General features: G+C 48.8%; 1 protein-coding gene across 5 annotated transcripts; it reads left to right on the forward strand.

Annotated features, from left to right (window-relative positions):
• The first annotated feature begins 2,149 nt into the window (after positions 1-2,149).
• On the forward strand, positions 2,150-109,351 carry Arhgef7 (Rho guanine nucleotide exchange factor 7). Of its 5 annotated transcripts, XM_042697088.1 has the most exons (22): positions 2,150-2,338; positions 28,604-28,690; positions 50,218-50,302; positions 52,537-52,667; positions 58,239-58,440; positions 66,166-66,254; positions 76,753-76,847; positions 77,031-77,126; positions 77,687-77,809; positions 82,680-82,818; positions 83,545-83,604; positions 84,317-84,463; positions 86,903-86,989; positions 88,306-88,384; positions 88,518-88,657; positions 91,017-91,241; positions 93,270-93,363; positions 96,430-96,519; positions 98,768-98,944; positions 105,642-105,741; positions 105,928-105,982; positions 107,074-109,351. In XM_042697088.1, the coding sequence occupies exons 1-22, from the start codon at positions 2,174-2,176 to the stop codon at positions 107,194-107,196; spliced, it is 2,589 nt and encodes an 862-aa protein (XP_042553022.1). In that variant the 5' UTR covers positions 2,150-2,173; the 3' UTR covers positions 107,197-109,351. The 5 variants fall into 5 exon arrangements, with proteins under 5 accessions (XP_042553022.1, XP_042553018.1, XP_042553019.1 ...); XM_042697084.1 differs by lacking the exon at positions 98,768-98,944 and having other exon boundaries at positions 2,155-2,338; XM_042697087.1 differs by lacking the exons at positions 2,150-2,338; positions 98,768-98,944 and adding an exon at positions 28,461-28,516.
• The last annotated feature ends 32,738 nt before the right edge of the window (positions 109,352-142,089 follow it).

Consider the following 142,089-nt stretch of genomic DNA (forward strand, 5'->3'; position numbering starts at 1 on the left):
GCTGATGGGGCTGTGAACTATTTACCTGGGCCTGCTATTTCCCAATCTCTGCCTCTCAAGTACCTAGGATCTAGGTGTAAGCCACTAGAGCTCAGCCCGTAAATAAACTTTCTTAACGTGACCATATTTGAGGTAAAAGAACTGCTAGCCGGACACTGGCAGCTCCTGCCAGTAATCTTAGGTACTCAGGAAGCTGAGGGCTGAGATTTGAAGCTAGCCTGGGCAGAAAAGTTGAGACTGTTATCTCCAATTAATCTCAGAAAAAGCCAGAAGTGGCTCAACTGTGTTAGCCTTTAGCAATAGGAGCTCAGTGACAGCGCCCAGGCTTGGAGTTCAAGCCCTCCAACTAACAACAAAAACAGAAAGGAAAGAAAGAAGAAAGGAAAGGAGGGGGGGAAAGAAGGAGAGAGAGACAGAGACAGAGACAGAGAGGACAGAGACATTTAACATGTCAGGAGCTGGGACAAAAAGACCACCGGTGGCCTGTGACTTCCAGTCTGTGGGGTGGAATTGGTCCTCCAAGCCCAGTCGGTGGCTGGCTTCTTTCTACAGGACTATTCTGCAGAGGCTCTTGTACACAGAAGGCCTAGACCTGGTTTCATGGAGTCTGAAACCACCATGAATGCACTCTAAAATACTTGAATTAGCAGGAATGTGAGAGAGTGACCTTTGCGACCTCTGTCAATACCCACTCTTGCAACACGGGACATTTTGATGTCACATCAACTGCACTGCCGCAGTCTCCAGGCTAGAGGCAGATCAGGGTGGGGAGGTGGCTGAGGTCTGCAGCCCACCCACCCACTTGCGAGGGGCTGGGAAAATGGGCCAGTGAACCCCTTCTCACAGTTGGGGTCATCCCGGGCGGAGCCTCGTCGCTGCTACCCCCAGTAGTTGGTCCTTGAAATCCAGGATTCACGCTGCTCTTTTGAATTTCTTGGGTTTGGTTTGTTTGCCTTTTGGTAGTTTCTCAGTCACAGGGCTTGAACTCTGGGTATGGATCCACGTCCTTGAGCTCTCTGGCTCAAGGTTAGCCCTCTACCACTTGAGCCACAGTGCCACTCATGGTGTTTTGGTTTTTTCTTTTTTAATTTTTGTTTTCTGGTGGTTCATTGGAGATAAGAGTCTCACGGACTTTCCTCCCCGGGCTGGTTTTGAATTGTGATCCTCAGATCTCAGCCCCCTGAGCAGCTGGGATGACAGGTGTGAGCCACGGGCACCCGGCTTCCCCTGTTTGTTTCTGGGGACGAAGGTTAACCCCGTTACCAGAAGCTGGGGTTCCCGTTGGCCCCCCAGGAGTTGGCCCCCAGGACTTGGCCCCCCAGGACTTTGGAGGCATCTGCAGATGCGGTGGGAAATTCCTTGGGAGCGGGGCCGGGATGGAGAACCCGGGGTCCGGGTCCGTGGAGGAGGCCCCGCGCCTGCCCCGCCCCGCAGCCTGGTGTCACGCGGGCTCCAGGCCCAGGCGGCCCGGCAGGGCCCCTGCCACCCGCTTTCGGGTGCCCACGTCCCCGCGGGGGCGGATCACCAGCCCATGCCCGATCGCCCCATCTGCGGCCGGTTCACCCAGCGTTCGAGCCCGGTCGTCGCGGGCGGGCCGAGTGGCAAGCGGACAGCGCTGGGCGTGCGCCCCCCGCACCAGCCGGTCCGGCGGAGATGAGCGGGCATTGTGGGAAGTCCACGGAAGCAGACACACAAAGGGCGTGGGGCTGGGGTCGGGCGCGGGGCGCGGGGCGCCGGGCCGGGCGGGAGGGCGGCGCAGGTGAGCGCGGGCGCCCGTGAGCCCGGGCCTGCGCGGGACGGCGCGGGGCGCGGGGCGCGCGCGGGCGGGCGGGCGCCGCGTCTTTCTTCTCCCGGCGGTGATGTCATCGGGCGACGGCGGCTGCGGCCGGGGGGCGGCGGCGGGGGCGGCGCCCGGCGCCCGCAGGTTCCCGTGCGTCTGATGCGCGGGGCGCCTGACAGCGGGCCCGGACGCGCGGGGAGCCGAGCGGAGCAGGGCCGGGCCTGCGGAGCCCGCCGAGCCGATCGCGGCGCGCGGCCCCGGGGGGGGGGGGGCGCGGGTCGGGGGCGGGGACGGGGGCGGCCGCGGGCCGGGCCCGGCCGCCGTGCGGAGGTGCTCGGCGCGCACGGCGCCCCCTCCCTGCGCCCTGCCGGAGCCGCCGCCGCCGCCGCCGCGATGAATTCGGCTGAGCAGACCGTTACGTGGCTCATCACCCTGGGCGTGCTGGAGTCGCCCAAGAAAACCATCTCGGACCCAGAGCTCTTCCTGCAGGCGTCGTTGAAGGATGGGGTGGTCCTGTGCCGGCTGCTGGAGCGCCTGCTCCCTGGGACCATCGAGAAAGTAAGTGTCCCCGGCCCCGCGCCCCCGGCCCCGGCCCGCCCCTGAGCACCTGGCGCCGGCTCGGGCCCCGCGCGCCCTCCTTTGTGCGCCGACGGCGCGGCGCGGCGGGCGCGGGGGCCGGCGGCGGGAGCTCGGGGCGCCATTGTGTGCGGGGCGCGCCGGGGAGGGGGCCGGGCCGCGCGGGGACGGCCGGGGCGCGCCGACGGGAGTTCCCCGCGCGGCCCGAGATGGAGCCGCTCCGCCCCAGAGCGAAGTTGTTCTCGGGTGCGGGGGCCTCCACCTCGCCCGCGCCTCGCCCGCACCCGCAGCCCCGGAGCGGCCGCCTCGCCTCCGCCGCCTGCCGCTGCGGCTTTGTTCGAGCGGGTTTCGGCGGTGGCCGCCGGCGCCGCGCTGCCTCCCTCTCTCCCGGGCTGGGGACGCGAGTGCTCGCAGGGTTCAGAACCGCGTCCCCCGGGGGCCGGGGTCGGGGCCGCGGCCAGGCGGTGACGTGACCGGCTGCTCCTCCGGGAAGGACCCCGCGTTCTCCGGCCGCGCAGCCCGCGGCCCGTGGCGCCCCGCTCAGGGCCGGGGTCGGCCCGGCTCCCGGGGCTCCCGGGCCCGCGTCCTCACCGCCAGCTGCGGGGTGATCCACCGAAGTGGACCCCGAAGTGCATCAGAGCCGCAGGGCTCGTCGACACCGGGGTGAACCGGCCCGGGCAGGCCGGCCGCGTGCTAAAACGTGAACTAAGTGACCTGGAAAAGCAAAACGCTCGGTTTTATTTACGTCTGCGGAGTTACGCTGCTGCACCCGAAATCAGATCGGATGACAGTTTATTTAATAGGGTTTTTGCATGCATATCGATTTGAATAGCTTTTCCTGAATTGGAACGTATTTGTGAAAACAAAATGTCCATTTTAGGACAAATAGTTGCTCTTGTCCATGAATTGAATATGAAACTGAGCAAAAAAAAAAAAAAAATATATATATATATATATATATATATATATATATATATATATAATTCAAGGAACATGATCTGACTCCCAAGGCAGTCAAGACCATTGTCATCTGGATGTTGGTACCCCTGATAATAAAACACAGATGTTGGAAAAGCATCAAGATGCATGCTAAGTTTACCAAAATAGGCTTAAAGAAAATGTGGTTCCCTTTCCAAGAGCTCAGCTTTAAGAAACTTGGTGTGTTGTGTTAATTAAAAACATCACCATCAAAGCATATGGTATTTGGTATATTAACTACATTAATATTGATTGGAAAACTCCAACGATCATTTTCCATTTTAAATTCTGTAAAGCTTTTCTTAGAAAACTACGGCACCCCTTTCGTCTCTAACACAACAAAGGGAGAATGAATAAAATATTTAGCTTGTAACAGTCAAGATTGGAGGACAACATATTCTGGAACCACAGCCATATGGAAATTTGTCGGGTGGAGGCTGCAGTTTCTTTCCCGAGTCCACCGGCTGTTTTAAACATACAGCTAGTTTTTCTTTCACAGTGCAAGTTCAGCCTGAAAGCTATGGGACTCTGGTTCAAAGGTAGGCTTGAGAGTAAAATATTAGCCATTGGCTCCCTCTGAGTTTCAGAAGTCTCTGTTGGCTCAGTCGCTGTTATTTATTTGTGCTTGCGGATGTTTGTGAACAGTCCAATGTGCCAGGGGCACATATGCGGAATAGCTCTTGCCTAAACGGAGGATGTGAGTCTGAGGTCATTTTTCCTCAAGAGGGAAGGAACAATTGGACACTCAGCTAACATGTACGGCTCTGAAAGGATCCTTGCTTGACCTGAGCACCGTGTGTGGGGCCTGAGGCTTCCCTGTGCAGCTCACGTGCAGTGGGAACCTGGGACAGACACCAAATGCAGAGGTTTCCCATGTGTCTTTTATTAAGGAAACGAACCACCGCTCCCATGGTGGTGGCCTGTTCTGTTTCAGAGCAATCACAGGCTAAAGGGGCTTGGGGGCAGTCACGGAAGTCCAGTTCATCTAGAATGAACGGTCCAGGGCCCCCTTCCCTGAAGTCCAGAGGTGAGCCAGAGAGGAAGGACTCCAGTACCTCGCAAGAGCATTTCAGAGAGGCTTTTCACCGTTGCCAAATGTGTTTTCTGCTGTAGGGAAGAGGAACTTGGGGACTAGAGTCGCCCCAGTCCTGTGTCTGGAGAGCTTGCATGGTATCTTCCCAGGTGGGGGGATCTGGGGGGTGCTGGCTCAACCCTTTCCCCTCAGCACCTCCTCTCAAGGTCAGAAGGTTCCCGAGGCCCTCTGTCCTACACCCCAGGCAGCTCCTCACACGATCACTCCTCATCGCTCCCTAGATTCTATACACCCGGACAGTGATGACATGTAGACGTAGACGTGTTAGCGGATGGAGAGGGACCACAAGGTTCATAGGACGTGCTGTTTTACTTTTACTCATGAACTTGGCAGATAAAGTTCCTTAATTCTCTGTGATTCCCCCAGGAGGAGGGAGAGACTGAGCAATCTGTGTTGTTCCCAAGGAGCGTGGTCCTCCAGTCCTGGGGCAAGGGGGTGGGGGGCAGTGTGCATGTGTTGTGTGGTCTAGGGAGCCAGAAGCCAGGGATCAGGGAGGGTGTGTCCCTCACAGTGAACACCACCCTCCTACAGATACTGGAGGTCTTGGGTGTGTCTCTGCGCACCTCTAACACCTACTCCAGCTTCCTCTTGTGGAAGGACATCAGCCTACTGGGTCATGCCCCACCCCTACCCCAACTTTTACGTATTTCCTCATCTCAACTGTACCTGTCATGACTTCATCTCTATCCTGTGGCACTGGAGTTCAGAAATTTGCCTGTGAATTTTGGGGAACACAGTTCAACCCCTAACAGGTTGGCTAAAACATTTTAACCCGATCAGCTTACGAAGTGCCTACCTGCCTGCCAGTGCCAGTGTTGTGAGGGAATATGGAAGAACACGTTTTTAATGGGTCAGAGTCGGAGAAAATCCAACTCCCAAGAACAATGCCAGGGTCCACGCACAGGGCTGAGGCGCTCAGGAGAGAGGCCACGGGGTGAGGGGGTCAGGGGAGGTTGCTGATGTGTGGCCGTGCCCGGGGCGTGGTTACTCTCAGCTGACTCTCTTCAGCCCTGCATCTTTCAGCCACTTGCAGAAAGCCAGCGAGCGTGATAGAGCAGAGGAGGAAAAGCCACATTCCTGTTTGGCTCAGGCTCACTTCCCCAGGCCTGAGGTCTGAGGCTGGTGAGACAGGAAGGAAGATACAGGAGGTCTCTGACCTGTGGCAAAGGCAGAAATGCCTAGCACAAGAATCCACCTTCCCCGAGTGGTGCATGGCTGCCATGGTGTAGCATGGTGGTAGCAGGAAGGGGGCCTCACACTGAACGAGTCTGGTAGGCCAAGCCCTGTAGCCATACAGAAAGACGGGTTTACTGACAGCTTGTGCAAGAAGGCGTTTTCTGTCTTCTCCAGACAGCAGGCCCCTTCCAGACCATCTCAAAGGAGGCATCTTAAGACACACTCAAGTCTGGAATTCTTGGTGCCATTGATTCTTCTAAGTAGTCTGCCAAAGAGACCTCCGAGGTCTCAGAACGGCCAGCTTCATCATACTAAGCGTTTCCTTTGGAAGCACATGACTCTCAGCCCTTGCTCAACCCTGAGCCAGCCAGTGATTCTGCCTGGAGAAAGACACAGCTGGAGCAGCGTTTGCTGGCTCGTTCAAAATAAAGAAAAACTGAAGTTCAGCTGAAGTCAGGGACATCGAAAGAGATTTCCTGAAAGCCAGGCTGGAAGTGTTGTAGCATTTGTACTGGCATGACCCCCCCCCCCACGGCTGTACACCCAAATGTACACAAGCACATGCACGCACAATCACACACAAGCATGCATGCATTCACAAATGGCATAAGTGCAGGCACACAGGTGCACAGAGTCATGTGCACACACAGAAGCATATAAGTGCATTCACAAATGCACACAGTGCATGGATGTGATACAGTCATGTACACACAGAAGTATGTGTGTACGATCACACAAATGCATGCAGTACAGGAGTATGATAGTCATGTGCACACACAGAAGTACACTCACACAAGTGCACACAGTGTACAGGTGTGGTACAGTCATGTGCACATGCAAAAGCATGTGTATGCACACATGCACATGCACATAGCACACACATCCAGCTTGGATTGGGGAGGGCCTGTCACTGGCATGTCCTCTGGGGCTGTGTCCTGTGAGCCCAGCATGTGCTGTCCAGTGAGGCCTCGTTCTGTAATAGGAATAGCGCAGAACTGCCCACTCCCCTCCTCACAAAAGCACTGCCTGTCTTTAAAAACAGTAATTCTAGAAACATAAAGTCTGTCCACGCACCTTTTTTACACACAGTCCCACGAGCGGACTATTTTGCTGAAGACACTGAAGCCTGGGGTGCCTCTCACTGGTGGAAAGAGGAGGAAGAGGACAAGGAGGAGGAGGAGGAGGAGAATGACAAATGTAACCCTAGTCTGTCTGGGATGTTGGCAGCTACCACCTAAGGAACTTATAAGTGGAATGAGCAAAGGTGAGGGACTTGCTCGCCTGAGTATCCAGATAGGCAGACTTGGGGTGAGGGCGTGAGTCTTGGGAAGGGAGGGGCCGTGTGGGGAGTTCTTGGAGGTGATAATGGCCATTCTAACTGGGGTGAGGTGGCATCTCGGTGTAGTTTTGATTTTCACTTCTTTTATGCCAGAGATATTGAACATTTCTTAATGTGTCTATTGGCCATTCTTACTTCTTCCTCTGAGAAGTCTCTCTTTAAGTCTTTATTAATTGAGTTGCTGATTTCTTTTTGAGGATTTAGTTTTGGGGGTTTAATTTTTTGAGCTCTAAGTATATATATAGTCGGTTGTGGGGCTTGGACTCAGTGCATGAGCACTGTCCCTGAGCTTTTTCACTCAATCCTACCACTGTACCACTTTCTACCAGTTTTCTGGGGTTGACTGGAGATAAGAGTCCCACGGACTTTCCTTCCCAGCCTGGCTTTGAACCGTGATCCTCAGATCTCAGCCTTCTGAGTAGCTAGGATTATAAGCGTGAGCCACGGGCGCCTGGCTTGAGCATATTTTTGAAATGAGGCCCTTGTCTGATACATATCTGGTAAAAATGTCCCATTCTTTGTTCTCATTATCTTCTTTTTGATTGACATAGAACTTTTCCAGCATGTCCAGAAAACTCTAAGCTCGGGTTTGAAAATCAATGCTTCCCAGATCCTTCTAGTAGCAGGGAAGCTGCACTCTTTTGGGGCTCAGGGCTCCCTCTTTCTGAACAGATGCTCATTGTCTTGGTGGAGCTGTGAGAGGCTCCCAGGGCCTGGCCGGCACCAGTGCAGCTGCCGGGCCACAGCTGCAGGCCGGGTGGAGCTGGTGGAGGGGTACTCAGGTTTCACTTGCAGGGTTTCCTGCCGGCCAAAGGCCAGGGCTCCGGTGGCACAGAGGCTGCAACCATGGCCCCTGAACCTGGCGGGGACCATGCTGAGTGCTGTGCATCCTCGGTCCAACTTCTGACTCCCACCTGTTTATTCACCAGGTCGGGTGAGGAGAAATTCATCTTCTGATATGGCCATGTTTCCCTGAGCATCTGCAGTGTTGTGAGTCCAATTGGGGCTCCCCTTCCACTGCCTACAGGGTGGGGTGTGTCTGCTGCTGTGGCGGGGGGTCAGTGTCTGCACAGGACAGTGGTGGACTGTGATCTCCCTGCTGCTGGATCTCAGCGGCTCACTGCCATGTCCACGGCTGGGATAGTGGCCATTCATCAAGATGTCTGGCCTTGATCCTCTGTCCTCCAAGTAGCTAGAGTTACAGGCTTGAGCCATAGTACCCGGTTTCCTTTCTGTCTTGGCAGTTTGTGGATAACATTATTACTCTACCCAGAAAGGTCTTCTTGTGACGGGGCGGGCGATGCCCATGTCTTTTCTGTCAAGTGTGTACAATTCCAAGTGTGATACCGGCAGGGAGGGGTGTGGTGGAGTTGCAGGTTCTCCGTGGGTCCCCTGGGACTGCAGTGGGGAGGCATGGCCCTCAGTTGGTCTTGCCTGTTTCTGCTGTGAAGTGTGGCTTTGACAGTAGTTATTGTTTTGTAGCAGCACCTGCACAGTGGGGTGGTTTGGGGATGGATTGTAAGTGTTCTGTCCTGTCATAGCTTCTCTCCTTAGCTCTGTGGTTTCCTCAGAGTTGCCAGGCACAGGTGCCATCCCTGGGCATCCCGTGTTTCAGGTGCTCTGAGCTCGGGAGAGGCTGTGAGTGCCCTGTGTGTCTGGGGCAAGTCCTTCAGGCCTCAGTCAGGAGCAGATCTTCTGAAGAGGACGGTCGCTCCACGCACCTGCCAGGGACCACACTCCCCTGCTCCCTTAAAGGAATAGTATGACAGACACGATGGCAGGAAGTCAGGAGTTTCAGAAGAATATTTCTGGTCCTACCAGCATCTGCTGTAGGCTCTCCAGAAGAAGGGAGAGGCTCCTAGAATGGTTAGGCCTTTGTCTTTGATTTCTCTTAAGCCACCTCCCTGGTACAGCTGAAGAAATCGCCTTACTTGACATCTATGATTAGAAGGATAGACATAGTAGCACATACCTGTAATCTCAGCTGCTTGAGAAGTGAATATCAGGAGACACCTGGTTCTGAGCCAGCCCAGTGAGATAGTAAAACACCATCTCAACAAAGGAGCCAGGCACGATGGTATATATCTGTAACCTCAGCTAGTTAGGAAGCATCAATAGGAGGATTATGGTCCAAGGCTGGTACTGGAAAGAAACATGAGACTATTCAAAAAGAACTCCAAAAAAAAAATCTATGCTTAGATAATTCATCTCATGGAGCATGGTGCATGGAAACAGATATTCTGGTTCTGGTTCCTCTTTGTAAACACATTTTTGTGTGTTATGAAAACAGACTCTATCAGTAGCTTGTGGCCAAATTCTTGAGAGGCCTGTGTCAAAGGCCATAGAGGCCGCCTTGTTCAGTGACAGGAGACTGACACCGAGTCTTCTAGTCTTTGCCCATCATTTGGTGACAAATGGGAAGATATGCCCCACTTTCTGTGCCTTTGAGGTCCTGGGACTCTGCTCTCAGTGTGCAGCGGGCTCCAGCCCGGGCTTGGGCCCCAAGCGTCAGAAGAAGCTTTGCCGACTGCACTCCCCCACCTTCAGATGTCTTCTGTCTAGAGGAATTCGGGCAAGTGAAACCCAATGTCAGTATGAGAGGAATAAAGCATGGGATGGAATCAGTGGCACAGAAACAAGGAATCCTGGAGAAAATCAAGAAAACCCACAGGTAGGTCTGCGAGAAGACTCAGGAAACCCAACCGAGCCTCAGCCCCTCCTCTGGAGGTAACAGCAGGACACTGTCCCACACAACAGCTTAGCTGGAACTGACAAGTTCCTCAGAAGACAAAATGTACTCAGGAAGAAATAGATAACCTTCATAACCCTCCATCTATTCTAGAATTTACATCTGGAGGTCAAAAGCTTCTGATAAAGAAAATTCTAGGCCAAATAGCTTCCCTGGTGAATCTACAAAACATTGAGAGAAAAATAATGCCATTTTGACACAAACTTCTAAAAAAAATTAGCAATGGGAGCTGGGCACTAGTGGTGTATGCCTGTAATGCTAGCTACTAAGGATGCTGAAATCTGAGGATCACAAATCAAAGCCAGCTTGGACAGAAAAGTCTGTGAGACACTATTTCTTTTCCACCTCCCCCTTCCCCCCCCCCCCCCCGCCCCAAGAAACAGCAAAAATCTGAGCTGGAGACATGGCTCAAGTGGCAAAATGACAGCCAGGAGCAAGAAAGCCAAGCGAGTTTTTGAGACCCTGAGTTCAAATCCTGATACTGCCAAAAAATTAGAATGAAGAGCATTTCTTAACGTCCTCTCCAAGGTCGGCCTCATCTCGAGAATCAAACCTGACCAAGGCATTCTAAGAAAAAGACTAAAGCAATCACCTTCAGAATATAGGTGTGAGGCTTCAAAAGAAACTATTGATTCAGCATCAGAAGAAAATGGTAACACAGCATAGCCAAGAAGCTCTGAACTTAGCAAATCAAAATTGGTTTCTCATTTGAAAAATCATTTGATATAATTTATGGTCTCAACTAGCTGAAAAAGAGCAGCTATTGGATCATCTCAATAGATGCAGAAGAAGAATTTGGTAAAATGCAGCATCCATTCCTGATTTAAGAAAAAAAAAAGCCAGCCGGGCACTGGTGGCTCACATCTGTATCCTAGCTACTCAGGATGCTGAGATCTGAGACTCATGGTTCAAAGCCAGCCTAGGCTCTTATCTCCAATAAATTACTCAGAAAAACCTGGAAGTGGAACTATATTTCAAGTGGTAGAGTATTAGAGAGACTGCGGGACAGTGCCCAGGTGCTGTCCGGGGCAAACGGAAGCTCAGCTTGCCAAAGGGACATCTGTGAGGCTTACGTCCAATTTTCTTTTCTTTTTTTTTTTGTCGGTCGTGGGGCTTGAACTCTGGGCCTGGGTGCTGTCCCTCAGCTCTTCAGCTCAAGGCGAACGCTCTACCACTTGAGCTACAGTGCCACTTCCGGTTTTCTGGTGGTTTATTGGAGATAGGAGTCTCACGGTCTCTCCTGCCCAGGCTGGCTTTGAACCGTGATCCTCAGATCTCAGCCTCCTGAGTAGCTAGGATTACAGACGTGAGCCACCAGCGCCTGGCTTACGTCCAATTATCTTACTTGATGGTAAGGCTGGAACTTCCCCAAGACCCAGAGCAAGATGCTGCTCTGGCCTTTTCTACTCAGCCTTGCACTGGATATCAAAAGAAAAAAAAGGTCCAAGGAAAGCTGAGCACAGTGGATCATACATGTAATATCAGCAGAGCAGTTTGTTATAAACCAGTCAAACAGTTGAACATGTTAGTATTCGCTTGTCATTTCAGCCATGCACGAAGGATAAACGGGAGTATCATGGTCCAGGCAAACCCAGGCATAGATACAAGACCCTATTCAACAAGTAATTAAAAAGGGCTCAGGTCAAGGTTCAGGTGACAAAGTGCTTGTCTAGCAAGCCTGAGGCCCCGAGTCAAGCCCTGGTACCACCCAAAAAAGAAAAGATCCATCCCCAAGGCATCCAGCTGAAAGAAAGGAAAGGCCGAAGGAAAGATGGCGTGGGCACCACTGCTGTGTACGAAGAAACCAGATGGAGCCCACAGCACAACAGAGGGCACCCATAAGTGAGTTTCACAAGGTGGGTACATGTAAGGTTAATGGACAAAATCCATTGCATTTCTGTATACTAGCAAAATGCTCAGAATTGAGTTAATCTACCATTTGCAAGAGCAGAAGGAAAAGAAAAACACTTTTGGGTAAGTCCAGCGGAGGCAAGAGTGAGCTGTGTTCCCTCCAACGCCGCTGCACACACTGGAGTGAGCTGTGTTCCCTCCAACGCTGCTGCACACGCTGCGGAGAGGCACTGTTGACCCTGCGCCCGTGAAAACCTGCTATAATGCTCAGAATCGGCACCCAAATCCCTTTGGTGAAGGAACTTGAGAAATGATTCTAAATTTACATGAAAATGCAAAGGCCCTGCAAGAGCCACAGCAACTGAGATAATCCAGAAGTTTAAGGATGTGGTCTCTAGGCTTCTCGGAAAGCTCCAGCAACTAAAGCAGGACAACATGAAGGCAGAACACTGGATCAACAGAACAGAAGACCTGAAGGCACGTAGACACTCGACTTTCAGCAAGGATACAGACAGCTTACCATCAATCACATGCTCATGGGGCATGAATTCAGGGTCTGGATGCTATCCCTGAGCACTTTGCTCAAGGCTAGAGCTCTGCCACTTTGAGCCACAGCACTACTTATGTTTTTTTTTTGTTAATTGAAGTTAAGTGTTTCATGGACTTTCCTGCCCAGGCTGGCTTCGAACCACAATCCTCAGATCTTAGCCTCCTGAGCAGTTAGGATTACAGGCGTGAGCCACCAGCACCCGGCTCATGTGTTCATTTTGTGACATGATCCTAGAACAAGTTTAGAAACTTTCTTTGATCCAAAGTTACAAGGTATATTTGTAACCAAACATTCACAATGAGTTGTAGATTTCCCCAGAAAGGCCCAAACTATAAAACTTCTAGAAAGAAATAGAAAATAGAAAACATCTATGTGTTTCGGGTAGGCAAGATTTGCACTGTTGGTCATTTAGGTGATGTAAACTAACACTGAGTTGCTGCACCTGCGGTGGCGTTGCACCGCAAGTGGTCATACCATGTTGGAGAGAGGAATGAGTCTGCCTCACACACCCGGGGTGTATAAAACTGCACAATTGCTTCAGAAAACATCCACTTCCCGCTGGGTGCTGGTGGCTCATGCCTGTAATACTAGCCACTCAGGAGGCTGAGATCTGAGGATCGCAGTTCATAGCCAGCCTGGGCAGGAAAGTCCGTGAAACTCTTATCTCCAATGAAAATCACTAGAAAACTGAAAGTGACGCTGTAGCTCAAGTGGTAGAGCGCTAGCCTTGAGCTGAAGAGCTAAGGGACAGCGCTTAGGCCCAGAGTTCAAGCCCCACGACCAACCAAAAAAAAAAATCCACTTCACACAGTGAACATGCATCTGCTTGAAGTTTTTGCCATTCCACTTCAGGGAATCTGCCCAGGAAGATGGAGCTGCTCTATCCATGCCAAAGAAAATGGAACTGGTATGTCCATACCAAGGCTGCTACATGTCTTCTGATTGTCATAGAGAGCAAGCTGTGGATGGATAAACCAATTCTGGTATATTCCTGGTGGATGGATAAATCAACTCTGGGACATCCATACAACGGAATAGCAGTTCATGAAGAATACCAGAAGCTCCACCAAAGAATTTGATTCTGTGTCACTCTCAATATGAGAATCTAGGAGGTGCAATGCGATCATAGTCACAGGAGGTCAGTGCCTTTTTAAGGACCTGGAGCAGGAGGAAGTTACTAGAAAGCCACCCAAAGAGCCCCTTGTGGTGGCAAGCATGGTTATTGTCTGGGCTAGAGAGGGTTTGGTGAGGGGCATGTGTGGACCTTTGTCACACTACATTGTATGTTGACATATGAGGTGTGAGGCAGTCTCTGCCCTGGCAAACTTACCTTTTTATTAGTGCAGTGGAGCTTTAACTCTTGTTGTTGTCTATCTCCTACTTTTGAGCCCAATTATGAGGTTAGAGAACATGCGGAGTTTTAATGTGCAGGGGTGAATGGTGTATGTACGGTGTGTAGGGGAAGGGATTTTATTGCTAGAGGGCTTATTCATTAATTCTCTCGTTAGATCTTCATTGAGGTCGACCACATTCCAAGAGCTATGCGAGATCCTGGAGATGTAAGCATGTGCAAGAATAGCGTAATGTCACCTGGTTGGAGAGAGCAACGTTAAAGGAATTGCATGAGTCAGTTGTGTTAGGAATGAGCTATGTGCCTGGAAGGCGAGACAGATTTCCAGATGTGTGCGGTATGGGACTGCTGGGCTCTCACAGAGGGCTGGGGACAGCTTGGGGACGGCTACCACAACACAGTGTCACTGAGGGTGAGCACTGGCAGAGGGCAGCTGTACACAGAAGGGTGTGTGTGTGCCAGATGGGGCCTCTGCGAAGCTGGGGGCTGAGGGACCTGGTACCCAGAGGGCTGGATGGTCTGTAGTTCAAGCTGGGAACACATGGAGGGACTCTTCGCTGGGTGTTCCTCGATGCTTTACAAGGGTTTTAAGGGGTGAAAGATGAGGTCAGCTGTGTCTTGGAAGACAGTACTCAACCTTGTGATGGAGACAGAGCCTCAGAGTGGGCTGCTATGGAAGGCATTTGGGAGTCGGGGGTTAGGAGGAGGAGGTATGCTGAAGAGATGAAGAGAGGGTGGAGAGGGGCTCCAGGAGGGAGGAGTTGATGTGGGCTAGGCGGGAGAAGGCCTAGGTTCTGGCTGTGTGGTGAAGGGAGCCCTGTCTATGACTGTGGGCCGGTGAGTGTGGGGTGGGGGTGGGGGTAAAGCTATGGGGTCTGGAGAATGCTGGGTCAGAGCTCATCGTTCAGAGGTGTGACTTGTCGCTGGAGGTGTGGGAAGACCTAAGGGACACTATGGTGCAGACACGTGAAGGCTGAGGCCTAGTTTGGGTCAGGTTGACAGGAACAAGCGGGTAGTGTAGGAGCCCAGGAGGCAGAGGAGGGTGGGCAGGGACATAGGGGAGAGGACTTGGGGTTGGAAGGTGAGGGCAGGACGGATGATGTGGGCTGAGAGGCTGAGACCTGTCAGCACCAGCCTGAGCTGGGAGGGAAGAAGTCCACCGGCTCAGCCAGATTGGCCTGTGTCATCCTGAACACAGGGTCACCTGTGACCTGGTGACCTCAGCCAGCCCTCAGTGCTCATGCAGGGATGGGCTGGAGCGGAAATGTTGCATGGTGTGAGAGAACGGGGCCACCCAATGAGAGCAGCTGAAGCTCTGAGATCTGGGGTGTATGAATTTACAGCTGCAAAAACTCTCTTAAAGATATGGTTAGGGCTGGGAAGTTGGCTCAGTGGTAGAGCGCTTGCCTTGCATGCCTGAGGCCCTGGGTTCGATTCCTCAGCACCACATAAGCAAAAAAGAAAAAAAACTGAAAGTGACGCTGTGACTCAAGTGGTAGAGCGCTAGCCTTGAGCTGAAGAGCTGAGGGACAGCGCCCAAACCCAGAGTTCAGGCCCCACGAACAGACCCCCTGACCAGACCCCCCCCCCAAAAAAAAATATGGTTAATGAGTTGGGGCACTGGTGGCTCATGCCTATAATCGTAGCTACTCAAGAGGTTGAGATCTGAGGATTGCAGTTTGAAGCCAGCTAGGGCAGAAAAGTCCTTGTGAGACTCTCATCTCCAATCAACCACTCAACAACAACAACAGCAAAACAACAAAAAACTGGAAGTGGAACTATGGCTCTAAATGGTAGAGCACTGGCTTTGAGCAAATGGGCTCAGGGACAGTACCTAGGCACTAAATTCAAGCCCCATGGTTGACATACATACACAAAACAGATTTGATTAACAGGACATGAGCCTTAGAGGAGACTCTAGAACACCAAGTCCCTGCTGGTAACTTGCAGGAAATCTATCTGGGATCTCTTTCCATGGTGATGGATGACCCGTTGCTTTAAGTCCAGTGAGTGCTGTGTTAGCCTAGACAGTGATTGCTAGAAAATGGAGGTTTTAATTTTCATCTTATAAGTGTACTAATGCTGAGTTTCAACCCCATCCTGTGACTGAGTAGTGCCTGCTGCAAGGTAAGCACAGGGCCATTGCTCTTGCTGGTGTCTGACTTACAGTTGACCCTCAGGAGTCCAGGTATGTGTGTGTGTGTGTGTGTGTGTGTGTGTGTGTTGTCTGCAGTTAGTCGCCTGTGGGGGTCTGGGCTGATGCCTGATGTCCCTGCGCTATCCAGGCATAGCCACTGCACCTTCCTATGTGGCACTTCGGGTCCCGAGCGAGTCCACCTGCCTCTTTGTCTCCTCCCTGTGGTCAGCAGTACTGAGTGCTCGGGGAGAGAAGATAGAAGGACACGTTAGGATTGGTTGCATTATTTTTTGTACATCGTGAAGGTTTCTTCCAGAAGGAGAAGCCCGCCATTGCTGAGGGCCTGTTGATACGAGGATTGTCCAGGATGGGAGGGATTGAGCCCCTCACCCCAAAGTTCTTGGAAGACTGGACCAGGGCTAGGAGGGTATGGGCCCGAATGAGATGGGTGTCATGAGCCCCTCCTCCCAAATGTGAAGCAGACTCTGCACTAGGAAAACCTGCTCTTCAAACCGAGACTGGGAAAAGCAAATGGAGCCAGGCCACGACTGTCATGTGTTGGCCGGCTTGGCTCCTCAGGGCCGTGGGTGTCACGCAGACTGGCCAGCTTGGCTCTTCCAGCCCCTGATTCACCACACGATCAGCCCAGCCACACAGTGCCCAGGCTGCCCCTGAGGGACACAGGTCAGTCATCCTGCACCTGGCCTCTTTGGGGTGGGCTGAAGCAGGAAAGAGAGCGTACACTGACAGCCGAACTCCAGTATGTATGCCCACTCTGATGTGTGCTTTGCAAATGGCTTCAGGGGAAGCCATGTGTTACTTGATCATGGGGGTCACCAGAGAAAGACCAGATGGGGTGCAAAAAAAAACTGGGCACAGGGGAGACCATTGGGAGAAAGCTCCAAGAAGCAACAGCAGACAAGAAACACAGACCATCTCAGCCAAGAAATAATGAACATAAAAAAGAAGCCAGTTGCCTGAGACAGATGGCCCACGCCTGTAATCCTAGTTACTCAGGAGGCTGAGATCTGAGGATCCTGGTTCAAAGGCAGTAAAGTCATGAGATTCTTCAATACACTATTAAAACAAAAAGCCAGAAGTGGAGCTGTAGCTGAAGTGGTAGAGCACTAGCCTTGAGCAAAAGAGCTCAAGGACAATGGACAAACATGGAGTTTAAGCCCCAGGACTGGCACCAAAAAAAAACAAAAGTCTGATGGGAATTGGAGACCTAAAGGATAGGCATGGAAGTACAGCTCCCTGATGGGCCCAGAAGTTGAATCGGAATGACAAAAGGCACAATCAGTGAGTCTGGACATCTGTGGATGTATCCGTGAATGAGAGACAACACAACAAGGACAGATACGTTGTCAGGGGTGAACTCTGCCATGGAGCTACCAAGACAGTGGGCACTGTGAGCAGGGGCATAATTCAGTGCCAGCAGCTGCCCTTGTTCATCTGTTCATCCCTCTTCTCTGTCTGTCTCTGTCTCTGACTTATCTCCAGTCATGAAATGTCAGAAGCACATGAGTGCTGCAGCCCTCTTGTGAAACAGCCCAATTAAGCATGCAGGTTTAAGGGTGGCTGCACAAAGCGCCAACAACAGGAGCTGGGCAGGGCCAGCTGGTGGGGGGGACCCAGCATGGAGCCAGCGATTGTCTTTTGAGATAGAGATGATAGCTGTAATCAGAGCTCCTCCTGGCAGCCCTGTCTGCACCAATGTCCTAGTGCACAGAAGGCTGACCCCGGGGCTGCCCTGGGCGTGGTCTGCGAGCGTTCTGGGCACCTGACTCCAGGCAGAGCTAGAGGTCAGCATTTGTCTCCCCATCCAGACAGGGTGGCGCTTAGGGCCTCATACAAAACCGGAGGAATCTCTTCTTTCTCAGTCATTTTACCTACAGTGACTACATTTCCAAGGGCTAGTTTCTGGATCTTTCCTGTCTTCAATACCCAGTTCTATTAGAGCAGCTAGTCCTGTGCTGTTGTGACTGTGACCCCATAAGTCATATTGTCCAGTGCCGTCATAACGACTGTAGTGATGTTGGCACAATGGCAGAATCATCTCACCCAGTGCCACATTGCTCAGGCCGATTCCCATGATTGTGCATCACCCTCTGCTTTCAAATTCTACAGCAGCATCAGCTTCGCCGTTGGCAGCTTACAATCCAGTGATTTTTGGTACCCAATTGGAGTGTCATAGGCACAGGTCCTTAATTGATTAAGTCATTGAGCTAATAGTATATGAAAGGCCTATACATGTCATACTGAAATAGAACATGGAGCAGCTTTTTGCCTGTGGCGGGCATGCTGTGTGGTACCAGGAGAGGCTCTAAGTGCCATTCCCAGGTGAACAAGTGCGGGGCTCCAGAGCCAGGCCCTGGCCATCAGGGCGATGCTGCAGTTTAACGGAGGAGTCACTATGTTGTGTACTTGCACACAGGCCTGATGCTGGGTACAAGCAAAGGAAGGATCAATGAGAATGCTTGGGAGGAGAGTGTTTCCCACAGAGGGAAGAGCTGTGAGAAGGTCCTGAGGCAGAGGTACCTGAGAGTCCCAGGAACGGCAGAGCCAGTGTGAATGAAAGAGCGTGTGGCTCCTGTGGTCCCAGTGGCCTCCAGCAGGCGAACGGCAGTGCTCAGCCCACTGTAGACACGCGCACTCTACAGAATCACTTTCCACAGTGACTTCATTTTGTCCTTTGCAGTCCACGGCATATGGTCTTTCCCCAGTGGTGTCTTTCAGCATGCATTTAGGGTTTTCCACATCTGCTCATGGTTTGGCTAGGTTTCTTTTAGCCATTGGATAACGCGGTCGCATGATGTCCATTCACCTATGATACACATATTGGTGAGTCTTAAACTCGTTGGCCGAGTACCACAGTATGTGACTGCTGGATCGTATGCTAAGACAATGTTTCGCTCCTAAGAAACCACCGGACTGCCTCCTAAAGTTGGGAGTACCAAAGTTTTGCCTTCCTCTCACTGTTCCTTTCTCTCCACATGCTCTTCAGCTCCTGGTGTGGTTAGTGTTTCTGATCATGCTGATAGCGTGTGTCTGAACTTCTCTGTGCAGTTTCTCCAGTGACAATGTATATGATGTGGAACATGCATGTTTATATGCGCAATGTTGGGCAATGGTTGCTATGGATTGGAGGAATGTCCCCTAAGGGCCATGTGTTAAAGTCCAGATCTCAGCTAGCCTAGAGCAGGAGGGGGCAGGGACTGTTGGTTGTTCGTCGCGCTCCCCCCCACCCCCAGTCCTTCCTTATACCACATGCCAGCAGCTTCTTCTACCCCCCCATCCCCCCCATCTTGTTGGCATGGACATGGACCCCAAAGCAAAGGCCTGAAACCTCAGAGACAATGGGTCAGAGCAAACCTTTCCCCTGTATAGAAGTTGGCTCACCTCAGGTACTGTGTGTGGTCATGGAGGCTGACTAATACACTTGGCCTCTATTCATCATTTTTAGTGAGTTGTTTTTCCAGATCTTCTTCTTCTCTGGTGTGTGTGTGTGTGTGTGTGTGTGTGTGTGTGTGTGTGTGTGTGTGTGTGTGTGTGTGTGTGTGTGTGTGTGTGTGTGTGTTGAGGGGCAGTACTGGGGTTTGAACTCAAGGGCCTCATGCTTATAAACTTTTAACTACTTGAGCCATTCCATCAGCTCCTTTTTGTTTGGGTTATTTTTGTGATAGGATCTCACTTTACACCTGGGTATCCTGGACTGTGATTTTTCTGTCTGTGCTTCCTTTTGCCACCAAGGTGACCCCTGTGTGCTACTGTGTCAGCCCTTGTGTGTCTCCTGCAGTTAGGGATGACAGGTGTGCATCATGAAGGCCTGGCTATCAGTAGAGATGGTGTCTTGGGAAATTCTTACTCCTGGGCTGGCCTCCAGCTGCTGTGCCCATATTTACCTCCCAACTGGCTAAAATTATAGGCGTGAGCCCCTGTGTCTGCCCTCCTGGCTTTTGGAGTTATTTTTCTTATTGAGTTGTTTTTAATTGTTTTCCCACCAGTTTAATATTCCTGATAGAACACGTAAGGTTTTTATTTATTTAAGATTAAGTATAATCTTTGTATATGAAAATTTATCTTATAAAATGATTAATAATCTTATCGAGTTTTAAGAGTTCTTTGTATATTTAGGATATAAGTCTGCTTTGATATGCATTTGCAAATATCTTTGTCCTTTCTGAGGTTTATCTTTTCATTCTCTCAAAGGACTTTGGCTTTTTCTCTGAGTAAAGTGGGAGTTTTTTTTCTTTAATCAGTTGTAAGGCTTGAATTCAGGGCCTTGGCACTGTCCCTGAGCTCTTCTGCTTGAGGCTAGTGTACCGCTTTGAGCCACAGCTCCACTTCTGATTTTCTGATGGTTAATTGGAGATAGAAGTCTCATGACTTTCTTGCCTGGACTGACTTTGAGCTGTGATTCTCAGATCTCAGTCTTCTGAGTAGCTAGGATTACAGGATTGAGCCACCAGTGCCTAGCTAAAATGTGGAATTTTTAAGGGGTTTAGGCAGAGGAGTGATGTGACAGTCAAATTATGAATAAACAATGAGATATATGTTATGGAGACAAGACAAAATAGATTTCCTGTGTACAAATTGGCTGATTTATCTTGAAAAAGGTCCATTTGTCTATGTGGTTTTAAATAATAGATCCCCCAAGGGGATTATCTTGCAGTGGTGTTCTGACTTATTTCAAGACCCATTGTGCTCAGATCTACGCGTGTCTAGGCCACAGTGACCTTTCTATCACCATTTTTTTTTTTTGGGTCCGGTTGTGGGGCCTGAACTCTGGGCTTGGGCGCTGTCCCTCAGCTCTTCAGCTCAAGGCTAGCGCTCTACCACTTGAGCCACACACCACTTCCAGCTTTTTTCTTTTTGCTTATGTGGTGCTGAGGAATTGAACTCAGGGCCTCACGCATACAAGGCAAGCGCTCTTACCACTGAGCCACATTCCCAGCCCCACAGTGACCTTTCTATCACCATTTTTTTGTTTGTTTTGTTTTTGTCATTCTGAGATGCCACCTAAGTCCTGCTGGCCTGGCTTGTTTCCGGTAGGCAGTTCTTGCTGTCTGGAAGTGTCCAGGGTCCCTGTGGCTCCTTGCTGGGGCGGGGCCCACCTGCTATTTAAGGGTTGTCTTTAGCTCCACATGTCCTCAGCTGTCATCAAGCCTCTTCCTCAGCAAGTGGCTCCTGTGTGCTTCACTAGCCCCTGTCCGCCATGGCCCTGTCCCCTGGCATGCTGTGTCCTCAAGGGTGATGCGCCTGAGCAAGTGTCCCCAAATAGAGCTCTTCCCAGAGGCTTCCAGTGTGGTTCTGAGGCTTCTGCTTCTGCACATGCAGCTTCTTGAAAAGTTCAGGAAACAAAGGCTTGTCATGGGGGGGGGGCACAGGGACAGAGTGTATGTGGGGTATCCACTGTCACCTCAGTTTTGCCGCATGGAAAGGACTGCGGGAAGGACCCTCAGAAGTGGTCTGACAAGCTGAGGTAACCCGGCCGGATGCGTCAGGACAGCCATCAACCATCTGGCACATGGAGTACCAAGATCTGAATGTGGCATGCGGGCTGGGACTGCAGGAGGGAGCCATCCCCCTCTCTCCCCTCCCCCCCCCCCCCCCCCCCGCCCCGTGCCTGCTCAGTGGGAGCTGGGTGGATGGGAAGCAGTGGCAGCTGTGGACCTCCCTCTGCTTCCCAGCAAGCCCCGGCTGCTAGATCAGCACCGGCCTTCCCCACAGGAGCCCTCCGTGGTGCACAGAAGGAAGCAGTCTCACCACCCACCCAGATGCCGTCAGCAGGAGAAGAGACAGACGCCAGAGGATAGAAATAACACAGGGATGGAGCTTCGGTGAGCAGTGAGCGGCTCACTCATGAAATGCTGGGCCACGGTTTACTGGCTAGTGCTTAGGTCACGAGCGTGTGGCTGGACAAAGCCGGCCGCTCCATGGGAACAGGCAGAAGTTGGAAAATAACCTCTGGCCACAGGCATGGCACCAGTGGCCTTAGGAATCTGAATTTCTCTGGAATTTCCTGTGCTAAGATTGCTCTGAAGGTCCAGCCTGCGACAGTGGCTCATCCCAGCCCTGCGGCTGCACTGTCCGTCACCATGGAAGCCAGCTGTCACCCCCAGAGGCTGCAGCTATGGGGGACACCTGCTCTTCTCCGGGTCACATTTCCTTAGCAGCCAGTACACACCTGTCTATGTTTGTATCTAATATTGAGAGAAGAAAATACAGCTCAGGGAGAACTTTAGATTATGTGATGGATGTTTTACCCTTAAATATTTTCCTATCCATTTTTGGTACTGATATGAATTTGGGATAGTTGCCACCAGCTCTGAAGGACTTCACGTGCCCAAGCAACTTGTGGGAACCAAGCCTTCCCAAGGGGAAGGAGTTAATTTAAGCAGTGTGCTCTCAGTCCTCTCCTGGACATGTCACGTCTCTGCCATGTCTGAGTTTGGGCTGGGAACTGGAGACTTGGTATGTTTTTATTTGCTATTACCCTTTAATCTGGCCAGTTTTCCACTTATGGAAAGCATCTTGGTTTCCCCTCCCTGCCCCCACAGGTGATTGTAGCAAGCCATGTAGGACCGGGCCTATGCTGTATATTGGAAAAGAAAAGCCAAAGGAAAAAATACACATCAAAGGCTTAGCTTTCTTTCAGTAAATTGCTTATTTTTATTAGGCTAAGCATTTTTGAGAAGTCTTCTTATCTGGCATTTATCAAGCACATCTTTGGGACTTATACTGTTGCTGTACTTATTCCCAGTGATTTGCACCTTGTCCTCCCATAGCGGGGGTCTCCTGTGCGTTCCTGGCACCCACCCCATGCCTGTGGAGGGCTGAGAATGGGTGCAGCATGCTGGGAAGAGTAGGCTGCTGCTGCAGTCCCACCAGTACAGTCTAGGCTACCGTGTGATACACACTACCGTTCAAGTCCACTTTATTTATTTTTTCAATTTTTTTATTGTGATTAAGTGGTTACATAATTTCCCAAATTTCACAGTATTGTGGGATAGTGATGCTCAGTTAAAGTCATGAACACATTCTAACTTTCCTGGAGCAAATTGTCTATCATGGTCTATAACATTTATGAGTTCTATGAGCTTTGCGATACAGTTATTTCTTCCACATTGGGTGGTATGTACATTTCTTTTGTTTTGCATAGCATCAGCTGTTCCCTCTTTCCCACTTGTCCCCTCCCTCCTATCACTGCCATTAAGTTGCTTAGTTCATTTTGGTCAATGTCCAGTGCAGCTGATGGGTCCTGCTGTTATATGTTTTTCCCTGATTCCCTCTAGTTCTGTGTCATCTTCCTGGTTCCCCTCTGGTGTACACACATATACCATACATGTGATCAGCAGCATGGGGTTATTTAGTAGTGATTTGACCAGATGAGTGGAAGTCCTTTGTTTCTTAAGTCCTGTTAATTTTGTAGTATCACCTAACATTTTGGATTTAACATCCACTTATCAGGGACACCATGCACCGTTTGTCTTTTTGCTCTTGGCTTACCTCACTCAACATGATTTCTTTTAGCTCCATCCATTTCCCTGCAAATGCCATTATTTTGTCATTTCTAATGGCTGCATAATATTCCATTGTGTATAGATACCACAATTTTTGGATCCATTCATCTGTGGTGGGACATCTGGGTTGTGTCCATGTTCTGGCTATTGTGAACAGTGTTACAATAAACATGGAGGTGCATGTGTCCTTGTATACTGGTTCCTGTTGTTCAGGATAGATGCCTAGAAATGGTATGACTGGGTCATAAGGGAGGTCAATATTTAGCTTTCTGAAGATCCTCCAGATTGCTTTCCAAAGTGGTTATATAAGTGTACATTCCTACCAGCAGTGTAATAGGGTTCCTCTTTCTCCGCATCCCCTCCAGCATTTGTCGTTGGCTGACAAGGAACCTACCCCGTCCGTGGGGGGACTATGGAGGGGGAGGTGTGCTGGCTGAGAGGAAGAAGCTAGAGCTGAAGTTGTGGCATACTCTTCTTCTCTAATGCACTAATAACATCCTGATACATTTAATAACACATGCACAGAACTCACAGGGTACAGCAAGGGGGCCTCTGTCCCCAGCCCCAACTATCCACTCCCTTGGATCTCCTCTTGGCAGTGTTTGAATACACCTGCAAGATAGCCTTCTGAACACATGCATACATTGTAACATGTGTTAAAGATGAACATTGCCTACACAGCTCCGTGTGTTCCTTATCCTGCACTTGTGTAATCTAGAGACTGTAAGCATATCTGGCTCTGTGTGTGTGTGTGTGTGTGTGTGTGTGTGTGTGTGTGTGTATGTCAGTCCTGGTGCCTGACCTTAGGGCCAGGGCACTGTCACTGAGCTTTTTTGCTCAAGGCTAGTACTCTACCACTTGAGTCACAGCGCCACTTCCAGCTTTCTGGTGATTAATTGGTGATGACTCTCATAGACTTTCCTGCCTAGGCTGGCTTTGAACTTCTGTCCTTAGATTTCAGCTTTCCGAGTAACTTAGAATCACAGGTGTGAGCTACTGGCACCTGGTTAACATTGTCTGTACTACCTGGTGGCCAAACAACCTTGTCCAATTTGGGTAAAGACAGCTGCCTGGATTGGCATTTGGCAGGGACTGTGATGGGAATTTACTGTTCCTGACCCTAAGTAGCTGCTGAAGAGTGCAGCAGTGCTGGACAGCTGTGGAGGTTCTAGAGTTCTACCTTAGAGATCAGTTTGTGACCAGTTTTTATATCATAAAAATTCGCTATCAAATATTGAACAAAAACACTATTTCTACAGAAGATCATACTGGTTTTCAACCTGATTATCATTGTGAAGAATTGGGCCACAGTTTCCAGGATGTGAATGGCGGGGAGCGTCTCCTGTCTCCTGGAGGAGAGCTTCCTGAAGTCGCAAAGGTTCTAAGCTGATTATCAATCTGTGGTGTTTTAGCCATGTTTTTGCCTCCCTTGGGTTAAGAATTGCTGGATTCTGGAGTAGAAGGCTGTTTAACTCTGTGTGAATGGCTAGGCCTGCGGGTGTGCCAGTCTGTGCTCTGCAAATCCCTCTTCAGGTTTCAGTCATTCTCCAGCCTTGCCTATCTGTGACTCAGGCACCCCTTTCCACGTGCCCTATTCTAGTGGATGTGCACAGTCAGCTGTGGATTTACTTTGAAACTTCTCTAGTGGGCTATGATAGCCAACAATGCCCATTTACCATCTATATAGCTGCTTTTATTTTTATTTTTTGGAGGTACTGGGGTTTTAACTCAGGCCTTCAAGTGCTACAAACTGGTTATTTTGAGACCGGGTTCACTTCTTGGCCAGGTCTCCAATGCTCCTGCTTCCTCCAAGTAGCTGGTAAGCACCAGGACACCCGGTGGTTTGTTGATATGTGGTCTTTCAAACTTTTTACCTAGGTAGGTCTTGAGCTGTGATCCTTCTCCACCTTTTGAGTAGCTAGGATTTGTCTTTGGTGAATTATGGGGCCTTTGCTTACCTTGTTCATACAATATTATACGTTTTGTTTTTCCTTAAACTTTCCCCATGATCTCAGTTGTTGTGACTATGTACCATCCCTGAAAACGCTATTACCTTTTAAAATGCTACACTTACTGTGTTCTTAAAAGATGGTGTTTCCTGTGCTGCTCCGGCTGGTCTTGAATGAATGAGGTGAAATGGTCCTCCCACCCCACCTCTCTAGGAGCGGGAGTGCAGGTTAAAAGTCACACCTTTGAGTGCAGTTTCACCTCCCAGGTGCCACTCACAGGTTATGTGAGCGTGGAGATTACCTTGTTTGGCTGTTGGCTGTGTGTGCAGCTTCTGTGGTGGAGCACACCATTGCGTGTGTGCATCTGCCCTGTGCTGTCACTGAGGGCACTAGGACCTAACTACTTGACATCAGTATTGTTGAATTAACTTATTATCTATTTGATCTTCCCAACTACTCAACGAGAAAGGCCATGCTAGCCTTGAATGGGATATGGGCATAGATGCTGAGGGGTGGGGTGACTTGCCTCTGGTGATATAACGTGTTTGCTAGCACTATTTACTGATGTAAAACTTTAAGACAGGTCTCGCTGTGTGGCCCTGGGTAGCCTCACACTCTTGACCCTCCAGCTTTCAGCTTCCTGAGTCTAGGTGCTGGAATCACAAGCATGCACTTCCACTACCGCCCCCGCCCCCCCCCCTCCCCCGCCCAGTCCTGGGGCTTCAATTCTGGGCCTGGCCACTGTCCCTGAGTTTCTTTTGCTCAAGGCTAGTGCTCTACCTCTTGAGCCACAGCACCACATCTGGCTTTTTTTTTTTTTGAATAGTTTATTGTAAATAAGAGTCTCATAGACTTTCATGCCCAGGCTGGCTTTGAGCTGTGATCTGTAAATCTCAGCCTCAAGTAGCTAGGATTATAGATGTGAACCACTGGCTCCCAGCTACAAGTGTGCACTTTTAGTTTGATTTTTGGATAGTTTTTCCTATGAGTCTGCTCTCTGAAGAAACTAGCTATATGCTCCTATGCAAATATTCAGAAGGCTTTTCAGGGGATTTGCAGGCAAGGGCTGGTATATATACAGTATTTATGTAATAAAATGAGTTTAATTACAGCATTAGGTAATGCACTATCATATGACTAACTCAGTCATACAAACACAAAGCTCAGTGCACAATAATCATAAGACAGCAATATAGTACCGTGAACATACAATATACAGTACACATACACTCTGTATTTCTATAGGAATGGAAATAAAGTGCTGGAAAGAAGAAAAAATTACAAAGTTTTACAAAAAATATTAACTAAAATCTTATTGAGATGAAACTTCACTGAATCTGTGAATGTTTTGTGCCAGTCTTGGAGCTTTTGAACTCAGGGTCTATGGACTGTCCCTGAGCTTTGGTGCTCAAGGCTGGCTAGCATTTACCAGTTTAGCCACAGCTCCACTTCCAGCTTTTCTTGGTAGTTCATAGAAGTCTCATGGACTTTCTTGCCTGGTTTGGCTTAGAACCACCATGCTCACTTACATCTCAGCCTCCTGAGACACTAGGATTATAGGCATGAGTTACTGGTACTTAACCATGTGGTTTTTGCCTTGCCTTTCCCCTTGAAAACCAGGATGGTGTGGGAACATGTTCTGCAAAAGGGGAAAATGTCACAATGAGGATGGCATACTGTGATACAGTAGCTCTACCCTGGTGGTTTGGCTTTTGTAAACTGCACAGAAACACTGTTTTAGCTTTGTCTGCCTGGCTTTTAGCCTCGTGTTTATGTTTTAGAGTAAGGGAATAAGTGCATTTGTGAGATGTTTAAATGTGAGGGTGTGTTAAATGTGGGACATTTTTCTGTATAATTGAAAACTTTTTCCAGGGCAGAATCCCATTCAGCAATTTTGGCTGTAGTGTGGGGGCAATCAGTCTACCGTTGGTGTCTTGGGCAGACTCTCTTTGCTAAATCTGAGGCCAGGCTTTGCCACCTCCTCCAGGTCTTTTTTGGTGGTTTCCATTGCTTGCTTTTCTTTCTTTCTTTTTTTTTTTTTGGTCCAGTCGTAGGGCCTGAACTCTGGGCCTGGGTGTTGTCCCTCAGCACTTCAGCTCAAGGCTAGCACTCTACCGCTTGAGCTACAGCACCACTTCCAGCTTTTTTTCTTTTTGCTTATGTGGTGCTGAGGAATGGAACACAGGGCCTCATGCATGCAAGGCAAGCACTCTACCACTGAGCCACCTTCCCAGCCCCGTTTCCATTGCTTTCTTGGCCAAAATTTCCATATCTTCTTCCTTCATAGCATCAAAACCCCCTTCATTTATTTGCTGTGGAATATGCATTATGTCTTTCCATAATACCTTCAAGGCCTTTGGAATTCTTCACCATAGTCTGACCAAGTGTTTTTCCAAGCTTGTTTGATGTTGTTCCAACACTATCAATAACATCGCATACTGTGACCGATCTTAGTAGTTTCTTGTGGTGTTTCTTATCATCGCTTGAGTCTCACAGGCATTATTGTACAGCTCCCTCATGCAGTGTACCTGGAAAGATTTTGTTATGCAGGGCATATGTCAGGACAGAGGGGCTGGATAAAAATTGAAGTATTTACGGGCACGAAGAGGGGACCGCTACACTGGTATTTCTGGGTTCTTCGTAACAAGGAATTGGAGGCATTATTTCTCCTAAGAACTTTTCAACAATTGGAAGAAAGGGTATAATTCCATCGCTTTTGGTATCCGTGAACAACCTGGTTTAGACTTGTAATTTTCAAAGAAGCAAATATTGTGCAGTGAAACCACAGTATTCCTGAGATCGGCCTCACGGAACGCCGTGATTTCCCCCTACAGGACAGGACAAAACCACCTGGAATATTCTCAGTGCTCCAATTCTGGATGATGCGTTAGTGTAAATGCCAAGCTTATCTCTTCTCACGAGGTTCTGAACACACTTTCTTTTCACCATTTAAAAGCAAAACAGCTTTCCGGAAAGTGGCGCTGTGGCTCAAGTGGTAGGGCGCCAGCCTTGAGCCCTGAGCTCAGGGACGCCGCCCAGGCCGAGTGCAAGCCCGCGGCCGGCAAAACGGCAGCTTCTGGGTTCTCCGGCCTCTGCCCCGGCGGAGGCCCGATCCGGCGGCGGGCTCGGGTCCACCCCGGCGGGCTCGCCGTCCGCTGACCGAGGCCCTGGTCCGCGTTCGGGAAGGCCGGCTACGGCCGCCGGTCGCTTCCAGTCGCGCACTGGAGTGGAAGTGGCATCCCAACGAGTCCGCGAGGCGCCCGGTGGGTCCGTGGGTCCCCGGCCTCCCCCGAGGGCCCGGAGCCGCCGTGGGGCGGGCGCGGCGTGGCTCCCGCGGGCAGGACTCGGAGCCGGCCGGAAGAGGCCGCGGGCGCGGGGTGACGACGTCACTTCCGGCGCCGCGCCCACTTCCGGGTGCGGGCAAGGCCGTGAGCAGTAGCATCTCTGAGGAAGGGAAGCGGGTGAGCGGGCCGGGCGCCGGGCGGCGGAGGCGGGCCCAGGCCGGCCGCCGCGCTCACGCCGCTCTCACGCCGCGCTCTGTGTTGCAGGTGTACCCGGAGCCGCGGACCGAGAGCGAGTGCCTGAGCAACATCCGCGAGTTCCTGCGCGCCTGCGGGGCCTCCCTGCGCCTGGAGGTGGGTGAGCGCCGCGGCCCGGGGCCGGGGACCGGGGTCGGAGCCGGAGGGTGCGGGGGGTGTGGGGTCAAGGGGGCGGGCAGAAGGGGCGGGGTTAGGGGTCAGGTCGGGTCAGGGGAATGGGGGGCGGGGCTGGGGAGGGGGTGGATCAAGGGAATGGGGTGCCGGGGGTGGGGGCGGGGACGGGCCGAGGGGCGGGGCGGGTGAGGGGAGTGGAGATGCCGGGGGTGGGGTCGGGGCTGTGGAGGGGTTAGGTCCGGGGAGCGGGGGGTGTGGGGGTGCCGGGGCTGCGGTCGGGGGAATGGGGGTGCCGGGGGTGGGGGCGGGGACGGGAATGGGGGTGCCGGGGGCGGGGCTGGGCGATCCCGGGTTGCCTTGGGGACCGGAAGGGGGTCGAGGGTCCAGGCATCCCTTTCGCTGATCTTGCTGCCTTTGTGGTTCGCCGCGGCCGCAGGCGTGGCAGACCCGGGGCGGTTGCCCCCGTAGTGGAGCGGCGGGCGTGCGGAACCCCGCGCCGCCTCTGCCCCCTCAGGACCGGTGGTTGCCCGGGCGCGCGCCAGCGAATCTTCATAACCACCGTTGTGGGGGCCTGGGCTCCCGTCCAGTCCTGAGCCGGCTCTGGGGCATTCTCCCGGCTCCTCAGCAGGTGATCTAGTGGCCTGGGTTGAAATGAAGTGGCCGGAAACCCTCCTGGCTCCCTGCCTCCTCTGCCTTTTCCCCCTCGGGCTGGGAACCCTGTGGTTTTACTGGGCCTCTTAGCATGTACATTCGGAAACTCTTAGGAACCGGCGTGTGGCGTTGTAAGATGGAGAGAGAGAGTGAGAGTGAGAGTTTAGTGTGTGTGTTTTCTCCCCCCCCTTCCCATGTTGCATAATGCTTTCTATTATGTGTGGCTCATTGGATCTTCCCATGGTCAGCTCTGGTGGTTTCTTTTATCATTTGTAATTTTTCTAATACCTGGGGTAGTGCTTTACACCAGAAACCTTTTCTAGAAAACTGCTTGCTGAAATGGTTGCAGTCAGTTCTAAACCTTGCCATTTATGTTTGGTACTTTTTTAGCTTAGCATTTCATCTTGATCTTTGTGGTAGGATTTTATTTTCTTCAGACCACCGAGTTTTGTTTGTATGTATTTTTGAAACTTCCATTGCACATTAAGATGATGTGATGTCAGTGTTAAGATGTTTTAAGAAAGTATTTTTATTTTTCCAAAGTTGCTCTTGGTATTTCATATAGCATCTACTTTTTTTTTTTTTTTTTAGCAGTTGTATATTCAGAGGCATTCTGAAGGGAGTCTTTCACTCTTGTGTCCACAGAATCTACATCAGTGCATGGCACAGAGTAGGCCTTGCATAAAATACTTGTGAAAGATCAAGTGAAGTTAGCACAGAGTAGGCTTTGTAAGTATTTTGTATAGATCTGGTGAGTTTGACTTGGTAATGGGCAACAAGTAGTTTTCCCTTGAGACCTATCAGTTGTGACTTATTTTGTGACTTTTCTGTTGTGATTATTTTTAGAGTACCTCCAATCAGATTAAAATGAACACTGTAGAGGCAAAAACTAGTATTCTTTCAAGCTGAGTGTCCTAATTACCTAGGAGATAATAAAAATAAAATAGTAAGAAAACAGCATATGAGAAGACTCCATTTGTTTAGTCACTGAATTTCAGGGAGTATCCCGATAAAGAACCTGTGTATGATATGGCTCCATCTCCGGCTCACAACCAGGGATCAGTGGTATTATACAGTAAGTCCTGTTTCCCACAGCAGAAAGAACTCCTTGGGTATTCTCTCAGTGAGATGGAGGAGACGGGGAAGACATTACATGTGTGAAGTGTGTCCCAGGATTTACACATTCATTAAATTGTGAATGTGAGAGACTGACAGGCAACATTGTAAAATCTTCAATTATCTCTTTAGTATTCTGTAGAGATCCTTTCAGACTGAATCATGTTATTAATACCTTTTTTGGTATATGTATTTTATAGTTTGTTTCCAGTTTAAACACACTCAGTGATTTCCTGAAGGAAAAAGAGAGCATCATGGCTACTGTGTCAGTTGTCAGTTATTTTAATGCACACACTTCTTAATTAGCTGTTGAAAATCAGATATTCCTTTAGGAGTTGTTCTGATTATGAAAGAAGCTTCGTAGGTTATATTTAAAAGAATTTCATGCGGTTAACATTAACTGTTAGAATTTGAGAAACAACTGTAGGCTTTTATTTAGAAGACACTTGCTTTTGTAATTTAAGAATTGGACAGTTTTGTGCTGTAAAGCAATACACACAACTTACATGACCTTTTCAGCTTCTTGGGGGGTAACTTTGCCACCAGCATATCTTTTTTTTTTTTTTTAAATAGATTATCTTCCCATGTGTTTGTATCTTTAATTTCTTTCAGCAGTATTTTGTGTATTCCCCACTCCCTAGTTTTGAGAATTTTGGTATTTTTGATGTTATTGTAAATGTCATTTTCTTCTTTGATCAGTCATTGTTAATGCAGAGAAATACAACTGATGATTGTATTTTGATTTTGTATCCTTTATTATTATTATTCTAAAGGTGATATATGGAGGGATTACAGTTACATGAGTCAGGTAATGAGTACACTTTTTTTTCAAATTCAGTGTCTTCTGTTCCCCCATTCCTAGTCTGCTAAATTTATTTATTTATTTTATTTATTTATTTATTTTTTTGGGTCCGGTTGTGGGGCCTGAACTCTGGGCCTGGGCGCTGTCCCTCAGCTCTTCAGCTCAAGGCTAGCGCTCTACCACTTGAGCCACAGCGCACTTCCGGCTTTTTTCTTTTTGCTTATGTGGTGCTGAGGAATCGAATCCAAGGCCTCATGCATGCAAGGCAAGCGCTCTACCACTGAGCCACCTTCCCAGCCCTGCTAAATTTATTAGTTGTATTTTTTTTCATGAATAGACAACCATGTGTGTGTGTGTGTGTGTGTATGTGTGTATGCACACGTTTGATCATGTCATCTGCAAAGCCAGGTAATTTTACTTTTTCCTTTCCAATTTAGATGACTTTGACTTATTTTTCTTATTTAATTGCTCTGATTGGTACTTGTAATACTATGTTCAATAAATACAGTGAGAATGATGCCATTGTTTGTTCCTGGTATTCCAGTAAAACTTTTAGTTTTTTTGACCCCTAACTGTGCTGTAGCTTTGTGCTTAGCTATATGGCTCTTACATTGAGGTAGCAACGCTCTTTCTTTAAAACCGTTTTGTTTTTGTCATTAGGACAGGAAACCTGAGTACTGGGTTGCCAGTTTCCTTCTATGTGTAGCTCACAGAACAACCAAAATCTTAGTAATGGTAATGATGATAATAATGATGAGGATGTGTTAGGAATCTTATTTAAGGAAAAGTGAGTTAGAGAGAGGCAAGCCAGACCTGTCATAGGACATTGCTTGTGTTTTGTCAGGTAAAATAGCCATAGAGATGCAGAATAATTCCTCTCCTTTTCCTTCCCCTCTCTGTACCAGTTTTAAGGCTTACACTCAAGTCCTGAGCACTTTCGTGTTTTGTTTTGTGGTTTTTTTTTTTTTTTGGCCAAGGGTAGTGTACTACCACTTGGGCCACAGCTCCACTTTAGGCTTTTTGGTGAATAATTGGAGATAAGAGTCTTAGGGGAGTTTTCTGCCTGGGCTGTCAATGACTCTCAGATCTCAGCTTCCTGAGTAGCTAGGATTACAGGTGTGAGTCACGAATGCCTGGATAGAATAATTTGTTTTTCAGTGTTTTTGCTGCATTACTCAAGTGTTGGCAATTTATATATGATGTTTGTAAACAAGCAAATGTTGGATGTGTATGCACGTTAACTTATATATTCAAATACAGTACATAAGCTGCCAAGATTTTCTCACCCAGTACATTATCTAAATAAGTATCTGGAAGGAATTGAAGCAGAGATACCTTCCTAGGGAAAGAACTATTTGTTAACACCAGTACACCTGTGATGTGTTTACAAGTTTGTATTTTAAGATCTAAGTTTAGGACAAATGAATGAGTCCATTTTTCAAATGGCCCACTATTAAGCTAGCCCATATTAATAACTTGTAGCTTGAAGGATGTTATCAACAAAATGATTGTTATAAGCTTATAAGAAAAGCATCTACTGTTTTAAATTTTTTATATTTGCACATACTGGGTAATAATTATAATGTACTTAGCTTTTTAGTTACAAATTTGAAACATGGACTTTAGCATTCATATGGTAAAGGTGGATATTTAAGTTTGGATTTTTCAGTCTGAAGTCCAGATTGTAATTATGAAGTGGGAGCCATGCTTGACTTGTAAGTTTTCCTAGCATAGTCCTCTCTACCCAGATAGGGCCCGTCTTGTGGGATGGAGAAGGGACTTGGATGACTGTACGAGGGAATCTTGACAGGTAGTTCATTGCCAAGGCTTTGTGGCTGAAGAGCTGATGATGGACTTGTGCAGTGTGGCCACATAGCTCTGGAGAGGAAAGTAATGGGTTTGGATGGCACTGTTGTTGTGCCTGCCAATAAGAAATTAAGGGAATCTGTCAGCCAAAGCAAAACATCCCTTCATTCTCCATTCTAATTCTAGTGCAGCTACATGTGCCCTGGTTGGAAAGGTAGCCATAATTCCATTGATCTTCCCATCTGTTTGGCATACAAGCTAACCATGAAATTATTCGCTAGGTCTGTGTGTGCACGTGTGCGTGCATGTACACATATATGTACTGGCTCTAGGGCTTGAACTCAGAACCTCATGTGCTCTCTTTGACTGTGCCAGCTCACAGCTGGTACTCTACCAACTGTACCACACCTCTAGTGAGTCTTTTTTTTGGTTACTTGGAGATAGAATCTTGTCTATTTTTCTGCCCAGGCTGGCTTGGAACTATGTTCTTCATAAGTAGCTAGGATTACAGGTGTGAGCCATTGGTGTCTCACTTTGCTAGCTTCATATATTTATTTAACTTCTCTGGAGAAATAAAAACCATCCAAAGGCTCAGGTTTAGAATGGAAATCCCTATTTCCACCTACGCTCTTAGACATTTTTGTTAGTTTTTAGGTCTCTAGAATGAGTAGAGAATGAATTGTAGACCAGTAATTTACACAAAGCTTGCTTCATAATCTAGGTTTTTTTTTTTTTTTTACTTCTTTTTATTTTTAATTTATGGGACTGAGATTGAACTCATGGCCTTGTGAATGCTAGGTAAGCTCTCTACTTACAGGTTTTTACAAAAAAATGCATTTCTCTGCATTAATGTGTGATATGATGATAATCATTTAACCATTGTAAAATGATTAAATAAAGCTAATCAATATATATAGTACCTTATGTTCTCATTTGTGATGAGAATGCTTGAAATGTCTTTAGTCACCATACTGTGTACAAGTTACCACGTGGGGCAGGCAAGTTGTTCTGGGCAGCTCTGGCAGAAAGCAGAGCTTGAGAGAGTGGCTTTTCATTTTCCAGTCTTACAATTGAGAGAGTTAAAAGAAGTTTAGGTGGTTGGTGTTTTTTTTTTTTTAATCCAAATATTTTTAAATTTAATTTTATTGTCAAGGTAATGTATAGCAGGGTTACAGTTACATACATTTCTGGTTGGTGTTGTTATGATCTGGGATGGCTCAGTGAATTGTAGTGAGGTTTTGGAAAGGAAAGACCCCATTTCTGGAATTCTTTATATATAGGCTCCTCCATGGTCTGTGTAACCACACAGGCTTCACATGAGGAACTTAAGCTTCACTCTCTGGCTTCTCTCTGAATTTTGTTACTGATGGGGATGGGCTCAAGGTATTTTCACATTCTGCAGGGGATCTTTCAGCTCATCACATTCCTGGCAGAGGCACACACTGTTCCTCAGAGGCCCTGTCCCGTGATGGAGGAGTACAGGTTCCCCATCTCACACAGCTGTTGTTACAGAGTGAGGACTGAGCTGCTCAGAGCCCCAGTGCTGCCGCTCTGCTGCCGCCTTTGGTTTTTGCAGTCTTCAGGGCTGTTTCTGTTCTCGTGCACTCTGTGTGACATGTGACCTGCTTCATGCCCTGATAGTCATGGGCTTCTCTTCTCCACTCTTGGCCACCCTGCGAGGGTGGCTCTTGTAGGCTCCAGTTTGTGTCTTGCCAGCCTCCATCTGTCCCTGATGTGGTGCCGCTCTGCCTAATCAGGATGATGGGAGAGTTGCCATCAGGTGGCGGTGTGTCCAGGAACTGCCCATGGTCTGAGGGGCCCTAGTGTATGACCTCCTTCTTGCCCTTTCTTGTGTGCTAGGGCTTTCAGTACCAGTCCTATAAGACTCCGTGAGATGTCTCTATAACTAGTGCTTGTTGATTGGCTTGCTTGCTTTTTAATGTGTGATCTCTGTTCTGTGCTAGATTTCAATGATTGAAGTAGCTCTACAGATGTTATTTATACCTGCAGCAGCTACTGTGAAGTATATGTTGTTTTCTAGAGATTGAGACACTGTGGCCAGCAAGGGAGCGTGGTCCCTTTGCTGTGAGCATGGGGCCAGGCTACAGTTCTACTGTCCTTTCTGTGTCTGTGCCAGGAGTGGACTCTCTTTCTTTCCATTTGCAGAGCCTCTTCTAAGCCAGCTCAGACCCCATCACTGCTGCAGCTTCTCCATTCTTTCTGGGTGCTCTCTCTCTTTGCTTTTGTCTCTTTTGTGCTTTATACAGTGTCATCTGTAAGGGAAACCTTCCACTGGAAGGCGGATTGGTATCTCACTTAAAAGGTAGTAAGTACAACATGTTGTACTCTCCCCTCCTTCATAAACACCATTATGCTTCTTAGCACTAGTGTGTTATTAATGTTTAAGACTTTGTATTCAAAACTGGCTCAAGTAAACAAGCAGATTTTTAAAATCTCCATGTCCAGTAGCGTATGAGCTATCACGTCATATCAAGTGACTGTTGCTGGTCCTATCCCCTGAGGTCACTTTGAGGGAGGGACAGCTGGCAGGTGGCATGCTGCCGCATGTTGACTTGGCTGGCTCCTGCTTTAGGTGCTGGCTCACCTGTGGCAGAGCTCAGTGGAAGATGCCCAGGGCTTTGGAAACAAAACCACTGCAGAGTGTGAGAGCTGGTGAGGCCCTTGAGTCTGGTTTACAGACTGCACTTGCCCTATTTCTCTTGCTATGGGGTAAGAGAAACTGCGGTGGTCTCATTCTGTGTCTCCTTGTGCCTGCGTGGTTCTGTACTGGTCTGGCTCTGCATCAGGAAAGTGGTTACAGCCGTTCTAGATCTTTGTCTAAGGACAGGCAGTCCTAGGAAGCGTGGTAGGTGCAGAGTGAAGGAGCCCATGCATGATTTTTGTTCCCTTCCTAGAGGGTGTCTAGTTGAGACCAGGTGGGGTGGTCAGTGGGGTTGGGTGTTCTGGTTGGCTGGTAGAGAGGCAGTTTGTACCTGCCAGTTAAGCCTCAGGAGTGTCTGCAATGCAGCCTCTCTCCCTGGCTGTGCAGGTGAGAACACAGGGTCGATGCCTTGCTCTGTCAATTTAGCATTCTGCTGCCAGGCCAGGTCTGACCTCCTGAGTCTGGGAAGGTCACGGGTAGGAACTCTCATACTCTTACAGTGTGGCCAGTCACAGTTTGCTGTGAACCAGGGTGTTCAGTATTAGCCAAATGGTGTGTGTGTGTTGGGGGGAGTTATAATGAGAGAGTCTATATTTTTATTTTCCCCCTAAGTGCTATGGAGAATGAAACAACGATAGTCATTATGAGTGGGGAAATCGGCGTGAGGTATGAGCTGTGGACAGGCTGGGCTGATATGGACAAGCGCTGGTGTCTGGAAAGCTATGCAGTCACCCAACTACTGAGCTCCCCTCTTCTATTTCCTCTGTGTGTGTGTGTGTGTGTTTGTGTGTGTGTGTGTGTGTGTGTGTGTGTGTGTTTATGTGTGTGTGCTAGCTATCTTACTGGCTAGACAAATGCTCTGTCACTGAGCTACATGCTCAGCCCCTCCCACCTTTTCTGAGTCTTGTGAAACAGGTTTCTTTGATTATCTTTTTTTTTTTTTGGTTGGTTATGGGGCCTGAACTCTGGGCCTGGGTGCTGTCCCTCAGCTCTTTAGCTCAAGGCTGGCATTCTACCACTTGGAGCTACAGCGTCATTTCTGGTTTTCTGGTTTTCTGGTGGTTTATTGAACTTTGCTGCCAGGGCTGGCTTTGAACCGCGATCCTCAGATCTTAGCCCCCTGAGTAGCTAGGATTACAGGCGAGAGCCACCAGCACCCAGCTCTTTGATTATCTTGTAGTCTTCATCTTTCTATTTTTGTTTGAAAACAAATCAAGAAAATCCAGGTCACAGGTGGAAGGGGAGCCCCTCCCTTTGCCTGGCAGGTGCGGAGTGTCCTGGGGACTTGCCAGGGAATAGCTTCCCATGTGTTAGTGAAACAAACTCCAAACCCTTCCCAGACCGTATTTAAACATGAAGTCTGGTACCTAGTGTGGTTAGTTTTTTCATGTTTTAAAAATTGTCTTAGATCAGTTATCTGGGGGTGGGGTGGGATCTCATCATTATATCTTCACAATTAAACACAGTATTCCAGTCCATTTTATCCCATTTCATACTTCCTGCACTCTTCCCTCTAAGAAACAGCATTGCTGGCATCCCCTTCTCATGGTTGAAAACTTTGACAGTGTTAGTCCTCTACCCTCCCTCCCCTGGCACTCCCCCACTCCTGCTAGTCTCCACTGGCCCTCAGAGTCTCTGCCCGCTCCCCACTCACCGTTGTCTTTTGTTGAGTTTCTTTATGCTGCGCTCATAGATACTTGTGATGTGTAATAGTTACCCACTCTCTTTCTCTTTCCATTCTCCTCTCTTCTTCTTCTGAGTAGTCTGTTAGTTTGATTCATGTTCTCTTTAGCCATCATTTTTATACTTAACTATATGTCCTTGAGTATGTATGAATGCTATTTAGGTCTAATTTCCACATATAGCTGATTTTTTTTTTTTTTTTTTAGCTTGGCTTTTCTTATTCAGTAGGATGTCTTCTAGTTGTCTAGTTCTCTAACATGTAGCTGGGTTTTTGTTTTTTTTTTGAGCTTCTCTTGCTCAGTAAGGTGTCTTCTGGTTGTGTAGTTCTCTAGTTAGTCTAGTGTGGTAGTTCATGCCTGTAATTCCAGCTGTGTGGGAGACATAGATCTAAGTCTGGCCTCCCTAAAAAAAAAAAAAAAGCGAAAAGGATTAAAGACATGGTTCAAGAGGCCTTGGGTTCAAACCTCAGTACTACACTCTCCTCCTACCCCGCCCCAAAGCCCCAAACAAATGAAACTTTATCCAGAATATGTATTCCTGCCTAAATTTACACTAGTTTGTAATTTTTTTTCCCTCAAAATTCGTAGACAGTAACTTCAGAAGCTACCCTGTGTCCAGTGGTCCTGCTTCTCCTGGCTAGGCAAATGCGGAAATGGGATATTTGCTTTTATTCTGCCAAGAAGACTGATTTGTCAGTCCCCGGATGATATTCACCAGGGTTTGAGTGGGGAGCCTCACAGAGACACCTGCCCCAGGATTTGGAGGTGCTGATGAGTCTAGTATTTGGAGTTGGTCAGTGAACTGGGGTCTTCAAACTGGGTTCTGCTGAGTAGTGTGAGTACCCAGCTGGGAGGAAGGCACCTTGTTTCCTGGGCCTGCAAAAGAGCAGGAAGCCCTGGCAGAGTAGGGCCAGGGAAATGCACTTTTCTCCAGCCTGTATGCTGAGGCAAGAAGACAGCATGAGGCCAGAACAGCGTAGCACAGGACCCACTGTTGTGACACTCTGGGAAAGGCCCGTGACTGGGGAGGGGATGCCTTAATCTCCTGTGTTGGGAGAGGGTGTCCAGTCGGTGTAGAGCCTCACAGCCCCTTCTCCCCTGTGTGTTTATGTTGAAACTTTAACAGACCATTCGAGCAAATACGTGTGTGCCTTTTATAGCTCACTGGTACTCATGTTCTGCCCATGTTTTGTCTCTAACCCATTTCAATTTTATTTTGTTTATTTTATTTTATTTTTTTGTTGGTTGTGGGACTTGAATTCTGGGCCTGGGCTCTGTCCGTCAGCTCTTCAGCTCAAAGCGAGTGCTCTGGCCACTTGAGTCACAGTGCCACTTCTAGTTTTCTGGTGGTTCATTGGAGGTAAGAGTCTCATGGACTTTCCTGACCAGGCTGGCTTTGAATCATGATCCTCAGATCTCAGCCTCTTGGGTAGCTAGGATTATAAGCATGAGCCATCAGCGCTAGCTCAATTTTATTTTTTGTCATGACTTTTCATTTACAAATTATTTTGTCTTTATTGTTTAAGACTCTGTGTGTGTGTGTGTGTGTGTGTGTGTGTGTGTGTGTGTGTGTGTGTGTTTCAGACAGGATCTCTCTATGCAGCAGACAGGATATCTCTATGAGATACTTCTCAGTCTTCCAAGTGCTTGGATTATAGGTGTACACCTTTATACCTGGCTCTGTATTTTAAAATAAGTGAGCCTTTTTATTTATTTGTGGTGTTGGAGTTTGAACTCAGGGCTTGCTTACTTCAGCTGATTATCTATAGCTTGAGCCATGCTTTCTGCCCTACTTTTTACTGGTTATTTTGGAGATGGAGATTCATGGACTTTTCTGCCCCCATGGGCTCTGAATTAGGATCCTCTGGATCTAGCCTTCTGAGTAGCTAGGATTATAGCTGTTAGCCACTGGTATCTGGTTGTGATTTCTAAAAAAATTTTAGTGCTTGTACAGGGGCTTGAACTCAGGGCCTTGTGCTCTCTCTCTCACTTGGCTTTTTTGCTCAAAGTTGTCATTCTGCCACTTGAGCCATAAGTTTTGCTTATGGCTAATAGAAGATAAAATCTCTTGGATTTATCTCCCCTGACTGACTTTGAACTACCTTCTTCAGATCTCAGCCTCCTGCATACCTAGGATTACAAGCGAGAGCCACCAGTGCCTGGCTATAGTGAATTTTTAGTAAGTGAATATTTAGGTGCAGATAACCTGTGCTACAAAGTAGAAAGAAATTTAGTTAAGATTTAGATGTATAGGTCAAGTGTAGTGGGTCATGCATGTAACCCCATCTATGCGTGAGATGGAGATTGGAAAGATCTTTCTGTTTGAGGTCAATCTGGGCAACAAGGAAGAACATCGGCTCAGCCAGTGAGCAGAAGCTATGGCCTGTACCCGTGCTGCTGGTTGCGTGCTGTGGTCCCAGCTCTGTGTGTTGTCATAGGCAGGAAGATTCTACTCTGAAACTGGTTCTGGACAGAACTCAAAATACAACCTAAAGCAAAAAGAACTGGAGGTAAAGTGCCTGCCAAGCAAGTTACAAGGCCCTGAGTTCAAACCCTGCCACTGCCAAAAAGATTTGGACTGTGAAATTACAGAAGCAGCTTTCTATGTATCCTGTTTATTTGGACTCTGATGCATAACTCTGAGCCAGTTAGTGAAATGCAGGGTATGTTTGTTGCCAGGAAAACAAGGGAATGGAACAGTTGAGTTCCGTGTAGCTCCAGGTATAAGTCAGCTCCATTCTTGTATTTCTTCACTATTCTCTCTTAACCTAGCGTGAGTTGATTGACAATTCAGATTGTACAACTCTATGAACTATGCTTATACGGGCTGTACTGTACGATGCGCTTGTTTTGGATTTCGTTGTGATGGAGGTACTAAAAGGAAGGACCAGAGCAGGGAAGCTTTGGGGCGAGAATCTGCATGGTTAGAGGTTTGAGCTGTCTGAACTTCAACATTGTGCTCCTTTATGGAGAGAAGAGCCGGGAACTTTCCTTCCCTTATCAGCACGGGGCTCTTGCTTGGGAACTAGCCTGTGGAAGACGAGGCTCTGGAACAGGAGGGGCCGCTTACTTCAGGACGTGAGCATTCCAGGAAGAGGTAGTGGAAGCCATGAGATCTGCTTACTTTAGCATTACTTGGATGGCTGATGTTCTAACAGTGGTTTGGGTTTGTTTCATGGTGAATGGGGACACTCCAGTTTGTATACAGCTTAGGGAGAAGCACTTTAATCTGCTCCCTTGCCCTGGGGAGAGTAGGTAGCTTGGTAAATACTTGAAAGGGGCACTGGGCAGGGATGTGGGTACTGTGAGAGGTATACCTGGCATGGCTCAGGCTTAAGAGAGCAAAGAAACACTAGTGGCTGGGAAAATGCAGGGAGCATCTGATGGGGGTAGCTTTTGGCCAAGATTTGATGAAGGTCAAAAGACTTGTTCCTGCTGCTGGATTGACAGCTGGGCAGCTCAAATGGATCTGTTGACATGAACCAAGATGTTTTGGTCTGATCAAGTGTTGGGAGAAGGAATGAGAGGACTCTGGACTCCTGTGGCATTTTAGGTCCTGGCCTAGGGCTTGGAGCACAGGGACCTGGTGTTAGGGGGAAGAGCGTGGGTAGGGTGGGGTGAGGGGGTGGGGGAGGGGTGTCTGTGAGACAGCTTAGTAGCATGGATTTTGAGGCAAAGTGAGCAGTTGAAGTCAAGTTATGGTGTGCAGAGAGCCTCAGGGGCTGCTTCCCAGGGCCACAAAGGACTGTTTCCCAGGGGCACAGGGGACTGCTTCCCAGGCACAGGGGACTGCTTCCCAAGGACACAGAGGACTGCTTCCCAGGCAAAGGGATTGCTTCCCAGGGGCACAGGGGACTGCTTTCCAGGGGCACAGGGGACTGCTTCCCAGGCACAGGGTACTGCTTCCAAAGGACACAGAGGACTGCTTCCCAGGGTCACAGGGGACTGACTGCTTCCTACTGTCAGGAGCCAAGAGCTGTGGTACATGTAGAGGAGGAGGTCTAGAAGGCTCTTTGTTTCCTGGGAGGAGGTACCTGTTAAAAGCTGAGCAAACTGTTCTTCGTTTACCTTTCTTTCCCATGTCTTTAATCTGGGAAGGAAAGGGAAGAGGAATAATCCATTCCTTCCATGTGGTGACTTGAGCAGCATTGGGAGCCGGAACTCAAGAGTTCAGAGCTCTAGTGCTAACTTGGGATTGCTTTGGGCATGGAAGGTAATGGTCAGTTTAGCTAGCACATGCCCAAGCATTTCTGAAGGCAAATGGCTGTTGTTGTTGATTTTCTTCTAAGAGAAATGGGACTCAGCACCAGAACTTAAACAATATGGAGTGGAATGAAATACAGTATCTGGTTACAAGAGGACTGGAGCAGTTGCCAGCGCTCAGCTGTCCTCATGCAGTCCTTGTGTTATGCTAGCAGGCTTGTGCAGTGAGTGATTCTTGCTGGAGAGATGCGTGCCATGTGTGTGGATGGGCATTAGAATCCAGGCTGAGGGGCCACAGCCATGGGGCATCTTATAGCACTGTGCACAAGCATTGGTGTCTGAGTTTCTGAAACACAGAAATGCTCTCACTGAAAACATGAGTCATGTCTTTTTCCCCCTTATTCTTTGTTGCTTGCTTTTTGTGCATGGTTATTTCGATGGCTTTACCTGTAGACCCATTGAAAGGCCGCCTGCTGTCTGTCCTCATCTCACAAGCTTTCCTTGGACTCCCCTGGTCCTCCATTCTGCTGGGAGTTGTTTTGCACAGCACTAAGTCATTTATGAAGTACTTGTGTGTCCTCATCCCTTGTAATTGGTTGTCAAGAGGTCCTTGTCCAAGAGGATTTACCTGTGAAGCCCTCTTGTTTCTCAATATGGCTTCCTTAGTTTAGATCTGCTGGAAATGGAAAGAACTTAGTGCCCTTGCCCTCCTCCCCTCCCACAGCCAGTGTCCTGTCTATACTAATCGTATGACTTTGCAGTTTTAGGTAATACACTAGAAACAACCTGTTCTTTCTCCCCCCTCACCCCCACACATCTGGTACAGTACTGGAGATTAAACCCATGAACCTGTGTGGCTAGGTCAGTGCTCTACCATTGAGAAACGTTTCCAGTCTCCTTTTTCTCTATGTTTTGAAACATGGTCTCATTATGTGGCCCTGTATGGCCTTGAACTCATGATACTAATTGGTGTGCATTCCATCTGTCTGGAAACTTGTATTTCTTTTTTTTGGGGGGGGTCAGTACTGGATCTTGAACTCAGGGCCTCTCTCATTTGCTTGCCTTTTTCACTCAAGGCTAATGGTTTGTCTACCACTTCAGCCACTCCTCTACCTTATTTGCTTTTTTTTTTTGCTAACTGGAGATATGAGTCTTATGGACTTTTCTGGCTTGCTTTGAACCTCAGTCCTTGGATCTCAGGGAAACTTGGGTTTCTTGACCTGGCTTCCCTCCTGTGACGTGCTTGAGGTTCTGAGGAAGGTTACTGCAGGGCAGGGGTGGATCCATGCTCCCGGCCCTGGCTAGTGGACAAACTTCAGTTACCCCCTTGAATGTACAGTTGGGGACAAGGTGATTGTTGAAAACATTTCTTTCCTTTCTGGCCCTTTGACTAAGGTGCTTAGGCTCTCCCCCTCCTGTGCTGTGCATGGAATCTAGAGTCTTGTGCTTGCTTGGCAAGTATTTTACCAGTGAGCACACAGCCACTCACCCTTGAGCACAGGCTTTTCTTGGGGATTTTTCTTGGGGATGATTTTGTCTGTACCAACTGGTGTTTGTGGGTTGCTGGCTTCCTTAGCATACAAGTCAGGGCTTTTTAAAGCAGGAGGAAGACCAGAGCATCCACTCCTACTCTTCCGCTGTGTTCTTAGCTTGCGCTCACAGCCAGTTTCCGTCTCCTCTCCAGTATGCCAAGCCTTGGGCTCGTTTGCATGTGGTGTCCAGAGCTTTTGGCTGCACTTAGCTGGAAGACTGGAGATGCATCTTCTCCACCTCTCTGGAAGCCAGATGGCATCTGTTATTTCCTGCCGTCAGGGAGGTGAGTGAGGGGCAGTGGGGCTGCATGTTCCACTGCAATGGTGTGGCCAGCAGCAGGCAGGAGAACCCACAGGGATGGCTTTAAAAAGCTCTTCCGAAGTAGAGCCGAGGGACAGGGTGCCTCTGCGTGTCTCCTACTTGGCATTCTTGACAGGACCGTGCAGGCAGGTGGTAGAGCTCTTGGGAGATCTTACTTTGGTATTGAATGGCTGTTCCTCCCAAATTCCTTCAAGGCCTTTCTGTGACCAGGGATACCTCAGGTTCATCTCCCATGAGGATCCCATGTAGGCACCTGGCTTTCATGAAAGTGGGGTCTGGGCCCTCTACTTCCCATCCCAGAGGAAGGGCTGTGGGTGCAATTGTCTGTCTTTCCTGGTGTTTGATGAGAGGGTCCATCTGTTTCCTGTCTTCCTGTTTTCTGAAACCTTGTGCAGACTGCTCATCGCCTCCCCTTCTTCCTCCTTGGCACTCTGGAGGCTTTAAGCCTTTCATTTTTCTTTCAGTGATACTCAGGGATGAATGGGAAGTAAATGAGTACTTGCAAGCTATCATCTTGAAATGCTTCTCCAAGGATGGGTGTTGTAACTGCTTGTTCTGAGTTTTAGCGTTACTGTACTGTTCTCATTGCTTCTATAGCTCTGTTTTCACTTCAGTTACTGATAGCCCAAGTAAGATTTCTACCTCTGTCTAGGTCCTGCTATCCCATGTTCAGGTTCCAGAGCAGATGGGCAGTGCTTTGCAGGGGTGTGCATTCTTCCAGTGAAGGCACAGTCCTGGGACAGGTGTCCGCATGACCTCTGTGGGGTACACTGTCCCCCTGCGGTGACAGCATGGTGTCATAGGCAAAGCCAGACTGATCTGGATCAGTCTTGGTCTGCTCTTGTCAACTTGGTTACCTTCTTTTGGAGGCTTGTGTTCCCTATCTGTGAGATGAAATGGACATGCAGTCTGAATTGCAGTGAGAGGGCAAGGCTGTGCCCTGCCCATGGTGGCAGAGTGGCCCTCAGCAGGGCTTTATCTCCCTCGCTTCCTGCTTGGGCATTGTCACTTCCCTCCCTCTCTCTGGGCTGGGGAAGGGCAGGTTGCCAGCACTGGTCAGACAAGATATTGTGTTGCTTTTCCCATTTCTGCGCTCCTGAGGGCTCTACCTTCTGCCAAAAAAGTCCTTCCAGGAAATAACCAAAATATTTGGTTATTCATCGCATTTGGGTGTTGGTACAGTGGAGTCCACAAATCTGAATGAGATGTGATACTTATTTTAAACTGAAATAAGTTGTTTGGGGTATTTAGGATGAAAATTGTAGAATTGATTGGATCTATTATCGAACTTCTAATTTTATCCTTTGCGAGTTGGAGTAGGTAGAATTAAGAATAAAATCTACAGAAGCCAATAAGATGAAAATTCAGCGTTGGATTTTGGCTTTTTACATACTCCCAAAATATAGACCATTTGCATGAAACTTAAATAGCACCTCATTTAAGATTCAGTTTTAGTCATTCTTGTTCTAAAATCACAAATTCTACTTGACAATGTGATAGGACAAGATTGTATTTTTAAACTTTGCAAGCCACACTCCGGTATTCTGTCAGAAGTAACTTTGGTTTTGGGGGGGGGGGGCGGTAAAAATAGCTTTCTCATAAACTTGGGGAGCTGAGCTAATGTTAAAGCAGGTTGAAGAATCTTGTGAGGTGTTCCACTGTGTTGAGGTTGTGGGGAGGAAGGGAGAACTTTCCCTCTTGCCCTCCTCATGTGTGCTTGCTGGGTGTACGCCCCCAGCACATCACTCATTTTGAGGTGGGCCATGTCCCTTGTGCTAGTGGTGGTGCCTGAGTCATGTGGCCAGGTTGCTGTAACTTGGTTGAGAGCATTGGGCAGCAGGGTGTATATGTGCGTGTGTGTGTGTGTGTGTATGTGTGTGTGCATGCATGCGCATGGGTGCACGTGTACACTTGTGATAAGATTCAGATCATGGCATGTGCTAGATCCTGTGTATGTGAATAAGCTTAGTGGTAGCGTGAGCTCTGGGGTAGGTGTTGTAGCAGGCTTGCCACCCAACATGAACATGCTTGTCAGCTCCTTGCACAAATGTCCTTGTCCTGGCTACTGGCTTCAGCTTCGCCTGTTTCCTGTTGGTCCTCTCCTGTATGGTGACTCTTAATGAATAGAATGTGGTGTATGTGACTTCTGATCCTGGGTTATGCTGTTCCTGAAATTTTAAACACTAGCTTTCCTCTTGGCTTGCACTCAGTGTTCCCAAACACTAATGACACAAGGGATGAAGGCTTCCTGCCAACAGGGGAGTGATGGTCCTGTCTTGTTAGCAGAACTCCAGTGATATCAGCAAGGTTCTGGATGCCCACAGCTCCACCTATACTTGGCTGGCCTCTTGAGAGACCTGGAGCCACAGTCACGGAGCCAAGCTGCTCCTGAGCACCAGTGCATAGAGACAAGAAGACACGGATTGTTTGTTGTTGAAGCCACGGAGGTTTAGAAATGGGTGACTAACTTGGGTGTCCAGAGGCTCTCAGCATGTGGCAGGTCCGTCACCTGCTTCTTCTTCCCCTTTCTGCTGCTCAGAATGCCCAACAACCAAGAGCAAGTGAAGGAATGAACTCCCTCAAGTCCAGTGTGCACATGTCTCTTCTTGGAGTTTTCTGTGAAACAGTAACTATCAGTACTTTTGTAATTACTGCACTGTTGACTGGAGAAGGAAGGCTAAATCTCATTTGCTGGGGTGTGACAAGTACTTGCTGAAAAGTCTGTTATTTTGAATGACAGATTCTGTATCTGTCTTAGCCAGCTAAGAGGTGTTAACTTCTACTGTCTCATGTTAATATGGTCTTGCCTGGCACCAGTGGCTCATGCCTGTAATCCTACCTACTCAAGAGGCTGAGATCTGATGATGACCATGGTTTGAAGCCAGCCTGGGCAGAAAAGTCCCCATGAGACTCTTATCTCCAATTAACTACCAGAAACCTGAAGTGGAGCTGTGGCTCAAAGTGGTAGGTGGTTGGCCTTGAGCAGAAGAGCTCAAGGACAGCCCACACCCTGAGTTCAAGCCCCACATCTGACAAGACAAACACACACACACACACACACACACACACACACACACACACACACACACACACACACACACACACACACACACACATCTTATTCTGAATGATTGAATGTGTCTTGTTGTGTTTTGCTTTTGAGATGAATTCTCTAGTCTTCAGCAGTCATAAAGATGATTACTTTGCTGGAAGGCACCACATTTCTTTGCCCTATGACACTAGAAGCTTTTTTTTTTTTTAATACCAGTTCTATGTAGCTGCATGTAGACAGTGCTGCTCCAAGCCTCTTTGTTCTAGAATCTGGGCTATTGGGGCAACTCCATTTTGGTCTTTGACTTTCTTGTTTAAAGGAATAGGACAGGGAGGCTGGTTGAAACGCTTCTTCCTGAGAACTGTGTGGACAGGTCCTTGGAGCTCACATGTCATTGGCCACAGTGAGTCAGGTGGCTGCAATAGCTCAGCAATAGCTCAGGGAATGTCACATCTAGTGAAGGTGTGTAGTGGGAAGTGGGAAGATAGCATGCGGAGTGTGAGAGGTCCAGGTGGGATCTGCATGGTGAAAGCATCTCTATTTATAACTGTTTCTTTTAACACAGCCATTCCCTGTCTGGAGAGAGGGTTTTGCATCTGGGAACTTAGCTCCTTATGCTTACTTGAACACCTGAGGACTGTCAGGAGGATACGGGACCAGTCCCATCCCATCTTCCTGCTTTGTCAGATGTTCCTTCAGGACCTAAGCTTGATGTTTTTACAAATAACCAAATAAAATACTTCAGAGAAATGGCAAGGTGAAAGCTAGAGGTCAAGTCTGGATGAGGTAACGAAGTCTCTGAGGCTTGATTATAGGGTCTAGGAAGCCTGTGTGGTGGGTGCTGCGAGACCGGAATGCTGGGTGGCAGGGAGAAGGAACATAGCCATTCGTTTGGTCGAGGAGGAGGTGTCTTCGAGGATTTTCATCTCTAGAGTCACCAAGGAGATCGGTATGCACAGATCATAGAGACAGGGACTGTTCCTGAGGCCACCTAAGAAAGGCTGTGGGAGGTAGAACCTGCCTCCTTCCCCTTTTGCTCTCTGTTCTTCCATGAGTGGAATCTGTGGCCCTTTGGGACATACCATTAGGGCAGCTGAGTGGAGGCCTGAGGACTAAGTCCAGTGCATTTTATCTGTCTTGTATACTGAATGACCCCAGGGAACAATTGGCAGGTTTTAACCTGGTGGTAATTCTCTTGTTCACACTAATGGATTTCTTAAGAAAAGAGGCATTTCTGTGAAAGTTCTAAGGAGACTGACCTTATTCCCTTAGTGGGAACTTTTTCTATGCTGAGATTTTTCCTGCTTTTTGCTTTTTGTTGCCTACATTTCTGTTTTCAGGAATTAGTCTGTAATGTTCCTTGGAGAAGCACTGTAGTCAGGATGTCATTGGCTTAGGATGTGCCTCAGGCATTTCTTTTCTCTCCTCTCATTGTGCACCTTCCTGTGAGGAAGGGGCTGTGTGTGTCCACCAAGTTCTGACATCATGCCTGCAGTGATTGGTGGGCAGCTTGTGCCAGTCCAGCCCTTCCTGGTATCCCAGTGACATAGCTATCTAGCGCTGGAATAACAGGAAGTCTCCATTCTCACATCCTGTCGTCTGGGCTTTGTGACTTGCAGCCTCACCACCATGAAGGTTAGTGGATATTTATACATGTGTTTCTTATAGAAGTTTCCAGGAGTTTCTACAGGGAGATTATCAGAGCTGAAGGACATAAGACAGTCAGTTTACATTTAAGGGAAATTTCTTGGTTTTACACATGAGGCTGAGGCCTATTAAGATTCATATGTGTAGTTCTTTAAAAAGATTCATTTGGGTTGGCCCAGATGGAGCTGACTTTTTTCATAAATCACAGGCATCACACACATTAAACTGAATCATAAGGTAGTTGTCAGTACTGAGTTCTAAGGAATGTTTTATAGTTGGACTGTTGCTTCATGAGATTCCGACCAGGTGTGAAATGCCCAGATACAGTCACATCTTTGTTTTTTACATTTGATAGTTCTATTTGATTCTTTTTCCTGAGCTTTAGTCAGCATGCCATGTTTTTGGCCCTTTCTGGGCTGTCTGGTGAATGGGGCCTCTTTCCTGAGATAGTTTTCCTGCTCGCTGTGTGGTCTTGTTAACATAGATGTGCCTCATGACTCTGTACTCATTTCAAAAATTGTACACAGAAGAACAATAATGAGGTGGGTTTTGAGAAGGCAACAATGAGTAGTGGGCTTGGAACTGTTATTTCCCAGGTCTCCGTGACCATCTTTCCCCGTGGCAGATGGCCTGTGGGTGGCATGGAAGCCGTTGGGCAGGCGTTGGCCAGGCACCAGGGCTGTGTGTGGCCCCTGTAGGGTTTACCCTCCATGGCATGCAGGCCTGGACAGCGGCTGTGGACTTACTCTGTGACAGATGCTCTGGGATGAGCTTGTTAAAGAGTCAGTGAGGCTCTCCAGGCAGAAGGTTCCTGCAGGAAGAGAGATGAGTAAGACTCAGCTAGGAAGTGGGGGCAGGGGGAGGCAGGAAGAGGAGGAGAAGGGGCCTGGAGAAAGAACCAGGAAGGAGGCACCAGCCTAGAAGGAGGGTGAGGTACCAAGCTGGCTGGGCACTGAGGGTCAGGTGTGTTCCTTTGTGCCTCATGGAGAGAGAAAGTATGATAATGCCATGTACATTTGAATATCAAGTTATGTTTTTCTGATATTTGCACCTCTGAGATGTTTTTCATAATTTTTCTGGGATAGCATTGTGGTTGATTTGTTTATTAAAATTAATCAAAAGTTATATATCGGGGGCTGGGAAGGTGGCTCAGTGGTAGAGTGCTTGCCTTGCATACATGAGGCCCGGGGTTCAATTTCTTAGCACCACATAAACAGAAAAAGCTGGAAGTGGTGCTGTGGCTCAAGTGGTAGAGTGCTAGCCTTGAGCTGAAGAGTTGAGGGACAGTGGTCCAGAGTTCAGGCCCAGAGTTCAGGCTCCACAACCAGCAAAAACATAGCATTTGTCTGAGCACACTATTATGTGTATGTGCACTCACGTATGCACACAAACACTCTTAACTCTGACACATACCCTGCAAACTCCACTTGTTCATGTCTAACAGGTCAGTACCTTATTGCTCTTGTGTCTCGTGGCTGATGCAGCCATAGAACACAAATGCTCAGGTGTGAGGACCCCAGCTGTGCACCCACAAGCTCCCACACTTGCCCAGCTGTCTACCCACACGCTCCCACAGCTCCAACTAGTGTTGTGAGGTACCTATCCTGCCCCATGCTGACACTTCAGGGCCCACAGTCCTACTTCTCTAGAGCTCTGCCCTGGAGACCATCTGTCTTCCCCTGGCCTCATCTTACCTCCTAAATAGAATATCTATACCATGTCTTAACCCTGTAGCCTTTGCATAATTTAAAGAGACAGAGCCACAGGCTTCTGCTGAGCCTTTTATAGCCCTTGCATCCAGGTGGCCCCTGCCCTGTGGGGGAGGGAACAGGCTGGGGTTGGTGGGCAGGCAGCTGGTGGTCATTCATAAATGTAGGCTGGCAGAGACTGGGTAATTCATGAGTGTCGCAGACTAGGCTGTCTTGCAGAGAATTGTGCTCTTTGGGATGCTCATGGACCCCCTCGCGTTGCAGGAGAACTCTGCTTGTTTTTTGTCCTCAGTTCTAATTGTGCTTGTTTAATTTTTTCTTTCAGACATTTGATGCAAATGATTTATATCAGGGGCAGAATTTTAACAAGGTCCTCACTTCCTTAGTGACTCTAAATAAAGTAACAGCAGGTAAGACTTTTTTTTAATGAACTTGAGGGGGTGGGCTCCCATCATGAAGTAAACGTGACTGCTCATTGCTGCTTAAAGTTTTGAGTTACTTAGTACTCGTCAGCAGAAGGATCCGGTTGGCAGGTGGAGAGCTGGGGAGGGCTCCAGCCTGCACGTGGGTCTGTGCCATCATTGCTCAGGTTTGAGGGAGGCCCTGCGACTTGAGGTGAATAATGGAATAGAAACCAGGACTGATGACTGTTAGACACAAACTACCTTCGTTTCATCCCTTGCATACGCAAAAGTATTTTTCCTGTGTTTTCCCCACTATTCTGTTTTCGTTTTTTTTTTTTTTTTTTTAATATCTTTTGGGCCAGAGTTTCTTTATGTAATCTGGCTGGTAAACTCATGAGCCTCCTGTCTGCACCTTCTGAGTGCTAGGATTACAGATACGTGCCAGCATATCCAGCTTCTCACAGATTGTTGGTGTCATCCAGGATGCACTGGATCTCATATATGCAGTGTTTTTATTTCCAGATTTTAAATAGTATTAGTGACCCCTTTGCTACAGAATTGTTTGCTTTTCTCTTTGTTGGCTCCCTGCTGATAGTTTTAAGTCAGTATTATGGAAGTGACTGTATCTTCCTAGATCCCAACTCTTAAGTGATTGCTTTGGCAACAGGACAGTTGCGTGGCTGTCCTCTGCTTTCATGCTTATGGCCAGTTCAGTCTGCATAATGAGGTCCTATCTCCTAGAAGCTAGTAAATGAGGTGAAAGGGGCTAGAGGCAGTGGCTGATTATAGCGGGGATTTCCCTGACAGGCAGGAATAGTGGGACTGCAGGCTTCGGCGGGCAGCTCTGCAAGAAATGCCCTCACTTGTTAAATCTGTACTTGGGGTGGCCCATGGTTTTTGTCTTCCTAAGTAGAAAATGCTCTGTGGAGAGCGCCCCCTGTATGTAGTGCCAAGCCCATCTGAGAGGCAACTGCTGCGGTGGCCGGGATGATTCCGAGCAGGGTCCCATGCCCAGCTGGCTGTGAGCTGGCAGCAGTGTCTGGTAGGACCGGAAGGAAGAGGCTTGCCAGGCTGTGCTGTGCTGCCCAGCCCTGAGCCAGCTTCCTCTGCAGGTAGACATTGGTAACGTGGCTCAGGGCACCAAGAGCAGTGGCAGCACTGTGGATTTCTCTTATGTCTTCAGACTCTTAATTCAGAATTTGGAAAGATACTGTGTAAGCTGATCCAAGCAACTCCAAGAAAAGTGGGCCCTGGACCCATCAGTGTATTTTTGTGAAGGCTCCTATATCAGCATAGCCGTGTGTGTGTGTGTGTGTGTGTGTGTGTGTGTGTGTGTGTACACGTACTGTAGCTTGAAGTCAGGGACTCGCATTCTCACTCAGCTTGCTTAACATAGACATCTTGAACATTTTTATGCCCTCATCTTTCTATTTTTAAAAATCAAATCACCTTTAAGAAATGGACTGTGAGCATTTACCCATTGGTTGGACTTGCTTGATGGGAATGCAGAGAATGGAGCTATGCCCCTTCATACCTGCTTTCTGTGGAGAGCGGAGAAGTGCAGCTTCCTCTCGAGATGGTACTCAGTAGCATCTCCAGATGGCAAATACACAAGGATTTTCTGTTGCTTTATTTATTTATTTGTTTATTTATTTTTGTCAATTGTGGGGCTTGAACTCTGGGCCTGGGCACTGTCCCTCAGCTCTTCAGCTCAAGGCGAGCGCTCCTCCCTGGGCTGGCTTTGAACCATGATCCTCAGATCTCAGCCTCCTGAGTAGCTAGGATTACAGGCGTGAGCCACCGGCACCCAGCTTCTTTTGCTTTAAAGAAGTCTTTTCCTTTTGTTGCAAAGTGATTCTCATTGCTTATCGCATGTTGTCTTGGAGAAGCGGGCTTCTCCAAGAGAGTTTTCTGCTCTGCAAGGTAATTGAATTTGAGAGGCTTGCTTTTCTAAAGGGGAAGGGGAAGAACGAAAAAGTTCACAAACTGAAAAAAATTATACTAGAGAAGAGCTGATAAGTGGTCATCTCCAGACAGTTGTCTGGAGAGGTAATTGGGGAATGAATGCAAGTTATTTATGGGACAAAGAATCTGCTCTTTGTGTACTGTGTAAATGGCCTGCTTTGTGTGGTCTTCGGTGTGTCCCTTCAGACTGGCCCAGTTTTAGCGTCAGTGTGGGGAGCATCTGTGGTGTTGGGCATTGTCAGTGCTTTTTCCTTCTGTGTGCATGACCTTTTCAGACATTGGACTGGGAAGTGATTCCGTGTGTGCTCGGCCCTCTTCACATCGGATAAAGTCTTTTGATTCCTTGGGATCCCAGCCTTCACACAGTCGGACTTCAAAATTGTTCCAGGGCCAGTACCGGAGTTTGGTAAGTGCAAGAGGTTTTGTTACTCAAGTGTCAAATGTATTTGGGGATATGAGATGTGTCTGGAGGGTCTCGGTACTTTATCTACAGAGTGCTAAACAGCAGGAGGATGGCTGCAGGCTGGCTGGGCGTTTGTTTGCCACCAGAACCTCCACGTACTGTGCCAAATGAGGGCTGTGTATTGGGATTGTATTTAAGACTCCTAGCTTCTGCACTTTGACATTCTTCCTCTGTAGTATTTTCTTCCTGTTGTTCCTCAGTGTGTGGAAGTATGAGGTGTGTGTGTGTGGGAGTGGGTGTGTGTGTGTGGGTGGTGGGGGGCTAAGGGTGGAGTGGGGTGGAGAGCATTTAGTGTACCTAGAAGAGAAAAAGGGGTAGAACTGATGGTTCATAGGCAGCCTTTTCTCTTGCGACAGCATCTTCTGGTGTCTTACTGAATTTCTAGGAAGTTCACAAATATAACATTGAGGTTAGTGTTGAGGTTAGGGAAATACTAAGTGCAGGCCCTGATGTGGTATTGGGGGGCTGTGCCACTGCTCCCCTGCCTAGCTATGCTTCCTCTTTTGAGTTAGAACATTGGCAGGAAACATTTTTCCTCATGTTTCTCCTTGGAAACATAGTGTATTCTTGTGCTGAAAGTAATGAAAGTCTATTTTTTCCAGAGATTTAAGAGGACTGTGGCTTTCCTTCTGCTCTGAATCAGGAAGGAAATTGATAGTTTGCTAACCGTGAGCCTCAAGAAGTAAAGGTTAATTCCGATAGAGTTGTATTTTGCAGAGCATGTTAAATAACACTGGAAAGATGTGGAAGGAGCACGAGGTTTTTGTGTATCTAAGTGTGTTCAGTGGTGCTAATGGGGGCCATGTTCCCTCTTAGAGAAGCCCATTTGCTCTGATGCAGGAGTGTGCAGTGGCACTGCGCCAGCCACATCCTTACACAGCCCTGCAGCTGCCAGCGCTGGGTAGGGTCTGCCCTGTCCATAGGACTTGATTCTGGAGAAACTGAGCATTAAGGACAAATTACAGAGAAACACTCACACTACTTCAAACATATTTCAGTGTATTCACTTTATAAAATATGAGGGAGTTGTAAGAAATGAAATGAGCACACTTTGCGTGAAGAAATACCTGCAGCCTGCCTGCCTGCCTGCCTTCTTTCCTGCCTTCCTGCCTGCCTGCCTCCCTCCCTCCCTCCCTCCCTCCCTTTCTTTCTTCCTTTCTTTCCCAGTCATGGGGCTTGAACTCAGGGCCTGGTCACTGTCCCTGAGATTCTTTTGCTCAAGACTAGCCTTTACCACTTGAGCCACAGTGCCACCACTCCTAGTCTTTTTCTGTTTATGTGGTACTGAGGAATCGAACCCAGGGCTTCATGTATGCTAGGCAAGCACTCTACCACTAAGCCACATTCTCAGTCCAAGTCTGATTATTTTATCTGGGCAATTTTCATTTTTTTTCTTAGTGAGTAAATGAATGGATTACAAATGTATAATTTTAAGAGAAATAATCTTAAATATCAGGTTGGTCATGAAGCTTACTGAGGCCATAATTAGCATAGGACTAGTTTTCACTAGCTAGGAGAATGATCAGCCTTAGCATTCTTGCCTGTGTGTTTCCTTGTGGCTGGTCAGTTTCCGTCTCCTCGGGCCATGGGCCACTGCCAAGGTGACTTTTCTTTCATGGGACATTACAAGGCCCTCTTACATGCTGGGGTTATTTTTTGTCCTTGGGTTTTTCTGAACATGATTTATTAATAGCATTGTAAGATGATTTTCTTGAGTCCAAAGTAAGATTATAGTGGAACGGGACTGGTAAATGTTTGCACACAATTAAATGATAGGTATATGGAGGGCCACCTGTTACTCTCTACTTTCTCCTGTGCTTGTAGTTTTTATCAGAAAAACAAGCTAAGCAACTTGTGACTCTTGAACATCTGCTTTTGGATCTTTTTAAAATAAAGTTCAGCTTTTATTTAAAAAATAGTTTTTATTGATGCCATCCCTGGGGCTTAAACTTAGGGCCTGGGCACTGCCCTTGAGCATTTATTTATTTATTTATATTTTGCTCAAGGCTAGCACTGTACCACATTAGCTGAAGTTCCACTTCTGGCTTTTTGGTAGATAATTGGAGATAAGAAGTCTCACAGAGGCTGGGAAGGTGGCTCAGTGGTAGAGCGCTTGCCTTGCATGCATGAGGCCCTGAGTTCGATTCCTCAGCACCACATAAGCAAAAAGAAAAAAGCCAGAAGTGGCGCTGTGGCTCAAGTGGTAGAGTGCTAGCCTTGAGCTGAAGAGCTGAGGGACAGTGCCCAGGCCCAGAGTTCAGGCCCCACGACCGGACTCAAAAAAAAAAAAAAAAAGAAGTCTCACAAACTTTTCTGCCTAGGCTGGATTTGAACCACTATTCTCAGGTCTCAGCCTCTGAGTAGCTAGGATTACAGGTGCGAACTACTGGCACCTGATCACATACTTTTTTTTTTTTTGGTGCCAGTTCTGGGGCTTAAACTTAGGGCTGGATGCTGTCCCTAAGCTTCTTTTGCTCAGAAAAACACTCTACCACTTGAGCCACAGCTCTTCTTCCAGCTTTCTGGTAGTTTATTGGAGATAAGCGTCTCATGGACTTTCTTTTCCCAGGCTGGTTTTGAACTGTGATCCTTAGATCTCAGCCTCCTGAGTAGCTTGGATTTCAAGTGTGAGCCACTGGCCTCTGGCCTACATGTTATTTTTTTTCTTTTAATCAGCTACAACTCCTTAGTTTACAGAGCACTCATCGGGCCATCCCTTACTTACTGGTTATTCTCAGTCTTGGTTTTTAGTCTGTGACATCATCGTCATCTCTGCTGAAGATAGATTTGCTCCCTTGGCACAGAAAGACTTGAACAGTTGTGTTTCATTTGCATGGAAGGGGAAGTTCCAACTTGTTTCTTAGATATTTCTGCACCATTCCCTGTCCTCTCTGTTATGTGGTGATTTCATACTATCGCCTTTCAAATGCATTCAGCTGAATTGAGCTTTTCTTTTACCCTGCTTTGTGATGTATCTCTCAGCTTAGTAGAAGAAATGGGCAATTAAATTGAGCGTGGTGGACCCAGGCGGTAGGCCAAATTTTTTCTTAAGTAGGTTTGATTTCATCCTTTATTCTTTTTTGTTTTTTTGGGTCAGTTGTGACACTTGAACTCTGGGCCTGGGAGCTGTCCCTCAGCTCTTCAACCCCAACCCCTATTAGCAGAACTTTTTTTTTGTTGTTGTTGGTCATGAACTGTGGGTCTGGGCACTGTCCCTGAACTCTAGCTAAAGGCCGATGCTCCAGCACTTAAGCCACAGCGCCACTTCCAGTTTTCTGGTGGTTAATTGGAGATAAGAGTCTCATGGACTTTATTGCCCGGGCTGGCTTTGAACTGCGATCCTCAGATCTCAGCCTCCTGAGTAGCTATGATTACAGGCAAGTCACCAGCGCCTGGCTGTCATCCTTTCTTCTTAACATTACCGGTGTTCTGTAGTTTCCAGTGTCACTGTCATGCCCTAACCTTCCACTCTCTGCTGGTTAATAAATTCGACCTTGAGTTTTCAGTGTGACTAGCAGAGCCTTGAGGCAGTGTCTGTTAGTTTCCTTTCATTTCTAGGAGAAGCAACTTGATATACCTTCCTTTGCTCGCCTGCTTGCCAGTCAGTACTGGGTCTTGAACTCAGGGCCTCTCTCTCACTTGGCTTGCTTACAGCTTGTGCTCTGTTAGTCTCTTGAGTCATATTTGCAGTTTACTTTTGCTGGTTACTTGTAGATGAAGTCTCATGGATTTTTCTGCCCAGGCTGGCTTGGAAATGTGGTTCTTTAGCACTTAGCTTCCTGAGTAACAAAAATTATAGTGTGAGTCACCAGCTCCTGGCCTTGTGTTCTCTCCTATGACATTTTCTTCCCTGTGGTCCTGTAGGTCTCCAGAACCCGGGACCCCACATTTCCCTGGGTGCTCCCCTCTTGCTGTCTGATAATCTCGCTTTGGTATCAGTCTGTACTCACAAACTGCTTCCAAGACCTGTAAGAAGTTATACCAAAATTTACTACACACATCTCCTTCAGTCTTTTCAACTTGCAGTACAGTACACAGGGACAGTATTGAGTCTCAGACTGTTTTAAGCACATCTGAGAGGGGCACGTGTCTCCTTCCTGTATCTGCTTCTCTTGGTCTTGGAGTTGTACCTCCTTTTTTGGTTGGTTGTCCTTTCTTTTGTAGGTCATGGGTTTATTGTTTGGCATTATTGGGTATCCTGTGTACAAGAAGTGTTTTCCCTGAACCCTAGGTGCCTTGGAGAGGGTATCAGCACTGTTGGGTCCTGTTCCAGTCTTCCTGTCCCCTGACTGGTTGCAGGGCCCAGGGCACAGTTATGTGGGCACCTGGGGGTTGCCTACTGCTTTCTGGTATGGTGGCAGCCGTATCTCTTGCCTGACTGGTGAGAGCTGAGATCTGTTGCTCTGTGGCTGCGGAAAGGCACCCTGCCCAGTCCTCTGGCCCGGGGTGGGCTGAGCTTACACCTGCAAGGGTTAGGCACAGAGATGAGACCATGGTCTTCACCGGGGCTGAGGAGGTCGGGGTTGGTACAGGGAGGCTGGGATCAGCTGGTTGCCCTGATCCTGCTCCTGGGGCAGCCACAAGAAGCCTGTTCGGGAATTTTACATAGGCATCTGCCTCTTCAGTGGGCTTATACCACTGGCCTGTCCAGAGCCAGGTCCAGGCTCTGGAAGACCTCAAACTATGCACTCTCTGAAAAGAAAAAAAATAGCATTAACTGTGTGGGATACTGTTTTTTCCTGTGCATGTGGCAAAGAGGTGTATGTTTGGCAGTCTTCAGGGCCAGTGCAAGTTTGGCAAAGAAAGAATTCTTACATAGTGTTGGTGGGCATGTTACTTGGTGTTAACTTTATAGAACATTTTGGAGGGCTGAGGAGAAATATATTAATATTTAGACAGTTTAGAAATATACATAAAATTTATAAGAAGTGTTCTTCTTCGGCTCAGACCAGAATTTAGTATTTAGGCTTATTTATAGATGCCTTCAAAGATGGATGTATTTTTATTATACCCTAGAAAAACACTGTATTGCCATATTAGAAAATACTAGATAGAATAACCTAAAATTCATAATGGAAGCCTAGCTCAAGAATGGCACAATCACAGTGTGGTATGCGGCTAATTAGCTAATCAGCTGGCTGGGAAATGAGCGCAGCACGCAACTTTCTGTGTGTAAGAGAGGTATTCAGACTGTGTGTGTGTGTGTGTGTGTCTGTGTGTGTGTGTGTGTGTATGTGTGCAGTGCACTACTGGCAGAGTGTGTGTGTATGTGTATGTATGTGCACAGTGCACTACTGGCAGAACAGGCCTTTCCAGTGTGGAAAGGGTCTCCCTGGGACGTGGGGCCCGGTGATGAGTAAGGGCACTGGGAAATGGGGATTTTCCTGCTGTTGGAATGCTTTAGTTATTCACAATAAGTTTTAACTAGATTTATAATAGTAATATGATCTAATTCTTTTTTTTTAATAATGAAGTAGACATTTTTCTCCCATCTTTCCCCCACTTGTCTTTTAGGACATGACTGATAATAGCAACAATCAACTGGTAGTACGAGCCAAGTTTAACTTCCAGCAGACCAATGAAGATGAGCTGTCCTTCACGAAGGGTGATGTCATCCATGTCACGCGAGTGGAGGAAGGAGGCTGGTGGGAGGGCGCACACAACGGCAGGACCGGCTGGTTCCCCAGCAACTACGTGCGTGAGGTTAAGCCCCGTGGTAAGAAGCTGAGCCTGCCCATGTTCTGGAAGATGGGAGCATGGGAGCACGGGAGCACGGGAGCATGGGAACACGGGAGCAAGGGAGCGTCTGAAGCTTCTCTGTGGGAGTCCAGGTCATCTGGCCTTAGGTAGTTGTTTGTTTTTACCCTTCCTTACATTGGGAAGCTGGGATAGAGGGTGCAATAGTTACAGGCAAGCTCTGCATTCTGTTCTGTCAGGACTCTTCCAGAGATGAGGATAAGCATCTTTACTGTACTGTTTTCGTTGGTTAGTTTATTTATTTGAGATGCAGTTTTGCTGTGTTGCCTGAGTTAGTCTGGGAACTCTGGGCTAAGAGATTCTCCTGCCTTAACTGTCCAGACAGCTGAGACCGAGGCGCACCCTATGCCTGGCTGTCAGCTGTTACAGCTGCAGTCATGCTTCTCTGGTGGTATCTTTACCCTTTCAGGACTTCGCTGTGTGACATGCAGTTGTATTCATTTGTCATTTGGGCACTTCAGCATGTCACGTACAAGGAGTAGATAATGTAGTTTTTGCCATTTTCTTTTCTCCCCCGCAAAGATTTCTTTATTGAGATTAAATAGCTACATACATTTCACAGTGCTATGGCATAGTTATACTTAAAGTCACAAACACCTTTTAACCTTTACAATGATAGTCATCATCATTCTAATCTGCAAAACTTATGAACCCTTTGAACATTTATAACAAAAGTTTTTTCCCGATTGGGTGATATGTACATTTCTTTCCTTTTGCTTAGTGTCAGCTCCTCCCTCTTTCCCTCTCCTTCCCTCCCTCCCATCGTCGCCCTTGAGTTGCTTAGTTCACTTTCATCAATGTCCAGTGCAGCTGATGGGCCCCCTGCTTTATTTTCCACCAGCTTTCCACTGGTTCTGTGCCTTCCTCACACCTTCCAACTCAGCTGTGCATATGTATACACAATATATGAGGTAAAGAATACAGAGTCATCTAAAAACGCTAAGAGGTCCCTTGTTTCCTTGTCTTTGGGGTTCTTTTCAGTCTGAATATTATTTATGCACATAGGAAGAGGTGATTATTACAATTTGGTGTTTTTCTCCAGAGGCTGACCTCGTTTGGTTTCACCATGTGTGGGTTTCGTGAGTCCTGTTTACTTTTCATACCTCATTGTGTTTTGCCATTTTCTCTGCCTCCCTTTCTTTGTGTTGTCTGTGACTGACATTTTTTTACAGACTCTCTTAAAACTGATTAGTCAGGCTAGTATTTATTGAAAAGAAACAATAGTCTTTGGCACGTTTTCATTTCCACTCAGCTGTGATCCGAGTCGCCAGGACGTGGCTGTTGAAGTCCTATAGGCCAGTGACTCAAGTGCCCAGCCAGTGTGCTCTGTGTTCACTGGACTCAGTACCATTCTTTTTCCTGAAATTGGTGTTGCTCCATTGTGAGTAACCATGGCTCAGCCTTACACACTGAGAAGCGGTTCATTGAAGACTGTTGCATCTCAAACAGGCAGCCTTGTGTTGCACTGTGTGTGTGTGTGTGTGTGTGTGTGTGTGTGTGTGTGTTGCTTGGCTGTAGGCGTTCCCGTGAGCGTGAGGTAAAGGTGATGTCAGCAATAGAGTCATAAAGGGGTGGGGGTGTGGGCAGGCAGCAGCAGAGCTGGGGTTTTCTGACCAGCTATGTGTGTTGCTCCTGAATTTGAAGAATGTCTGTGCGACACCATTCCTCCGATTCTGCCCTGGGAGAGCTGATTCAGGAGCAGGCTGGCCCAGATGTCAGAGAGAGTATTGGATCAGGTAGAGCAAGGCTGACTCGCCCCCTCTGCAGCAGGGGCAGGGGCAGCAGAGCTGGCAGGCCGTGTGCCACCAGCACCGGCACTGACCAGCAAGCTCCTCCCTGTCAAATAGCTCGCTTTTCTTCTTAGGCAGGCTTCCTGTTTCACTGGAGCGTCTTACTTGAACTTCTGTAGCAGGTGGTGTGCACATGAAGGGATGTTTACTTGCCAGGTGTTTGTTTCTGTGGATGTTTTGGTTGATTAAGGGAGCACGGGGCCCTGCGACCCTCCCCAGATGACTCCCACGTGGTTTCTCAGTAGATTTGGATGTCCTTCGTGTTGTCTGTGGTAGTGGTTTGTTTCACAGCATACACACCTGGTGTGCGCTGTATGTGTCAGGCCCATGTTTGGCATGGAGTGTGGGACATAAAGCTAGCTGTGGCAGAAGGTACTTGTGGAAGAACCAGAGTTGTGTGTAGAAGTTTTGTCTCTCAGGACAGGTGTGTCTGTATGTATCTCTGTGGTGCATTGTTGTTGAAAGTGAGTTGTGGGGCTGGAGGTATGGCTCACTGGTAGAGTCCTTGTGTACTTTGTGTGGGACTGAGGGTTTGCTTCCCACCACTGGAAAAACAGTTGTTTGCAGAAAGCCATAGTACACTCATATTGAATTCAGAGTGTTCCTGACAAATTGAGGCCTAAGTTGGTTTGGAAAGTTTTTGTTTTTAGCTTCCTTATTCCTTCTACCTTGAGTAATGCTTTTGTTGTTGTTGTTGTTGTTGTTGTTGGTTATGGGACTTGAACTCTGGGCTTGGGCACTGTCACTGAGCTCTTCAGCTCACGGCAAGCACTCTAGCCACAGTGCATTTCCTGGAAAGTATTTTATAATACAAAAAATATTACTGCATTTACTCCTTTGTGCCATTTTGCTGAATGTTTTTTATTTGATGACGAAGTGAAGGAATGACTTCCTTTCTCCCCAAAGGACAACTTCCTTTCCCTCAATTTCCTGGAAGTATTGTAAGAAAAGGTAAGCAAGTGTGATTTTAAGTGCTGGCAGTTGAAGCAAAGCAGCACAAAGCCAGTTTTTATCCTACCACTTTCTGTGACTGTTAAAATTGTAGATGAAAGTGTCATTTTAATATTGTGTTTTTTCAGAAGTTTATGTAGTTTTCTGATTTTGGATCAGCCTTTCTTAATTGGGACTTAGTTTTCTGAAGACAAAATTGGGCTGTTTGCAAAGTCTGTTTGCAACAATCTTGTGTCTGGAAACCTGTGAGGACCACTTTGTTATCATCCAGACTTCATCCCTAGTGGGGCTTATGTGCTACATTTCGCTTTGACTTATAGATATTCTTATTGTGCAAGTGAAACCAAGGCCAGCTTCTAAGTGATATTTTTAGGTTGCCTTTCTGCAGATAAAATGCTTTTTATTGTCACAGTCTTCTCATCTGCTTCCCTGGGAAGGATAAATGGCCATCAATTGCTGCCCTCTTGTGTCTGGATTTAGAAATGTTCTTGTGAGTTCATTATTGTCTTTCTGCTTTTGACTTGAGTATGGTTTCTTGATTTATTTAATTTCTCTTTGGAGACGAATGCTTTCCATGGTTCTGTATAAGAATCTTTAGTTGGCCAGGAGTTGTGTCACATGCTTATAGGGCTAGTAGCTAGGAGGCTGAAGCAGGAGGATGGTCAGTTCAAGGCCATTCTAGGCTACATAACAAGATTCTGCCTTATACAAATCAATCAACCAATGGTGTGTGTGTGTGTGTGTGTGTGTGTGTGTGTGTGTGTGTGTGTGTGTGTGTGTGTGTATTGACTTGAACTCTCACTGGGCTTCATACTCTAGCTTTTTTGCATTGGTTACTACTCTACCATTTAAGCCACCCCTCCAACTCCAGCTTTTTGTTGGTTAATTGGAGATGAGTGTCTCAGATTTGTCTTCCTGGGCAAGCTTTGAAGTGTGATGATCCTCAGATCTCAGCCTCCTGAGTAGTTAAGTTATAGACTTAGCCACTATTTCCAAACTACAAAGATTTTAATTGTGATTTTATGTATTATTTTTGTAAAAATACTGTACATTATTCTTCATATGTACAGTTTCATGGAAGGTGTGTAATTGTTACTTAGCATTTACTTTCTGTGTAAAACTCATAGGTTTCTAGTGTGTTTTATATGTTTGATACATTCCCAAGCACATAATAGAGACTCTCCCCATTCAAGGAGAAGTCAAGGAGGGAGAAACAGCAGACCCTTCTGATAAATTCAGGCGGAGGAGAGGATAGAGTGTGGTCAGCGGTACAAAGTCCCGGTGGTTATAGGCAAATATCATGGGGTCAGACAGTGACAGTTGTTTTAGGTGATTATTCCTAATGTTCTGACTTTGATCCTCAAATTTTTGGATAGCTCATCATCTGTTGTACAAGATTTGGGAGCTGGCTGGCTTGAGCCGTGACTCATACTTGTGCTGAGCAGTGTCTATACAAATGTAGAGGGGGGACAGTCATTCATTCATAGACCCACTGACCTGAGTGAGCATGTGCCCTGCCAGTTCTTCCGTTTGTCGCCTTTAAATGTTTTCTGCTTACTTTACACAGAAGCGACCGTCGCTTTCAAGGCATGAAAGAACAGAGGTAGATGTAGGATGATCTGACGGGGAGGAGGGTCCAGGTAGTACAGAGCCTGGCTCAAGTGCCGTCTCTAGTGTGTCCTGGCTGCAGCCCATCCCCCTTTGCTGTGGGCTGACTCTGGGTGTGTAGGGGGGGAAGATGGTTTTCTGGAAGCACCCAAGGCCTAGGGGGTTCTTCTTGGTACAGATGCATATATTGAACACTCTGAGTCTCTGAGGCTACTTCACACACAAATGGGCTATCCTCCTCCTGATGCTGGCCTCCTGGCCTGCTGTGGCCTCTGACTCTCTCCATCTTTGGGTGTGAATGACGAACACCTTGTGTCCAGGGCACAGCACATGGGACAAGGCCGGAGTCAGGTTGTTGGTCCTCAGTACTGGAGATGTTTTTAAGTTTATGTCATATAAACATGGGCCTCAGCAAGTTGGAAGAAAGAGCTTTCGTGCTGCGGTCATAAGACTAGGGCATGAACCCTTGTCCATCCAGGCTCTGTCAGTCAGGTCGGCCACTTTCCTCCTGCGAGCAATGAGCAGCGAGCAGCCTTCTAGCCCTTGGGTTCACTCTTGCTTTGGTTCATGTTTGCTACAGTTTGTCTTCTGACTCTTTAGCTCCCTGCTCCTCTTTCCTCCTCCTGAGGTTGTTCTTTATTATATTGTTTTACCTTCTGCCCAATCTCTTTGTTGGCAGTGCTAAGTAGTGCGGTTGAGTCTTATTTCGAATTTCATCTGCAGTTGGCTGGTATGGTTTTTTTGATGCCCTCATTTTGTGACATGATGACTGACTTTGACCCTTTCTTTCTGCCTGTACTCACTCTGTGGGGTCTGCTAGTGAGTGCTCATGTCCCTGTCACAGTTAGCACAGTTACCTGGTTCTGAAATGAGAACAGCATTTACTCAGCAGATGCGTGAGCTGCTGGAACCCACCAGTGCCAAGCCAAGAGGGCTCCTGCTCATGAATCAGGAAGCTCAGCTGAGGAGCTCGCAGGCACAGAGGCAGGGAAGAGGCCACCGTGCTGTGTCCTGTACCCTCTGTGGGCACTGTGATACAATAAGACCTAGCTCAGTGTAGTTGCTTTCATTTTTTTTATTTTTAGCAAATTTTGGTCCCTAATTCAAATAGACTAAGAAAGCCATTATGACATACAAAGAGATTTGCATTTAAACATTAAATCAGATCAAGAAGTTATGATCTTGTCAGATGTGCTAAAGACCTGTTAGGGTGTCCCTCTGACAGGATGGGAGTGCTGCAGTAATAGTGGCTGAAACAGTATTGCTTCTGGCATTTGTTGTGTGAGGCTCAGGAAAAAAAGGACCTAGGATACTAATGCAGTAATACTAATGCATAGAATACTAAGAGCAGTACACGAGATCTGTTTCCCCATATAACTGGATTGCTGTACTGAGTGGGGAGAGGACAGAGTAGAAGACAGGTATGATATAATTTTCACACAGATCAGGAGGGGCTATCAGCAGACTCTCTCTCTCCTAAGGAATTGGGAGACATGGGAGAAGTGACAGTTGAAACCAGAAGGAGGGAGTCTGGGATCCAGGACACTGAGTCAGGCAAAGAACAGAATGGACCACTCTGTATTTACAGAGTGTTATGTGTGTATCCTGGCGAGCAAGTACAGTCTTGGTTGGGACTGGGGAGGGGGGATGGCGGGAGCTGTGCTCAGGGCGTGGACTCCTGGAGCAGTACACCCCTGTTCTTCTAACATGAAACATTTTTGTGGTTTTCTCCTCTTCAGTTCAAGTTTTAGCTGCATGAGAATCTGAGCAAAAGAAGGTCAGTGTTAGCAAGATCAGGTTGGATTTCTTAGGAAACTGAGGGTTTGGAAAACATTTGTTTTTGTCTTATTCTTTATTTTTAATCACTTGGGGAAACTTGATGGTGAGGCGCTGCTGAAGATTTAGGCAAGAGCTACAGTCAGGGTGGCATTCTGCAGGCTGGTTTCTGTGGCCAACAAGGGACTGCAGCTTCTGATCAGACAGTTGGCCATACAACCCCAGGCCTGGGAGCGCTGGGTGTGAAATTCTCCCAGAAACCCTCACTGTTAGGCGAGGAGAGAAGTATGAGGAAAGAAGAGGGTCTAAAAGGAGACTGTGGACAGGTGCCACTGACCCACCAGAGAGAGGGACAATGTGTCTCCCTGAACCATGGACGTCCGTCCAGTGGGATTCTTGCTTAAGGAGGGATGAGGAAGACTTGGAAACTAAGCTCTAGGAAGGGTTCATCTGTCTGAGTGCCCGGGGAAAGAACGTGGAAGACCGACTCCCCTCCCTTTGTCCTCCCAAACCCTGTTTTTTGCTGTTCTGCCTCTGTAGCCCCAGTGGACCAGTGATGGACAAAAGACAAACCCACAGACAGAACCACAGGATTAAACTGCCCACTTGCCCTATCATTTGCCAGTGATAGATAGCCATAGAACCATTATACCACATATGTATTCATCCCAGAGAGCTAGTGTGAAAACACTGGCAAGCCACACCATAGAGCCAGTGATTGACACCCTTAAAACTACTGGCACACCCCTCTCCCCCCTCCCCCCCCCCCGCCCCGCATACATTTATAGCTGCACATACACTTATTACCTGCTTACCCAGCGGGCCAGCAAGATGCATGCATGTAACCCAGCTTTGTTGAGTAGCTGCTGCTTTAGTAGGGTCTGTTGAGTGGAGTTGATCTCAATCGCTGTAGTTGCTGGGCCTTCTTTAGGCCATGCCACTTTCTTAGTGTTTGCTTCTTTTCCTTCTATTCGTCTCCTGTGTGTGATGGTTATGTTATCTCAAGCCTTATCCCTACCCTACTCAGGTCTTTGTGTTTGCTTATTTCTTTACTTTTTAAAGATTATCTTTAAGTAGTTGTACAGAAGAGTTGCCATTTAACAAAGAAGTTTATAAATAGTATGAATTGTTATCACCCTTTCATCATTCTCCCATTGATTTAGAGAAAGGCTTTGTATTGAACACTCAGAATCTCTGTAGTCCAGAACAGTGGATCTCAGTGTCTTAGTATTACATATTTGTCAGCATTTTCTCCAGTTATGTTTGGTAGTGTGCTGTATTATGACGATATGGAGCTATACATGTGGCTGAATGGCTGCATTTCTGAGCAGTAATGTCTCAGGCCTCCTGACTTGAAGTCAGGAGCACAGGGTGGACATTGAGTGCAGAGTTGCAGGCGAGGCTGGGTCTCTGAGCTCAGCCAGTGTCCATTGGAGGTCCTCTCCTGCCGTCCCAGGCTGGTGGTTTTGGTTGAGACTGGAGGATGAGTAGCCATAGTATAGGGAGGCTGTTTTGCCATTTCTGGTGGTGTTGATCAATAAAACTTGTTTCTATTTCAGAAAAGCCTGTGTCACCCAAATCAGGATCATTGAAGAGCCCTCCCAAAGGGTTTGACACAACTGCCATCAACAAGAGCTATTACAATGTGGTGAGTAGAGGGCATTTTCCCAAATCATGTCCTGTGTCCTGTGAGGAGGGCCTTCCTGTGGATGTGCCCTGTCCTGTGTCCTGTGAGGAGGCTTTTCTATGGAAGTGTGGCATCCATGGTCTCCAGCGTCCCCATCTGGTCTCTATGAGCTAGAACTAGTTTTTGTGGTGACCTTGTGTGTTTGGAACTCTACCTTGCGCTTGTCACAGCACAGTTTTGTGACTGCATCCCTACAGCATTACGTGCTTTGACATGTGTGATTTTAAGATATGTGAATGTGATTTTAAAACCATTGTATTAGCATTGAGAATGGATTGTAAGTAGTTTAGATCAGTAGTCTTATGTGTTGATAGCATGGAATTAATGACTGAACTTTTTTTTTTTTTTGGCGGGGGCAGGGGGGTGGGTGGGGGAGTCCTGGGGCTTGAACTCAGGTCCTGGGCTGCTTTTACTAAGGACTAGTGGTCTTCTACTTGAGCCACAGTGCCACTCCAGCTTTCTCTGAGTAGTTTATTGGAAATAAGAGTCTCACAGCCTTTCTAGCCCAGGCTGGCTTTGAACCATGATCCTCAGATCTCAGCCTCCTGAGTAGTTAGGATTATAGGCATGAGCCACCCATGCCTAGCATGTCTGACCTTTATACATGCTGAAGACTGGCGTTTCTGCATCCTGAAGCTGGCTGCATTTTAAAACGTAATATAACCAGTTTATGAGCTTAACAATAACTATGGTAATAATATAATTATTAAATAGCTGTGGTAATTATATATATGTATATATATACGCACATATACATACACACATCTTCTCTGTATCTAAGCAATTACATATACTTAGAGAATTGAAAATTAAAAAAATTTTAAGTTGTTGGTATAAACTTGCTAAATGTTTGTTTTGAATTCTTTGGAAATGTGCATTTGTTTTGCGCCCCCTTGGTTTTTTATTTGTGATCAGGAGGGGCAAAGATTTATATTTGCATTTTTGACATAATGGCAGCTGGCTTAAGTGAGTGTTTCACTTCTGTACCTCTATACCTTTATTAAGTGATGAGAAGTGTGGTACCAGATTTGAATAGGACTCTTGCCAAATTGCTTCTTACTAAGCCTTGTGCCTTTTATCTGTGGATCCAGCCTTCCCTTAAGCACTGTCCAGGGTACTGGGAGCCTGGCAGGACTGTGGTCCATGTCGGCCTAGGTGAATGTGTGGATACGATGGCCTCTTGTCTGATCTCCTGCCTTGCCATCAGAGCTTCCTTCTCTCCACAGCTTCCTGTCCTCCTCTTGTGAGCAGTTACTCTCTTCACAGCTTCCTGTCCTGCTTCTTATGAGCACTTCCTTCTCTCCACAGTTTCCTGTCCTTCTTTTTTTTTTTTTTTTTGGTCGGTCATGGGGCTTGAACTCTGGGCTTGGGCGCTAGCCCTCAGCTCTTCAGCTCAAGGCGAGTGCTTTACTGCTTGAGCCACAACACCACTTCCGGTTTTCTAGTGGTTTATTGGAGATAAAAGTCTCACAGAGTTTCCTGCCCGGGCTGGCTTTGAACCACAATCCTCAGATCTCAGCCTCCAGAGTAGCTAGGATTACAGATGTGAGCTACCAGCACCCAGCTTCCTGTCCTCTTCTTGAGAGCACTTCCTTCTCTTCACAGTTTCCTGTCCTCTTCTTGTGAGCACTTCCTTCTCTCCACAGCTTCCTGTCCTCTTCTTGTGAGCACATTTCTGTGCTTTGTGCTCCACTGCTCATCAGCAGCCTTTGCTTCCTTTCTTTGTATGGACCAGGTCCTCCTCTTTCTTGTTTTAGATAGTACTAGGATTTGAATTCAGGGCTCACTCTGCTTGTTTGTCTGACTGGTGCTCTGCCATTTGAGCCTTCCTCTAGCCTTGCTTTTTGCCTGTTATTTTGGAAAGTAAGTCTCATGGACTCTTCTGCCCAGTCTGGCTTTGAACTGTGATCCTCTGTATCTCAGCCCTGAATAGCTAGGGCCAAGCTCAGACAACTAATTGCTAGACTGGCTCAGATCTCACAATTACAGGAGATCTTGCGGTTATAAGAGACGAATTTGTGAATGAAGCATGGAGCTGCTAACTCAGGGCATGCTGTCCTAGGAAGTCATGTTCTGGCCAATGCTCTGAAGAGGTGGCTCTTGATGGAGTCTCATTTGGGTTGGGAGGTTGGCTAGGTGTGGTAGGAATGTACGTTCTTGCATAAGTGTCCTATTCCAGGGGAACTCCTTTGTGTAAAAGGAGGAAGTGGTCTGAGGAGCTTGTTCATCCCCCAACGGTAAGGTAAAGCCAGGTTAAAGCCTAGGGTTGGCTGGCTCCCGCACCTACCTCATCCTGCAGCCTGGCATCTTTGTATATATGGTGCTGATGCATGTCACCTGTGGACCCGAAGCCATTCTAACATCATGTGCGAGGCAAGTGCTCCACCACCGACCTCTACCCCCACCCTGTCAATCAAGATTGTGTGTGTGTAAGCACACAGAACACACTTGCCATGAAGGCTGTGAGATATTTGTATAGTCAGGGATGTGGAGTGTCCCTTAAGGACGTTATTTGTAAAGCAAGGCCCTCCTGCTTTGAGGCTGATGGAGTTGGGGTGTGCACACACGCATGTGTGTGTGTGTTTGTGTGTATGTGTGTGTAGTGTGTTTGCCGAGGCTATGGACCAGGCTGTGAGGCCCCATTGTGTAAGTGGACGAGCTCTCTGTGCCTCGTGACTTGAGGGCTGCCCACACTAGCTGACCCCTGTTCTTTGGCCTTTTCGGCACTGTGGTCATCACCACCTCTTCCTGCCCGAGCCCTGCCCCTCTCTTGGGTGGATCCCAGCTGTGGTGGGAGGGAGCACTGGTGTCCAGGCTGTGCGGCCGCATGGGGTCCTGCAGCAGCCGGCGTGTGTCGGAGGCACCCAAGGGAGGAGAGGTGATGGCAGGTGCATTTGGGTCAGGAAGGGTAGTGAGGCTGCCAGGGTCCCGAGGGCGGAAGCTTCCCAGAGGGCCTGGCTACCAAGGCCTGTGGGCCAGTTCTCAGGCTGTGTTTGTGTGCTTGCTTGCATGTGCGTGCCTTTTTTGGTGGTATGAAAGTGGTATGTAAGACTACTAATAGTAGAAATGAAGCAGCCTAGCAGTGGATATGTCTGGATGGAGCAGTGGTTGTGGTGGCTTTGTGCCCTCTCTGGTGCTCTCTCCAGGGAACTTTCTGTGTGCTTAGTGCTAGGATCACTGAGTGATGCTTTCCAGCAAATCTTTTCCTCCTTCTACACATGAAAACATTGCTTGTCTGAAGAAACAGCTCTATATGTTTTTACGTACATGCTAGGCAGCTTTGCTAAGGTATGCAATATTTGTAACTATGAAACCTAAGTACCCTTTTTAATCTTATTTACAATATTGTAAAGGAACTTTCTTTAAATGTCGGTTACAGGTTGTATTTTTTTCTCGGCTGGAGGTCAGGTGGTTGCTTCCACCTCCCATTTTTGAAGGATCAGGTCTGGCTTAAAGTACAGTCTCTAGTGCTTGGGCTTATAGCACAGCCTGTCCTCTGTTCTCCAGGCCTCTGACACTTGAGTCCAGTGCTTATATTCTAGAAGGAGAGCATTGTCAGCATGGACCCAGCACCCAGATTTCCCCATAAAGGAATGAACTCCCTTCATGATCCCTCCCCTTGCTGGCTCCCACCCCCTCCCCAGCTATTCTCTCCATGAATTGACCCATTCAAGGGCAAAACTAGAGTTCATTTCAGGCTGTGCACTGGGTAGCTGCTTAGGAGATTTCACTTCTTGGTGACTGATTGCCTTCTCCTCTGCTCAGAGACTTCTGCAGACAGAAAGTAATCATGTCCATGCATGAAGCTGGAGTTGAAGTTTACTCACCAGTGGCTTTCCTGAAGTGTTGAAACTTGTGTTCAGATGGACAGGAAACTGGATGTTCTTGGTGTGTTTATCGCTCCTGTACATTGTCTTCCTGTGATAAGTTCAGATTCCTTCCTTCCTTCCTCCCTTCCTTCCTTCCTCCCTTCCTTCCTTCCTTCCTTCCTTCCTTCCTTCTTCCTTCCTTCCTTCCTTTCTTTCTTCCTTCCTTTGCCCTCCCTTTGCCCTGCTGCTATAACATGCTTCCATTTCCTAGTACTTGTTTTGATACACAGTACTTTAGTAGTTCAGAGGAGTTACACTATGGAATTCCTCCTTTAAGTATACTCCCCTTAATCAGTTTTGTTGAGTCCTGTACATGTTATCATGTCTAGTTGTGTTTTAGATCTAGCTTCCACATAGGAGAGAAAACATGAGTTGTTTGCCTCTCTGTGCCTGGCCTATCTCACTTAATGTGATTCGTTGTAGGTCCATCTATTTCCCTGAAAATGACCTATTATTCTTTCTAATGGATTAGTAAGATTCCATTGTGTATATGTACCCTATTTATTAATCCACTCATCTGTTGTAATGGCATGTCAGTGGGCTGTTTTCATACTAGCAGAGAACATGGATGTGCCACTGTCTTTATGGTATCTTGACTTGTAATGTTCTGGGTATGCCCACGACTGGTATGACTGGATCATAGGGAAATGCTTTGTTTAGTTTTTTTTTTGAGGAACCTCCAGATTGGTTGTATGAATTTACATTCCTACCAACAGTGCAATGGAGTTTTTTCCCCATATCCTCATCAGCATTCATTGCTGGAATGCACAGAATTGGCCAGTCTAACTGGGATGAGACAGAATCTCAGCTGTTTGATTTACATTTCCTTCCAGGGATGATGAGCCTTTCCTCATGTGTCTATTTGTCACTCTTCTTTTTCTGAGAAGTCTCTTTTTAGCTCCTGTGCCCATTTATTGATTGGGTTAGTTGTGTGTGGGGTATTTTTTTCCATATACATTTTTTATTGTAAAAACACTGTACAGAGGGGTTACAGTTACATGAGTAGGATAATGAGCACATTTCCTATCAAGCTGTGCCCATTTATTGATTGGGTTAGTTGTGTGAGAGGATATTTTTTGAGCTCCTTGTATAATTTGGATATTAGGCACTTGTCAGATATATAGCTGGTAAAGATCCTCTACCAGTCTGTTGGCTATCTTTTTAGTTTAGTAACTGTATCCTTGCCTGTGCAGAAACATTTTAGTTGAAGTCTTGCTATTTCCTGAGCCCCTGTGGGGTTCTTTTCCAAAAGCTCCTGCCTTTACTTATAAGCTTACTGTTTTACCTACTCCATCTTGCTGTAGTTTCCAAGTTTCAAGGTCTGATGTTGAAGTCTTTTAACCACTTGGAGTTGATACTGGTGCATGGTGACAAACAGGGATCCAATTTTAGTTTTCTACATATGGATGTCCAGTTTGTCCAGTTATTGGAGAGGCTGTTGTTTTTTCAACATAAGTTTTTGGATCTCTTGTTAAGTATCATACGACTTTAAGTATATGGCTCTATTTCTGGGTCTTCTATTCCACTATTTTGTTAGTATAGCTCAGTGGTAGAGTTTGAGGTCTGAAATCATGATACTACCAACATTGCTTTTTTTTTTGCCTAAAATGGCTTTGGCTGTTGGGAGTCTTTTGTTGTTGTGCATATATTTTTGGATTGCTTTATCTATCTTGGTGAAGAACATCATTGGGCTTTTGATGGGGATTGAATTGGATTTGTAGATCGCCTTTGGCAGGATGGCCATTTTCACCATATTAATTCTACCTGCCCATGAACATGGGAGGTCTTTCCATTTTCTGATGTCACTTCAATTTTTTTCCTCAGATTTTTATAGTTTTCACTATAGTGGTCTTTCACTTTCTTGATATGTTTATTTCTAATTTTTATTTTAAGGCTATTGCAAATTGAATTGTTTTCCTGATTTCCTTGTCTATCTGCATGTTGTTGGTGTAACTGATTTTTGTGGGTTGATTTTGTATTGTGCTACTTTTTCAAGGTTCTTGGTCAGCTCTTGGAGCTTGGGGATGGAATCTCTAGGTTCCTTTAGATACAGGATCATATCATCTGCAAATAGGGATAGTTTAGTTTGACTTCTTTCCTTATTTGAATTCTTTTGTGTTTTTCTCTTGCCTTGTTGCTCTGGGTAGAAATTCCAGTATTCAAAAGGAGTAGAGAGAGTGGACATCTCTGTTTCTGCCTTTTTTCTGTCTAGAGGAAAGTTTTACATTTCTCATCATTAAGTATGATATTGGTGCTGGGCGCCAGTGACTCAACACCTGTAATCCTAGCTTCTCAGGAGACTGGGATCCAAGGATGGCATTCAAAGCCTGCCTGGGCAGAAAAGTCCCTTGAGACTCTTATCTCCAATTAACCACTCAAATCTGGAAGTGGCACTGTGGCTCAAGTGGTAGAGGGCTAGCCTTGAGCACAAAGAGGCTTAGGGATAGCCCCAGGTCCTGAGTTCAAGCCCCACAACTGACCAAAAAAAGTATGATCTTGGCTGTAGGTCTGTCATATATAGCCTTTACTATTTTGAGGTAGGTTCCTTCTATTTTTAGCTTCTTCAGAGATTTTAACATAAATGTATGTTGAGTTTTTGTCCAAGGCCTTTTCTGCATCTATTGAGATGATCATGTGATTCTTATCTTTGGTTCTGTACATGTGGTGTATTAATTATTTTTTTGTTTTTGTTTTTGGGTCCGGTCGTGGGGCCTGAACTCTGGGCTTGGGCACTGTCCCTCAGCTCTTCAGTTCAAGGCTAGCGCTCTACCACTTGAGCCACAGCGCCACTTCCGACTTTTTTCTTTTTGCTTATTTGGTGCTGAGGAATTGAACCCAGGGCCTCAGGCATGCAAGGCAAGCGCTCTACCACTGAGCCACCTTCCCAGCCCTGTATTAATTATTGGTGCACAATAAATATATAAAACTAGCCTTGCATCTCTGGCATAAATCCAACTTGATCATAATGAATAATGTTTTTGATTAGTTGTTGAATTCTGTTAGCAAATACTTTATTAAGGAGCTTTGCATCTATGTTCATCTGATAGATTGGTCTATAGTTACCTTTTATCATTGGGTACCTACTTCACTATTCTTTCTATTGTAATAAAGGTTCCTCTTTGACTTTGCTGCCTTTAACGGTGTGTCTAGGAGTATTTCTTCTCCGGTCTGTCTCCTTGCAGTTCTGTATGCCTCTGTCAGATGGGTGAGACTCTCTTTGTTGAGGTTGGGGAAGAGTAGTGATTTTTTCATTTCTATTTCATGGAACAGTTTGGGGAGTATTGGTGTTGGCTACTCTTTAAAGGTCCATAGAACTCAGCCATGAATCCATTGAGACCTGGACTTCCTTGTTGGGAGACTATTGCTTCTTTGGTTTCATTGCTTGTTACAGGTCTAAGTGGTTTCTATCTTCTTGCTACAGCAAGAAGGCAGCTCATATGTCTCTAGGAATTTATACATATGGACCAGATTTTTCATTTTATTTTAGTATAGGTTTTGAAAGTAGCACCTCAGAATCTTTTGTATTTCTCAGATGTTGGATGTGATGTTTCTTTTTTTATCTCTAATTTTGTGGATTTGGATCTCTCTCTCTTTCTCTCTTTCTCACACTGTCAAATTGGCTAGGGTTTGTCAATCTTATTGTTTTTCAAAAAACTTGTTTTCTGTTTTGTTGATTCTGTGCATAGTTTTCTTAGTCCCTTACTTCATTGATTTCTGTCCTAATCTAGTAGTTTTGGGTTTGGTGTTTTCCTGTGAAGCGTTACTTGCACCGTGAGGTACTTGAACTGTGCACCCCTTGTTTTCTTTATGTACTTGCTTAGAGCTATGAACTTTCAACACAGCTTTTATTGTATCCCAGAGGTGTTTTTCTTTTTTGATTGTAGAAACTTTCTGATTTTTTTCATTATTTCTTCAGTGACTCACCTGTTATTCAAAAGTGTGTTGTTCAGTCTCCATGTATTTGAGTGTTTTCTGTAGTATCTTTTGCTGTTGAGTTCTAATTTAATTCCATTGTAATCAGATATGGTACAGAGATATCTCAATTCTATTGTATTTACTCAGGCTTCTTGTATGTCTGAGTATATTTTGGAGAAGACTCCATGGGCTGCTGAGAATATGTATTGTCCATTTGGGTTGTTGTGTCATTTAATTCAGAGGCCACTGTTATTCGTTCTCCTACTTTTACTGTGTTGGGGTCTAAGTGTTTTTGTAAGTCAAAGATAAAGAAGGTTTAAGTGCATTCAAAGTTATTCTAAGCTTCTTTCTGTTGTAATAAAGGTCCCTCTTTGATTTTGCTGCCTTTAAAATTAGTTCCTTGTTTTAAAACTGGAGTATATACAGCAGTGTGTCTAGGAGTATTTCTTCGGTCCTTTCTGCTTGCACTTCTGTATGTACTTCTGTCAGATGGGTGAGATTTTCTTTGTTGAAGTGGGGGAAGTTTTCTGTTCCTATTTTGTTGAATAGGTTCTCAATGCCTTTAGTTTTGAATTTTTCTCCCTTTTCTATTCCAATTATGTGTAGATTTGATCTTTTGGCCTAATTTTCTTGTTTTTGAATGTCCTTTGGTTTGTTCTGAGGGTTTATTGTTGTTGTTTTAATGTCTTTTGACAGTTTGTTCTAATTCCTCTGCTTTATCTTCAAGTCCTGATACTCTGTTTTCAACTTTTTTTTGTCCTATTGCCTATGCTTTCAGCTGTTTTGTAATAGGGAGATAGCACTCTTCATGCCGCCTAGCTCTTTATTGAAGTTGTGTTTCATGTTCTTCATGAAAGTTTTCAGTTTCTGCTTCTTGTTGATACTGCCTCTCATGTCCTGTATTTTCTTCATCTTGCTTTTTGTAAACTTTCAGTGTTTTGTAAAATTGTTTACAGTCCTGTTTTATCTCATTGCCTATTTTTCTCATCATTGCTTTAATGATTCTTTAGCTTCTCTTCTTACATCCTGTGTTGTTAGCATTTGTTTGTCAATTTTGTAATCTTTCGTTGTGATTTATGCATCTGGGTTCAGGGTTTGTAAAGGCTGTGCAGTGTGGGTATGGAGTTAGTGGTGATGGGAGCAACAATATAAAAGCTTAACTATGAACTGAAAAGATTGGGGTTCATCTGTATGGAAAAGATAAACAAATTTATAGAGGAAAGAGAAAAAGACAGCAAAGAGGACAAGGAATCGGTGTAAAAGAGGAAAATCAGAGAAATCATTCAGTCTATTCCATTGAAGAAAACAAAGATGAGGGGTGATGAGTCTCAGTCCCTAAACACTAGTGCAGCCACCTCTAGGTCACCTGAGCCAGGTGCTGGTGCACACTCACTCAGGCAGAGGCTCTTGAAAAATATCACATGAACACAAAACAAGTCTGAAATTCAGTAAGTAGTCGTTTTTTTTCCTCATCCAGTTCTCTCCTGGGGATCCTCTTCACTCCCAGTCTGAGGCTCAGCCCTGTGAAACCTGTGACCAAGATGGCGGTCAGTGGCTGGACCCTAGCCAGCTTCCACTGAGTTTGTCCCTGCAGGCTGGGAGCGGGTGCTCAGCTTCCCCGTAGGCCGCTGGGTCCTTGTGCCTGGTCGGGATCCACTACCCACATGTGCCTGGGTTTCAGACCATCCCTTACCATCGCGCAGGCCACTGCAAAGTGTCTGTGCGTCTACATTGGCACCAACAGGCATCAAAGACCACTTCCAGACTGTCTCATGACCTCTCTAGGGCTGGATTTCTCTTCCTAAGCCCTGTACCTGTACGGTCAGATGGAACTCTGACCTTTTTCAGTCACTGTTCCTCCATCTTCCCAGAATTCCTTTGAAGGCGCTTAAAAGGATAGTTGAGTGAGCTTTGACAAATGTATTTATCTAACAATTACCCAAATACAGAACCTTTCTATGACCCAGAAACTTAACCGCTGCCTCCTTTCCCCTGCGCCCTGCCCCACCTCAACTTGTTGCCTGATTTCTTTGAACTCAACTGGTGGGGTTATGCACTTTGTGGTGGCTTCTTTTGCATAAGATAGTGTTGTAGAGAATCATTAATGCATCAGTGTTGTTGGACTACTAAGGGTGCCTATTTTAAATTTTTTTTAAATCTAAATAAACTTGGAAGTTGGTTGCTGGTGGCTCAGACCTGTAATCCTTGCTACTTAGGTGAGTGAGATCTGAGGATTGCCGTTCAAAGCCAGCCCAGACAGGAAAGTCTGTGAGACTCCTTTCTCCACTTAACCACCAGAACACTGGAAGTGGCACTGTAGCTTAAAGTGGTAGAGTGCTAGCCTTGAGTGAAAAAGCCTAGGGACAGTGCTTAGGCCCTGGGTAACCCCCCCCCCCCAAAAAAAAAAAAAAAAAAGACGGCCTTGATTGTCTGAGAGTGAAATTTTATTCTAACTCACTGTAAGCATATATGAGCTGTATGGGACTGTTTGTATGTCAGATGTCTGCCTTAGTGAGAATTTATTATTAGGCCGATTAGTAAGCATTAAACACATTCATATTCTATAGGAGCAACAAAACACAAATGGAATAAGAAGGATGAACTTGTCCAGTTTTATAAATCTTGGTTGTTGAATACCACCTGAAATGTCAACTAACACTCATCATTCATTGTAGGTGCTACAGAATATCTTAGAAACAGAAAATGAGTATTCTAAAGAGCTGCAGACTGTGCTGTCCACCTACCTGCGGCCCCTGCAGACCAGTGAGAAGTAAGTTGGCCAATAGATTTCACTTATTGAGGTAGTCCTCACCCTGGGCTGAACTCTTTATGCCAATTTGCCTTAGACATAGCAATGTTTGATGGATTAAGAATTTAGTAGGAGTTTGGGAATGAGCAATGAGACCGTAAACCAGATCATTTACATTTTCAATGTTATTTTTCTTGGTTCTAGGTTAAGTTCAACAAACACTTCATATTTAATGGGAAACCTAGAGGAGATATGTTCTTTCCAACAAACACTTGTACAGTCTTTAGAAGAATGCACCAAGTAAGTAAGATACTAAAAGCTTGTAAATTCAAATTGAGGCAATTGGTATCAGAAGGATCACATTTAACATCATTTTAGAATTCACGTTTCTAGGGGCTGGGAAAGTGGCTCAGTGGTAGAGCGCTTGCCTTGCATGCCAGAGGCCCTGGGTTTGATTCCTCAGCACCACATAAGAAAAAAGCCGGAAGTTGCGCTGTGGCTCAAGTGGTAGAGGGCTAGCCTTGAATTGAAGAGCTGAGGGACAGCGCCCAGGCCCAGAGTTCAGGCCCCATGAGCGGACCAAAAACGAAACAAAACAAAAAAAAAGAATTCACGCTTCTAAAGAAATAAATGAGGCTAGGCATTGGTACTCATGTCCTGAGAGTGCAGCCTGCATAATGGGTTTAGCACCCTTCAAAAGGGGAAACCAAGGAGCTGTTCCCACCTGTGTTGTGGGGACACAGCTATGATCCACCATCTTGGAAGTAGACAAAGGCTTATCCCACACACCTTGACACCCCATACCCAGCTTCAGAACTGTGAATGGCAAATCACCGAGCCTCTTCTATCCATGTCCCCAGGTCTCCTGAGGCCCAGCAGAGAGTTGGAGGCTGTTTTCTGAGCCTTATGCCACAGATGAGGACCCTGTACCTCGCCTACTGTGCCAACCACCCATCTGCCGTCAGCGTCCTCACAGAGCACAGGTTTGTTTGCTGAGACATTTGAGAAGATGGACAGCTGTCTGTTGCTGGATATTGCCTGATTCTAGTACTAGTGATATTATTTTAATTTCACTTCAAAATTAATATTTGAGAAAGTCTAGTAAAAATTCTGAGATGCTGGTTCATGTGTTTGTAAAAAGAAAGGGCCCTTTTAGAGTCTCTCTGTAGCCTAGAGTTTGGTGGAAGAGTTGGAGTTTCTAGTAGGTGGTTGGGAAGTCTCTGAGGTAAGCCCACAGGAATCAGGCTTTTCCTGGCTTCCAAAGCTGATAGACAGCTATGCTTGGGGGATGCAGGCAAGTGCCCCATTTCTAGTGAGGACTTGGTTTTGTAGGTAGAGCACTGAACTGGAGACCATTAGCTTTAGTTTTTCAACCTAAGACAAAATTGAAACACATGACACAGGATGGACACACATTTGTCTGTCTGTTTTGAGTTGGAAGAAGTTGCTTGGCTGTCCCAGGTACACTGGTGAGTGCTGACATTTGAGATTTGACTTTGTGCAAGGTAACCAGCACACTTAGGGCCTAAGTGCTGTTTCAGTTTTTTTGCTAAAGGCTGGTCTCCATCAATTAAATCGCACCTCTGCTTCTGAGTTTATGGTGGTTAATTGGATCTGAGTCTCATGGACTCTCTTGTCAGGGCTGGATTCAAACTGTGATCCTCAGATCTTAGCCTCCTGAGTAGCCTCCTAGGATTACAGGCATGAGCCACCCAGTGCCATGCCAGTTTTATTAACATTTTAGAAGGAATTTCATGGTTTGTTCCGAAAACTGCTTTGAAATTTTTGAAACTCATAAATGAGAGAAGTATTCATTAAGCATCAAGATAAATGCTATTGTGCTTCCATAACTCAACAAGCGATAATTTGGCTAGGAGGCTTGCTGTTATCAGCCTGGGATCTCCACAAACTTTGCACTCCAAGGGCTCCAGCTCTTTTTCTGCAGGTCCTGCACATAGGCTTCTGATAAGCATTGAGTGTGACACATATTAATGGACAGGTCCTGTCAGGCAGGTGCAAAAAAAGCCTCATCGATTGATTATCTTAAGAATATAGTTGCTGCTCTATCAGTATGCTCAAGTATGAAGTGAACAGTTTTCTCTACCCCCATTTGTATTTGCAGCCCCAAATGAAGCAGGATCCTGGCATGGTGCTGACAGGCCTGGGGGCTGGGGTGTCAGGAGTTGTAGAGAAGAGGGACCCGCCTGCCCCTCTGGGCCTTGCCCTCTTCCTTCCCACTTACTGTCAGAACTCACAGAGCTTATGTTCAGTTAGGTGCTGTGCTATTGGATTCTGGAACTTCCAGTTAAGTGAAACCTCTCCACAAAAGAAAATGCAAGTGTTAAGTTTGTATCTCCCCAAAATACTTCAGAATTATTAAGGCAGTGATGAGGGACATGCGTAAAAGCAGGATGAGATGCTTCCACAAATTATAAAATGTTTTTACGTTTCCTTCCCCGGGTCCTGTAAGGTAGTGTTGAGAATGTAGAAAGAGGAAATGAGAACAAAGCAGCAAAGCTGTCCAAGTGTCCTAAACCTTGAGGGGAAATGTGTGTGGATGTGGTGACTCTGCAGGTCGTGTCTGGAAGGCTTAAGAAAGGCATGGGCTTTTCTGAACAGACCAGAGGGAAGAGCAGATTTGGTTTTGAGTGGGGCGCTTGGGTTTCATGTCGCAGGTGGAGTGGAGCCCGAGATCATGCTGCAGATGGCCTGGTGCAAGTGTGTGGCCAAGGTTGCTGTGTGACCTTGGCAGGGAAGAGGGTCCCCTAGAGCCAGTGGGCATGGCAGCAGTGGGATGTGGTGTGATGCCCTGAGCCATGGCAGCTCACCCATTGCAGATCACATTGCCCTTCTGAGACTGAAGTGGGCGCGTGAGGACTGGGTTGTGCTATCTGGCACTGTCTGGGAGCACTTTAGGAGGAGATGCAGCCTGGCAACTCCCTGCCCTTTCCCGAGTGCCTCAGCTGCACATCTTACGAGACGATTCATCTTGCAATGCTTGAATGCTTGAGTCTAGGATTTGGAAGTTGAAGTTGAAAGTCTGTTTTGGAGGGTTGGGCTGCAAGCAATGCAGTGAGAGGAGTGCTTTGGAACCTGCCACTTGCACGCCCCCCCCCCCCCCCCCCCCCCCCCGTGAGTGTGAATCTGGGCAAAAGCATGAGCAGAGTAGGCATTCTAATGGGTGGATGCCTTTTCTTCATCATATGATCATGGACGCTGTATGTTCATGTCAGCTTCTGAATGAATGACAGATTTCATATGTGAATGTGTAAACACGGCGGATTTACTTCCCCGTGGGTGGCTACTTTTTAATGTACAAGTCTTATGTGTGTGCTGCAGTGCACCTGCAGCATTGTTTCAGTCGGCAGAGGAGGCACACTGGGGTGGCCAACAGGGGGTAGAATTAAGCTCAAGGTCACTGTGTGTCAAAGGAACTAACTAGGAGGTATGAAAACGACACAAAACTTCTTTAGGAACGTGAATGCAGTTCTTCTTCTTAGCTATGTACATGTTTTTAATGTGTGGACATTCTAAGACGTTAGTTTTACTTGTGGAAATTTTACTTGTTAGTTTTAGGAATGTAGGGGTAGTAGTCACTGTCATTATGAGATGTCACCAAAACCTCAAATACCAATAAAGACCAGATTAGAGGGTTCCTGGTGTTTTTCTGCTGGTGGCTCATATTTAAATTGCACTGTTAGTATAATAAACAAAGGCTGATTTTTATGAGGCTGTGCCTGGTGAAAGTTGGTAGAAGGAAAGTTTCTGGTGTCTTAGGGCCTGGCAGAGAGTGTGATGGGAGGCACCAGGGCTGTACACCAGGTTGTGTGTACGTGTGGTGACACCAGTCACTTGCCAGAAAGGCCTTTGCTATCTATGGTGTCTAGGACAGTGTGGGTCTGGGGCTTCACTGCCTTGGAGCCTGCTACTGCACAGCTGAGGAAAGGGCCGGGGAAGCGAAGCAGAAGGCATCTCCACGGTGACTGTGAGTGGCTGCATACCATGGGCTCTCGGTGATCATCTTGGCTTCTACACAGCATGACCTGAAGGTGCACAGTACCACATTGCATGCCTGCAGATCTCATTGTGTTGTCTAAATAAGCCCAAGCCTGCAGCTTTCTGGAGAACACAGAATCATAGAGACGAAGATTGTGAGTTGTGTACTGCCTGTAAAAGTATAGGCACACACCCATGTGCACACCCCTAGCAGTAATTGGACAATTTCTGTGCCAATAATTTTAATTATATCATGATGGTGAAGTCTTCGTCATATTTAGAATTGGGAAAAGGTTCCATTCATCTGTTAACTAGGATTATGTGATACTTTCAAGTTTTGTATATATGTATATTTGAAAGATTGATGCTTGGTATGTGTAGCTAGACCAAAGGTGCTATGCAACACAGGAATGTCCTCGACAGCCTGTCCAGTGAGCCCCCGAGGTGTTGTGGGAGGTAGTTGGATAGAACCTCCTGTGGAGAAGCTCCACACTTTGGAAATGGAAAGCTATTTGCAGCTGGCTCATGGCTTTTTCACCTGATTCTGGAGTTGGTGTGGTGAGTAATGGTTGAGTAAAGCATCCTTGTTCTCCCTTCAATTCCTAAACACCAGAGGAATGAGGATGGGGTATGGAGGGACGGCGTGCTCCAGCTCACGTTCACACGTGTGCACCTGTGGTCTGTCTGTGTCCTGTATTCTCAGCAGGAGCCCCTGGCTTGGGGACGTGTGGGGGGCTGGAGAAGGCTGGCACCTGGTAAGACTTGGTTAGGGAAGGCCAGCTTTGTAGCTCACCTGAGGGTCTCGAGGTTGTTTAGGTTGTCTAGAGAAGGTTAGGCTTGGGACAACTCTTCTTGGGTTGGGAGATGCGGGAGGCATTTAAGTCAGGTCTTTGGATGTCCCCTGAGGTTCACTTGCTTATGTGGGTCTCCTAGGATGGGGTATGCTGCCTGAGCCTCGCTCTGGTGCCCAGCCTGGGGTGCAGCCACTGAGGCCCCATGGTTCCTGCAGGTGGCTGTGCAACATGAACAGCTGGGGGGGGCGGGGAGGGAAGGGAGGAGATGGCTCTCAGTCCCCACAGGCCTGCTCATGCCATGCCTGTTGACCTCTGAGGGCAGGGACATCAGAGAGAGTATGAAGGACTGACCATGTGTGAGATGAGTGCGGTCTGAGTGGCTGTGAGAGGGAACTGTGGTTTCTGGTCCTGCCCTCAGTTTCCCCGTCTGTTCTTCCCGCGTCCTGTGGGAATGCAGCACGGTTGACCTGTGACTCGCCTCTACATATCCAGCCTGTGTGTCTGGCCCTTTTTTGCCATATTGCGTCACCTGCACTGCACTAGCTGCCCCTGCAGTTTGTAGTGTCCTGCTCTGCCCCTGTGGTTTGGGGCGTCCTTTCCTAAGCAGCTCGTGTGACTTGGAGATGACTAGAAGCCAGTCGGGTTTTGGGTGACATTCTACCACCGAACTACATCCTGTCCCCTAGGAAAGGGATATGAATGGAAATGAACAGAGGCTACTGGTCCAGGGTGAGCATGGCCTCCTGGCCCCTGGACCACGAGGAAGGAGCCATTCCTTCTCTGTGCATGCTGCTTCCCCTGAGACAGGTCTGTGTGGTACCCACACACCACAGGCTGCTTGGGCCAGTGGAACTGCAGATGTGTGTTCTATGTAAGAGCAGTAATAGGTTTGACAAGTTCCGTTTTGTGTTGGAACATAACCAGACCAGATTTGATTATTGTAGAACCTGTCACCTTTACAGTAAGCAACTTGTCTGAGCCCTGGCTCTGACTAGTAAAGCAAAGCCAAAGCCACACTGTGGCACCCCTAACCCCACATTTCCCTTTCCTGCCCTGCTGCCAGCGAGGACCTGGGGGAGTTCATGGAGACAAAGGGCGCCAGCAGCCCTGGGATCCTCGTGCTGACCACGGGCCTCAGCAAGCCTTTCATGCGCCTGGACAAGTACCCCACACTGCTGAAGGAGCTGGAGAGACACATGGAGGTGCCGTGCGCCCGCTGGGCACTGGGCTGTGGGCAGGGAGTGGTGCTGGCACAACATCTGGCAGAGACTGCTGTTCTCAGCTGATCAGTGTGGCTTTTTTAGAAGCCAGCACCAGCACTTAGTTTACCCAGAGTTTCAAAATGATCTTGTTAACTCTGAAGTTTATTTCCTTATTCAGCTCTACAGATGGAAAAGATTTGCCTTCTTATCATCTCTGCCCATCAAAACATTTCGAGAGCCGGGGAGGACTCTCATGCCCAGTAGTGAGGTTGTGCAGTGACAGTGATAAGAGCGCTGCTTAAGCAATGGCGACGTCTGTCAGTTTTGAACTCTCTGGGTTTGGAGGGCTGTTAGTTTTCCTTCATTTCAGCTCTGCTGTTATAGGGCAGAGCATTCAGAGATGGCCAAAGCGTGGCTTTAGTTACAGAGCTGACAGTGCTGGCCCTCACTCTTGTTCTTGCTCTCCAGATTGCTTTCCCTTCTCCCCAAGCCCACTGCTTCATGATTAAGAAAGAAAGAGAGGGAGGGAGGGGGAAAGAGAGAAAGAGAGAGAGAGAAGAGAGAAAGAGAGAGAGAGAGAGAAGAGAGAGAGAGAGAAAGCCCTTTAATGCTGTAAAAGAAAGGGCCATGTTAAGGGCTAAAAAGTATTAGAAAGGTTTTGGGCTAACCTACAGAGAGTACCATTTTTTATTATGAAAGCTAATGTTGTGTTTCTTTTACCCAAAGGAGTATCATCCTGATAGACAAGATATTCAAAAATCTATGACTGCCTTCAAAAATCTTTCAGTAAGTGATTAAGCATATTACTTTCCCCTCAGGTATTCTTATGGCAAATGCACATAGTCAATCAAAAAGTTAGGTGGTAAAAAGTTAGTTGTGACTTGAATTTAATGTTTACTCAGTTGAAATAAAAGCAAATGAATAGTAACATTCTATGGCAAAATTCTCTTGCTTTAGTGTTAGTGTACTGTAGGTACCACACAGCGGATAGGCTGATTATGTGAAATTGAGCCACTTTAAGATCATTAAAAGTGTTTCCTCACATCTCTCCATGGGACCTTTTGTGATACTCTGGGGAATACACTGCCACTGGCCCTATCTTCTGATGTCACATTGTTTTACCAACTTGCTTTTGAAACCTTTGCCTTATTTATAGCACAAGTGCTACTTATTCTGTTTTCCTTGTCTTTGTTAGCAGGTTAAAAGCCAGAATGGAAATATTTTGCTGTTTGCTGTATAATTCTTCTTTCTAAAAATGACATTTTTCTAGAATATTGTTTGGAATTTTTCCAGAGTCATTGTTTTTCAAGAATTTTGTTTTTATTACTTCCTACTTTGAAGCAAAACTTGCAATTCCATACAGTTAAGAAAATCATTAGCTGATCTGTCTTAAGAAGTAAGACACAAAATAATAATTGTTCTAGGAAAAAGCAATGTGACCAAAACTTAAGATTTTGGAAACTTGTGTCTCTGAACAGTATCACCCTGTGTCTTGCAGGCCCAGTGTCAAGAAGTACGAAAAAGGAAAGAGCTTGAGCTGCAGATTCTGACGGAAGCCATCCGGAGCTGGGAGGGGGACGACATTAAGACTCTGGGCAATGTTGTGTACATGTCGCAGGTCATGATTCAGTGTGCAGGAAGCGAGGTACTTGCACCTAGCCTGTGCCACGACTCTCTTTCCTCCTCTTTCTCTCCCTCTCTTTCTCTCCCCACCTTGCCAGTACTAGTGTTTGAACTCAGAGCCTCAAATTTACTGAGCTGACTTGCTCACTCAGGATGGTCCTGTGCCACTTGAGCCATGAGTCTAGCCTGGCTTTTTGTTGGTTGTTTTTGGAGATGGAGTCTCCAGAATTTCCTGCAGTTGTCCAGATCTCAGCCTCCTGAGTAGTTGGGAGTACAGCAGTGAACCATCAGTGCCCATCTTATCCTAATTTTTTTTTTTTTTTTGGTCGGTCGTGGGCCTTGAACTCTGGGCTTGGGCGCTGTTCCTGCACTCTTCAGCTCAAGGCAAGTGCTCTACTGCTTGAGCCACAGCACCACTTCCCCTATCCTACTTTTTTAAGACTTTGAAGTACAGGCTCTCAAAGGTGCAAGTCCTGGCTTAGGTTATAATTGTGGTTGGTGTTTTGTCCTTGACAGACAGAGAAAAGCTAGATGTAAGTAGAAAGTTTAGAGCTGCAGGCCCATTAGGTACTTCAGTGCAGCCAGAGGCAATGTGCTCCAGAGCACTTGTGAAGCAGAAGATGTATCCAGACAGGACTGGCATTGACACTGAAGTCTGCCTCAGGACCCGAAGGCCTGGCCTGGCCTGAGTTTCCCATCAAGCATCCCTCCTGGGAACCTGCAATTTCCAATGTTAAGGCCCTATACTTTTCTCTTAATTGGTATTTATTCTTGGGAGGCACAAGTTTGCTTGTGGGTTAGGTGAAGCAGGAGAATAAACTGGATTCTTGTGCTATCCCCACAGAGTGGTAATTGACCAGTTGTGTTTTATGATTTGTGGAAGTTACATATTTATTGGATCACTAAGCAGTTATCTTACTTTGATTCTACCTTTGCACAAAAAAAAATCAGTCTTGAGGAAGCATGCTAATAACCCATTTTAACCTAAGAAGCTCTTAAAAAAATAAGAAAACTGAACTTAAAATCATACCACATGTTCCTTCCTTGCATGAAATTTTCAAATGGAATTCCTTTTATGTACTTTGAGGCTTTGTGGTATTGAGTATCCTAGAAATTAGACTTTCCTCATTGACCACATTGACCTGAAACCCCCAGATCTTTCCAGGAACAGTTTGTTTCTAAATCCTATAATTTTAAGCTTTTTCTGAAGATAATCTGAAACATTTCCTGAAGTGTGTTTGTTGCAGTACTCGATCTCTGCAGTGTTGGTGGGTTCTACCCCAGACATGACCCACGGGCGTAAGCAACCTAACTGTGAAGATGTCTGTCTGCAGGTGCTTCCTGGGCCAGTGCTCAGGACATTCCCAGCACACATTGTCAGTTCCAAGAGGGGAGCCTGATGTTATGTTCAGGACTTCCTTAAGATACAGATCTTTTCATTTATTATTTCATTTTTATGGTACTAGAATTGATCCCAGGGTCTTACTAGGTAAGTACTGTGTCATGTCCCTCCTACTTGAGCCACTTCCCTACCTTTTTATTTTGTGTTTTGAGATGAACCTCCCTAACTTTGCCCTGGCTAGTTCAAACTGCTATCCTCCTGCTTTGGGTCCCTCCCCTTCTCCCTGCTGTTTCCCGCCCCCCTCCCCAGTAGGTGGCATTACAGATGTGAGACACTCTGCTGCCCAACTCGAAGTATGGTTGTTGTCTTTTCAAGGCACTTTGTGCAGTCAGTGGTGAAGAGTGTACAAGAGTGTACAAGTGTCTGGCTGGTGTCTCAGTGCATGGATAGGATTCTGGCGTCCCTGTCTGTGTGTATCCTAGACTCTTGGGAAATTTTGTCTGCAGATGTGATATCTTTGGCTTATGTTATCAAATCATTTTAATATACAAGTCATGCTTTCATGTATTCCATGCAAAGCTGGAAAAACTAAGAGACAAATGAGAACAGTTTGACTTGAAGAATCCTCCTATTTCCCTGCCTCTCAGTACATTTTCTGAGTTTTTCTTTTCTGATCTATGAAAAGAAACTTTTAGAACTAAAATAATGTGTTTGTGACTCCAGGGAACTTTTTAAATAGTTTCTTTGTTAGCTTTTATATATTGAAGTATTTAACCTGTTGGTTAAAGTGCTCTTCTTATATCAGAATTGATCATAACCGTTTCCATTTAATATGATTTGGTAGAAATACCAATAGGAAATATTTGTCAGGTCATAGTATAACATTAGCAAGTAATTTTTTTATTGATTTATATCAGTTAGACAGGGGATGAAAAATTTCATCTCCACACATTTCAGCTGTGTTCCTCTCTGTCAAACTCACTGACCTCTTTCCCCCCAAAACAGTATCCCCAATAGGTTTTCTTGTTTCATTTTCACAATTGAAAATCTGTTTTTGATAGTATCTGACCTTTTTTATCCAATAAGTATGTGTTAGAAAATTACTTTTTTTTTTTAAAGGAAAAGAATGAAAGATATCTTCTGCTCTTCCCCAACCTTTTACTAATGCTATCTGCCAGCCCCAGGATGAGCGGTTTCATCTATCAGGTAAAACACAGTTGGGTTTATGTTTATTGTTTGTGAGGGATATGGAAGTCATTTTGACACTGGTTTTGAACTTTTGCACTGTAAGTGGCACTTTTGGCACTTGCTATTTTTAATCAGTGTTGTTCAGATAGGAAGAAACTTGCCACCTGGGCATCCTACTGTCTAAACCCCATCTACTTCTCATTGCTTTGAGTGAGTGAGTGTTTTGTTAACTGTGTATGATGGAGAATGCAAGTACTTGTAAGGAAGGGAGTGTTCACCTGTGGGGCCATATTGTAAAGACACGGTGCTTGGGCGTGTCATTGTGCCATGCAGAGCATCATCTCATGCAAAGCATGTTGGGCTCCACAAGGCACAATGGGTTCAGTGGGTTGGCATAGAAGAAAGTGTGTTGTAAGGAGGTCTGACACCCACAGACCTTCGTTATCCCGTCACATGTAGCATGTGCCTGCCTAACCTTGCGGTTTCAGTCCTTCCAGTGGTTTCTTCAAAGAATCCTGCAAGAAGTGGGTGGTTCTTGGCTCTGAGATGGGTGCAAGCAGTCTTCCCTGTGCATTCTGTGGGACGTCAGGGGAGGGAGGATGCAGGCTGCCTAGTGCACTGCCTCCCAGATGTTGATTTTCATGAGCAGGTTGTACATTGCCCTGTGTCCGTTGGGGCAGCTTGCTCATACCGTATTGGGAAGTGCTGCTGTTGGCATGCTGATGGAGCCCCCCTCCCCTTACTGACAACTCAAACAAAGACAAACTTTTTCTAAAGATTCAGCCCAATTGGCCATGGCTGTGGGACGAGATATTTTGTGTTGGCATCTGCTTTGTTCATAAGGATCAGCTTTTCATCCTCCATCTGGGATCTCAAAGCTGACATTTCAGGCCCAGGTCCAGGTCCTCTCATTGGCAGGGGTTGCTGCCGTTAGCACCCTGTCTGCAGCCAGCCCCATGTTACTGCCCCAGTTCCTGCTCTTAGAGTCAGGGTCTTGTTTGCTTCATAATACTGACATGTCCTTTGAAACAGCTGCTGTACTCTGATTTTATAATAGTGTAATGTTTTTTTGTCTCTGTTTATGTTTAGAGAAATCAACAGATGAACATTCTGTTCAGTTTTATACTTTACCTTCTGGTGTCTTCACTGTGGTATTATGTCTTATTTTAGGTAGTTTTTAATTTTACACATGCACTGCTATAAGCAAATAGCACAATGCACAATTTGGTGCACAATGTTTCTCTGTCATTTTTAGTCAGTTATGTTTTATAATAGCACATTCTCTACTAGAAAGGCACTGATTATGTTTTTTTTTTTGTGGGGGGTCTTTTTAGGGAAAGCTACCAACGACAGGAATGACAATCACAAAGCTTGAGGACAGCGAAAACCATAGAAACGCGTTTGAAATATCAGGTGATGGGTGCAAGCTGGTGTGCATCTTCAGCACCATGCGATGTCACAGCTGCCCTCTGTGCAGATCCTTGCTTGTGTATTTCTGGGAGGATGTGTAAGTGTGTGTGTATTCACCCATTCTTTTTCATCTTAGGGAGCATGATTGAGCGGATACTGGTATCTTGCAACAACCAACAGGACCTCCATGAATGGGTGGACCACCTGCAGAAGCAGACGAAGGTCACAGCCATGGGCAACCCCACCATCAAGCCCCACTCTGTGCCATCCCACACCGTAAGGGCTCCCATGCTTCTCCTTGGCCCTGGAGGTGGCCTGGGGTGAGGGGTCTGGCCGTGTCAGGGTTCTGAGACCTGCCTCCCGCGCTCTGTGGGCCATGGTCTCACATGGGAGTGTGGTGCCCTCTGCCTCGTATGCTCATGAGATCACTGATGTGGGGTGGCTTGCTAGCCTGTTCAGAGCCACTCCCAAGACCATGGGGTGCCCACCAACACCCTAGAACCACTCAATTCATAGGGAGTGATTTTCTGAAAATTTTAACTACATTTGTTATGTTGTGGGGTTTTTTTAAAAGCTAAATTGTGATCATGAAGGCAACCAGATTTGTGTTAAAGACATTACAATCTAATTTTAACATATTAATTTAATTTTAAGAAGGGCATTATTTTTAATAAAAAGCCCAACAGCTTTTGATTTTTTTAAAGAGACACAGCATTTCAAATCAACAGCCAAATCCAGGCCTCGTTGAACTGTTTGTGATTAAGAAATAGACGCTGAATTATTTTAACATTATCCTCTTTAGTGAAAATTTAATAGGGCTTTTCAAAAAACAAATTATGGCTGGGCGCCGGTGGCTCACGCCTGTAATCCTAGCTACTCAGGAGACTGAGATCTGAGGATCTCGGTTCAAAGCCAGCCCTGGATTGCAGGAAAGTCCGTGAGACTCTTATCTCCAATAAACCTTTAGAAAACCCAAAGTGGCACTGTGGCTCAAGCAGTAGAACACTAGCCTTGAGCTGAAGAGCGCAGGGACAGTACCTAAGCCCAGAGTTCAAGCCCCATGACCGACAAAAAAACCAAAAAAACAAATTATGATTTAATAGGCATTTTCCCTTTAATTTTCCTCTCATCTTCATTAGACTAGTAGGATAGTTTCTGCTTTTGTGGCTCACTTTCCTGTCTTCATATGAAGGGTCATCATTACATTACCCCAAAGCTGAAGCTAGGAGATGGCTGTCTCCTGCTCTTGCTCTGTCAGCAGGTGGAGGCCAGAACTAATGCTGGCCCACACAAATGGCCATGCTCTAGACACTTCTCCTTACATAAAAATCCCTGTATATGTTTAGTTTTCATGAAACTCCACTTACCTAGGGGCTGTAGATATGTCTGAAGCATGTTTGCAGGGCAGTGTATGTGGTTTCTCATTCAGATCTTCAGTTGCAGCCTGAAAGTATAGTTTTCTTTTGGGCAGACTTTGCTATATACTTGGGCCTGTACTTCATTGTTTCTTTCATGTCAGGCAATGGTGCTAGGCTGGTACCCAGGGCACGTGCAGTCCCTGAGGGTTGGGAGAAGATGCTTACCTCAGTTACCACATTTGAAGTGCTCTACATGCTCTTGGGAGCATCTCTGGGATTCTCTCTGTTCTGCCTGGGATCCAATTTGAATGTATTTTCATTTTCCCATCAAATATACTCCTGTAACTTTCGTAGATGAGGACAAGTCAGACAATGTTTGACACAACTTTCTCTGCGTGTAAGTTACCTAGTTTGAGAAAGCTTGTTTTGTGTAGTAGTGGTCAATAGCAGCTAGCTCCTATCTAGGAGCTCATGATTGCTGGGGGTGGTGGAGTTTGGCCTTGTTTCTGAGGTCTGTCACACCTTTAGCATGATGGCTCCACCAGGTGTGAACTCCCAGAACCCCTCTGCCTGCCCCATGAGGCCCTTGGGGCCCAGTGGTTCATTTTGAATGTTGGCTACTTTAAGATTTTGTTTCATTAGCAGTGTGATGAAATGTTCTGAGGATATACAGGAATACAAACCTAATGTTAATAACATACCTCTGATAAATTTAGATTGAACTGAGTTAAGAGAATATCTTGCTTATCTTAAAGATACAATTTTTTTATGATGGGGTAGATGGCTCTTTATCAGTCTCTCAGCCCTTTGCATATGAAGGCCGCCATTAGAAATGAACCTGGCTGCTGAGTGCCAGAAAGACTAGCCCTGCCTGCCTTACCCTGCTTCTGGCCCAGTGGTCAGGCCCTAGCTTTGCTCCTTCCCGGTATGACCAGGTAGGTGGTAGTTTAAGTGTGACTGGAAGAACTGTCCTTCAAGTTTCCGTCTGTGAAGGCCTGTTCTTGTATGGACTTCTGATGATGACGCTCAGTGGTTTATGCTCAGTGGTGAACCTTTTCCCAAACATTCCTGTCTGGCAGATGTAGCCTTTGGGGAACTGGCCGTTAGCCCCAGCGCAGAGTCGCTTCTCACAGCCAGAGCCAGCTATCACTGAAATGGAGGGTGACCTGTGCCCACTGGAAACCCACTGCTGGCAAAGCTGGATGTGATCGGGTTCTTGTGCAGCAACCATACCAGTCTCATGCCGTCTCTGCTTTTCTCACTCTCTGTGCCGACAGCTCCCCTCCCACCCCATCCCTCCATCCAGCAAGCACGCAGACAGTAAGCCCGTGGCGCTGGCGCCCACGTACCACACGCTTCCCCACCCCTCCCACCACGGCGCCACGCATACCACCATCAGTTGGGGACCTCTGGAGCCTCCGAAGACCCCCAAGCCGTGGAGCCTGAGCTGCCTGCGGCCTGCGCCTCCCCTCCGGCCCTCGGCTGCCCTCTGCTACAAGGAGGTGAGACCCTTCAGCCACCCAGACATCACCGACCACCGACAAGCACGCCGCGAGCCCGGGTCTGTAGATTGGTCACTTTGTGCGTCCAGTGAATTCAGAAGTGAAGTCCTATGTTTCTCTGTGCCTTCTTCAGAACTGTGTACAGGCCCTACCCTCAGTCTATTGTTGTTTCCTTCTGGTGATGCCAATGCTCCAAGGCCTCCAGATAGTGCCCAGAGGGGCCTGTCTGCACAGTGCATTGATGCCCTCCTGGTGCCTCTCGGGAGGCCTTTGGGAGAGCTGGAGATGGACGTGGCTGAGCCTGTGGTGGCTGTGAACTTGTGGCTGTGAGGGCCTCACCTTCCTTATGCATGCCCTTTTACTGTGCTAGGGATCTGTCCAGGAAGCCTGCCATTGTCTGATAGGAAGAGCACATGCACCAGTACTGTGAGGGCAGTCTTAAGGCATCTCTTTCCTGCCTCTGCTGCTCTGGCTGAAGCCCAGCTTTATATACACGCAAGGTTCCGTTACATTGCAGCTCCTGTGCCTAAATGGTGTTAGCAGCTTCCCGGGTTCTCACCTATGCCTGCTTATGCAGAAGAAAGCCCATCACTGCCATGAGTATGCACTTTTGCAGTGAGTGTGAGCAGTGTGGCGATGAGTGTGACACATGTGCAAGTTCATATGCACATTTGTGAGGGTGAATGCAGGAGTGCGAGTGTGGTGGTGCATCCTCATTGCTTCTGACCCTACCATGCAGTAGGGCCGCTGGGCAGCCTCTTCCCCCTCCTGTGGTACAGAAAAAACACCCGGGAAAGATGAATCAGCCTCCATGGTTCTGCTCCTGGTGGATACTGTTTTTGTCCAGGATAGTCACATACCAGGTTGGAAGCTTTTTAATGTGGGCAATTGCTTCAAGCATATTCTTTGTCACATAGTGTGAAGGTATTAGCACACATAGTGAGGTATTAGCAAGAACTGGATGTCGTTGCTGGGGTTAAAACTGTTAGGCAAAGAAGCAGGCAGAGCAAGAAGGAAGCACTGGGGTGGGCACAGGCTAACTGCGGCCAGGTGGGAGAAGCCCCCACACCCTCGCGACAGCAGGGAGGGGCTGCCGAGAATTGAGGCCTCCTGGAGTGTTGTCCGCAGCCCATGAGCCTGGCTGGCTCTGAGGCCAGGTAGTGTTGCCTGAGCGTGTACACAGGCTCTCTGGGGCACAGGCAAGGCAGACTCAGTTCCCTTGTGCTTTGGTTCTGACATACTGTATAGCTAGAGCACACCTCTTTTTTGATTGTAAAATTGAAATGGGCTGGATGTCAGCCTCGTTTCCTGTTTGTGACTAATGGATGCTAAGAGGGGCCAGGCTGCTCCCTCTTCACCATGCATACACTTGAATTGGGGCGCAGAGCAGCCCCGAGCCTTAGTACTGGGTTTCTCTGTGCTCAGAGCCTGTCCTCACCAACTCATTTCATTTTTTTCCTGTGGCTTCATCTCTTTTTCTTCTCTTTTTTAAAAATTTTAAGTAGTTGTATGCAGGGTTACAATTCCAAAAGTCGGGTCACTAGTGCAGCACATCTTGATCAGTGTACCCCATCCACTGTTCTCCCATCCTCCCCAGCAGGCAGGCTGCATAGTTCAATCTTGACATAATGTGCATTGAATTTAAAGACTGCATTTGTTTACCCTCCTCCATTCCTGGGCACCCTTCTTCCCATCCACGTATTTCTTAAAGGAGCTTTTACTCCCCTTTCACAAAATATCCATGGTTTTCTGGTCTTTTATCATTCCTATGGGAGGAGAGTGCACATGACACCTGACCTTTCTCTCCCCCCCAGCCAGAGTAATTCTGCTGGGTGGCACCGTGGGACATTAAGCCAGGGCTTTCAAGAGTGTTAGTGACCAGTGGCAAAAGGCCCCTCTGGGTTTTGGATGAGCATTGGACAGCTGTGTGAGCGAGGTGGGCAGCATCTCCGGGAGACTACGCTGCCCTCCTCCTCCACAGCAGTGCCCTGGGGCTCCGTGGCAGCTCTGTCCTGTGTGTCTCCTCAGGATCTTAGTAAGAGCCCCAAGACCATGAAGAAGCTGCTGCCCAAGCGCAAGCCGGAGCGGAAGCCTTCAGATGAGGAGTTTGCCTTGAGGAAGAGTGAGTACCGAGGCATGGGTGGGACCATGGCTTCTGTGTCATGGTGGAGCTTGGGAACAGGATGCCATCAGTGGCCTTCCAGGGGGTTTAGATAAAAGCAGGGCCTGCATGTCGAGGCGATGGCAACCAGGCAGGCAGGCAGGCAGCATGTGTGCGGACTGTGGTCTGTTGTAGGATCTGCCTTCCCCACTCCACCTGGTCCAGATCACTACCTGACAGCCAGGCCAGGACTGGTTCTGTACTAAGGGGGTAGGGGTGTCTCTTGCTCTCCCCACGCCCAGCCACGGTCCTGTGATTGCCTGTAGGCTCCCCTCTTCCCCTCTCCTCTCCTCTCCCCTTCAGCCTGAGCCAGCTGTCTCCATGCTGGAGTTTGGGCCTCTTCCCTGGCACACTTCGAGGGCAGGCATAAGGCAATGTCTGGCTCCACCTCGAGGTTCACACGTGGCTCTCATGGTGAAATCTCACATATGGGTGCTCAGTTGACAGCCTGGGGACACATAGAGCTTCTAGATGGAATGGAAAGACTTCCCCCCATTCCCACACCCCTATCTGGGAGAAAGGATACAGCGAGCAGATGGATGTCTGGCTGAAGGGAAGCACCACCGTAGGAGGTGCTGCCTCTCACTTGGCCTGACCCCTCACTGTGGACGGGGCTGCCAGTCAGCCAGCCAGTGACTCACAGTGACAGAGAGGGTCAGATGGGCCTCATACCTCTGGCATTCTCCTCATACCCATGGAGACACTTCAGGTGTTCTTCTTAAAAGGCTCATGAGAGAGCATTTCAGGCAGAACTTGAGGATGACTGATGATCTACTTGCGGGGAAGAGGGCTAGCAGTTCTCAGATCAGTGCCTGCCTAGCCTGGGCTTCAGGCCTGCACCACAGGGTTGCTGCAAGCCTCACAGGGCGCCTTCCTCCTCATGGGAGGCACATCTCCACAGCACCCACCTTTCATGGCATCTGCCAGTGTGCCAGGGTCACCCGTCCTCTCTTTGGGTGAGAGGCTCTGACAGCCCTTCTCAAGGTGAGAGGGTCTCTGGTGTCTGGCAGCACTTATTCTGCTCCTGGAAGCTACCACTGTCAGATAGGGGACAGTGGGTGGACTGTAGGGGTGGCAGTTGTTTGCCATGTACCTTCTATGTGTAGATGCTTCTGTGCCTGCATGAGGGACGGGGGTGTGGTGAGGAGAACACCCTGACCTCAAGAGCTTACATGCCGTCGGATGACACAGAAGAGAGCTGTGATGGGGTCGTCCTCGATGTGTCGTCTGGGGAGTGCTGCCGGCTGCTGGGAGGGAGTAGTGGAAGGACAGCCCAGGATCTGGGCCTAGGTTGTAGTTGGGGGGCTGCAGGAAGCTCCAGGGCTTAGGGCGTGGAGAGTGTCCTCTGAATGTGGGCAGGTGGTCAGATACCTGTGGGTGCCTTGAGTGGGTTAAGAGTAGCGATGTGGGATGTGGGCCTTGGTAGGAATGACAGACTGGCTGTGAAGACAGAGCACAGCTCAGCTGTGGCCCCAGAGGACATGTGGCAAAGCCAGAAGATGTTGTAAAATTGCCCCCATCCCAAATGGAGGACAGGGATGGCATACAGTGTCCATCCTGCAGCATGTGTAGACCATGGCTGCCACATGCCCAGTTGTCACCTGCTTTGTGAGGTGGCATCAGGTGGACATGTGGTTCTGACACCCTGGGAAGGCTGGCTTGGGTTAAGTTGGGTGTTTGGGGGGAGTTGGCGATGAAACAGTGGGGTACCTGCACCCCTGTCCTGCCCACCCACCAGCGGGTGGGGACAGGAGGACTGTGGATAATCCATAAGTGGTCCACACGTAGCCCTGCAGAGGGTGCAGGGCCGAGAGGGTGTGGTTCATAAGTGGGCCTCAAGTAGCCCCGAGTGGTGCTTGTTGAGTGCTCAGCAGACCTTGAGTGCTAAAGCCGTTGTGCTTGTGCTGCATGGGGCCCTGCCTGGGGCCCTCCGTGTGCTGTGGGCACTGGGTTTCTCTAGTTTGCAGCAGTACCACTGCACAGCAGCGATGGTGTCCTCCTGGCAGCCACTGCCACTGCCCCTTGTAATCGGGCGTGGCACCAGTGTGGCTGTGTTTGGAAGGCCAGCAGCATACATCTTTTTTGCCTTTACATCTTTGATCTTCCACCTCTGAACTGGGCAGGTGGTTATAGCAGCCAGACTATGCCCCTGTAGAACACATCTCTGAGCCCACAGAGTCTCTACTACCCAGAGGGCGGTCCCTGGGCAGGGCTGGCTTGCTCTGTCTGAAGGAGAGCGCTCGGTGGCCCAGGTAGTGAAATTTAAGGCTTACCAATAGACTTAACTTTTGGCAGTGCAAACTATTGTCTGGTGGCTTGTTTTACTCGTAAGTTATATTGAGGCTTCATTATACAGCTATAAAGAACTTTATATTCTCTCATTTTCTTCTGTTAGAGCTTTAAAAAATATATATCCAGATTGTGTCCTAGCAAAGGAAGAAATGAAAAGGGGAAAACACAGAAAATAGGCTAACTGTATGGGCCTTTGCCTGCTGGCGAGGGACTGTCTGGTCTCCCACTGCCCAGATCACTCATCATCTGGGGAGTCTGACTGGGGCTTCCTGAACCTAGTAGATGGAGTTCCCGCTGAGTCAGGGGCAATGTGCCTTGGTAGGCCTGTAGTCATGGGGTAGGCAGTCTGTAAGTCCAGCAGCCAGCTGTAAAGATGGGATACTTGACTGTTTCTTCTTTTTCTAGCAAGAGTATTTCTTACTGTCTTTGCTGCTCCTTTATGAAATACTTATCCTTATCTCTCACCCAGTTTTCGGTTTGTGTGTGGCAGATTTTTTTTCTAATGGATTAGTATACAACTAACTCTTTGCCAGAGAAGTTACAAATAAAATATATTTTCCAAAAACTAAAATCCTTTTGGATGTACTCTCTACTTGTGAATGGAGATGAGTTCCCTGACAAACAGCGAATTCCACTGAACCTGCGCCTCTGGGCCCCCCACGGCTGCTCTCTGGTGAGTTGGCGGTGTAGCTCCCACTGAGTGTAGGATGGTGACAGGCGTTCATCTCTTAACAGGCACGGCTGCCCTAGAAGAAGACGCCCAGATTCTGAAAGTCATCGAAGCCTACTGCACAAGCGCCAAAACGCGGCAGACGCTGAATTCCAGTAAGTGTCACGGTGACGTCCTGCTCTGAGGCAGCTACTCTTTCTTAGTGGCTGATATTGGGGTGGGGTAGTGGGTCTGGAGCTTAGGAAGTGGCAAGCTAGAGGACCCCAGGTCTCTGCTGTACCTCTTTAGGTAGCATCATGGCATCATACCTAGGAAGGTGAGGACGCTGAAGGCCGGGACTGTCATAGGAGACGCTTAAGCAAAGGGGCAGTGCTGGGGCTGGTTGTTGTTTAAAAGGTCCCTAGAATTGCCCAAAAGATAATATAAGGCCTCTGTTGGGGCCGGGGGTAGAAGGAGGCTTCAAAAGTTGGGAGTAAACAACTGATTGATTTGGTAGTCATCTCCCCTTAGGTGGGAGGGGAGCAGGGCCTGGCAGCCACCAGGAGCGGTGCCCAGCCCCCACCCCTTGGCTCCTGTGGCCAGTTGAGCCTCAGTGGTCCTCTTCCTTTGCTTTTGAGAACTGGATATGATGGACACATCTGTGATGTTTGGTGTGTTCTGGCTCCACTCCTCTGACTGTGAGGCGCTCGTTTCCCTCTTCATCACCTACAGGGAGGAAGGCAGCTTAGGCCAGGGCCATGTCTTGCCTTAAACTGAGCACGTGTGTGTAAGGGCTCTTCAGTGGCTTTAGCCTTTGCTAAAGGGACTGCAGAGAGGATGGTAATGGATAGGGATGGCAAGTTAGAGCCCATGTAGAATTTGTGGGTCCATCCAGAAGTTTCAAACCATTTCTAGTATTTTCCCAGCACTGCACCATCTTCTGCCTATGACATTGAGACTTCTTCAGTTCTCACTCTCTGGGGAAAGCATCTATTTGTAGTAGTTAGTCACCAGCACCAGGAAGGAGCAAGGCCCACGTGCCCAAGCAAACTGGAATATATGTGTGTACAGTGAAGCAATGATTTCTAAGTCAGATGATTGTGATTAAAAGTCCTTACTTTCCTCCTTTGATAGTGATGCCATCTTAAGTAATAGGCTGAAAATGTGGCCATCAATCTCTGAAGAGTTTTTGAATTGGGATGTTTTAAATTAGTTATCTCAATTTCGCTTCCTTGAAGTGGATATGAGCGCAGTAGTCTCGTGTGAGGGGTGGGGCACAGCAGGTCTGTGAGCGCCTGTGGGGCTGGCATGGCTGCTGGCTGTCTGAGGAGCAGCGGTGCACCACCCACCTTTGGCACACCCTTCTTCCCATTGGCAGTGCCTGGGATTTTGCTTTGGGCTCTCAGAAGTCACATTTGGATATGTGCCACCAAGGCACGGCAGTAACTGCACATGTGCACCCCCAGCGCCAAGAAGTTGAGGATTTTGTCATGGTGTGTGGAGAGGGGTGGACATTGGACGCTCTTCCACATTAAGTGCCCAGTAAAAACGGTCTGTGCCTCTGGTCCAGGAAGAGCTTATCAAGGCTCTGTTCACATGTGACTGATGGCCATGGCCAGCCACTCACCATCACAGCTTAGCACCCTCCGGGAGGCCCTTGCCCCATTTTGTCTCCACTGCTTTCTGTCCTCTTAGCACAGTGACATTGCCAGCCCACACCTGTCTTCCTGAGCATAAAGGGTCTATGTGAGGGTGATAGCATTGTGAACACAGCTTCCCACTTCCTCTGTGCCACAGGCTGAGCCCTGCCCGGCCCTGTGAGCCAGGTAGACGTGTCCATGCTGCTTAGACCAGTAAGGTAAGTTTAGGCCCCTGCTGGTTATGTAGTATATTTTGGCAAAGAGACAATTGAAGAAGTCAGTAAAAAAAAAACTTGAAGTTATTTTGCATTTGACATATTTATACATATTTATTGAATAGGAAGTAATTTTTAATTGGCCACATAAGCGGTACTTTTTATAAATAGTGTTCTAAATAAAACCATTTGTTTGTAGAGTAGGTTAGTTGCTAAACGTGTATATGATCATCACTTGGACATGGGCTTAATTTGTAGACTATTTCTTAGGTAGAACTTTCTCTTTTTATCTTTATGAAGGCCAGTTTGAAATGCTGATCTGGGTGAAGTTCTCTAGCTCTGTTTTAAGGGTTGTGCTTTATTTGTTCTGAGGGCTGTGCTATTAAGACTCAGCCTTTTAAATGAGGGGAAACAAGCGTTGTTGCCATTTTTTTAACAATGTTTTCTCTTTTCCTTCTCTTCCCATCACCTTTTGCTTTTTGTTCCATGTCTTGGTTGTGGCTCTTCCTGTCCGTCCCTCCTCATCCCACCTCTGCCTGTTGCACCTGTCACTTCATCCCCCGTCTTAGCATGGCAAGGCACTGACCTGATGCATAATCACGTCTTGGCTGATGACGACCAATCAAGTCTAGACTCCTTGGGTCGTCGCAGTAGCCTTTCTCGTTTGGAGCCCTCAGACCTCTCGGAAGACTCTGAGTATGACAGTATATGGACAGCCCATAGTTACAGAATGGGCTCCGCATCTCGTAAGAGCTGCTGCTCCTATATCTCTCACCAGAACTAATGCACTCTGAGCTTTTCTTAACCAATGCTTGTTGTATCGCAGCCTGCTTTTCCTAGATGTTTCTTGCTGTTCCTGTCTCTTTTATGTGATATTTTAACAACTTTTAAGAGTATTCCTGGTATTTCCCATTGTACCTGGCGGAGGCTCCATTGCCAGTCTGAGCACACATTCAAATCGCTGCTGCTGGAGGGAGAGGGGGCCCCCGTGAGCCTGTGCCCAGGGTGCTTTTCCCAAGGGAGTTGTTTTATAAAATTTCCAAATTTTTTTTTTTTTTTAATTTCAGTGTAGCAACTGTTCCACTTCTTTTTGGATGTAGCTGTATGGACACTTTTATATTTTATACCAAAACCACACAGGTTTGCAATCTCAAGTGCCAGCAGCACGGAGGGGGCCCTGGCCTTACCTTTAGGGACTAAAATTTTTTATGTATAATGTGCATTTGATGGAGTGATTGTGGGGACACGGTGAGAGGAATGTTTATAGCAAACGCAACATGGTCGCAGTCTGCTGGCTGTTCTGGTGCCTGGTCAGAAGGGTGCGTGGGCCTTGACAGGTGCCCAGGTGTCCAACACCCCATGCTGCTCCCCGCAGGTGCTGTGCAGTGGCTGTCGGGCAGGAGCTCTCCCTTGTCAAGGAGAGCTCGCTCATGGCCACAGCCCAGACGTGCCCTCGTCATCTCTCCACACTGCCTGAGTGGCTGCCCTTACATGAAACCAACAAATCTGTGCCACTCTGTGCCAACTCCTGTGGTCCAGAGGTGTTGGGCTGAGTGCTTGGCTTCCGTCACAGCCTGGCTGCCCCTGACATCCATACTTGCGCTCTCTGTAAGCCATGTGCACATCGTTGCTTTCAGCAACCGGCTGCAGTGAAACTCCATTTACAGCAACCCCGTAGTACACTACTCCAATGCTTCATTGTAATCCATAGGGAGGTTACCATGTAACTCACCTGAGGAAGTGGATTTGTTGTAAGGAGTTTTCACTGGTGTCACTCGGGCCAGTCCCTGCTTGAGAAAGAACTGAATGTGATGAGTTGCATTCAGTCGTAGCAACAGCCCCACTTCTGGTCATTGCTGTGGGCAGAACTGTGTTCTCTCTCCCATGCTCTGATGTTAAAATGGAACCTTTAGTTGTATTTTAAGTATTCACTGAAACATGCTTCAGAAACAGAATGCCATAGTAAATTGGGAATAACGTTTTTTCCTTTCTTCAGCGTGGCTGCCGTTCCAGCTGTTTTCACCACCCGCCCTCCTGGCCACGCCCATGTCTTCAGTGTTGTGTCTCCTTTGCACAGAGCGTTCTCTGATGCAATATCACCCTTTCTTGGGGGCGGGATCCTGCAGCTTGCCAGTGAGAGGTGCTAGTGAACCCTGGGCCAGTGCCTCCCTCCCCCTCCCGCCCCCCGTGGGGAGGACTGCTGCATCTGCATGGCACAGGGTGGCATAGGAGCCTTGGGATGAGGCAGGGCGGGACAGGGCGGGGTGGCAGCTGCTCCTTCTGGACTCCTGTCTGTCCTTAGTAGCTACAGAACTGCTCTCACCCACTGGAGATTTTGTATTTATGTATCAACTAGTATAAATAAATTCAAAGACAATCTTTGAAGATTAGCACCCAGTATTGATTTCCAGGAAGAGTTGAGGTTTGTGTAGATTCAACCAAATAGCAAATGGCAGTATTGAAAAGTATAATTGTGAGGTTCATATGCTTATTCAATATCATGAATGTGATGGGGAAGGGAGTTTTGTTTTGGCCCCCTCCCCCGAGTGGGAGTCCTTTCTAACATTGCACAGAGCATCCTTGCTTTGGGACTTAATCCGTGCTGATGGCCAGTTTCCATGCTGTGTGCAGCACAGCTGCTGCCCGCCAGGTGCCAGCGTTGGTCTGAGGAGGCACATCAATGGCACCTACACCACCACTCCCTTTGTACGAATCAGAACCATTTGACACCGATTTTTGTTCATGCTAGGTTCACTGTAGAATAATAGCCTGACCTTTTCTTTTGTTGTTTGTTTGCATTTGTTTTGAGTGTCTAACGCCACTAGCTTTTGTGACCTGGTTAGAAGTAGCAGTGCCACAGCCCAGAAGATGGCACTTGAGTGGCAGAGGTGACATGGCTTGTGTGGAACTGTAGTCCTGCTGACACGGTACCTTATGTTTATGCAGCTCTGTGGTCTCTGCACAGTTGCTCTTAGAACAGAAGGATGAAGACTGAGCTAGAAGGTAGGTCTAAGCCATCACCAGGCCTTTGCAGATGACCCGGACAGTGTTCCCTTCAAAATTCACACACACCAGAAGTATTTAATAAGCTATATTAATTACGTGTTTTGTGTAAAATTGCCAAAACACGGTAGTGTGTATATAGTGGTATAAGACCTGAAAAACCTCTATGACTGTGCTCTTTATCTGTGAATGGGAAAAGCCATTTTTAGTACATGAGTGCCATCGAAAACTCAACTGGATGTATATCTGAATGTTGCATTGTACTGTACAGTATGCATATTATTGTTTGTGGTTGCATATGGCAATGAAGTGTTTGTTTTATATATATAAAAAAGACACCTGTTATGTACAGTTGAAATAAATTTTGCCTTTGTTAGCCCGTGACTTTCAATATTTGTTATGTGGGGAAGGGGCAATAGTGTAGTTTGTAGTTCAATATGACTTAGCTCTTCTGCTCAGATGCAGCATTTTCCTGAGACAAGCCAGGCCAGAGAAGAACTAGGACTGTCTCTAGGCATCTGTGCTCTAGGCAGGCACGACACTGCTCATGCATTCCTTCCCCTGTCCCTGCAGTGTTTGTGCACAAGTGAGAAAACCCATAACTTCTGGTACAGTTTCTTTTCTTTTGTTATACAAAGTGCACACTCAGCTCAAGAGAAATCTCAGCCCAGGAACAGAGCACCTTGTGGTGGGTGCAGGTAGGCACTGGTGTCCACATTAAGCAGATGCTGTGTGCTCTTCCCTTTCTAAGGAAGGAAGAGCAGACTCATTCTCAGCTGTAAGGAAGGTGCCTGTGTGACTTGGGAGCGGATTTTTGTGTACAACTTAATGCTTCAGTTGAGTGTAATTGGTGCATTTGTGGAAAAGTCCTGGATTGAAGAAGACCACATCACAAACATGTCTGACTGCTGCCCAGGGCGGGCACTCGATGTTCCTTTGTGAGAAGCTTAGGTTGTTCTTGGGTTTTTGGTTTCAGACAGACACACATGCCATGGGTCTGTTAGTTGGGCCCTGTCACCCCGAGTCAGTCAGCTGCTATGTGTCGTTGCTGTGGTCCTGGTAAGCAGCACAGAAGGGACAGCAGGGCCCGGGCTCTGCATTGGTAAAATGGGATTCCTTGATTAGATCTGTATTTTTCAGAGTGAGGCCTACAGTCAGGGGTGTCTGAGTGGCCCTAAGGGTGGCTGTGTGGCACTGTCACTCAGGATGGCTCAGACACCTGAGGTCTGAAGGCTCCATGTTTGAGAGGTGCTGAACTGATGTTGGGTGTCTATTTTTGTTGCATCCACAGCAGGGACGCACCTTCGGTGTGTGGTTCACAGACTCTTGGGTTGTAGGCCAGTTTGGCGTTTGTCAAATTTGCCTAGAGAACTGCAGGCTGTTTGTTCTGAAGGTGGAAGAAAGCTTCTTCAGATGGGTTTTGAAGGGCAGGATTTCTAAGCTTAGTATGTATTTGTATGGCAAACATGATCAAAACCTGTTTTTTCTCAAGGTGCATTGTGTATCTCCAAAAAGCACAGCTCTCCTCAGCATGTCCTGACGTGCAATGCTGTAGTGCCTGCCTCTGTCTCCTTAAAACACCCAGGTTTAAGAAATACAGATCTCTGCTGTCCTGAGCCATCACAAATGCGGTCCTTCTTCCAGACTAGATGATTCAGTGAAGGTACTTCAGTAATTGCTGAGACCCTTGTCTGCTTTGGAAAGCCTTCTTGCTAAAGATGTAGTCAGCTTATAATCCACCAGGGTTTATAAATATTCCTTCATTTCTGTTCTAAAAGGAGATACATTTTTTTTAGTCACCTAAGAATATATTGAAATCAGACCTGGATAGCTGTGTGGACTAAGAATCCTCATTTGCAGATCTCCTAGCTCATAGTCAGAACCACCAATGATGTTTCTCAGTCCCTGGGTTCTATTGTGCCACTGAGCATGTAGTTCTTGGAAAAGCAAGATCTAGCCAGTCTTTCCTGAGTTTTATAGTTCCTTAATGATGCTGCTTATTGTAACTTGAAGCTTGTATCTAAGAATCCATTGGGTAAGAGATAGCTATAAACTGGCTGTGTTCACTCCCAGAACAGCTTTGCTGACATGACAGCTCCTGTGATCTCTTTCACAAGTAATGAATTAAGAAGTGCTAAGTGATGAGAGGGCGTCTGTCACCAGGGCATGAGATGCCTGGTCCCACTGGCAGCCACTCCTCAGCCCTTCTCTGCTCAGTGACACTGCTTTTGTCACCTGGCAGGTTTGTTTGTCAGTACTGGCTTGGAGGCAGATAATGGAAACATTATCCCAAGGCTAGCCGAGTGGGAGAAACTGAAATGTGTAGTACTTAATCTGCCTGTGATGCAGTTACACCATCTCATTTGCTGCTGCTTCTGATGAAATGTATTGCAGGCTGTAACTTTGCTTTGCCACTGATGTTTTTTTTGATTTGACTTGGATATCTGCAGTAAGGGCCCAGAGCCGGAGAGTGGGGGAGTGGCTAACTGGGACGCGTGGGAACCGCAGATCTGCACTGTCCCCAGCTGGCTCCTCTCTACCAGGAGCTGTTGGTTTTCTACACATGTGGCAAAACGCCTGGCTCTTTGGAATCCTTATGTATTTTTCTGCAAAGATAGCACACAAACTAACTCTTCCTTCTAGAGACAGGTAACACCTCACGCGTGGGAGGCGCAGGAGCATTCGGTGGTGCTGCTCCCATGCTGCGCGCGCACTCGTGTTGTGCTGCGTGCCCCCACCAGGAAACGAGCCCAGGACCGGCTGTGCTGCCTCGTCGAGGTCTTCCATGGGAGCTCTGTCCTCTGGACAGATTTCTGAGGGGCCTGTTGCTAGGAGCAGGCGGTGGTTTTAAAATAGTGTTCCTCCCTGGAACTACCTTGAAGCCCGCCCCCTCTCCCCTGAGGCGTGGACGGACCACATCCCCCACCCCTCTATAGTGTGAGCGGAGGGCTGCCATCCAAGTAGTCTTTGACAAACTTGTGAATACACCAGATACACCTGCTCCTTAGGCTTTGACAGAAAGTACTGGAGTTTGATTGGAAGACTGACATTACTGTCCGCACACACAAAGTCCTTTCACTAAAACGTGAGTCTCGTGAAGCTCTTGTTGCGTGATGCAGATGTGTGCTTGGCTGTTCATATGAGGGCCCTCTCCCCGCCTGCCCGGCAGAACGGTGGTGTCTGCTCCGCCCGGCTCTGCCCTCCTCATGCTGCACCTCCAGCCACGCCGTCTGTGCGGGTGTCTGGGAGCGCTTCCCGGGAGCGATGTTTGGGCCCTTGCCATCAGCTTGGCGCATGGGGCGGGGGGGAGGGGCGGTTCATAAAGCTGCCCTTCACATCCTGTCTTTAAAATGCCGGTGGCATTCGGAGGTTTTGTACAACAAGGACACACAAATGCCCTTCTTAGACCTGACAGCCTCTGGGAAGACACCAGAAACATAAGCAACCAAGCTGATGCCACTGTCATGCTTTTCCAGCTTCCCTCAAACAGGTGTGTGCTGCTTTTCAAGCAAAGGTATTTAAATGAGCCCAGCTCCATATCAAGGGCTTATATTTCACAGTGGATTATATCCTCCTGCCAACTCGCATCTGAAATACTTTTTTCAAAAATACAAGTGTTTATCACAAGGTATATTCTTTTTTTTTAAAGTTGCTATTATAATGGTGATGTACAGAGAAATTACAATTACCTGAGTCAGGTAATGGGTATACAATGTATATATTTGAAGCAAGGATTTTTCATTTTATTCAGAAAGATTTGACATTCTTCCCTCTCCTTTTAAAATGAGTATTTGGGATACAATTGACCCCTGAAGTGTTACTGAGAGGCTGCCCCATGTGAGCGTTTGTGCTGGGTATTGGCTGGAGTGCCTAGCCATCTCGACTTCCTTCTGATGAAGCTGCGCATTCCTGCCACACTGGACAGCTCGCTTCCTTCCTTTTAGAAAAATGTTCAGATTCTAGGGAATAAAATATTCATTAGCTAACATAGTGGTACTACTTTTCCTGAACTTGTGCTGTAATACCTTTGTTTTTAGATGTTGCTGTTTTTCTAATTGCCAGATTTTTTAATTTATAAATACAATGTATGTGTTCTATATGGTCTTGTATGTCTTCCTAAAATTCCTGGAATAATATAACAGCTTAAATGGGTTGAGTATGTAGGCAACATGGTCAGAACCTTGAATTTCTACATTGTTGAAATGCTAAATCTGCTATTCAGACTCAGAAGTTGAAGTTTAATAAATTGCAAAAAGGCTGATGTTTCCTTTCTCTGTATGCTTGGGGAACGAGCCGCACTGGGCCATGCTCGCAGAATGGAGAGGGCGGAGGGCTTTACCCTGGAGTCCCATGGTAGCAAGCACAATGTAGTTGAGTAGCTGTCTTCCGGGCCTCTGCTGTCACATTCACTGAGGTCTTTTTTTTCTTTAATGACCCTAGGTTCACGCAAAGAATCTGCTCCGCAAGTGCTGCTTCCAGAAGAAGAGAAAATCATAGTTGAAGAAACTAAAAGTAATGGTCAGACAGTGATGGAGGAAAAGTAAGACATCTTCTGTGTGAGGCCCCCTTCCTCCCTCTCCCGCCCCCAGGTCTGTGGAGGAGGCCGGGAAATCACTTCTAAAATACCCTTGCCTGGTGGTGTTCACCTGGGCTAGATTTAGTTAGGCTGAGCAGGGCAGAACCCTGAGCCTCCCACTTCACCTGCTCGCTCTGTTTCCTCTTCTAGGAGCCTTGTCGATACTGTGTATGCATTAAAGGATGAAGTACAAGAGTTACGACAGGTGCGTTTGTCCGATTTCCATCTTAAAAACAAGGGAGAAAGGGAGAAAAGACAAAAAGACATTGTAATTTTTAGAGATCTGGCATGGAAAGCCACTGGTCTTCTATAAGAGTAGACTAGCAAATGTGGGTTTTTTGTTGTTGTTGTTTGTCAGTTGTGGGGCTTGAACTCTGGGCCTGGGTGCTTTCCCAGCGCTCTTTAGCTGAAGGCAAGCGCTTTACTGCTTGAGCTGCAGCACCATTTCTGGTTTTCTAATGGTTTATTGGAGATGAGTCTCACGGAGTTTCCTGCCTGGGCTGGCTTTGAACTGTGATCCTCATATCTCAGCCTCTGGAGTAGCTAGGATTACTGGCATGAGCCACTGGCACTTGGCGCAAATGTGTTTTTAAAGTGACTTAGTTGTATCTTTATCTTACTATCTGTAAACCACCTTAGATGTTGAAATAGTAATGTAACATAAAATGTTGTCTGGTTATGAATTCTGAGAAGCCTGGCTCAGAAGTGAGTCTTGGTAGGTGCACAGCCAGCTGGGTGTGCCCATGACCAGCAAAGTGAGGCCAGATTCAGGGGGAGGTGGGCTAGTGCTGGGAGCCTGAGGCCCCGCACAGCACTCACCACCGCTGGCTCCGGCTCCTCTCATGTCCTGGGTCCTGCTTCCTCCCCAGTCCCTGCCCTATACCTTCTTTCACTCCTGGGTAAATTTTCACGCCTGTTCATTGGCTGTTGCTTCCATTCCTTATCCAACTATTGGAGAATTAAAAATGTGGAGTAGACTGGGTGAAAGCTGGGCCTTTCACTCTTCGTAGCCCTTTTTGTACATTGTTAAGACTCATTGGTTTATAACATGTAAGCCAGAGCCACGGGGCCTGTCCTCTCGCTGTGATGGAGCTGTCTGCGGGAGTAGGGGGCCGGGGGGGGGGGGGGTGGAGGTGGAGTGGCAGAATACAATGCCAGGCAGACCGCACTGCCTTGCTCTCAGATCCCCACCCCACCCCAGGCCTGTGCATGCTGTCGCAGTGTGCAGTCTCTCAAGCAGGGGTTCTCAGTGCGCTGTGAGGATCGTGAACCTGCCGTGGTCTGCTTGGCTTACAGGATAACAAAAAGATGAAGAAGTCTTTGGAAGAGGAGCAGAGGGCCCGCAAAGACCTGGAAAAGCTGGTACGGAAGGTTCTAAAGAACCTGAATGACCCTGCTTGGGACGAGACCAATCTATAAGGCTGACTGGTTCTGTGAGCTGAGGACCTGTGACCAGGTGAGCCAGACAGGGCGACGTCCGGGATGGAAGAACATTGTCATCATGCGCAGATAGCAACGATCACACCGTCACGGAAGAGGCCAGGTTGCGCTCAACCCCCTCTGCTGACATCTTGAGTACCTCACTTGGCAATAAGTTTGGTGACTGACTAAAGTCTGCCTTTCGGACTTTTCAGTTGAGTGTGTAGACACCACACATGCGTACTTCTGTAAATACTTCATTCTGAACGTACATCCATGACTGTGTCTGGGCTGACCCTCTTACTAGGACTTCTCACCAACCCCCGGCTCCAGGAGGTGCACTTGGGCCCCATTGCAGGCAGAGGGGTGGAAGGCGCCTCTGGCAGGCCTGGGTCCTGAGCCAGCTGGTCCCCAGGGTACCGTGTTGGCATGTTCCCCGCCGGCGCACTATGCCAGCTTGACCTGGTGTCATTGGTCTTCTCTTGCAGCAGTATTCTGCCCAGAAGCCTGTGATGTGCCACAGGGACACAGGCCCAGTGGGACCTGGCCCCAAATTCCGGGCCATGGACACCATCAGGCACATCTGGAAGCTGACTCCTGCCGCCTCATGCAGGACTCCTCTCAGTGCAGGGGGCATGGCCCAGGCTGTCCCACACAGGCTCCTGTAGAAACCTGTTAATACTCTACCATTACAGCCTCCCCAGAGAGAAAACTAGAATCTGTACATAAATGTTATTTATTATTCACGCCACAGCCAGTCAGAACCACCTGAGGCAGCGCTGTGAGCAGTGGGCGGGTTTTCACTTTAGCCCACTTTCACCCTGAGAACTGTTTTGTCATGGATGTGGCCAGCATTGTCTCATGACCACTGAAAACCCACTTCTCCCTCATTCGGCAAGAATAAAGCAATACTAAGTGCAGCTGAGTAGGTCCACCGGTGGGGAGACGGTCAGGAGCCCTCACCTCACCCCGGTTCCTTGCCTCCCTGGGCCTGGGGGCTCCAGACAACCAGCAGCCTGGGCGGGAGAGCCTGGTTCAGCTGTAGCAATAAGTTATGGCGGCGCAGCAACTTGCCATCGGCGCTCCTCCTCCAGGGAGGTCGGGCCTGAAGTAAGAGCCACTTTTTTTTTGCAGGAAAATGATATCTCTTTCCCAGATACACAGCACTTCCGAGTTGCTCGACCCCGACATGCACTCTGCCCGTCACTCTGACCAGGGTCCTCAGGAGAAGCCTCTGGAAGCCTTTGAGCTGGGTGCCCAGAGGTGCTCTGTTTTCCAGTGTTCCGGTTCCTCCCCTGCTCTTGTTGCCTGCAGCCCCCGTCCCCGCGGGCCCCCGGGTTCCACGCAGGATTGCTCACTTCTGTACTTGCACTCTTCCACTTCCCACAGGGACCAGACATGATCACGTCCTGTTTCCTTGTTCAGAAACCCTATTTTTACAAGTGTTTTGGCGACTCGTAAGATGTGTTGAAAAGCAGATTTTCACTCAGGAACCATTCTTCTGGGATCTCTCTTCCCGGGCAGTGGGTGCTGAGTCACTGAAGGCTGTCCTCCACTCCCTGGACCGCCTCCTCTAGACCTGCCTTAACGACTCGCCTGAGGTGGTTCCTGAGAACGCCGTGTTTTTAACACCCCCTCCCCAAACTGGGCGTTGAGGTTTCTACCTGCAGACCACCCTGTGGGCTCTGGGGAGTGGGAGCCCACACCATTCCTTCTAAAACCCACCCTGCTGTACATACCTATGGCCTTTGCACAGGGACTCATGGAGGGTGGGGCTCGGATCCTGACGTCACAGCGATGCTGTTTACCAAGGCCACCCTCTGCCCAGTCTCCGAGGAGTAAGGGACGAAGCCATCTCCTGTCCTATAGATGTGAAGCACTTTCCGTGTGAAACCGCGCTGAGATGTTAGCCGTGTGTGGAGCTGCAGAGTATGCCGAACACCTCCATGTTCTCTGCAGCCATGCACTCTGGTGCTGGGCCTTAAACACCTGCTGCTGCCTGTGTGCACCTCCCCAATGCCAATCTCTCCCACTCTGGGACACCCGGGCGCCGGCCCCAGGGGAAGCTGCGTGCAGGCAGTGTCCTGGTGTTGACTACTACAATGTTTGTGCTACATCGTTGTAATTAATTAAACTGATTATTTTTCCTATTTCACAAACTGGTACTTTCATCTTTGGTACATTGGCTGTGTGTCTAAAAGCTTTTCACATTAAAAAACCCTAGGGAGTTTTTGATGGTGGGAGGTTCACATTTTTCAAACCCAATTGAAGAGACTAAGATGAGGAAAGAAGAGGTTTGAGGAAGGAAGCTGCAGCAGTGGCAGTGTGCTCTGTTGAGCACAGGCCCGGCCCAGCAACTGTGCTGGGCAGTTACCTCTGTATGGGAAGATGCCCAAACCACCATTGGTGTTGAACAGGTAGCTCGAGTCCCTCGTGTGATTGCCATGACTCGAGAGGAAATGGTTTTATGTGTCTGCCTTGCAGGAGTTCCCTGGTAAAAGTTCTTTTTCTGGTAAAGAGGGTTGGAGAAAGACTTGTTAGAAATTAGGATCTGGGTTCACTTGCTGTGCTAGCTTTCTGCTGCTGTGGCAGAGTATCTGAGACAGCTTAAAAGAAGGACGGAGCCAGCAGTGGCCATGCACAAGATCTGAGGATTGAGGTCAAAGCCAGCCTGGCCAGGAAAGTCAGTGAGACTTCTGTCCAGGTGGAGCTATGGCTCAGTTCCAGCCTTGTGCAAAAGAGTTCAAAGATAGTGCCCAGGCCCTAAGTTCAAGCCCTAGGATGGGCATAGAAAGGAGGGCAGGGGGAAGATGAGCCATTTCAGGGACTGGTCCATGGGTTCCTGGCCCTTTGTCTCTGGACTGTGTGACTCTGATCCCCCATGGCAGGGCATGTGGACTGCCCTTCACTCACCGTCTTGGGTGGTGAAGGCTGGGCATACTGGACCTGGGGTTCTGGCCACTTGTAAAGCTGTGTTGACCATGCATTCATCTTAGTGGCAGCTGTCCTTGAATCTGCTCCTGTGTAGGGCACATGGCAGATACCTCTCGTCCTTGGGGGGAGGCGGTGCTGGAGCCAGAGGTGCTCTGGTTTTCATGGGGGAGGATCGACTCCCCATTCTTTGAAGGCACTTAGAACTGACTTTCTTGGCGGCTCTGCAGTTTGGGGTTCTGAAAAGAAACCCCACTCAGGGCTTCACAGTGGCCGGCTGCCCTTGGAGGTGGGTTGGGCTGGGTGCACCCAGAAGGTCCTCGTGCCCTTACTTGTCTTTCCTCCTCTCTCACTTTCCTGTACCCTGCTCTCCTGGGACAGCTGCTTCAGGGTCATTTCTGCCCCCCTCCTCCCCATCCCTGAACAAAAACTTCTTAAACAGAACTTTCTGCCTGCTGCGGCTGTTTTGTTACTAAGCTTTTCCTTATGGCAAACTTCAGGCTTAGAAGACAAATGGCGGCCATGCTTCCAGACTTATTTCTCCTGTAGGTGGTGCTGGGCTTTCCTGAGCCAGGAACCCTGGGAGCCCTGGCTGCCATTTTGCCTTCCCGGTCTCTAGTGCCAGGTTCCTTTTAGTGAGGTTATGGATAGTGTGCTTTGGCTTTGTGGTGTGCTCCTAACAGCTGCTTCAGCTCCAGATTTTCCTTGCCCCGCCTGTCCCTTGTCACTGCCACAGGCAGAGCCAGGGTGCCATCTCTCTTCCCAACATCATCTGTCCTCCCAATGCCACCTTAGCCCTCCCCAGTCTGGCTCAGCTCCTACACCTGCCCCCCCCCAGAAGAGGTGGTTTCCCCTGCTCCTGGACACCATGCCCCTTCTGCCCTGCCCTTCACCTACCCCGCCCCTTAGCTGTAGTGACATGGGTAGCTCTGCCCCTGTGCCCAGCCCTGCTTGCTGGATGTCCACAGCTGCCTCCCAGCGGCCTGGGGAAGGAGTGCACTGGTGAGAGGCAGCCCAGCCTGTCAGCAATGACAGGCTGCCCACCTTGCCAGGATACAGGAGGCTACATGGTCTGAGGAACCAGCCAGGTCTTAGGCCGATGGCTCCCAGGAGCATGGAACCCATGTGGTAAGTGTGAGGCAAGACTACTTTTCCCTGGCAGGAGGGGAGACAACAATCAGTTTTCCTGGCCTCCCCACCTTTGGCCTGGGGTACCCTGCAGCGAGGTTGAGTCCACAGGGCATCAGAGTTTACCTGAGTCCTCAAACTCAGATGGCAGTGGCCTGATGGAAGTAAATTGTTCTTGGACTGGCTCATCCCAATGAATACTGTGTGCACTTAGTGGAGTGGTGAGCCATGTCTGACGCATGGAGCAGAGAAGGTCAAAACAGACGTGCCCCGGCTCCCAACAGTTGAGCAGACTGAGAACTTGCCCTATAGGAGAAGCTGGAACTAAGGCTTCCAGCAGGGTGCTGAGACTAAGATACTCCCTTCAGTGGCCCATGCAAGCCCTGTGCAAAGCTTCCCACTCTGCCTTGTCTGGAGCAGTGGCCTCTGCATTAGAGCACAAGCTTTAATGTGTGTATGGAAGGCGGCGGTGGAGTCAGTTGCATGTCTGGACTGGTTGTCTATGGGGAAAGCCATCACCTGGCTGCCCAAGAGCTGTTAGTAGTAATAAGACAGGCCCCTGCTGCAGGTGCAGCATTCAGAAGAGTGGCCCCCATGGCCTCTGGTCACCTTTCATGGCAACACCTTGGCCGAGGTTAAGGCTTTGGGATGGAAATGTGGTTCTGGGTTGTACTACTGGACCCTTCTGAGAGAGGTGGAGGGCCAGGCCTGAGGCAGCATGTGTACCCTGATGGAAGCAGGACAGGAGCAAGCAATGGCCCCAAGCCAGGGGGTGTCTGAGTCTGCAGCTGGAAAAGTGAGGGGATGGTTTCCTGAGCTCCCCCGGGGGACACAGCCCTGTGACACTTAGGTGTTATCGCTGGCCTCCACAACTGGAAGGGAACTGCTTGACACAAAACCCAGTGGCTTTCTGCAGAAGTAACATCTTAAGTAGCAGTCACCATCAAAGCCCATGAACAGCTCAAGAGACTCATGGTTTAGACACTGACAATTGACATACTGGGACTAGGGAGGCCTATGCAGATGTGTGCTTGGATCAGAGTTCATTTCTTCCACACACACACACCCCCCACACACACCCTTTCTGACAGGCTTCCTGATCACCCTCCCACCCGAACCCCACAGACTGATGCCCTGGGAAGGCCAGCATGTTGTGGCTCTGAAACTCTTGAGGGCAGAAGCCTGAAGGAGCCCAGAGGCCAGCTGCCATGCGCCTGTCCTCGACGTGGACATGTCCAGTGCCATGCCAACCAAGGGGGCAGACCAAGTGTCAGAGTCTGCAACTCCAGGCCTGGCGATTCTGGAAGAAGATGACTGGGAATAGAGGAGGGGCTACCATGAGCTGAGGTGGGGGCAGGAGGGGGAAGCCCTGTTCAGAAATGCAATCGATTCTTAGGAAAACTGAAGGTGAGGAAGACCATCTGCGTGAGCCACATCAGGAAGGGAGGTAGCTGTGCGCGCCTCAGTGATGTGTGTTGGTGAACTTACACATGCAGAGGGCAGTGATGGCAGAGGTATAAGGAAGTTGAAAGTGCCCATGTGCACACATACCCTCTCTGCCAAAAGTGGGGCAACCTTAGGAATTCAAGTCCCATTTCTCCAGCGGAATATTCCAGTGTCAGCACCACCCTGAGGGTGACAGCGCCAGACAGAAGATGTCAAGGGCAATTCTGGACCAATCTCATGGGAAATGAAATAGCCCAAGAAAAGCTACCTCATAACCAAGGCTGGGTGGAGGGGGGCGGGGCGCTCCAGGATCCAAGTTTGAGTGTTCAAAAGAATTAAGAATGCATTTACAGAAAACCCAAAGGCTTTGATTTTATGCTTAGATTAGGAAACGCCGAATGCCACACACGATCCTGTGAGGAATTTTAACAGAACCCTGGCGGAGGGCAAATGCCAAATTAACCATCTCTGTGTGAGATTCAGAGGTGCAGCTGCCCCCCTCCACAGTGCCGTGTGGAGGCAGAACAGGAGAGGGGATACCAATGGTGGAGAAATGACAGAAGCTGTCATTTTCAGTCATGCCACCACATGTGAGGGAAGTGCACAAGTGCCTACAGTTAAATGGTGCCAAACACATGATTGATGTAGAAACTGGATTTTCTGCAAGCCAGGGACAAAATGGAAAACTTAAAAGATCTTTTCAATAACAAAAAAGGTCAACTAGGAAAAATAAAATGAAAAAAAAAATGTAAGAGTCAGGCAGACCTCATGGTTTATGCCTGTAATTCCAGCTATGGGACGTTAGAGGGAAGATTGGAGTCCAGGGCAAGTGCAAGTAGCATGAAATTCTATCTGTAAATCAAACTACAGGCAAAGAGCTAGGGCAGGAGTCCTGGAGTCCCCTCCACCCCCAGTACCACATGGGAGGAGGAGATTTGCCCAATCTCTGCCTGTCTTCACATAGGGTTTCTCCCCACTGCACTCCCTCTTCAACACCTGTCACAGTAGATTGGGACCTCCTTCCTCTAGGGACCTTATTGTTGCTAACTTTATACCTGCAGTGACCCTGTTCCAGGGATCTTGAGGTACTGGGACTTAGGCCTTGAACATACACCATGGCCTGTGTGTCGTGTCCAGCTGTGCAGCCCCGGGCACCAGGAAGTGCATTCTGATGCCAAGTGCACAACTGAGAGGTGGTACTCCACAGGGCCTGTGTGAACAAAGAACACCAGGGCTGTCAGCCTAAACCTTGGAGAGCTTGGGGTAAAGCCAAGCACTTGGAGCCTGCCGGCCATCCACACGGTATAGATCTTGTCCCAGGACCAGGTTGGGTCTTTGTGTTCTGCCACTTGTCGGGTGCTTCTTTTCTTCCATTTCCAGATCCAAAAGTTCCAGTGTCTCGCAGACATTTCTGGAACCCACTAGTGGAAGAGTGTGCCCCTGAATGAAGCTCCACAAAACCCGCTCTGGCTGGCAGCGGTCACAGAGGTCTGCAGGGGCCTTTTCCCATAATGCACTACAAGTGCTACCTCCTGGCCCTGCCCGTGTGGAAATGGATGCCATGGTAATCTCCCAGGACTTAGATGAAGCATGCAAGTCGGTCTTGTTTGCAAGCAAAGGTAACTCTTACTGTAAAGGTAACTCTTGGGAGTGTGGCAGCGTGTACAATTAGGAGCAGACCACAGAGTGTGGGGGAAGTTTTCATGGAGGCTCTGTGTGCTGACACCCGTGCATGTGGAGTTGTGCAGGGGAGCTGGTCTGTTGCCATAGGTGGCAATGAGGGGGCTGTAGAAGGACTGGCTGCAGGGTGGGGGGGAGAACTGGGGGGCCCAGGGAACAGGCACCGGCAGTCAGGCCTTTCACCTCTTTTTGGTTTCTTAGGTTCTCAGCAGTGTCTTACCCAGGGCCATTGTACTTGCTGCCTCTGTGGCTTCCCTCCTCAGTTGACCACATTAGGTCCATATCTCTCAGATGCTCGAGTTATAGAGCAAGAAGTATGTGTCTGTGAACATATATATGTGTATGTGTATGTGAGAGACAAAGGCCTTTGCACCAATCATGACAGCCACCTAAGGCAAACGAAGGACTGTATCTGTACCAATCACTTCAGGCCTCTTATGCAAATGAAGAGCTGTGATGCACCAATCAAGGTGTCCCTTATGCAAATAAAGAACTATGATTGCACCAATCACAGCATCCCTCATGAAAATGAAATGCTGTATTTATACCTCTCACAGGTCTTCTAGGCCACCTTCTAGCCTGGGTAACATGGATGTAGAGTCATCTAGGGTTCCCAAGATCTATAATGGCAAAAACTCCTGTGCACGCTGTTTGCTGGCAACAGAGCATTCGGCTTCCTGCTGTAGTCTCCACAAAGTGTCTGTTCAAAGCTGCTGGTGAGGCAGAGGGCAGCTGACGAGCTGATGGCCCACCACTCAAGGCAGCCAGAGCACCAGGGAAGGTCTAGGAGCTGTCAGTGAGGGAGTCAACCTTCCCCCAGGCCCAGCGTCTCAGCACACTTACAGTTCTTATAATAAAGACACCTCATGAACACCAGCAGTGCTCTGACAGTATTTTACAGTGCTCTGACAGTTTGCTGTGGTGTAACACAGTGATCCGCCCACCCCAAGAGCTCCCTAATCGACACACAGCTGGATCTCCCCCACAGCTCCATGATTGGCCAACTCACAGCCGGATCTCCCCCACAGCTCCAAGATCAATTGACTCCCACCTGGATCTCCCCACAGCTCCATGATCAATTGACTCACAGCTGGATCTCCCCCACAGCTCTACGATCATTTGATCATTTAACTCTGAGCAGGATCTCCCCACACCTCCATGATCAATGGACTCCCAGCCAGATCTTCCCCATAGCTCCATATCTGCCCCCTCCCCTGGCTTGCACCTACTCAGTCATGTTTAGCAAGGGAGGTTGTGGTAGGGTTCCCACGCAGGGCCAGGATGGGGGATGGGTCCCAGGGAGGGTGAGACTTGAGTTTGGAGTTCAGAATAGTTCCTTGTACTGGAGCCCCCATCCCCAGGATGCCAGGTGGGCCCATTATGCTGTGTGGACAGCATGAGTAGAGCCCTGCTGCTCTCTGAACACAGTGCTGTGTGACGCTGCATGATGCAGCGGTTCCGCGTGATGTCACAGCCAGGCTAACTGCCCGGCACTCCGCGTGACGTGGAGGTTCCGCGTGAGGTCACAGCCGAGCCAACCGCCTTACACTCCACTGCTGTGGGCAGCAGACAGGACGAGGTGGCTAGTTCTGGATTGACCAAAAAGTTGTTCTCCCTTTGAAGAGAGCAGAGAGGACCAGGGCAGCCAAGCAGACTTAGACTGGACATGGTATCCAGGTGGGTCATCATGCCAGCCCTCTTGGGAGCAGTGAGTTTGCTCTGTCTAGTCCCTGATACCCCAGGAACCTCTAACAGATGACAGAGAGCCTACCATGCCGAGGTGCCCCCAGGTGTACATGCATGGACCCACCTGTGCAGAGGTGTCCTGTCCCCCAAATGTCCTGCCCCCAGGTGTCCTGCCCCCCCCCCCGTGTCCCGCCCCCAGGGGTGTGTGCTTGGGCCTACCTGTGCCGAGCTGTCCTGTTTTCCAGGTGTGCCTGACCCCAGCGTGTCTGTCAGCTGCTACAATGAGATATGTGCCAGAAGTCAAGAAGTCCCCACCGCACCTCCTGAAGAAGTTTGCAGGTAACCTGGGAGCCAGGCCGCCAGGCCTCGTAGGGAGCGGGAGAGGCATGATTAGGAGCACATCCCAAGAGTAACTCAGGATGTCAGGATGTCTCCGTTCCCTTAAATTTCACGATAAACTGATCTGCACTCTACTTTGTAATTCTGATGTTGGGAGTAGCCTTCTTAGTAAGGAGAAGCGGCCCTGGGCAGCCAAGGTGCCCCCCCCCCATTCCCAGCGGTGTCCCCACTGGTCTTGGGCACTGGTTCCTGGGGTGGCGGAGGCCACAGTTTTCTGCAAAGCACATAGGACTGCTCGGACTCAGAGCCAGCTACTCCCCTGCACTGGACACTGGAAAGGCGTGTGCTGTGCCCCTGACCCTTGTGGGCAGCGCTGTGCAGGCAGCCAGTGTGAGGCGCTCAGAAACGTCACTCACTCCAGGTCTTGGCGTGAGATGAGATTTGCGTGAGGGATAATTTCAAAAAGAGCAGACCCACAGGGTCTGGTCCTCCCCGTGTCCCCCTGTGTCCTCTCTGTGTCATCGCTGTATCCTTCCCATATCCTCCTCATGCCATCCCCGTGTCCTTCCCTTGTCCTCCTCATGTCCTCCTGTGCCCCCATGTCCTCCCTGTGTCCTTCCCATATCCTCCCCATGTCTTCCCCATGTTCCCTCCCTGTGTCCGCCATGTCCTATCATGTTTCCACGCTCTCCAGGGTGGGAGGCCGGCTCTCTTCTGCAGACTCAGGGTGGCGGTCTGTGCCTTGCAGTGTGTGACATCCCGCTGTATGACATCTGTGACTACAACGTCACCAGAGACCGGTGCAAGGACCTGGGGTGCTGCTTCTACAAGGGTGTCTGCTACGAGAAGGGTGTTCCTGGTGAGTCCGCATGGCCCTCTTCCCCAGGGCCGCCTCCCCTGCTGCCTCTGCTGGGCTGGCACAGGCCCGGGGCCTCCCTGGAGGAGTCCTGTTGTTCTAGGAGTTGCCCAGAGTGGATGTGAAACAACCTAACAGAGACAGTGGCAGCGGGCAGTGCTGCTGGCCATGTACTGGCGGGGCCTGTGGGGCCTGGCCAGGCATTGTCCAGCCTGGCACTGAGGGCAGCTGATGGGCTCCGCCTGGCTGGACCACTCCTGCATCCACTCCAGCTCCAGAGAGGAAAGGCAGGGGTCTGGAAGTCAGGTCTCTGAGCCTGACAGGGGGGGCTGCAGGAAGGGCTTACCTCACAGCTCCCCGATCATCATCATCAGCTCCGCAGGAGGGGGTGTGTGTGTGGCAGGGATCAGGTACAGAGATGGATCCAGACCATTCTGCTTCCTGGGTGCAATCCTGCTTAAGTGGGCCTCCTGTGCTTTGAAATTTTCTAAATCCAAACCCTTATGAGATTCCTCTAGAAGGTTGACAGCCTTTCAGGAGAAGGACACTCAGCTCTGCGAGTTGTGCCTGACTCTCACACACCAGGGTCCCCGCCCCGGGAGCCAGCAAGGCACAGCCACTCCATGGAGCTCCATGGAGCTCCCTGCCCAGAGATGGCTCGGAACCACCCATCCCAGGCACGACGCTCCACCATGCTTTGAACCACCCATCCCAGCCACGATGCTCCACCATGCTTTGTCCACGGACAAAGGCACACTGGCTATGTGCCTGAGGGGACCTTTCTACCCTCTCCTCCTTCCTCCCCCGCCCCACCGTGTCTCTCAGAGACAGAGCCCCAGGTCTCTTTGCCTAGGCTTCCCACAATTCAGGAAGCCAGGGAGCAGTAGACTGCTGGACGGGCAGCCCCGCTGACCAGCGGCCCCACTGAACAGCTCCTCAGGAGCCTGCGAGAAGGGCTGAGACTCGCTCAGAAGCATGTCTACATCAGGACAGAAACCTGGCCCACAAACACTTGAACATGAAATCTGGCAAAACCAGGTCCCCATGGAAACCATGGCCAGCACAAGGATGTATCGGCACCACCGCCATTCGCTCTCCACCCTAGAAACCCCAGGAAAGGGTGACTCAGCACTCTGAAGACCTGCTGCCTGGGAGAAGCAATGGCAGCTTGCTTGTCTTATTTCTGTTGGGTTGAGTCATACCGTATTGCTTATAAAATTTGGCCTTTTGATGGATGCGATCCGGTGGATTCGAGTCTATTCATGAAGTTGTGCCACCGTCACCGTGGTCTAATCGCAGCACACTTCATCACATTGAAGAGCAGCGTCAGGCCAGCTAGCAGTCTTCTCTGTTCATAAGCACATTGCTTATGAACACAATCGCGTGCATGGTTCTTCCACTTCCCCGGCGTTCCTCTCTGTGGTAGAATCCATTGGCACGTGGTATAGACACACCGCGGTTAGTTGATCCATTGATGAGCTGGTGGACATTTGGGTTGTGTCTGTTTCTTGGCTGTTAGGAGTACTGTGGCTCTGAACATTTACACACCAGTGTTTGTGCAAGTACGTATTTAATTCTCATGTGTCTGGAGTGGACCATGTATCAATTCTATGTTTAAGTTTTTAAGTTGATTTCTGAAGTAGCTCTGCCATTTTTAATCTCCTCAGCAGCATGAGGGCTCTGGTTCCCCCAAATTCCTACCAACACTTCCATCCATCACAGCGGGTTGAACCCCAACCCTTTTGTTTTTGATATAGAGACTTGCTACCTTCTCCTGGGTCCCCACAGCCAGAGGCTAGTCACCACAGCCAGGCCCCAGGACACCACGGCCAGGCCCTGGGTCCCCACCCTTAGCTCCTGCATCTGGCCTGCGATTTCTAGAGTTGGTTTTCGTTGCCTCTTCTGCTTGTCCCAGCACCAGCTGTTGAAAAGCATGTATTTATTTGCAGGTGTCACCTTTTCTTGCTTGAAAACCAAACATTTTAGATATATAGCATCACCATTCAGAAAGTCAGGTTCTCCTGGGTCCTCTGGGTTTATTGGTTCTACTGTTTTTATTATGGTTTGATCAGTTTTTCTGAACAAATCTGAGAAGTCTGTTTCTTGTGTTATAGACCACAGGAAATTCACTCAGTCCTCCTAGTGGTCAGCTGATGGCTGGACACTTGGAGACGTAAGTCTCTGGCTCTTGGCCAGAGGTTCTGTGTTTGCGTGTAACTTCCACCAACAGCTTCTGGTGAGCCTCGCCTTCACTCGAAATGAACACGGTGTGGCTCCTGGGTGTGGGCGATCTACACATCTCCCTGCCCTCCCTCTTCCAGCTCCTTCCCCTCCCCAGTTCCTTCCCCTCCCCAGCTCCTTCCCCTCCTCCAGTCTCATCGTCCCCAGCTGTCTGGAGGAAATGCCATTCTTGCCAAGTGAGCTGCAAGTCCGGTGGAAGAAGGCAAGAGAAGTACCAGTCAGGCCTGACATGGGTGGTTCTTTGTGGGGCTTGGCACCGCTCTGACCTCCGGGGGGTTCCAGGCCACTGGCTCTCACCTCAGCCACACATGCTGCTGGCTTTCACAGTGTCTGTGCACTGAGGGTTTTAAAGCCCCATGGAGCTGGCAGGGGTGGTGGGACAAGGTGAATTGAAAGGCCCAATGCTTTACTGCTGTGACATTGAGCTGTTCACCCTGAATAAGCAGATGTCTGCGAGCCTTTGGTTCGTTTCCAGAGTTCTGGAAAAGCTTTTTTTCTGTTTTTGTTTTCCCCACAGCTTTGCCAGCCATTCTCCTGTTCTCCTGTGGAGAAGAGATTTTTCTTAGGATCCCATTTTGCCTTTTTGTGTGTATGCCACCCAAGCTGGGGCTTAAATTCGGGGCCTCATACTCTCGTTCAACTTTCTTGCTCACAGCTAGGACTTTAGTGCTTGAGTCGCACCTCCAGTCTGGCTTCTGGAGTCCCTGTTAGAGCTGGTTTTGAACCTCAGCCTCCTGAGCAACTGGGATTATAGGCCTGAGCCACCGTTGCTGGCTCCCTTTGTCATGCTTGCCAATATTATCCTGACAGGTAATTCTGGTTGTAGCAGGAATCTAGGGGCAAGTGTCACAGCACAACACCTGACACTGGTTCCGAGAGGACCCTCTGTCCCTCCCATCTCTGAAGAAGACCCACTGCTGCCGGTAGCCAGAACCTCACCTACAAGATCTGTCTGAGTCCCCAGTCCCAGCAAGCTGGCCCAATCGCCCATTCTGAGGCTCTTCTGCAACTTAGATAGCCTGGGAAATTCCCCATCTGGTTCCAGAAAGTACAGACCCGGATTTGTTGTGTCCGTCATCTCCAGCTGGTCACTGTCTTTGAAGGGTGCAGGGTCTCCGTTCGCTGCATCTAACAGTGTGAAAAGAGGCGGAATGAGCACCCACGGCAGATTCCAGTGGCAGATCCCCTGCGGGGCTGAGGGGCAAAAAAAACTGCAAGCCAGCCAGCCGTGCTGGCTTCCATCCTATGCCCAGTGGCATCTTGCAAGGCAGGTGTTAACCAGTCTATGAATGATCTACTTGTGTCACACACTGCTTAAATTAGAACCCTCACCTTGTGCCTGCCACTCTCTTGAGAACACGAGCCCTGTCCTCCACAGAGCCTCCATCACTGCACCCTGGGACCCAGGCTCCCAAGAATTTGTGCCTGAAGACAGAAGATGGCTCACTGCTTTGCAATTGGGCTTTTTACATGTGCACGCAGGCGTGCATGTGTGTGTGTGTGTGTGTGTGTGTGTGTGTAAGCAGACAGAGCCAAGTTTATTTGAAAGTGAAAGGAAAGCCAGAGATGCAGCTAGACTCCACAAGGAGTGGCATCAGAGAGCCGTGGTGATGGTGCGGACTCCCGCACCTCTCTGGGGCTATGCTTATTGCTGGACGGTCACAGGCATGAGACACCCTGGCTCTTCCCATTGCTTGTGCACCCAGGGCATTATGGGGAGAGGAAGCATTCGAGTGGGAACTCAAGAGGCACCGTGACAGGGCATTTGTTATGTGGCACATGTCACGTGTCACATCTGTCACCTGTTATCCCTACATATCAGCTCCCCTTCTTTCCCTCATCCTCTGCTCCTGTGGGGAAACCTCCGCTGCGGCGAGCACTTGGGCGATGACTGCTCCAGGCAACTTCCTATTGAGGGAGGGCAGAGGGGTCCCTCTGGGAGGCCTTGGGGTACATCATTCTTGTATGGAAGCCCACTTGAACCTCCTGACATCCTTCTGATGTTAATAACCGGGTGTGTGGGCTTGGCTTTTTCTTAACTTCTGACATTTTTTTGAGTTAGAGGTTGGGCCATCCGTAGGAAGAGTCTGGGCAGTGAGCCCGACACTCGGCTGCTCACTGTGCCCTTACATTATTTCTCATTCCTTTGACATCTTTCTCCTTCACCACGGCAAATGAGCCGCTGCGCCGCATAAGTTGTAGTATTCAGTGACAGGGTATCATGAGTTCTTTGTGCACCTAATTCCATGTTATGAAAACCTTTCACCAACTTCTTAAATTGGCTGCTTTGAAGTGCGCATTGTATTATGTCATAATCTGTATTATTAAGAATATGAACTTGGGGAATTAGCATTAGATCTTTCAGAAAGAACTGGGAGTTAAAAGAGAAAGACTTGCCTCTCGTTCATTCCTCAGTCTTGATTTAGGACACATTGTTTAACATGTCATTTCTTCTAAGCAGAGTTGAGTTTCTTCATGGGACTTAAAAGGAGTGCAAAACTTTGGCTTAACTGTGTTTGGGGAGATGTTACTGGGAGATTCCTTAAAGAAAAGACTCCTTTCTTCACTTGCTGCTGTCTCTGGGAGATAAGTGATAATGCTGTGCCACAAACGGGGTGGCACAGACACTGGGCAGAGACTCAGAGGAGCCTTGGATGTGGACATGGGCAGAGGATGTGGAGGACAGGGTCACGTGGAGGTGTTGGGGATTGAGTAACCTGTCACGCACATAGTTTGTGCCATGAACGAACGTGCAACGCCACACTGAAGAGTAAACATTTCCTCAAATTCAGGAACTTGGGAGCCACTTTCGAGGACACCTGTGTTTATCCCACCACAGCGTCTCTGTGCTCACCGCTGTTTAAAGCGCCCATTCTTCACCGGAGCCTCTGCCCCTCGCTTGGGCTCTCTGTCACATGGACGCTTGGGGCTGGGCTCAGAGCCCTGGGGTGCTGCCGTGCCTCAGCTCCATGCTCAGCCTCCGGGGCCCTGGCTGGGCTGCAGGTGGGTTCCAGGCATCCATGGAGGCTGCTGCCAGCCGTGAGAGTGGCCCAAGTGTCTTTGTAACATCTTCCTCCAAGCAGGTGGTCCGAGAAAGAAGTTGGAGGCTACGTATGCATGCATGCACGCACACTGCACTGCACACCTGCTCTGGTCAGACATCGGCTGGAGTGGCAGTGGGAGTTTCTCCCGGGCTGTGAGTACCTGAGTGGAGACTCGCAAAGGCAGCACAGGATGCCCTGGGAAGTGGAGGCAGCAGGCCCACCATCCTGTCCTCCCTGCTAGCAACCTATGCCAACAAGGGGGACAGTCCGTACGCTTCTCCTGATTCATGCTGTACAGAGTCAGAGCTTGTGATGTGACAAGCCGATGGTTAGGGTTCCCCCGGGAGAGCACTGCCGTCCGTCACCATCGCCTCCTGGTGTCACATGGACACAAGAAAGGTTAAGACTTTGCCATCTGCAGCTGGGGGCTCCAACTCCCTGTCTGCCCTCGGACTCCCGTCGCCATGTAAAGGACGTCACAGCTGCCTCCATTTCTGGAGAGCCAGGGAGCAGCGCAGGAGGCGGGAGGGGGCAGCTGGGGTGCACGCTGAACTCTCAGCCCACAGGGCCAGTAAAAGCCCCGGCGCCTGTGAACAGAACGGTGCTCAGAAAGGCTTGTACACAGATGTGATTACGGAAGGTCCTTGGGGAACAGGCGGCCTGGCTCCACAGGAGTGGTGTCCCTGGAAGAGAAGAGACCGAGAGAGCCGAGGAGAAGAACCATGAGACTGGAGCTGGAGACTGAGCTGAGGCGTCAGACTGGGGAACAGCAGTGGGTCCACAGCTACCCGGCGTGGCCTTCCCAGGCCTCCGACTCAGACTCCGGCCTATGCCCAGGGTGGGGGGCAAGGAGCCGCCGTTGCATTAAGAGCTCGCTTTCATCCAGTTTTGCGGCGTCTGCTAGCGGGAGGGAGGAGGAGGAGATGAGATCGAATGATGACCCTGGGGCTGGGCGTCTGTGAGAGACGGATCCGGTGTCCTTCCCCAAGAGGGGCCAGGGCCGAGAGCTCAGGGGCCGCAGGAAGGCGTGAGGGCACAGACCCTGTCTGCCTGCAGCTCGCTGAGAGCCTCGCCCATGCACACATTTCCAGTTGTCCGTGGCGCTGATGAGGGGTGGAGCAGGGAGGTTTTGTTCTGTCAGCCTAGGTAGCAGTGAGCAGCGTCCTGGCCGAAAGGATCGTGAGAACTCTTTTAGTCTGTGGAGTGGCAGGCCAGGGTGCAGACAGGCTGGAGGGGCGCCCTGGCCTGCACCTGTTCTGGGTGGAGCTGGTCACCTCTCTGCTCTCTGGGGGGGAGAGGGGGAGGGAGGGGGAGGTCTGGGCCAGGCTGCGCCCCCTTGGGTGGAGTGGTTCCCTCTCTGCTTGGGGTTCGGGTCTGAGCTACTGCTTGTCTTTCAGTGTACGTGCATGTGTTCTCTGCCTTGATTGTGATCATCGCTGCAGCCTTCATCATCACCATCATCTACAGGTGGGGTCCCTCTTCCTCCAGCTGGGGTGTGGCGGGAATGGCACAGGCCGGGAAGCTTCTCCCTTGCTGGGTCCACAGTCCGGCTCCAGCCATCACCGGTCCCAGCTGCTCTGGGCATGTTCCTCTTCTGATGAATGTCACACCCAGCTCACAGCCATGCCTAGAGCCCCACGGGACTCCCCAAACCCTCGGCTGCCCAAGCACACACTTGCTGTGGGCATCTTGGAGATGAGTCCCCTACTCCCTCTCTCTGGAAGTGTGTGGCCAGAGGCCATGTGTGTGGCTTCCCTGCTAGGCTGGCACACACCTCTTCCTGTGGTGGGACAAGCCACCACAAGGATGTGTGTGCAGTGTCCAGTGACAAATCAGGCCCTTTCTGTCCAGCTAGCCTGTCTGGCCCCCTGCCTGCCCACCCAGGTTTTGTTTCAGGGAATCTTGAAGCCACACTGCATGGTGTGTGTGTGTGTAGATCGAAAGACTCGATGTGACCATGAGGTAGACCTCAGAATCCACATGCCGGCTGGCGTTGGGAATGTGCATCTACCTGAGACCACACTTGCTGGCTGGGGGTGTCCTGGGGACCCCGAGAGCCAAACGCACATGTTATATGCATGTGTCATGATGACAGGATTGGGCCCATAGGGCCTCCACCTTTGTGGTTCTCTTCACATCAGAGTTGTTAAGGAGAGCAGGCGAGAAAAGGAGGGTTCCGCAGACGCCAAGGACAACAAAAATGCCTCCCAAGGGTCGCAGAAGTCTCAGACCGTCTCGCAGAAGTCACAGAGCGTCTCCTTCTCTAAGAGCGTCGACAGCCGAGAAGGTGGCCGTGCCGAGCTGTCCTCAGGTTTTGGGGTGGAGGGCCTGGCCCCTGCCCTGAGGTCCTTCTCAGGGTGACAGCACCTTGTAGTCTCTGAACACTGTTTTAGTTAGTGGAAGGCTGACACGTCCATCTTGGGAGAGCCTGGTGTACGGCAGTGGGGCCTGGGCGGGCAGCACCCCTGTCTCCTCCCTTATCTCTGGGTCATCAGCCTTGTGGGTGGCCGTGTCAGCTCCTGGGCTGCGCTGGCCAGGGACACAGCAGTGTTCTCAGCTCTCTCCCAGTCCTTCCCGGGGACATTACAGGTCAGCATGGCTGCTTTGGGTGCAGCGGACGTGCCTCTCTGTCCGCTCTGGTGTCAGAAGTCATGCAAGTCGGTGATTCACGGGTGGCCTTTGGGAGTCTTTTGTTGCATTCCCCGGGCTGGCAAGCAGCCGAGCAAGGGAAGAGGGCTCTCTGGGCGATGGCTTCTTGTCCAGTGGGGTGTGTCCTGGAAATGGCCCTCCTCCCTGGCCTCCAGCCCCCCTGGCTTCCTGGGAGTCATCTGGGACCAGCGACAGGGAGAAGAGACCTCCTCTAGGCTGCTCGCGCTGCCTGCGGTCTTTCCTGCAGTTCATGGGAAGAAGTTCACACAAGCCCTTGGCAACCCGGCCACCCATGCCAGTATGCTCAGCGCTCGGCCTCTTGGCAGCCTGTCCCATCCCATCTCTGCTAAGCGCCCTTTTCTCCTCTTTCTTCCAACAGCGGACATGTCAGGGGATGAGATGGAGTGAGAGGTGGAGGACGGCAGGGAGGAGTGTGGGGATGCGGAGGACTGACTGCTCCATGAGAAAAAAATAAAGGTATTTTGTAAGCAGCTGCCTCACCCCTCTGTGTGGGGAGGGGAAGAGCCATGGGGCCAACTGAGGTAGAGCAGCTTGGAGGGGAGGAGCCACAGGGTGGGCAGACTGGAGAGGAAGAGCCACAGGGTGGACTGAGGAAGAGCAGCTTGAGGGGAAGAGCCACGGGGTGGACTGAGGAAGAGCAGCTTGAGGGGAAGAGCCACGGAGTGGACTGAGGAAGAGCAGCTTGGAAGGGAAGAGCCACGGGGTGGACCGGGGAAGAGCAGCTTGGAGGGGAAGAGCCACGGGGTGGACTGAGGAAGAGCAGCTTGAGGGGAAGAGCCATGGGGTGGCCCGGGGAAGAGCAGCTTGGACTCCACGCTGCTGCCCGGCGGAATGGTGAGAAGGGAACACACGATGCATGACCATGCACCATGCACAGGCGCCGTGCGTGCCCTGGGCATGCTGCCAGGCCCCTCGCAGGCAGCAGGGCAGCCCTGTGGATGCCTCCATGTTGCAGTGAGGAATTTTGCTAAGTACCAGAGAAGACACGGCGGAGGGTTTGCTCTGGCTTCTGAGACACCCCTGCCATTGGCCACAGCTTCTTGAAGTCCTGCAGTGGAGGCTGAGATATGGTGCCTAGAGCAGCGGCCTGCGGGGGGGCGGGGAGAGGAGGAGACCTGCAAGGTGGGTGGGGCCTTCATCCAGGACCAGCACCAGACTATGGCTCACAGCACCACGCAGACTGTAGATGACCAGATTCACCCTGCTCGAAAACCACGTGGGTGAGTAATCAGGGATTCCCTTCCCTTCTGCCCACACTCGTTTCCCACAAAGCCCGTGCCCCCTTCCAAGGCCCCAGTGCACAGGATCTGCTGAGGGCAGAGGGGTCAATGGGTGAGAAGAGAAGGTGTTAAGAATGGGAGGCGGAGGGGCTGGTCAGCACATACAAGCAAGGTGCTCAGTGGTGGGCAGCCAGGCACAGGCTGCCCTGTCAGGGTGTGCGGACTCCCCGTGAGCTCTGGTGACCTGCCTGTGGCGGGCCCCACCCTTTGGGAGTCCTGTGGAGGTGACTGGCAGACATGGCTGACTGCTCATGCCACAGGGGGCTGGAGAGCTGGTCAGCCAGTGACGATGTGCTCAGCTGCCCAGGCGGATCCTCGGCCCTGGGTTGGTTTGCATCTTCCATAAAAGGAATCCTAGTGTTGGCTGGTTTGGTTTCTTTCACTGGCAGAGATTTTTTGAGATTTGTCTGTGTTGGTGTGTTTGATGCTTTGTGCCTTTTGAGGTGAGCATCGTTCTTGTTGTGAGCATGCCACGGTTGGTAAATTCATTGACCTGGGCTTCCTGGCTTTGGCTTATCTCAGATGAAGCTGCTGTGAACACAGTTGAGTCTTTATGTGGACACTCACTTCCATTTCTTTGGGGTACATACCTGGGAGTGAATGGCTGGGCCCTAGTAGAGACATATATTGGTTTAAGGAGTCTGTTCCTTCCAGTAGTAGCAGTGCCCAAGAGTCAGCGGCTCGTGGTTTTGCCAAGGTCTGGGCACTGCCAGTCTCAGTAACCTCTGCCTGACATGCACGGGAGTCTCCGGTCATCCGATATGGCTTAGCTCATGTTCCCTGATGTCTCACGATGCTGAGAATATCACCCGCATACAAGTTATCTTTGTTCATATAACAGCTATTCATATCTTGTTCATTTCTTAATTGTATTGTTTCATTGTGGAATTTAGAGAAATCTGCATATATTCTGGATCAAGTCATTCCTTACGCGTTTTATTTTTATTTTTATTTTATTTTTTTATTTTTTAAAAACGTTTTATTGTTATTTTAAGGGTTGAGGTTAGAGGGGGTTATAATTTCGTAAGTCAGGTAATGAGTACATTTCTTTTTGGACATTGTCACCCCTTCCTTCGTCCTCTCCCAGGTTTTCCTTCCCTTCCCCACCCACAAGTTGAACAGTTCATTTTATTTTTTCTTTTGGAGTTTATTTCAATAAACATTATTTTATGTGATCAGATGTACATAGGCATTGCACCTTTGTGTTCCTCTTCTAAGAGTGTCCTTCTTTGGTGAATGTTTAGAGTCCTGTATAAATTATCATGTCCCCATGTATTTTAGATCTAGCTTCTACAGTGAGAGAAAACATGCACCGTTGGTCTCTCTGAGCTTGGCTTACCTCACTTAACATGATTTGTTCTTGGTCCATCCATTTCTCTGCAAATGATATAATATTAATCTTTCTAATGGCTATGTAAAATTCCACTGTGTATAGGTACCACATTTTTTGGATCCACTCATCTATTATAGGGCATCTAGTTTGGCTAGTGTGAACAGTACAGCAATGAACATGGATGTGCAAGCGTCTTTACCACATCCTGACTTGTTCTGGGGAGACACCCAGAAAGTCATTCTTTTTTCAGAGGAGCAATTTCCAAATGTTCTCCAGTATGTGCCCTGAGTCGCTCTTTTCACCATATCTTTCAGAGAAAAGTTTATAGTTTAGATAAAACCTAAGATCAGTTTTAATTTTATAGGTCACGCTTCTCTTCCTCTCCGTGTCTTCTCTGTCTCTGCAGTCTGAGCTCTTCACGAGTTCACAAAGAAGTTTCTGGTACATCTCAGCCCTGTTGAGGTTGACAAGAGTGGCAGGCATGAGCAAAGGACTCGTGCAGTGGGCACTGGGAACTCGGCTCCATCACTGAGAGGCTGACCTCTTCTCTGCATTGCCAGTCACTGGCCGGGTTGTGGCTGGCCTTGGGCGTCTATTTCTGGACATTTTCCAGCTCATCGTCCTATTTGTTATGTGAAACAACTCTGCCTTCTTCTAATCTCTAGATTTATGATGCATCTTGTACTCAGCTGGAGTGATTATTATTTATTTTTTGTTGGTCATAGGTCTTGAACTCTGGGCCTGGGCGCTGTCCCTCAGCTCTTCAGCTCAAGGCTAGCACTCTACCATTTGAGCCACAGTGCCACTTCCAGCCTTTTCTGTTTATGTGGTGCTGAGGAATCGAACCCAGGGCCTCGTGCATGCAAGACAAGGACTCTACCACTGAGCCATCTTCCCAGCCCTGGATTATTTTTGAAGGCTCATTTGACTACTTGAATTCTTTTTCAGCAATACAGGCCACCGTGGGGTGGCCATCCCTGCTGCTCACTGTGACAGTGGCCAGGCCGTCCCTATGGCTCCCCCCAGCTGCCCCTGCTAACTCCTAGCAGGATGTCCTCAGGGCTGTTTTCCCCATCTTGGTTGAGCTCAGGAATCGCACTCTGATGTTGATGTCTGGCACTGGGCAGGTGTCTAACCCCGGGAGGGAGAGCACACGGGGCTTATCACGTGATTAGGGAGTCTGGAGCTCCAGTCCTGTGGTGGTCATGTGACCACATATGGTGAAGTGATTTAGAACTACACACCTGAGCCAGGCAGCTTCCCGGCCTGGGCACGGAACTACAACTGTCTGAAGTGAAGGAATACCTTTTGTCCAGCATTCCTATGAACTATGGTTTTTAAAAGTAAGTTAAAAAGTATAAAAATAATTTTTCTGACAGAAAAAAAGCCAACACAATGTACTTTAAAAAGTTGGGCAGACTGAGAGATTACAATATGTACTTGATGTTCATCTTGATAACAAAAGGCCTGGTTACGCCGCAGCTGCTATGACGCAGGCGGATGTGGTGTAAGAATGGATCTAAGCAGGGACGCCAGGAAGCTGTGTGAACTCGAGTGACCGTCACCAGGCCCAGGGGGCAACAAGATCACACAAGATAGTCATCATGGCACCAGGAGGCCATGAGATCAAGGATGAAGGTCATCGCAGGCCCAGGAAGTCTCCAGAACACAGGTGACAGTCACAGTAGGCCCAGGAAGCCACAAGAACACCCGTGACAATCACTGCAGATACTTTGTGGCCCCCAGTGGGCTCTGCTTCTACCCTCCCCACATAATCCTCTGGTTTTTTAAAAAATGAACAATGAAATCTTTATGGGGACACTAGCTCCCTTCAATAGTTTCAGGGTCTTCAGTTACTCAGCATCTTTCTTTTTGTGTTTTCAGTAGGATCCAATTTTTCAAACGAAGAGAACAGCTTACTGCATTTATAACTATTATACCAATTACATTTGAGTTATCTCTTTATATTGTTGTTGCTGATAAAAATAGAAAATTTCAAAGCTTTCTATATGAGACTGGAGGTTCCTGGGTAAAAATTCCTTTGTTCTGGGGTATTTTCTCTTCCACGTGCTTGCTAAGTTAGACCTTATTTTTCCAAATTCTCTTCATTTCTTTCCTCATCCCATACCTTAACTGCTCTCATTAGATTTGGGATTACAGTGTGAAACTATGCCTCCCTTCTTTCCTGGACTGTGAACTCTGACATTCTCAACCCAGCTTACATGGTGATCAGTCCTAGTTTCCAATATTCAGAATAAGTGAGATTTTTCTCATAAATTGCTTTAGGACTTTACTAATGAAGTGTGAATCTTCCACACAAGGATCTGCAAAGACAAAATACCTTTGCTCATGCCAAAAGGCAGTCTGAAAAATGACACAATGTGAACCGGGTGTGGTGAATTATGCCTGTAATCCCTGCTACTCAGGAAGTTCAAGGCTGGCCAGGGCAAGAAATTTGCAAGACTCCAAGTCTCGTCAACCACTAGCAGAGTGTGGGGTGTGTGTGTATCATCCCAGTGACAAAAGAGGTGTCCATAGGAGGATCAACTGAAAAGGGGTAAGACATGGCTCAAGTGATAGGGTGTCTGCCTACAAACCCCAAAGCACTGAGTCCAAACCCCAGTACTGCCAGAAAAAAAAAATTGGCACGGTGTAAGAAGTCAGTTTCATGAAACATGGATGCCATGTGTGCATGGAAGTCACAGTAAGAATTATTCACCAGGAAGCCTGTTCCCATCCTGTGTGTGATTGACAGGCAACGGGGCAGGGAGGGCAACAGCCGTGTGGGCTGAAAAGCAGGGGGGACTGTGTGGGTGGACAGGCGGCCATGGAAATGCATGCTGGCCAGAGCTGCCTAGGAGTTCGAGGAGGGAAACTTCTGCAGAGTGCAGCAGATCTTGGCACCAGGAGGGTGCAGAGATGACTTGTGTTTCTGTGGCAGCCACGTGGTTGTGACCTAGGCTTCTTGGGCTTTGGGCTCACTAACCACACTCACACTCAATCCCAGGCATCAGCCCCATAGGTCAACTCTCACTCTGCCTGGAGGGACATTTCTAATGGACACCTGGGGGAAGCTTGCCTGTCAGCTCCATTTTGGGGTACAAATGGCTCTAGCACTTTTGTTTTCTCTCTCTTAAAGGGGACCCCAAATGGCATGTCTGTGGCCTCCTCTCCCTGCCTGTCTGTGGCTTCCGCACTGCCGCCACCAGGCCTAGCCCAGCCCCACGCAACTGTGCAGGCCGAGGGCAGCTCCCTGTGGCCCATAGGCTCTCCCATGGGTGTCCGTTCTAAATGTCTGCAGATTTGCAGTCTGCTGCCCCTACGCAGTGGGGAAAGTGCTAGAAAGCCAGCCCACAGCCCCCTTCTCCTCAACACGCCCCCCCCCAGGTTATGTAACAACTTCGTTGTCCCCTCGAATCTGACGATAAAAGATGTGTTCTGAGAGCAATGCAGTGTGCATTATAACCCGATCTTTGTGTGAAGCAAAGAGCTGGTTTATTTTTAGATGAGGAACTGGCTGCTAGCTCTGTCTGTGGACCCCACTGGGACGCAGCATGGCGGGCTCCATGCAGCCGTGTTACTCAGGGCGCACACCCCACCGTGGGCATCCAGGCCATAGCTTCTTCGCCAGGAAGTCTCAGGCTCAGACTCCGTCTTCCCATGAGCTGGATTTCTTAGTGGTTGTTTTTGTTTCTTTTGTGATATTGGGGTTTGGACTCAGAGCCTTGTGCTTGCTAGGCAGGTGCCCTACCCATTTGAACCAGCCTGAACTGGCCTGGGCTGTAATCCTCCTATTTATACTTCCTATGAAGATGGGTTTGCAGGGGTGACCCACATACCCTCGCCCATTGCTTGCTTTTGATTGTAAGCAGAGAGACTGACAAAAATGAATCTCAGGTGCTGGGACACTGCTCTCCATTTCTTGCCTTCAGAGGTGTTTAGAAGTGAGAAGTGGGCGCTGGGGTGAATGTTATGAGCCTGCTGTCCCAATGTCCCTGGATGTGTGTTCTGGATGCATGTTCTGGGTGCCATGGCCATACCTGCCACCCCCGCTGGGGTCAAGGTGTCCCTATTCGGACATCTGTGACCAGGCAGGCAACCTCTTCTTTTGTAGTCATGGAGCTTGTACTCAGGGCCTGGGCCCTGTCCCTGAGCTTTTTATTCACTCAAGGCTAGTGCTCTACCTAGAGATAAGAGCCTCATAGACTTTCCTTCTCCAGGCTGGCTTGCACTGTGGCCCTCATATCTCAGCCTGCCAAGTAGCTGGGATTATAGATAGGAGCCACAGTGTCTGGTGTGGTGGGTGGGGGTGCAATCTCCAACCTGACCTTTGATGTTGAATTTTCCCCAGAAAACACATCCTGAAGTACTTTCATGCTTTTCTTTTAAACCAACAAGCACCCCGAGGCTCGGAGAGGCTACGGAACATTTCAGGGCTGGCACATGGCTAGGCTGAGGCCCAAACCACAGCTTCATCCCAGAACCTGGCCCTCCCTGCTCAGCAGGGCGAGATGAAAATACTCGGGCACTGGACAAGAATAGAATGACTTCAAGGATGATGCAGAGAGATGGAAGGACGGAGAGAAATCTGTGTTAGCAGTGCTAAAAATTCTCCCAGCCACATTGCGTAAGCAGAGTTATTTCTAGGAATCTTGGCTCCATATGCCCAAATTACCACCGACTGTTTGGAAGCACGATCTGCCCCGGGCCCTGGGCTGGCCAGGAGCACTCAGGCCAGCACTCAGTGGCCAGGCCGGGCTCTGAGCGTGTGTGCCATGCACGACTGGTTTTATGTTTTGTCTTTTCCGTCTCCAAAGGATGGAGGGTGGGAGTTGCGGTGGCAGACTCACCTGGACTTCTACGTGAGGATGGTGGTCAGCGAACATGAGCTCCCAGTGTGGTGTTAGGCTGTGAATTAGAAAACCCGACAGCGGAGAATAAAGTCTTGGATATTGATTTAAAAATTCACACCCAGCCCAGTGTCATTGATGGTACGACGTGGGAACCCGTGGCCCCTCTGAGCTAATCTGAACTTGCAGGGCCCAAGGCTCCCCCACTGGGCAGAGTTAGTGATACAAAGCCTGGTCTCCAGGCCGGCTGACCCCAGGTCTGCACACCCCACCACAAGCCCGCTGGGCCTGTCTCCTGCTCTCCCCTTGACGGTGAGTGCTTTCATTCTGCTTCTCATGAACACCCGACCCCACCATCATGGCCTCTGTGTCTGTCCTCAGAGTCTTTCTCTGAGGAGATGGAGAATCCCCTGGCCCTGGTGTGGTGACACAGGCCAGGCTAGTAACACTTTGACTTCCCATCTCTCTATCTCTAGATTTGTTGTAGCTGTCAATTTAGGTCTTTTCTTAAAATAATATTTTATTGAGATCAAGTGATTACATAAATCTCACAAATCTTCCAGTACTGTGAGATGGTGATACTTAAAGTCAAACACATTTTAACCTTCACAAGACAAATTGTCATCATCGTCTATAATGTTTGCAAATTCTATGAGCTTTGACAATACAACTATTTCTTCCACGTTTGGGGATGTGTACATTTCTTTTTGCTTAGTGTAAGCGGTTCCCTCTTTCCTTCTCCTTCCCTCCTTCCCCTCCAAGAAAGGTGTAGATTTCCATGCTTGCTTCTCTGGGAGCTCATGCACAGCTCAGAGCTCACCTGATGCCAACTGGGACCCCAGCCGAGCCGGGCTCCCGATGAGGCTGCTACATTGGTCCCCGGTCCATCCTTGTTCAGTTTTTGGGGAACACGGACTCTCTTCTCGTCTGTGGATGATCTGGCTCCTCCCAGACCACTCATGCAAAGGGGGGGTGCTTGTGACTGAGCCTGGCCCTGAAGGGTTTACTGTGTGTCCTTTCATAGACAGAGCTCTGGACCCAGGTGTGTCCTGGCCCCTGGTCTGCCTGAGGTTATAATGCCGGTGGAGCTCAGCAGCCATGCTCACCTAGAGCCGCACTCTGATCTATACAAGCTGCACATGCCCAGCTCCCCTCAGGCCCCTGGTGCCTGGGCCTGGGTGATTCTCTGCCCCGGGACTCCAGGGCTCTTCTGGAGAGTGTGGGTTTGTTGTTTCCTCCACACCAGGTTGGGTACCTCAGATCTTCTCAGGTGTTCACACCCCTGCTCACGTGGTTCCCCGGGGAGCAGGGTGGAGCCAGAGGTGTGAAGCTCAGGGGTGGTGCTCTCAGCCTCAAGTTTTTCTCTTTAAAAGTATTTTTATTATCTTCAAGCAGTTGTACAAAGCAGTGCAGGCTGCAGTGACTCTTGGTGAACGTCACCCCTTTCAGTATTCTCACCCATCAACTTTTTCTTTTGTTCTAGGCTCTACATGGCTGCTCTTCATCCAGATTCCATCTTCTCTCTTCCTGTTGCTCCTTAAATCTCTTTCTAAGTGTGATTGTGATGACTAATCTTGGTTATCCACTTGATTGAGTTGGAAGACACCTAGAAGAGTAGTAAAGCTTGCCTCTGGTTGTGTCTTTGATGGTATTTCCAGAGATGATTAGATTTGGCCTAATGACTGCCTGGATCCTTTGATGGCTTTATGCTGTGAGGGTGATGGGGAGAGGGGGTGGACAGTAGGAGGTGGGACCTGGCTGGAGGGGAGGGGTCATTGGGCCATGTCCTCGGGAGTCCTATTTTACCAGACTGCTCTTCTTGGCTTCTGTTCTGTCCGGAGGTGAGCAGCCTCTGTCACTTGGTCACATGGTCACATGATGTTCTGCCCCACAGCAGGCCCAGAGGCATGCGAGCCAAGTTACCAGGGTCTGAAACCTCAAACCATGAGACACAATAAACTACTTCTCCCTTAAGTTGTCTTTTCAGGAATTCTGTCACAGCACCAAGAGATGAGAAATGGGTAATACACCTCTCCTCCTCGGGCTGGGGACAATATGGTAGGGGAAAGCAGTCTTTTCAGCACACTGCTGGGCTCACTGGAAATGCCTGTGCATAAGAGAGAGGTTGGATTTTCCCTCTCACCATATGCAGAAATTGGTTCAGAATGGACTATAAAACTGAACGTAAGATTTATGATTTAAAAGCTAAAAAAAAATCTTTCAGCAGAAAACAAGATCTAAGTAGATTTTAACATCTATGTAGAAGAAATACAGATGGCCAATAAGCTCATGCAAAAACACCGCATTTTTGGCCACTAGGGAAATGTATCACTACAGGGATGTAAGGCTTCACACCAGTGAGGCTGTAATAAGAAGATCGTGACAAGTGTTGTGAGAATGGACTTTGGAACTCTGGTGCTTGCTGAGCATGTCAGATGGAGTAGTTGCTTTGGAAAACCATTTGACTACTACTCAAAACATTCAAGTTACCATGTGTCTTGGTTCATATACTTTGCTATAACAAAATACCATAAACCAGATAGCTGATAAAGAACTGACCTTTGTTCTCACCATTTTGGTATCGGGAGGCCTTGACAGATTCTGTGTCTGGTGGGAACTGGTTCCTGGGTCTCAGTTGGCAACTGCTCTCTCCTGGAAGAAGACAGGACACCCAGGGGTGCCCTGGGGGCCCCTTGGAGAGGTGCTGGTCCCACCGCAAGGCTCAGCATTGTCACTTAGCCACCTCTCAAGCCCCCATCTCCAAATACCATGCATTACGTTGAATGTTCAAGTTTCAACATGCAATCCTGGAGTGACACACAACTGATAGATAAAACCAGATGGTGGTAAGTACCATAGAGTTGAAAATACACATACACAGAGCTAGAGAAACCCTACACACACAGGACCCACGCATGACTGATCACAACAGCATGGTTTCTTCATAGTCCCAAGGTGGTACCCCTCCCAATGCATGCCACCTGGTGAATGGCAGAGTCAATGAGGTATTTCCACACAATGGAATATTATTCAGCAATGAGAGAGATGAAGTTTGGATTCCTGCCACTGCATAGATGAGCTTTCTGATTATCTGGTTCCATTTATAGTAAATACGCTGAACGGGTGTGCAGACACACAGAAAGCACATGAAACAACGGCTGGCCTGGGAGGAGTAGGCGGGGCCCTGGGAATGAGGACAGGAGGATGGCAGGTGTGGGAGCACATGGACTGCAGGTGTGGAGCACATGGATGGCAGGTGTGGAGCACATGGACTGCAGGTGTGAAGCACATGGACTGCAGGTGTGGAGCACATGGGCAGCAGGTGTGGAGCACATGGACTGCAGGTGTGGAGCACATGGACGGCAGGTGTGGAGCACATGGGCTGCAGGTGTGGAGCACATGGAAGGCAGGTGTGGAGCACATGGACTGCAGGTGTGGAGCAAATGGATGGCAGGTGTGGAGCACATGGACAGCAGGTGTGGAGCACATGGACTGCAGGTGTGAAGCACATGGATGGCAGGTGTGGAGCACATGGACTGCAGGTGTGGGAGCACATGGGCAGCAGGTGTGGAGCACATGGACGGCAGGTGTGGAGCACATGGGCGGCAGGTGTGGGAGCACATGGGATGGCAGGTGTGGAGCACATGGACGGCAGGTGTGGAGCACATGGGCTCCAGGTGTAGAGCACATGGACTGCAGGTGTGGGAGCACATGGGCAGCAGGTGTGGAGCACATGGAAGGCAGGTGTGGAGCACATGGACGGCAGGTGTGGAGCACATGGATGGCAGGTGTGGAGCACATGGACTGCAGGTGTGGAGCACATGGACGGCAGGTGTGGAGCACATGGGCTGCAGGTGTGGAGCACATGGATGGCAGGTGTGGAGCACATGGACGGCAGGTGTGGAGTACATGGACGGCAGGTGTGGAGCACATGGGTGGCAGGTGTGGAGCACATGGACGGCAGGTGTGAAGCACATGGACAGCAGGTGTGGAGTACATGGACGGCAGGTGTGGAGCACATGGACTGCAGGTGTGGAGCACATGGACGGCAGGTGTGGAGCACATGGAGGGCAGGTGTGGAGCACATGGTCTGCAGGTGTGGAGCACATGGAAGGCAGGTGTGGAGCACTTGGACTGCAGGTGTGGAGCACATGGATGGCAGGTGTGGAGCACATGGACTGCAGGTGTGGAGCACATGGACGGCAGGTGTGGAGCACATGGGCTGCAGGTGTGGAGCACATGGATGGCAGGTGTGGAGCACATGGACGGCAGGTGTGGAGTACATGGACGGCAGGTGTGGAGCACATGGGTGGCAGGTGTGGAGCACATGGACGGCAGGTGTGAAGCACATGGACAGCAGGTGTGGAGTACATGGACGGCAGGTGTGGAGCACATGGACTGCAGGTGTGGAGCACATGGACGGCAGGTGTGGAGCACATGGAGGGCAGGTGTGGAGCACATGGGCTGCAGGTGTGGAGCACATGGGCTGCAGGTATGGAGCACATGGACGGCAGGTGTGGAGCACATGGGCTGCAGGTGTGGAGCACATGGGTGGCAGGTGTGAAGCACATGGACAGCAGGTGTGGAGTACATGGACGGCAGGTGTGGAGCACATGGACTGCAGGTGTGAAGCACATGGACGGCAGGTGTGGAGCACATGGACGGCAGGTGTGGAGCACATGGACGGCAGGTGTGAAGCACATGGACAGCAGGTGTGGAGTACATGGACGGCAGGTGTGGAGCACATGGACTGCAGGTGTGAAGCACATGGACGGCAGGTGTGGAGCACATGGACGGCAGGTGTGGAGCACATGGACGGCAGGTGTGGAGCACATGGACTGCAGGTGTGGGAGCACATGGGCGGCAGGTGTGGAGCACATGGGTGGCAGGTGTGGAGCACATGGGATGGCAGGTGTGGAGCACATGGATGGCAGGTGTGGAGCACATGGATGGCAGGTTTAGGAGCAAGAAGTGTGGTCTTTGTTTTTCACTGAAAGTTGGTACGGCGTCCCTGGGATGTGTCCTCTCTTTCTGGTCTCCCTCCTCACATGCCTCCTCTGAGAGAGCAAACGCTTTCACCTCCGCCTTTGACTCCCAATCTTCCAGGAGTGCAGACCCCACTCCACTCCTGAGGGCTGGAGGAGCTATGGAGGGTGGTGGTCGGGCTGATGGTCTCTTCCCCGTCAGCCTCCTCGTCCTGTGTGCTCAGCCCCATGGCCCGCAACCCCACCCAGTACCTTCCATCAGACTCGCAGCCACTGGTTATCTGACATGGAAGCAGGCTTTGCTCTGGTGACCGTGCTGAGAGATTGGAACTCCAAACATTGTAAACCCAGAGAGACTGCGAGGCTTGGCACTTGCTCCAGGGGGGGTACCTATCCTGATGGGGGTTCTGTGGGACGGGGACCCCTGGGACCAGAGAAGATGCCCAGAGCCCACGGGGCAGAGGGATGTGAGGAGAGCCAGTGATCTGCTAGGAGCCACTGCAAGCATCTGGAAGAGAACCATGTATCACCGTAAGGAAGTTGCAGGCTCAGGAGTCCCTACTTGAAAATGAGCTTCTAGAAGGCGGGGGCTGTCCAGGGTGGCTCTGTGTAAGGAGGGCCTTGGGGACACGATTTCTGAGCTCAGCAGTTGTGAAGCAGCTTAGTCTGCTGCTGCAGCCACCACTCCATGCCTGTCGGTCACAGCCGTCTGCGCAGCTAGGCTCTCTGGTGAAGAAACAGCAATGGTCTGCGGCCCCACCCGAACCCTCCCTGGTGCAAGGTGGAGGTATTTCTTGGAGGCTCTGGGAGAAGCATGGTGGCCTGTGGAATATGAACGGGGTCTCCAGCTTCCTTGAGGGGTGGGTTGTCCTGGGTGGGAGGTGGGCATCCACAGGTACAGGTGAGACTTGAACTCAGGATCCAGGTGCTGTCCCTGAGCTCCTTTGTTCAAGGCTAGTGCTCACCACTTGAGCCACAGCTCCACTTTAGTGGCGAGTTGGAAACAAGAGTCTCATGGAGTTTTCCTGCCCGGGCTGTCTTTGAACCATGATCCTTATATCTCAGCCTCCTGAGTAGCTAGGATTACAGGCGTGAGCCTCGGCGCCCAGCAGGACAAAGGTTTTGAGTGTCAGTCGTTCATGTCGGGGCTCCTTCTCCAGGCTGCTCCAGGGCAGGGCGCCTGTGTTGTGGAGTGGAGCGTGAGTGCGGGTGTGTGGTCGGGGCTCTGTCTCGGTTGCATGGATGTGGCAAGGTGCGACTTCTGGTTCTCGTATCACCAAGGTGGGGACCCCCGACACTTCCCTCTTGGCTTTTCCCATCTTGTTTGGATTTGCTGGGCTGTGCAAAGGAGCCTATTAGAACTATCCAGGCCCACGTGCTTGCTCATTGCTTAACCCGTGCCCTCTGAAGCTGTTCTTAAATGCTCAGACTTGCAGGTGAGTTCCAGGGGATGGAACAAAGTTTCTCCTCACTGCGCTGTGCCAGAATAATCCGCTGATACAACCCTGACCCCGCACCCTAATGGTCAGCTCTTACAGTTATTGCGAGGTCAGCCTCTCTCTTACGGTCTCCATACTGAGGGGGATGCTGGCCTCCACAATCCGGCTCTCACGTCTCGCAGTGGCACACTCTGTGCCTAGAGGACCTGGGTCAGAGGCCCTGGCACTGGCATTGGCTACCAGGTGCTTTGTCCTCTTCGATTGGGGACTGGCCTTAGACTTGCCAGGCTGGAGTGGGAGAGTCTTTCGGGAGATTTCAGCCGGGCACCTGTGGAATAAAAGCAACCATGGCTGTGCTGAAGCAGCTGCCCCTGGCTCCAGTGGTCTCTGCCAGGTTTTCTGTGAAATAAATGTATCTTTTTGTTTGTTTGTTTTTGTTGGTCCTAGGGCTTGAACTCTGGACCTGGGTGCTGTCCCTCAGCTCTTCAGCTCAAGGTGAGCACTCTACCACTTAAGCCACAGTGCCACTGGTGGTTCATTGGAGATAAGGGTCTCATGGACTTTCCTGCCCAGGCTGGCTTTGAACTGATCCTCAGATCTCAGCCTCCTGAGTAGCTAGGATGACAGGTGTGAGCCACCGGCACCCGGCTAAATGTATCATTTTAATACTTACACACACCTGATAATCCTCCCCGTCGCGCTGTGTGGAGTTGCACTGTGTGGAGTTGTGTGCACACAAGAGGAAAGTGGGATTGGAGCTTTGTTGCTCCCAATTTGAACACAGCCCCAGCTCCTCGGTGCCCGCGTGTAATCATTCTTCAGAGCTGTGTGCCCTCTCTGGGCCTCTTGCTCACTTGTTCACACATGCGCATAAACGCTGTCCTCCCTGGTGCCTGGGTGGGTTACCTGCCAGCCTGGGTTTGCACTCTCGTTCCCTTGGGTTGGCTCCAGGAAGCCTGGCTGCCAGCGGTCCCCAGCCTCTGGCCCAGGGCTGTCCTTACCTGTTTTCTGCAGTGGTGCAGGGCGCTGGCCTCTCTGGCCCCCCTTTCCTGCCCAGCGCAGTGCTCAGCTGCTTTCCTAGGGAGCCTAGCCTTCCATCCTTGGTGACCCTTTTATCCTGAAGTCACAGGGGCTGCTGCAGCTGCCCGTAAGGGCAGGGGTGTGGTTCCCCCCACCCCGCCTCGGGAGGGGCCCCCTGTACTGGGTGACTCATTTCTGGCATGGGAGACAGGGTGGGCAGGCCCTGCCTGCTGCCCAACTTTGGTCTGAAGCTCCTTCTTTTCTTTTTGTTTTTTTAAAAAAGAAACGGAAAAAGAAAACCCTTGCCTATTGCTCCTGCTTCAAACAAATGCCTGAATGTTGCTTTACTGGGTGCAGCCTGTAGCCCAGCTGTGGCACGCAGATGTGCGGCTCTCCCCCTTCTTAAAGGGCCATTGCTATGGTAACAGCATGCCGAGGCTGGCTTAGATCCCTGCTCCTTAGAGCATCCTTCAGGCAAAGGTCACTGGTGCAGCCGGCAGCAAACTCTGGCCTGTGAGCAGCGCCAAGCCTGGTATCCCCTCCACCATTCTTCCGGGTGCTCTAGTCTTGTCATCTCAGGAAACGCCTCACAGAGTGAACTATTGAGGGTAGAAAGACTGCAGTGTGAGCATGTGTGCGCCTGTATGTGTGTGCATGTGTGTGTGTGAGAGAGAGAGAGAGCGAGAAAGAGAGCGAGAGAGTGCGTATTCGTGCATGTTTGTGAGTGAAAATTGTTCTTGGGTTCTAGAATGTGCTTCTGATATGGATGGCCACTGCCCCGAGCCCTGCAGGGAAGCGGCCCGCTGCTTCTATGGTCGGTCTCAAGGTGCAGGTGGCCGGGGAGGAGGCCTGACATCCCTAGCGCTCTGTCCCTGGGCCACCCGCCCATCCTGGGGGCGGCCCCTCCTGATGCGCACAAGGTCCCCATCCCCAGGCAGGGCCCCTCGCACCCCGCCTGCCGCCCAGAGGGGCCCACGCTTTGGCTTCGCTGTCCCCCCCTTATTTCTGCACAGCCTCTTCCATTGCCTCCCATTCCAGTCGGGCAGCCATGTCTCTTCTCACACGTGCTGGGCGTTCCTCAGCATGCTTCATGTGTTTCAAATAATTTATTATTCTGAAAAAAAAGTGAGACAAAATAAAACAACTGTGTTTCCCAGGCTGTCAACCCATGGAAGTAGATGTTCCCCCAACCTCTGAGAAACTGAGGCACAGAGAGGTCAAACAGGAGGCCCCAGAACACAGAGAGGCAGGGGCAGAAGGGAGATCCGAACCCAGTGCTCCAGTTAGCTGTTCATCACTAGAAAATACTAACGCACATGTGTCTCCTGGAGCAAATATTCTCCAGTTTTACTTTGGTGCTGATATCCTATTCCTTGTTGTGTTCCAATTTACCTAATTGTCTCCCAAATGTTGTGTGTGTGTGTGTGTGTGTGTGTGTGTGTGTGTGTGTGCACGTGCTGGTCCTGAGACTTGAACTCAGGGACTGTGTGTGGTGTCCTTCACCTTTTTGCTCAAAGCCAGCGCTGCTCCACCACTTGAGCCACAGCTCTACTTACACCTTTTTTGCGGGGGGCTGGGGGTGGGGGGGTGGGGGGGGGGAAGGAGGTTAATTGGATATAAGAGTCTCATAGACTTTCCAGAGTTGGCTTTGAACTGTAATTCTCAGATCTCAGCCCCAGAGTAACTAGAATTACAGGCCTAAGTCACTGGTACCTGGCCTAAATGTCTTTTATTCAATCTAGGAGCCATTAGATTTGGACATTTAAAAAATGTCTTGTGTTTTACTGTTGAATTTTTTTTTTTTTTTTTGTCTGTCATGAGGCCTGAACTCTGGGCCTGGGCGCTGTCCCTCAGCTCTTCAGTTCAAGGCTAGCGCTCTACCACTTGAACCACAGTGCCACTTCTGGCCTTTTCTGCTTATGTGGTGTGCTGAGGAATCGAACCCAGGGCCTCGTGCATGCAAGG

Source organism: Dipodomys spectabilis, unplaced genomic scaffold, assembly GCF_019054845.1.
Source record: "Dipodomys spectabilis isolate Male_0828 unplaced genomic scaffold, ASM1905484v1 ptg000215l, whole genome shotgun sequence".
NCBI lineage: Eukaryota > Metazoa > Chordata > Mammalia > Rodentia > Heteromyidae > Dipodomys > Dipodomys spectabilis.

Bases quoted from the DNA above. Each gene is read 5' to 3' on its own strand.
- Arhgef7 (XM_042697088.1), top strand. From the start codon at position 2,174: ATGAATTCGGCTGAGCAGACCGTTACGTGGCTCATCACCCTGGGCGTG. The intron at 58,441-66,165 runs GTAAGAAGCTGA...TTTCTATTTCAG, and splicing joins GCGTGAGGTTAAGCCCCGTG to AAAAGCCTGTGTCACCCAAA. The intron at 98,945-105,641 runs GTAAGAGCTGCT...TAATGACCCTAG, and splicing joins CAGAATGGGCTCCGCATCTC to GTTCACGCAAAGAATCTGCT.